We start from the raw sequence: 144,179 nt of genomic DNA, 5'->3' as shown, positions 1-144,179 counted from the left end.
GTTTCCTAATTAATTAGAAGAGTGGATCGCTCCTTAGCGGATTAGATAGAAGGTCTAATCGACTAAATAGTGAGATATCACATTTCTTATTGGTTAGGACGCTTCCTAATCGATTAGTCAAAGCCCATAAATGGTTTTAATACATATTTTGAAATAGATGAAAACTTGAAAAATGCTTTAAGTGGGTATGTGCATTTTTTTAATAACTTGAAATTTACTCTTGCATAATTTCATACTACTAATCCAAAAGAGAAAATAAAATCTAATGCTTAGGATTTGATCAACATTCTTAACTTCAATTATTTTTGTCTTCAACATCGGAACCTTCTATCTTAACTTTTCTTTTTGATAATGCTCATGATTATTTTATATTTTCTCTTTTTTTATTATCAAAACCACATCCAATAACATCATAGCCTACACAATACATAGAACTACACCCTCTCATTTTTTAGATGGCAACACATCTCTCAAGAATGTAGTAAATAAAAAAATTAAGATGAAAATATTAGAGTTGTTAACTCCCACTTAAATATAAAAAGAATATGCTCTATCAAAAAAGGTAAAAGAAGAAGAAGAATCATGCAAACAACAGATATAACAAGTTTTTTTTAGATCAAATTATAGCAAAAGGGAGCAAACATCATATATTAAAAAAAGAGGATTACAATAAAGGAATAGAAAAATACTAGAAAGTATACAGATAAAGAAAGCAAGAATTCATATCAAGACACCTACTAGTGGTTTCCATCATCATCATCATCATCATCATGAAAAAATAGCCTAGGAGAAATTGATACTCTGATGCTATCTAGGTGCTTGGAGAAGAATTCGACTTGGACAAACATCTGATGAAGCATTTTGTTGTCATCTTGAGTTCTTGTAAGAATGATATTGATAAGAGCATATATTAGTGGAATTTGAGGTATCTTATGGTAAAACTCATCCAATCTTCCCGACCTTAATTGTTGGAGAGCATGATGTGTTAACTCAACAAGTGCATTGTGCTCCCGGACCCCAGTCATGTTGTTCACCTTCATCTTCTTTAAAGTAGTCTTGATAATCATTGAGGACCTTAAATTAGACTCCCCCCTCTAAAATGACTCCATCATGAATTCAAATATTTCAAATCAAGTGCCCATATGGAAGTCAAGTAGTTCCACTTCTTCAAAAATCCAACATATGTTGCATTACTCCACAAGCTAAATTGGTTTCACTGTTGTTGGTTAGCATCCATGTGGCCACAACATCAGGAATTAAAAAATTTCATGGTTTAACTTCCTTGGGATGATCATATGGGAGATCACATAGAAAATGATACGGAAAGTCACATTCATATATCAAACTATGAGATTGATTGTATGACCTGTCGGTGGATTAGAAAGAAGTGATTAAATAACATTGAAAAAGTTAAAGTTATCCAAGACATTGGGAGAAGAGAAAGACTATAGAATACCAACATAGGGTATATCAACAAGTTCCCCCAAACTCTTCAACGTGGAGAGATTTGGATTTTACATACCTCAAAAGTTATCACCCCTCTTTGAAATTGAGATTTGGATATAATATTTTTACACTTCTTCTAGCTTGTTGTAGATGAAGTATTTGAGACTGAATTGACATAAGGAACCAAATAATTCAAAACTAGAGTGGTTTAAGAACAAAGTGGTTAAGAAAATGTTGAAGTAGTTATCTTGAATATGTGATGAGAAATAATTTGACTAATAGTTTTTCAAAGATGTGCTTGCAGAGGTTCATATTTTTATTAGGGTCACTTGATGATAATGAGATAGCGCAAACAAAGAGGTGATTTATGTTTTTTTAATTGGATAAATATATATGTTTTGGAGGGTATTTGAGTGAGTTAAGGGAATGGTATAAATTAATTAGATTTATTTTAATTAATTTAAATTGAGTAGAATAATTAAAACTAAGGTGATCACAGAAAAATAAGGGAAATAATATAATTGGGTGGATAATTAAATTATTAGAAATTAAGAATAAATGAAATTGAAGTTACTAAGAGGAGTAAGGGAAATATGGGAAATAAGAGAGAAAGTTAAGGGTGATAAGGAAATAACATAATTAGGGAACTAGGTTTTGGTTTAAATAGAAAAGAGTGAGGGCTTAACTTTGACAGTACATATCATTTTGGAGAACAAGAGAAAAGAGGGAAGGGAGGTAACCCAGGGTTTGGGAAGAAAACATCATTGTTTATGAGCTTAGAGTTTGCTTTGTTGAAAATACAAGGTAAGGGGGATATTACTCTTCTATGGATGTATATTGTATGAATGATAAAGAGGGATCCTCACACTCATCTAGGTTTTTCTTTTGATTTCACAGTTGTTGATATGTTCATGTGTTCTTGATGAAAATTGTGTCAATTGTGTGTCCAATTGTTATGATTCATGATTTAATATGTGCGTTATAACATGTTTAATTGTTATGAGATTGTTATATGATGTTAAACGCAGGATATGATGTGTTTGTATGTTATAATGAGAATTAGTTTGATGTATGAAGTTTAGGGGATGGAGACGATGAAGTAAACGTGTTGAAAATTGGGATTTTTTGGATTTTGGCTAATGTCAATCGATTGATATCCTATGTCAATCGATTGCACACGTGAAAAATAGAAAAATAGGAAAAATTAAACTATGTTAATCGATTAATTTTCATATTCAATCTATTGTTCTTAGCCAAAATGTGAAAATTTGGAAAGGTGAAACATAATGAGGAATCATGTCAATCGATTTTCCCCAGATGCCAATCGATTTATGCTATTTGAATTTTGGAAAATTGCTGACTTAAAACCTATTATTTTTTTCTGGTTGTTTTTGCCATAACTTTAGTTCTGTAAATCCAATTGAGGTGCGGTTTGAAGTGCTGGAAACCTAATGTGGATGGATATCCCATAGTTTTGTATTAAGAGGCTAAACGGATACTTGAATTTGTAAAACTTAATTTTTTTACTTGTTACGTAATAGTTGAAGGTAATGAACAGACGGTTAATTGTGTAAATGAATGAATCAATGAAGTGATGTTAAGAACGATTTAACAAGATTGAGTGTTGTGTGGATGTTTATTCGATGTTTAAATATATGATGTGAATTGAAAGTATAATTATATGAATTATTATAAATACTTGCTAATGATTGTTGAATGATAATTGATCTACTTACATATTGATGTTTATATGGTGCAGAAATTGTATGGGATGCATATGATGTTGTTTTGTGATGTTGTATGAGGTGAATACAATTTTTATTTTTGTAAGATGCATGATTTTATGGTGATTAATCATGTATGTTTAATATGCTGATAAATAGTTCAAAAAGGGGACTATTTGTATGCATTGTTGATATGGTTGTTAGATAGTAATTCAAATGGGGGGATTACTATTATGTGTCAATGTATGTTGTTTATGGTCAGAAGGGGGAGGTAAGTATTGTTATTATTGTTGCATTGATTTGAATTAACATGCAACATTGTGTCATGTCGTTGAAAGATGCATGTTTGCTAGTTCAGAATGGGGGACTCGTGGCTTATCCCAAGCTTAAAAGGGGGACTTAGAGGTCTGAAAGGGGGCACATAGGGGACCTAGTTCCTGAGAGAACCAAATGTTGAGTTGGTACCACATGCATATAGAGTCGAGGTGTTTTCACATTGCATACAAGTTGAAATTTGTGAATTGATGATTGTTGTGTGAATACATATTTGCATTTAGTTTAAGTTAGTTGCTGACGTGAGTTGGTGTTAATAATAATTGATTGTGTGAGTCGATTGGAGTGTTTTGTATGAGCTTGTGTTATTGATGATTGTTGTGAGAATAAATTACTTGTTGATGATGGTTGTTGTTGTTGTTTAGGCCATCCTTAGTTATCATTTGCACCACTAATATATTTGAGTATATTATCATCAATTTGCTTTATGTTGTCCACCATGGACATCTTACAGATAACCAGGAGTAGAGATCTGTTGTTGTGAGTGGAAGATAGCTTCTTGGAGCTTACCTTCATTTATTTTATCGTTTATTTCTTTTAGTCAGTTAAATCCTCTGATCTATAACACAAGGGACAAAGCGTTTTTATTATGTTTTGAATTAATGTTGAATTATATGGTTTAAAGTCTAAAACTTTATTTGTGAAATTTAATTTTGAAGTTGTTGTGATATGATGTTCCGTTGCATGTTATTAAATTTTTTCGAAATTTTTTGGGTGGTTGTCATAGTAACTCCTTAAATTGTCGATTAAATTTTTTTATATAAATTTTGGGGTTTAGGGTGTTACAAGAAGCATCACATTTGTTGAACTATTGTTGTCTAACTTGTTTGGACAACCCCTTATCCAAAGACCAATTTTCTTGCAACCAACATTATGTTGTTTTTCTGTCCTTGTACTTGAACCTCCGTTTCTTTCTAGAACCCACTACCTTACCCGTGCCTCCTACCATAGTCTTGACATCCCTTCACAAACAAACCTTCACTTGAACTTCCTCCCCCTTCCTCTACACTTTGGCGATGTTGTGCATATTGCAAAAGGGTAGAAGAAATATAATCTAGCGTAATTGTTTTCTTTTCGTATGTGAGAGTACTCGCTAAGTGGTCATAAGAATTTGGTAAAGAGTACAACAAAATAATGACTTTATCCTCATCGTCAACCTTCACACCAAGCCGTGTCAAATCAACGAGGATGTTGTTGAAAGTGTTGTAATAAATATGCAAATCAAATCTTTTCCGCATATTCAAACTATAGAGACGCTGATTCGCGAACAATTTGTTCATGAACATCCTGGGCATGTACTGATTTTCCAATTTATCCCATACATCCTTCGGAGTTGTGAGGTACAAAATATGATTAATCACGTAATCAAAAGCGAAAGTCTTGTTAAACATGCGGCATTCTCCTTCATCTCGTTCCAATCAATGGTTGTGATGTCCGTCGATTTCTCATCACGAAGAACCTAATGTAAACCTTACTAAGCCAACAAATCATTAACCCTCATTTGCTATAAACTGAAATTGTTGGTTCTGTCGAACCTATTCACTTCGAATTTCGCATCTCCAAGATTATGCGACATGTGATACCAATTGTTGGATCAGGAATGGGAATACATATCAAAGTAGAGAGAACCATACAAAAAATTTGTTCATGTAGTTTGGCCAAATTGCCGAGTCAGCGACTATAGAGCAATTATAGTTTCATCTTATTAATTCATTCTAAATTACACCTATTAAGATTTTAATGTTACCAGTATATATAGGAATACTAATGATCCTGATTATATAATCGATTTCGAAATGTCCGTGTCGATGTTGATGTTTCGTAGAGTTCAACTATTAACTCAAGAGTTCGTTCAACTATTAACTCAAGAGTTCGTTCAACCGTTGAATTCTTGTCTCCATGAACTTTTTTTGGGATCCATGGCCGAGCCGAACTCAAATAAACCTAGAAAATATGTAAACTATTTAGCCATGATTGCATCCTAATAAACAAAAAAAGTTTCCTAATTGATTAGAAGAGTGGATCGCTCCTTAGTCGATTAGATAGAAGGTCTAATCAACTAGTGAGATATCACATTCCTTATCGGTTAGGACACTTCCTAATCGATTAGTCAAAGCCCATAAATGATTTTAATAAGGATTTTGAAATAGATGAAAACTTAAAAAATGCTTTAAGTGGGTATGTGCATTTTTTTAATAATTTGAAATTTATTCTTGCATAATTTCGTACTATTGATCCAAAAGAGAGAAAATAAAATCTAAAGCTTATGATTTGATCAACATTCTTAACTTCAATTCTTTTTGTCTTCAACATCGAAACCTTCTATCTTAACTTTTCTTTTTGATAATGCTCATAATTATTTTATAATTTTTTTTCATTATCAAAACCACATCCAATAAGATCATAACCTACGAAACACATAGAACTATGCCCTCTCATTTTTTACGATCACAACATATCTCTCAAGAAGGTAGTAAATAAATACAAATTAAAATGAAAAGATTAGACTTGTTAACTCCCACTTAAATATAAAAAGAATATGCTCTATCAAAAAAGGTAAAAGAAGAAGAATAAACATACAAACAACAGATAGAACAAGTATTTTTTTAGATAAAATTATAGCAAAAGGAAACAAACATCATATATTAAAAAAAGAGGATTACAATAAAGAAATATGAAAATAATAGAAAGTATACAGATAAAGAAAACAAGAATTCATATCAAAATACCTACTAGTTGTTTCCATCATCATCATCAAAAAATATCCTATGAGAAACTAGTACTCTGTTGCTATCTAGGTACTTGGAGAAGAATGCTACTTGGGCAGACATCTGATGAAACGTCTTATTGTTATCTTGAGTTTTCGTAAGAATGGTATTAATAAGAGCTTATGTTGGTGTAGTTTGAGGTATCTCATAGTAAAACTCATTCAATCTTCCCGACCTTAATTGCTGGAGAGCTTGATGTGTTGACTCAACAAGTGCGTTGTGCTCCCAGACCCCATTCATGTTGTTGACCTTCATCTTCTTTAGAGTAGTCTTGATAATCATTGAGGACCTTAAATTAAACTCTCCCCCCATCTAAAATGACTCCATCATGAATTAAAATATTTCTAATCAAGTGACCATATGGAAGTCAAGTAGTTCCACTTCTTCAAAAATCCAACATATGTTGGATTACTCCACAAGCTAAATTGGTTTCACTGTTTTTGGTTAGCATCCATGCTGCCACAACATCAGGAATTAACAATTTTCATGCTTTAACTTCCTTGGGATGATCATATGGGAGATCACATAGATATTGATACGAAAAGTCACATTCATATATCAAACTATGAGATTGATGGTATGACCTGCCGATGTATTAGAAAAAAGTGATTAAATAGCATTGAAAAAGTTAAAGTTGACCAAGACATTGGAAGAATAAAAGGAGTATATAATACCATAACAGGGTAGATAAACAAGTTCCCCCAAACTCTTCAACGTGGAGAGATTTAGATTTTACATACCTCAGAAGTTAGCACCCCTCTTTGAAGTTGAGATTTGGATATAATATTTTTACCAACCTTGGATACACTTATTCTAGCTTGTTGTAGATGAAGTATTTGAGATTGAATTTACATAAGGAACCAAATAATTTAAAACTAGAGCGATTTAAGAACAAAGTGGTTAAGAAAATGTTGAACTAGTTATCTTGAATATGTGATGAGAAATAATTTGACTAATGATTTGCCAAAGATGTGCTTGCAGAGGTTCATATTTTTCTTAGGATCATTTGATGATAATAAGATAACACAAACAAATAGCATAAATATAGAAAATAACAAATAAAGAAGTGATTTTTTTATTTTATTTGGATAATTGGATAATATATATGTTTGGAGGGTATTTGAGAGAGTTAAGGGAATGGTATAAATTAATTAGATTTATTTTAATTAATTTAAGTTAAGTAGAATAATTAAAATTAAGGTGGTTGTAGAAAAATAAGGGAAATATTATAATTTGGTGGATAATTGAATTATTAAAAATTAAGAATAAATGAAATTGGAGTTAGTAAAAGGAGGAAGGGAAATATAAAAAATAAGAGAGCAAGTCGAGGGTGATAAGGAAATCAAATAATAAGGGAATTAGATTTTGGTTTAAATAGAAAAGAGTGAGGGCTTAACTTTGACAGTACATATTATTTTGGAGAACAAGAGAAAAGAGGCAAGGGAGGCAACCTAGGGTTTGGGAAGAAAATACCATTGTTTATGAGCTTAGAGCTTGCTTTGTTGGAAATCCAAAGTAATGGGGAGATTACTCTTCTATGAGTGTATATTGTATGAACGGTAAAGAGGGATCCTTACCCTCATCTAGGTTTGTCTTTTGATTTCACCATTGTTGATGTGTTCATGTGTTCTTGATAAAAATTGTGTCAATTGTGTGTTCAATTGTTATGATTCATGATTTAATATGTACGTTATAACATGTTTAGTTGTTATGAGATTGCTATATGTTGTTAAATTCATGATATGATATGTTTGGATGTTATAATGACAATTAGTTTGATGTATGAGAGTTAGGGGATGGGGACAATGAAGTAAAGGTGTTGAAAATTGGGATTTTTGGGATTTTGATTGATGTCAATCGATTGCACGCGTGAAAAATTAGAAAAATATGAAAAATTAAATTATTTTAATCGATTAAAATTCCCATATTCAATCGATTGTTCTTAGCCAAAATGTGAAAAATTGGAAAGGAAAAATATAATGAGGAATCATGTCAATCGATTTCCCTCAGATGTCAATCAATTTATGTTATTTGAATTTTGATAAATTGCTGAGTTGACACTTATTATTTTTTTCTGGTTGTTTTTGCCATAACTTTAGTTATGTAAATCCAATTAAGGTGTGGTTTGAAGTGCTGGAAATCTAATGTGTATGGATATCCCATAGTTTTGTATATATAAGCTAGATGGATACTTGAATTTGTAAAAGTTAATTTTTTTACTTGTTACATAATAGTTGTCGGTAACGAACAAACGATTAATTGTGTAAATGAATGAATCAATGATGAAGTGATGTTAAGAATGATTTAACAAGATTGAGTGTTGTGTGGATGTTTATTCGATGTGTGAATTATTATAAATACTTGCTGATGATTATTGAATGATAATTGATCTACTTACATATTGATGTTTATATGGTGTAGAAATTGTATGGGATGCATATGATGTTGTTTTATGATGTTGTATGAGGTGAATACGATTGGTGTTTTAGTGAGATGCATGATTATATGGTGATTAATTATGTATGTTAAATGTGCTGATAAATAGTTCAGAAGGGGGACTATTTGTATGGTTGTATGCATTGTTGTTATGGTTGTTAGATAGTAATTCATAAGGGGAGATTACTATTATGTGCAAATGCATGTTGTTTATGGTCAGAAGGGGGAGGGTAAGTATTGTTATTATTGTTGTATTTATTTGAATTAACATGCATCATTGTGTCATGTCGTTGAAAGAGACATGTTCGCTAGTTCAGATTTGGGGACTCATGGCTTTTCCCAAGCTTAAAAGGGGAGCTTAGAGCTTAGAAGGGGGCACATGGGGGACCCAGTTGCTGGGAGAACCAAATGTTGAATTGGTACCACATGCATATAGAGTCGAGGTGTTTTCACATTGCATACAAGTTGAAATTTGTGAATTAATGATTGTTGTGGGAATACATATTTGCATTTAGTTTAAGTTAGTTGCTGACGTGAGTTGATGTGAATAGTAATTGATTGTGTGAGTCGATTGGAGTGTTTTTTATGAGTTTATGTTATTGATGATTGTTGTGCGAATAAATTACTTGTTGATGATTGTTGTTGTTGTTGTTGTTGTTTAGACTATCCTTAATTATTTATTTCATCGCTAACATATTTGAGTGTATTCTCATATATTTGCTTTATGTTGTCCACCATGTATATCTTACAGATAACCATGAGTATAATTTTGTTTTTGTGAGTGAAGGATAGCTTCTTGGAGCTTACCTTTATTTATTTTATCGTTTTTAGTTTTTAGTCGGTTAAAGGCTTTGATCTATAACACCAAGGACAAAGTGTTTTTATTATGTTTTGAATTAGTGTTGAATTATATGGTTTAAAGTCTAAAACTTTATTTACGAAATTTAATTTTGAAGTTATTGTGATATGTTAACTGTTGCATGTTATTAAATGTTTTCGAAATTTTTTGGGTGGTTGTCATAGTAACTCTTTAAATTGTCGATTAAATCTTTTTATATAAGTTTTGGGGTTTAGGGTGTTACAAGACACTTCACATTTGTTGAATTACTATTGTCTGCCTTGTTTGGACAATCCCTTATCCAAAGGCCAATTTTCTTGCATCACATGAACTTCCTCCGTCTTTCTCTACACTTTGGAGATGTTGTGCGTGTTGCAAAAGGGTAGAAGCTATATAATCTAGCATGATTGTTTTCTTTTTGTGTGTGAGAGTAGTCGCTAAGTGGTCATAAGAGTTTGGTAAAGAGCACAACAAAATAATGACTTTATCCTCGTCATCAACCTTCACACTAAACTGTGTCAAATCAACGATGATGTTGTTGAAAGTGTTGATATGAATCTACAAATCGCATCTTTTTTGCATCTTCATACTATAGAGATGCTGATTCATGAGCAATTTGTTCATGAGTATCTTGGACATGTACTGATTTTCCAATTTATCTCATACATCCTTCTGAGTTGTGAGGCACAAAATATGATTAATCGTGTATCATAAACGAAAAGTCTTGTCAAACATGCAATCTTCTTCTTCATCTTGTTCCAACCAATGGTTGTGATGTCCATCGGTTTCTCATCATGAAGAACCTTTTGTAATCCTTACTAAGCCAACAAATCATTAACCCTCATTTGCTATAAATTAAAATTGTCCGTTTTATCGAACCTACTCACTTCGAATTTCGCACGTTCAAGATTATGCATCATCTGATACTAATTGTTGCATCCAGAACACGAATACAGATCACAGTAGAGAGAAACATACAAAAAAAATTGTTCGTGTAGTTCGGTCAAATTAACTAGTCTGCGGCTATAGAATAATTATAATCCGTTTTATTGATTCATCCTCAATTACACCGATTAAGATTTCAATGTTACAAATATATATAGGGATACTAATGATTCACATTACATAATCGGCTTCGAAATGTCTGTGTCAATGTCAATGTTTCATAAAGTTTAACTATTAACTCAAGAGTTTGTTCGATCATTGAACTCTTGACTCTTGATCTTTTCGGATCCATCGCCGAGCTGAATTTTAAAATATTGGATGAAACCAACCATTATAATTGAGTTACATTAATACAAATCTTTAAAGAGTGAGACACGTAAATTAAATACAAAACACAAACTAGACAAGTCCAGTCAATTGTTACATTAGTACACCAGAAGTATTAATTAAAGAAGGAAACAATATGATATATTACATCTGGTGACAAATCGCATCCAGTTTCTATTGAATTTTTGAAAGCAATATTTGACAAGTGTTAACACCAATTTTTGGCAGAAAGTTGACCTGATGTATCATCCTCTCAACTCCCTCTTAAATAAATACAAAACTATCCACTCATCATTCTATAATTTTCGGCAGAAAATAGACCTGATGTATTAACGTCTCATTCTATTTCGCATAAAGTTAATAAAATTATTTATACAAAAATCATTAAAAATATTTACTAATTGAATTTGTCTAAAACCCCCCCAAAAAAATAATCTAAAGATGGGTTCATAATATTATCGTGACAATTGATTTTGGATAAGTTTATCATCTCCTCTGAACTTCCACTATAGAAAAACTCAGCCTTTTTTTGCTAATTATTTTTGGATGATAAAAACTAAATTTATTTGACTTATAATATATTTTAAATATATTAAAATAATTTTAAACATTTTGAATGCTCTCCTTATTAGAATTGGGCCTCTCATAATATCTTCGCTTTTGATAAGGTGTGTATTGTTATTTTAGAATAGAAAACTTGTATACACTTGTAGTTTTGTATCAGTTAACTACTTAATTAACGACGGCGACAGATTAGCTGAAAATTTTTACAATAATTATTTTTTAAATGAAATATTTTAATTAATTAAAAAGGAAATTTAAAATAAATAAAAAGATCACATTCGTGAAGGAAAACTTTAGAAAGCATTTTTTTTAGTGTAAATGAAATGAAAAAGAGCATGTTATGTATAGGGGAAATATGGTTTAAAGAGAAAAAGATTCATTGGCCTTTTTAATCATGATAATCAATTAAACCAATTACAATCATGTACAAAAATGAAAGGCTTATAAAAGTAGACATTAATAATCGACAATTAAGACCAATAATTAATAATGAGGTGTTATAAAAAGAGATTATCGATTAGGCCTAAGGGCTAATCGATTACACAGTGTAAATTGCACTAATAACATGTTTTTTAATAAGTAACTAATTTGTTAGGTACAAAAATATTTTTTCGGGTTGATTTAATAAAATAAGAGAGGCTTTTCGAGCATTTGAAAGTGTGTGTGATTTTTCTAAGTAAAATTGAAAGTTAGTCTTATACATATGTAAATACAAATCACTCGACACAGACACAACGATCTTTCACAGTTACTCTCTTTCATAGCTTGGAAGCTTCTAGTTCCTTAATACATTATCTTTGACTTTAGAACTTCAGCGGAACCTTGAATATTCTTCCTGATGAAGCTTAAGATAACTCTTCATGATAAACACCACGATCAAATGAACAACTTTATCAAATATTTTTATTAACTCCACCGAACGTAGATTGACATAAAGTGTTATCACCATAAGATATGCTTTGATATCTTGATCTTCAAGCATCACAACTTAATCACTAATATTTTGATCTTTAAGCACCACTACTTGATCATATCAAATGAAATATTGATCTCCTAACTTCACATCAGACGACGACTTCACTTTACATTATTGTCATCATCAACACCATGATCAGAATTTTTGACGAAGACTTCTGTCAACAACGTTGTCAACATCAAAATTAAATAGATTGTTGTAAATATCATACCTACGAGCACGTAGATTCACATCTACCACTCACACTCAATATTTATAGTTGAGTACCAAAAAATGGGATTTCTTGATTCAACGTTGAAGACGATGGATATATTGAATAAATTCACACAACTTCTAAACAGGTCTGACTCAATCAATACTCTATAAAGATGTAAAAGAAAGAACAATCATGAATTTGTAAATTCATGAGAAGTATGACTTAAGATTTTTTTTCAAAATACAGAAGAGTGCATCATTTGCATATGGATGATGAGTATTTTTATGTAATTTATAAACGTTTGTAAACCAAAGCGTTGTTCTAAATAAATTTTTGAAATTTAAATATTTTCTCTTTCTTTCTTGTGTTTGGAGTGACTTGGTTAACAGAGATGACCACATCATTAAATCTTTTGTTACGATGGTTATAATTTTCTAATGATCTGATTTATGCTTGCAAAAGATTAGCGCTACAATGTTCAAGTTGATGTTTAATGAAACTAAACTTTACAAATGTGTATAAAAAGAATACACGAACGTTACTCAATGTCACACTTATATAGAGAAGACAATTATAATCATTCTTTGTTTGTCTGACATTGAGTGCATGTGACTATTAGATGTGGACAAGTCATACTTCTATACGATGTTTAGGAATGATGATTCACTTGTACGTGACGAGAGTGAAATAATCACTCTTATTAAATTCATCTTATAAATTAAATCACTTTTAATGGCTTTGGTGAGCCAACCTTCACAAGACACGTTCTAGTAAAAGTTAGTGTGTCGGAGTTTTTTTAATATGGGCTAGTATTGTTGTAAATAGGATATATTTAAATGTTACCCTCACATTATAAACAAATAAGTGAGGTTTATTTAGAATAGGAACTAATAATGTGTTGATTCATGAAGCAATTTGCTGAGAATACTTTTATAACCACATGATTTAGACATTAGCCAATATGATTTGATGTTAGAAAATAGAAAGCACACATAAAGCCAAACAATTTATTAAAAATGTAGAACTCAAATGATTCAAGAAAATTTTGATATTATCCCACAACTTGCTAGCTGTCAAGGTCCCCACACTCAACGAGTATGATCTCTCTTCTTACCACATTCAACTCCAATCATTTTATACATTCCATAGTAGTTATTTATTTACGTGATAATCATCAATCTATACTCTATATATACCTTCAAAACTCTGCATGCATTCATCAAATACATCATTTGGCATCTAGTGTCCTCCTCTTAACATATCTCTCTCTTTCTATAGCATTTGGTTGGAATAGTATTCTAAGCATCAAAATGAGAGCTAAAGTTCTTATTCGATTTCTTCCCCTTATTGTGGCCACTCTTTTTGTGGTTACATCCGCTGGTAACTTTTACCAAGACTTTGAAATAACATGGGGTGATGGTCGTGCAAAAATCCTTGAAAATGGACAGAGTCTTAGTCTTTCTTTAGACAAAGCCTCTGGCTCTGGCTTTCGTTCCAAATATGAATACTTGTTTGCAAAAATTGACATGCAACTCAAACTGGTGCCTGGTAACTCTGCTGGCACTGTCACTACCTATTATGTAAGTATCTGCCATGCATGTGTATTTTTATTGTTAAAAGTTTTACCATATAATAAAGGCTGCAAACTAATATTTTATTACTAAACTTGTGAATATTGTTGCAGCTATCTTCTCTAGGGCCTACTCATGATGAAATAGACTTTGAATTTCTTGGTAACTTGAGTGGTGATCCTTATACACTTCATACAAACGTGTTTACACAAGGAAAAGGCAATAGAGAACAACAATTCCATTTGTGGTTTGACCCCACCAAAGACTTCCACACATATTCTATTCTTTGGAATCCTCAAAGCATCATGTATATTATTACATGCTCTTATTCACTTTTTTTCTTTCTATATTTTCTGAATTCATATGATAAATTTTTTGTTTCTTATATAGATTTTCTGTGGATGGATCACCAATAAGAGAGTTCAAGAATTTAGAAACAAAAGGAGTTAATTTTCCGAAGAACCAACCTATGAGGATATATTCTAGTCTATGGGATGCTGAGAATTGGGCTACAAGAGGTGGACTTGTCAAAACTGATTGGTCCCAAGCTCCATTCACAGCCACATATAGAAACTTCAATGCACAAGTTTGTGTTTGGACTTCTTCAGGTTCTTCTTGTTCTTCCAACAAATCTCCATCATCTTCATCAACTCAATCATGGTTAAGTGAATCGTTGGACTCAAATGGCATAGCCAAAGTTCATTGGGCACAAAAGAATTATATGATTTATAATTATTGCACCGATACTAAACGTTTTCCTCAAGGACCCCCTTTCGAATGTCTTGCTTGAACATTATTATGTGTTTTTATAAAAGACTTAAACTTAGTTCCTCTATAATCATTGCATATTGCATAGTGTATTGATCTCTAGAATGATTAGATCTAGAGATTCTTGCACCATGCAACAGTTATAGAAGATTCTTATGCATTAAATCTCGTACATATTGGACATGTGACATATATGTGAAGTTTTCTTTCTTGTGTAAATTTCCATTAAAACTATATGGCTGATGATTGTATTGTAAATTTCTGTGTTGTTTGTGTTTGTAAAAAGACATGCACGATATTCATATTAATAAATGGGAAATTGTATATTGTATTGTTCAAATATAATATTATTTGAATTTAATTTTTTGTTGCATTTTTTTAATCTGGTTTACTTTTATTATTGAAATACTTAATTATAGTAATTTGTTCAAACAAGTCTTTGATGATTGTATTATGTATTTTTATAAAAGACTTGAACTTATATCCTCTATGATCATTTATTTGACGTGTGCATATATATAAAATTTTCTTTCTTTTTTAAATTTACAAGTAAAACTATATGGTTAATGATGTATATGTTGTGTATATTTCTCCGTTGTTTGTGTTTGGAAAAAGATGCATGATATTCATATCAATAAATATGGAAAGTGTTTATTATATACAGCTTCACCTTGAAATCTTTATATCATTTTGAATGTTACAAGAGAACCGAGCTCTTAAATCACAATAAATTACACAACTCTTACTTTTAGAGTTTCACTCTCTCAACATTGAGCTACTAGCAGGTGTATAAAAACAGTGTGTCGCATCTCGAAAAATACGATTCCTCGCGATGGTCGCGGAAAAAATTTATGTTCGAACAGAGTCGCCACCGAACTTTATTTATCCTAATGAAGGAATAGGAAAATATCGATAAAACCTTTAGGAAATGGAATAATGGTCGTCGCAACCATATTCGGGTTTGGGAGTGGATTACGTAAGGGGAAGGTATTAGCACCCCTTACGTCCGTTGTACTCAACGGGAACCTTTTAGTTCTAATGTGTGTTTCGAGTGTTAATTTATGTTTGTTTGTTATCTTTAGGTTATAAAATTATGAAAATAGAAATGGATGAGAACCTCAGAAAGGAGAAATGGGAGGTTTTTTATTAGTGTGCTCGCGAAGATACAACAATCTCCTGCCTACGTATCCTTATGGTATAATAAGGAAATCAGAGCATTCGTAGTTCAGGGACTACGGTTGGTTGGTGTTTTTTTAATGAAAACTGCTGTTTGGATCGCATCCTAAAGGCTAAACGTTGGCTTGTCTACTCTCGACGGAGGCTTAAGCACTAGTTTGTTGTGTGCATTAGAAAGGATTAAATGGTGTTCTTTTTTAAAAGAGTTTTGATCACACGGAGGAGACAAGTTGAATTAATGTGTTGGGTGTTTTGTTTGATTGGTTATGATCGCACGAGGGTGATAAAAGATAGGTTTGATGTGTTGAGATATTTTTAGGTTGGATGATGATTACTCGGATAATCGAGTAAGATAACTCGTATCCTAATAGTCGAGAAAGGGAATAGAAGACTCTAGACTGCTTTCTGTTTCATCTGAGTAATTATGAAAAAGGTTGGATAATAATTAAGGTGTTTTGAATGTATGACGAATACTCGGATGGTCGAGTAAGACAACTCGTATCCCAATATTCGGAAAAGGGAATAGAAGATTCTAGACCATTTTCTTTTTCATCTGAGCAATTATGAAAATAGGTTTGGCTATGGTTGATGTATTTTTAGAATAAACGACAGATACTTGAATGGCTGAGTAAGACAACTCATATCCAAGCATTTGAGGAGAAGAATCGAAAGCTCAAGACCATCTCCCTTTTCGTACAGTTTTGATTGAGAATGATTTGCCAAAGTTATATGTTTGTGGAAAAATGTCAATTGTTCGACTGACCGAGTAAGAGAACTCGTATTCTTCCAATTGAGGAGTGAAGTTGAAAACTCAAAGTCAACTCCTTTTTCATTCAACTTATTGTAAAAAAAGTTTTGATTTAATCAGGGTATTTCAATTGAGTTTGAGAATAAAATACTCGACGTTGGATCGAGGTCTTTGATTTGTGTTTTGAATGAAGTGAATTTATTTAGTGTATTGCTCTTCTACTCGATAAAAATTGAATAGTTCTCATTGTAAGAAAGCCCAATAGTAAGCTATGTGAGGTTGATGGCGATGCTTTAAAAGCGATCGACTTACAAGGGTGTTTTGAATTGATTTGGAAAAGGCGCACTCGATATTGACCGAGGTTGTATTTACATGTGCATATGAGTTAAATTATGAAAATGGTCTCGAAATGAGATTGCTTATGAATTTTAGCTTATGCAACGCGAATGCAAAAATAACCAACAAGAAAATAAAGAGTCTCATTGTAAGGTAGCCCAAGAGAAAGCCTTTTGTGTGCAAAAGTGACCTATTCTAAACAAAGGATAATGGTCTTACAAACATGTCCCCCTTAGGTGGTGCCATGATGCCATTCTTACAATATGCATGTAAGTTACGGATGAAAATCCAAGTGTTTACAAAATATCACAAAGAGTAAAAGAAGACTTCCAAGCAAAGGTCCTAAGATGAAATCCTCTAAGTCCAAGTTGATTAAGAGTGGAGTGAATATTTTTGGTCTTTATCATTTTATCATGTTTTTGTTATTTTTAATGTATGATGACAATAAAATAAATAACAAGTAAATAAACATGCATGATGAGTTTGTACAATGATGGTGATGATTGTAACAACCCAATTTTAGTAATTATTTCCTATGTTTGTATTACTATATTTTATTTTATTTATTTGGAGTGTTAATTAATTAATTGGTTGTTAGGTAGTATAATAATCGATTATATTAATTAATTTGGTGTGTTAATTAATTATTTAGTTGATATGAGATATAATGAATAATGGAATTAATTAACTTGGTGTGTATATTGAGTTGGTTTGATTTATTTGAATTAAATAGAGATATTTAAATATTAGGTCTTATTGGGCCTATTAATTAAATTAGAGGTATCATGCTTTAAGCCCAAATAGAATACTAGTATATAAGAGGTGAGGAGAGTGAGAATTATGATTCATTTGATCATTTGACAACAATAGAGAAAGAGAAGAGGAAAAGTAAGGAGAAGAGGGGAAGAACAAGAGAGAAACCAGGGTTTCCAGAAAATTGAAGAGGTAAGGGGGAGAATCCTTATTATTATGGGTTAGTATAATTGGGGCAATGGGTAGAAATGTGTTTAGGTTGAAATCCCTAAATTGCATGGTTTTGGAATTGTTAGGTCTTGATGAATATTCTCGATTTGTGGTGATTTGATTGTGTTAAAACTGTAAATTAATGTTATATACTTAGAGTATTGTATGAGTCATAATTTTCTGAATGTTTGGCTTTTTACGGAATCGAAATCGGAGGTCCGAAAGTCCTCCAACGATGAAAAACGCAGAAAATTATGCATTCTGTTTTATGTTAACCGGTTACCCACCGATCGTTAACCGGTTACTTGCTTAAAAATCAGCGCAGGAAGTTGATTCTGTTTTATGTTAACCGGTTACCCACCGAGCGTTAACCGGTTACTTGCTCTGTTTTATGTTAACCGGTTACCCACCGAGCGTTAACCGGTTACCACTGTTGAAAAATGAAAATTGAGATTTTAAAAAAGTTGTATTCATTTGCAATGAGATCTAGTGTGCGTAGTTGATAATTAGCCTATATTTGTGAATGATATATTGTTATGAATGTGTATATGTACCATTGGTGGATAATTCATAGAGTTGAATTATGGTGATATGTGGAATGTTAAGATGGTAGAGATGATCTTAATTGCATATGTGTTGGTATTTGTACATTCATTCATGGCATGGTCGGCTTCATGGTGGAAGCGGTGAAACTGTGGGTTCACATAGTGGCATACGTTGATCCTTAATTGGAAATAGGCGTAGTAGACGTTGATCCTTGAATGGAAATAGGCGTAGCATACGTTGATCCTTAATTGGAAATAGGCGTAGTAGACGTTGATCCTTAATTGGAAATAGACGTAGTGGCTTTGATCTTGTCCGGATCGGAAGCGTGGCTTGGATTCTAGATATTGAATCGGAAAGCGGTGAAACGTTGGGTTCACATTGCGGTACCACATGCATAAAGTCACATGTCTTGCATTGAGTCACATTAGAGTTATGTGATAATTGAGTGTATGCATTATTGTGATTGTGATGCGTGTATGAGATATGGTAATTGAATTGATGATGTTTGGATACATAATTTGGCAAAGTATATGATTATGTGATAATTGTAGTTATGTGTAATTTTGGGAATATAATATTGGATTTGTTGTTATACTCCTTGAGTTTTATGTGTGCTTGAAACATGTGAAATAAATGTTGGTTAATATTATTTACATGGTTATATGAAGTGTGATGGATTCCTTTAATTGTTGATTTAATCATTGTGCTTTATTATACTTCTTCATAATGATTTGAATTCTCACCCTTCTGTTGGAATGATGCTTTACACGACATCGTGCAGATACTCTAGAGTAGTATTGCTGAAGTAAGTGGACGGTAGCTCGCTCGAGATTAGCCGGAGAGTTTCCGTATTTTAGTTTGAAGACTAGGTAATGAGTCAATGCCCTGGTCACGTAACACTAGGTAGATTAGTAGTATTGAACTCATATCTTATTTGGATATGCATTATGTTATTACTTGTTTTATTTTATCTTGAGGTGATTATTGAGAGATGATCATGGTATGGGACATGGATCACTTTATGACATACACGAGTATTCATTATTTTCCGCTGTGAACGCATATTCTTGAATATTCATGATAATTGAGATGTGTTATTTTAAATGACCAGGTGTATTATATATTGATGATGAATGATGTTGGTTTTTGAAAGCTTTTAGTTTTTGAAAACGTCGATGTGACGCCCTTTTGTTTATATGCGTGTTTATTTACTCTGATTATATGTTAAGTATTTTGGGGTAGAAAAAGGGGTGTTACATTAGTGGTATCAGAGCCTGGTTGACCAGTTGGTCAATAGTCATTAGGGTTTTCCATTCCGTGGTATTTGAGTCTGGTTGACCAGTTGGTCAATAGTCTGTTTCCATTTGTGTGTTTCTTTTGACGTCTCAGCGTCTCTGTGTTGTGTTTTGTTTCGGCGTGCGTTAGCCGAACTACGGTAGCTCTGATTCTCATTCCATATGAGATACGTAGGCATAGGATGTGATATCCTAGCGAGCCCGTTCCCCCCTCTTCTTCCATCTGTATTTGATTCCAGTGTGTGTGCATTCTTTTGAGCAGTTTTCAGCAACCTTATTCTTTTCTTTTGAGCGTGGATCCCGTCGAGTACGACGGACGTGGGGGGTGCTAATACCTTCCCCTTGCGTAACCGACTCCCGTACCCTGTAATCTTCGGTCGTAAGACCATTCCTTTCCAGGTTTACTTCGAGCGTTTCCTTTCCCTCCTTTGGGATAAATAACACACGGTGGCGGCTTTGTTTGTTTCTTTTTCCCGTCGGTTGTTTTTCGCGTATGCGACAGAGATAAGCCGGAGGATTTTCGTATTTTAGTTTGAAGACTAGGTAATGAGTCAATGCTCTGGTCATGTAACACTGGGTAGATTAGTAGTATTGAACTCATATCTTATTTGGATATGCATTATGTTATTACTTGTTTTATTTTATCTTGAGGTGATTATTGAGAGATGGTCATGGTATGGGACATGGATCACTTTATGACATACATGAGTATTCATTATTTTCCGCTGCGAACGCATATTCTTGAATATTCATGATAATTGAGATGTGTTATTTTAAATGACCATGTGTATTATATATTGATGATGAATGATGTTGGTTTTTGAAAGCTTTTAGTTTTTGAAAACGTCGATGTGACGCCCTTTTGTTTATATGCGTGCTTATTTACTCTGATTATATGTTAAATATTTTGGGGTAGAAAAATGGGTGTTACAATGATGAGCACTTGAATATAAATTACAAGGTAATGACATAAAAGTAAATCATAAGATAAATAATGGTAATATCACAATAATAATGGTTAGTGAATGTAAATGAACAATAAAATAAATTGCAAGGAAGTAAAGTACAATAATATAAATGTTGGAAGTTAGTAGTTAATGGTTAGTAACAATAAAATAAATTGTAAGGAATTAAAGTGAAATAATATAAATGTTAGTAGTTAGTAGTTAGTAGAATAACAATAAGCAAATGGATTAGCAAGTTAATATAGAGAATATGGTTTCATCTATGCATCAAATGACTCAAATATTGGTGAAATAGAGGAAATCTATCAATGCCTCAAAGTATCATGAATGATCTATTGATCAACCATTAATAGGCTTGAAACATTGAAGATTTAATCAACTCTAAACAACCATGTCATGATCCAATAGAACTCATCAACCAAATAAATGTAACAATAAGTCAACAATAAATATTAAACGAGAACAAAAAAAATGTAAAGAAAAATGGTTTCATCTATGTATCGAATGACCCAAACATGGTTGAAATAGAGGCAACATATCAATGCCTCAAAGTATCATGAAGGATCTATTGATCAATCATTAATAGGTTTGAAACATTGGAGGTTTTATCCACTCTAAACAACCATAACCATGACATAATAGATCTCATCAACCAAATAGATGTGAAAATAAGTCCACAATAAATAGAAAATGAAACAAAATACTACGTTTGATTAAAGATAGTGGATAGAAGTAGCAAGAGCAAGAAATCCCAAAAAAAAAAATGTAAACCAAAGTTAATCATTTTTTACAAGCTTGAGTCTAAAACCTCTCAAAAGATCAACCAAGAATGAACAAACATTTTCAACACAAAAACAGAACCAAAAGTTGACAAAGATTAAGTTAAAATCATTACCCAAAAATGTTGAAAAAAGGTAAGTTGAAGTGGTGTTGAGCTTGGATATAGAGTAAGGAGTTTGGGATGAAAGTGTTTATGGTGGAAGTATAGTGAAGGGGCTGAGTTATGAGTTTTAGAGAGTAAGAAGTTTTGAAAAAAAATATGAAAGTGGGCAAAAAAGTTGGTAGGGTGACTTTTCTAAGAGGGAAAGATTTTTTTGTTTTGGCTTAGGTTTAGAGAGGTGAGTAAATGGTACTATGACAGAACTTTTGGGGGCTAGGAAAGCATGAAAAATGAGGGGAAATAGTACCTCTATTTATAAGGAAAGTTGGTGGAAAGAGGGGGTGATCAAAAAAACACATTGTGTAAAAAAACAGACCTATTACAGCTGCCTGCGCAGGTGTAATCGGTTACCCTAATTAGGGTAACTGATTACCCAGTCAAAAATGGCCAAAAACTCAATTTTGGGTCTGTGTAACCGATTACCCAGTCAAAAAATGATCATTGATGTTGATGCATGCATTGTTTCAAATTTCATTGTTAACTTAGAATGAAATTCAAGTTTTTAACTAGATCAATTGAACGTTCGTAGCACTCAATTGATTGAATTGATCTTTGTAAAACAAAAATTTGAAAAACCAAAAGCATCTATCGATTGACTCAATGGTACAATTGGTTGAGTGTTCCATTTTTTGCCTAAGTCAATGAATTGATTCAGTTCATTTTTTCATAATTTGTTAATGTTACAACTGATTCAATCGGTTGACTCATTTATACAAACGATTGACGTCTGAAACATCTTGAAAAATTCTATAACATAACATACCTCTTCATTGCATATGATCATGATACCTCTTTTAAATCTTTATAAATACTCATTATTATTTTCTCCAACATTGCCACTATTTTCTAGAGGGTATCTTGTCATATATAAATGGAGAGTTTTTCATATTTTATATCACCTCTTTCATAAAATATTTTCAAACAATTTATTTGTGCATTTGCAAAAACTCTTAGAAACTTTACTGCATAATTTTCATTAATCAGATAAAATTTTCTTGAACGCTTAAAGTTTATAATTTTGAATTGTTATATTGATGAGAAGACTAAGTTATAATTTTGTGAATAATCAAAATTCAATTTTACCTAACTATATGTATCAGTGTAATGTAACTTGTTTGCCAAATTTGTGGAAACAAGAAAAGTTAGTGGACAATAGAGTTCTTTCTCTGTGTTATAAAATTAGAAAGTGGTGTTCTTTCTTGATTGTATTAGGAGATTATAAATAGAGTCTTAGTGTGAGATTGTAACAGTTTTTAACATAGTGAAATTTTTCACCGGTGTGGAGGGACTGAACTAACCTTGATTGGAAAGGGGAACCAGAATATACTACATTCTTATTCTTAGTTCTTCACCATAATTCCGGAACAGTAAAAGGAATTATATTATCCGTAAAATAAAGAGAAAAAGTTTGAAACTTAATTCACCCCCTTTTAGGTTGAACTCTATAATTACAATTAGAATCATATCAAGTTAAGGTAACTTGCTTCTCGATCCGAGAAAAATGGACTCCATAAAATTGTTCTTGGAAAATGATGGTAGCAACAACAAACCTACATGCTTCATTGGTGAACACTATGATATTTGGAATATTCACATGCGGGTGTATCTAGAATCATAAGAAGAAGAGATATGGGATGATGCAAAAAATGGTCCTTACGTTCCTACAACAATCATTAACAATGTAGAACAAATAAAGGTAAAAGGCTCATGGAAAGAAGATGACAAGAAGAAAGTACTATTTGAAAAAAAGGAAAAGAAAATTCTGACATTTGTACAACAATCATCTTTAAAATTGTTCAACGACAAAATAAATTTGGGATACATTAGAAGTAACACATGAAGGCACGATAGAGGCAAAACGATACAAACTTAACACTTTATCACATGAATATGAATTGTTTAGAATGCAGCCTGATGAATCAATTCTTGGTTTACAAAAGAAATTCTCACACTTAACAAATCATTTGATGACTCTTGGATTTTTTTTTTTTGAAATAATGAATGTATGCATGTGCAGTAGGATCATGGATCAGATGAAAGTTGTATCGGGGTAGGACAAAATTGGGGTATGACAAATTGAATTTGAAATTGGAATTTACATTTTCATTTGAGGTAGTTTGTTACAAGAAGAATTACATCACATGGCACAAAACCACTACACGGTTGCCCCTTCCTAATCCTACTAAATCAGGGGCCAAAACTTCACACATTATCACTCAATTTTAAAGCTCACACATGCTGCACAAACCACACACGAATTTGCAACAAACTTCACCATAATATGTCACCAATTTCACATGAAACTTCACTCAATTCACTCTTCAATTCATTACAAAATTACAAAGCTCTAACAAAATCACACACACTACACTATCTCATACACTTTACTAACCAATTCACAAAATATCTTCATCAAACTCACATGAATTCCTCTCATTCATACACTTGAGAAATTATTCACACAGCCATAATAATCGAATATAATTCATTCCTATTTAATCCATCATCTACACGCACATTTAAAAAGCCACAATTTCCCTTTGAAAGCAAACCCGCAACAACAACCTTCAAATTCAAACCTTCAATAAAGCTCTAGTTGATTCTAGCTTGAGCCTCCATCAATCATAGTAACAATAACAAGCATACACACAAAGAAAAAGAAAAAGAAGAAATTATAAGAATCAGAAGAAGGAAGAAAGTGTAATAGAGAAGAAGATGAGCTAAAATCACGTTACTTAGATATCTGACTCTCGACAGAACTTGGAGCCCCTCGTTGGAGATCCACCAAGCTCCGATTTGGCATCTCCCTTGGTTTTTGTTGCATTTTTCTTCTTGTTTCTTATTTCTAGACATGATATTATTGTTATCACCATGCTAATTTTGTTTAATCATGCTTAAATGAATCAGTTTGGTGAATTTATGGTTTTAGGGTTCGTACAATTTGAGGTTTGGTCCGTTTGATTTGTGGTTTTGTTGTTGTCTTTTACATCAGATTCATGTTTAGGAGTTTAAAATAGTTAGGGTTTGTGTCTACAGTTTTTGATTTTTGGGTTGTTTTGTGGTTTTTAGGAAATTTTATGAAATTTTCTCAATTGATACTTTTACTAAATCATCTTCATCACAAATAACTACATTATCCTCCTTAGAGGGGTTAAATTCATCAAATGAAACATGCATGGATTCAATAACAAGAGTTCTTTTATTAAATACTCTATAGGCCTTACTCGTAAGAGAGTAACCAAGTAATATCCATTTGTCATATTTCTCATCAAACTTACCAAGATTGTCTTTTCCATTGTTTAGAATAAAGCACTTGCACCCAAAGACATGAAGATGTAAATTGTTTGGCTTTCTTCCCTTGTAGAGTTCATATGGTGTTTTCTTTAGGTATGTCTAATGATTACACGATTAAGAACATAACATATCATGCTTACCGCATATGTCCATAAATATTTTGGTAGATTTAATTCACTAAGCATTGTTCTTGCAAGTTATTATAGATACTTATTCTTTCTTTTGAACACGCCATTTTGTTAAGGACTCCTTGGTTCTTAAAAGTTGTTGGAGATGTCATGCTCATCACAAAGTTATTCTAATAATGAAGTTTTAAACTCTCCTCCATGGTAACTTCTAATTGATACAATCTTTATGGATTTCTCATATTGCACTAACTTTGCACACTTCTTGAATGCCTTGAATGCATCACCTTTCTACACTAAAAATAATGTCCAAGTATATCTAGGAAAGTCATCAATAATAACTAAAGCATAAAAGTTACCGCCAAAGCTTCTAGTCCTTGAAGGACCAAACAAGTCCATATGGATCAATTAAAGAGGCTTGTAGTTGTCACCATATTATTTGATTTTAAAGATGCTTTTGTTTGATCTCCTTTTTGACATGCATCATACAACCTATCTTTGATAAATTTTATCTTGGATAATCCAATAACAAGATCATGCTTGACTAGTTTATTCAAATGTTCCATATGAATATGTGTTATTCTTTTGTGCCAAAGCCATGCCTCATTATTATTACTTACCACAAGAAACTTAAGTTTCAAATTTAAATCATCAATTATTTTAAAGGGGAGTTCTAACTTTTCCAATACCAAGAATCCTTCCTTTGTTATTGTCTCCATATGTGACACTTCTTTTTGACTTTAAGGTAATAGATGAAAATGTTGTCTTGTCTTCGGTCATGTGCTTGGGTCAACCAATATCTAGATACCACATGTTGGTAGTGGTCTTCAACCATATCTACAAAATAAATTGAAATTTTTTATGTACCCAATATACTTTGATTCGTTGTTGGTTAGATCCTTTCGTAACCCAAACATACTCACCATATGGAACACCATGGTCTTTTGTGTTACAATAAAAACGTGTAGGTTTATGAACATGATGGTTTTTATATGCACAAGAATTATATCTCCCATATGAATAATTTTTACCATAGGAATTATTTCTAACACTATAATAACTTCTATCTTAAGAATTATTTCTATTACTATAATAATTTATACAATAAGAATTATTTCTAACATTAGACCTTTAAGGAGGATTTACAACATGCACTTTCTTTTGGTCCAAATTGTTGAATTTTGTGCTAACTTTAACAAATATGGTTTTACTTGTGTTTAGTTTATCAAAATTAGAAAAGCCAAGTCTACATTTATCATTTGAATACCTTTGTCTACTAAGCACAACTTCTAAGCCAATTTGACATTTTTCATATTTCTTTATAACTTGGTTTAGCTCAACAATTTTGGATTCATATTCTTGACATTTATTACATGTAGAAATTTTGACATTTTCTAATTCCACATTAGTCTCACTAGTCTTGCTTTCTAGAGATAGAATTATTTTCTTTTGTTTTGCACAAGTTCTAGAAAGCGTCAAGCATTTCTCATGTAATTCATGAAAAGAATTTTGTAATTCTTCATATGAAAGTCTATCATTTAATTTACAATCACTAACATCTTGTTCATCATCTAAATGATGTGACACCATCATTGCGAAGTTTGCACATTCTTTATTTTCCAAGTCGGGAAATGAACTTACTTATCATCCCATGCAATATAGGCCTTTTTTTTATTTGGATTCTTTCTTTCCTTTGAAGTTAATTTTCTTTGCAAGAGAAGGGAAATCCTCTGACATGTGACCTTGCTTCCCACATTCAAAACATGAAAAGTTTTGGTTTAATGTTGATGGTTCCTTTTTCTTGAAGAATTTCCTTCTATTTACCAAACTTTATAGTCTTGACATTTTGAAGAAACTTTACAAACCTTTTTACAAGTAAGGTAATATTTTCATCTTGATATGAACCATCGTCTATCATAGCATCCTTTGGTCCCACTCTTGAAGCAATACTTTTGGGTTTCTTCTCTTGATATTCTTGCTTTTCTAATCTTATAAGTTTTATATCATGTTTTTGGAGTTTCGCAAACAATGATGCATACAACATTTTTAAGAGACTTTTTTTTTCCAATATTATCGTCAACTTTGGTTGTCATGCCCTTGTCAATGATCTAAGAACTTTGAGATTCAGATCATCATTTGTAAAAAAATTCCAAGAGTCATCAAATGATTTGTTAAGTGTGAGAATTTCTTTTGTAAACCAAGAATTGATTCATCAGGCTGCATTCTAAACAATTCATATTCATGTGATAAAGTGTTAAGTTTGTATCGTTTTGCCTCTATCGTGCCTTCATGTGTTACTTCTAATGTATCCCAAATTTATTTTGTCATTGAACAATTTTAAAGATGATTGTTGTACAAATGTCAGAATTTTCTTTTCCTTTTTTTCAAATAGTACTTTCTTCTTGTCATCTTCTTTCCATGAGCCTTTTACCTTTATTTGTTCTACATTGTTAATGATTGTTGTAGGAACGTAAGGACCATTTTTTGCATCATCCCATATCTCTTCTTCTTATGACTCTAGATACACCCGCATGTGAATATTCCAAATATCATAGTGTTCACCAATGAAGCATGTAGGTTTGTTGTTGCTACCATCATTTTCCAAGAACAATTTTATGGAGTCCATTTTTCTCGGATCGAGAAGCAAGTTACCTTAACTTGATATGATTCTAATTGTAATTATAGAGTTCAACCTAAAAGGGGGTGAATTAAGTTTCAAACTTTTTCTCTTTATTTTACGGATAATATAATTCCTTTTACTGTTCCGGAATTATGGTGAAGAACTAAGAATAAGAATGTAGTATATTCTGGTTCCCCTTTCCAATCAAGGTTAGTTCAGTCCCTCCACACCGGTGAAAAATTTCACTATGTTAAAAACTGTTACAATCTCACACTAAGACTCTATTTATAATCTCCTAATACAATCAAGAAAGAACACCACTTTCTAATTTTATAACACAGAGAAAGAACTCTATTGTCCACTAACTTTTCTTGTTTCCACAAATTTGGCAAACAAGTTACATTACACTGATACATATAATTAGGTAAAATTGAATTTTGATTATTCACAAAATTATAACTTAGTCTTCTCATCAATATAACAATTCAAAATTATAAACTTTAAGCGTTCAAGAAAATTTTATCTGATTAATGAAAATTATGCAGTAAAGTTTCTAAGAGTTTTTGCAAATGCACAAATAAATTGTTTGAAAATATTTTATGAAAGAGGTGATATAAAATATGAAAAACTCTCCATTTATATATGACAAGATACCCTCTAGAAAATAGTGGCAATGTTGGAGAAAATAATAATGAGTATTTATAATGATTTAAAAGAGGTATCATGATCATATGCAATGAAGAGGTATGTTATGTTATAGAATTTTTCAAGATGTTTCAGACGTCAATCGTTTGTATAAATGAGTCAACCGATTGAATCAGTTGTAACATTAACAAATTATGAAAAAATGAACTGAATCAAATCATTGACTTAGGCAAAAAAATGGAACACTCAACCAATTGTACCATTGAGTCAATCGATAGATGCTTTTGGTTTTTCAAATTTTTGTTTTACAAAGATCAATTCAATCAATTGAGTGCTACGAACGTTCAATTGATCTAGTTAAAAACTTGAATTTCATTCTAAGTTAACAATGAAATTTGAAACAATGCATGCATCAACATCAATATCATTTTTTGACTGGGTAATCGGTTACACAGACCCAAAATTGAGTTTTTGGCCATTTTTGACTGGGTAATCGGTTACCCTAATTAGGGTAACCGATTACACCTGCGCAGGCAGCTGTAATAGGTCTGTTTTTTTACACAATGTGTTTTTTTGATCACCCCCTCTTTCCACCAACTTTCCTTATAAATAGAGGTACTATTTCCCCTCATTTTTCATGCTTTCCTAGCCCCCAAAAGTTCTGTCATAGTACCATTTACTCACCTCTCTAAACCTAAGCCAAAACAAAAAAATCTTTCCCTCTTAGAAAAGTCACCCTACCAACTTTTTTGCCCACTTTCATATTTTTTTTCAAAACTTCTTACTCTCTAAAACTCATAACTCAGCCCCTTCACTATACTTCCACCATAAACACTTTCATCCCAAACTCCTTACTCTATATCCAAGCTCAACACCACTTCAACTTACCTTTTTTCAACATTTTTGGGTAATGATTTTAACTTAATCTTTGTCAACTTTTGGTTCTGTTTTTGTGTTGAAAATGTTTGTTCATTCTTGGTTGATCTTTTGAGAGGTTTTAGACTCAAGCTTGTAAAAAATGATTAACTTTGGTTTACATTTTTTTTTTTGGGATTTCTTGCTCTTGCTACTTCTATCCACTATCTTTAATCAAACGTAGTATTTTGTTTCATTTTCTATTTATTGTGGACTTATTTTCACATCTATTTGGTTGATGAGATCTATTATGTCATGGTTATGGTTGTTTAGAGTGGATAAAACCTCCAATGTTTCAAACCTATTAATGATTGATCAATAGATCCTTCATGATACTTTGAGGCATTGATATGTTGCCTCTATTTCAACCATGTTTGGGTCATTCGATACATAGATGAAACCATTTTTCTTTACATTTTTTTTGTTCTCGTTTAATATTTATTGTTGACTTGTTGTTACATTTATTTGGTTGATGAGTTCTATTGGATCATGACATGGTTGTTTAGAGTTGATTAAATCTTCAATGTTTCAAGCCTATTAATGGTTGATCAATAGATCATTCATGATACTTTGAGGCATTGATAGATTGCCTCTATTTCACCAATATTTGAGTCATTTGATGCATAGATGAAACCATATTCTCTATATTAACTTGCTAATCCATTTGCTTATTGTTATTCTACTAACTACTAACTACTAACATTTATATTATTGCACTTTAATTCCTTACAATTTATTTTATTGTTACTAACCATTAACTACTAACTTCCAACATTTACATTATTGTACTTTACTTCCTTGCAATTTATTTTATTGTTCATTTACATTCACTAACCATTATTATTGTGATATTACCATTATTTATCTTATGATTTACTTTTATGTCATTACCTTGTAATTTATATTCAAGTGCTCATCATTGTAACACCCATTTTTCTACCCCAAAATATTTAACATATAATCAGAGTAAATAAGCACGCATATAAACAAAAGGGCGTCACATCGACGTTTTCAAAAACTAAAAGCTTTCAAAAACCAACATCATTCATCATCAATATATAATACACATGGTCATTTAAAATAACACATCTCAATTATCATGAATATTCAAGAATATGCGTTCGCAGCGGAAAATAATGAATACTCATGTATGTCATAAAGTGATCCATGTCCCATACCATGACCATCTCTCAATAATCACCTCAAGATAAAATAAAACAAGTAATAACATAATGCATATCCAAATAAGATATGAGTTCAATACTACTAATCTACCCAGTGTTACATGACCAGAGCATTGACTCATTACCTAGTCTTCAAACTAAAATACGAAAATCCTCCGGCTTATCTCTGTCGCATACGCGAAAAACAACCGACGGGAAAAAGAAACAAACAAAGCCGCCACCGTGTGTTATTTATCCCAAAGGAGGGAAAGGAAACGCTCGAAGTAAACCTGGAAAGGAATGGTCTTACGACCGAAGATTACAGGGTACGGGAGTCGGTTACGCAAGGGGAAGGTATTAGCACCCCCCACGTCCGTCGTACTCGACGGGATCCACGCTCAAAAGAAAAGAATAAGGTTGCTGAAAACTGCTCAAAAGAATGCACACACACTGGAATCAAATACAGATGGAAGAAGAGGGGGGAACGGGCTCGCTAGGATATCACATCCTATGCCTACGTATCTCATATGGAATGAGAATCAGAGCTACCGTAGTTCGGCTAACGCACGCCGAAACAAAACACAACACAGAGACGCTGAGACGTCAAAAGAAACACACAAATGGAAACAGACTATTGACCAACTGGTCAACCAGACTCAAATACCACGGAATGGAAAACCCTAATGACTATTGACCAACTGGTCAACCAGGCTCTGATACCACTAATGTAACACCCCTTTTTCTACCCCAAAATACTTAACATATAATCAGAGTAAATAAACACGCATATAAACAAAAGGGCGTCACATCGACGTTTTCAAAAACTAAAAGCTTTCAAAAACCAACATCATTCATCATCAATATATAATACACCTGGTCATTTAAAATAACACATCTCAATTATCATGAATATTCAAGAATATGCGTTCACAGCGGAAAATAATGAATACTCGTGTATGTCATAAAGTGATCCATGTCCCATACCATGATCATCTCTCAATAATCACCTCAAGATAAAATAAAACAAGTAATAACATAATGCATATCCAAATAAGATATGAGTTCAATACTACTAATCTACCTAGTGTTACGTGACCAGGGCATTGACTCATTACCTAGTCTTCAAACTAAAATACGGAAACTCTCCGGCTAATCTCGAGCGAGCTACCGTCCACTTACTTCAGCAATACTACTCTAGAGTATCTGCACGATGTCGTGTAAAGCATCATTCCAACAGAAGGGTGAGAATTCAAATCATTATGAAGAAGTATAATAAAGCACAATGATTAAATCAACAATTAAAGGAATCCATCACACTTCATATAACCATGTAAATAATATTAACCAACATTTATTTCACATGTTTCAAGCACACATAAAACTCAAGGAGTATAACAACAAATCCAATATTATATTCCCAAAATTACACATAACTACAATTATCACATAATCATATACTTTGCCAAATTATGTATCCAAACATCATCAATTCAATTACCATATCTCATACACGCATCACAATCACAATAATGCATACACTCAATTATCACATAACTCTAATGTGACTCAATGCAAGACATGTGACTTTATGCATGTGGTACCGCAATGTGAACCCAACGTTTCACCGCTTTCCGATTCAATATCTAGAATCCAAGCCACGCTTCCGATCCGGACAAGATCAAAGCCACTACGTCTATTTCCAATTAAGGATCAACGTCTACTACGCCTATTTCCAATTAAGGATCAACGTATGCTACGCCTATTTCCATTCAAGGATCAACGTCTACTACGCCTATTTCCAATTAAGGATCAACGTATGCCACTATGTGAACCCACAGTTTCACCGCTTCCACCATGAAGCCGACCATGCCATGAATGAATGTACAAATACCAACACATATGCAATTAAGATCATCTCTACCATCTTAACATTCCACATATCACCATAATTCAACTCTATGAATTATCCACCAATGGTACATATACACATTCATAACAATATATCATTCACAAATATAGGCTAATTATCAACTACGCACACTAGATCTCATTGCAAATGAATACAACTTTTTTAAAATCTCAATTTTCATTTTTCAACAGTGGTAACCGGTTAACGCTCGGTGGGTAACCGGTTAACATAAAACAGAGCAAGTAACCGGTTAACGCTCGGTGGGTAACCGGTTAACATAAAACAGAATCAACTTCCTGCGCTGATTTTTAAGCAAGTAACCGGTTAACGATCGGTGGGTAACCGGTTAACATAAAACAGAATGCATAATTTTCTGCGTTTTTCATCGTTGGAGGACTTTCGGACCTCCGATTTCGATTCCGTAAAAAGCCAAACATTCAGAAAATTATGACTCATACAATACTCTAAGTATATAACATTAATTTACAGTTTTAACACAATCAAATCACCACAAATCGAGAATATTCATCAAGACCTAACAATTCCAAAACCATGCAATTTAGGGATTTCAACCTAAACACATTTCTACCCATTGCCCCAATTATACTAACCCATAATAATAAGGATTCTCCCCCTTACCTCTTCAATTTTCTGGAAACCCTGGTTTCTCTCTTGTTCTTCCCCTCTTCTCCTTACTTTTCCTCTTCTCTTTCTCTATTGTTGTCAAATGATCAAATGAATCATAATTCTCACTCTCCTCACCTCTTATATACTAGTATTCTATTTGGGCTTAAAGCATGATACCTCTAATTTAATTAATAGGCCCAATAAGACCTAATATTTAAATATCTCTATTTAATTCAAATAAATCAAACCAACTCAATATACACACCAAGTTAATTAATTCCATTATTCATTATATCTCATATCAACTAAATAATTAATTAACACACCAAATTAATTAATATAATCGATTATTATACTACCTAACAACCAATTAATTAATTAACACTCCAAATAAATAAAATAAAATATAGTAATACAAACATAGGAAATAATTACTAAAATTGGGTTGTTACAATCATCACCATCATTGTACAAACTCATCATGCATGTTTATTTACTTGTTATTTATTTTATTGTCATCATACATTAAAAATAACAAAAACATGATAAAATGATAAAGACCAAAAATATTCACTCCACTCTTAATCAACTTGAACTTAGAGGATTTCATCTTAGGACCTTTGCTTGGAAGTCTTCTTTTACTCTTTGTGATATTTTGTAAACACTTGGATTTTCATCCGTAACTTACATGCATATTGTAAGAATGGCATCATGGCACCACCTAAGGGGGACATGTTTGTAAGACCATTATCCTTTGTTTAGAATAGGTCACTTTTGCACACAAAAGGCTTTCTCTTGGGCTACCTTACAATGAGACTCTTTATTTTCTTGTTGGTTATTTTTGCATTCGCGTTGCATAAGCTAAAATTCATAAGCAATCTCATTTCGAGACCATTTTCATAATTTAACTCATATGCACATGTAAATACAAACCTCGGTCAATATCGAGTGCGCCTTTTCCAAATCAATTCAAAACACCCTTGTAAGTCGATCGCTTTTAAAGCATCGCCATCAACCTCACATAGCTTACTATTGGGCTTTCTTACAATGAGACCTATTCAATTTTTATCGAGTAGAAGAGCAATACACTAAATAAATTCACTTCATTCAAAACACAAATCAAAGACCTCGATCCAACGTCGAGTATTTTATTCTCAAACTCAATTGAAATACCCTGATTAAATCAAAACTTTTTTTACAATAAGTTGAATGAAAAAGGAGTTGACTTTGAGTTTTCAACTTCACTCCTCAATTGGAAGAATACGAGTTCTCTTACTCGGTCAGTCGAACAATTGACATTTTTCCACAAACATATAACTTTGGCAAATCATTCTCAATCAAAACTGTACGAAAAGGGAGATGGTCTTGAGCTTTCGATTCTTCTCCTCAAATGCTTGGATATGAGTTGTCTTACTCAGCCATTCAAGTATCTGTCGTTTATTCTAAAAATACATCAACCATAGCCAAACCTATTTTCATAATTGCTCAGATGAAAAAGAAAGTGGTCTAGAATCTTCTATTCCCTTTTCCGAATATTGGGATACGAGTTGTCTTACTCGACCATCCGAGTATTCGTCATACATTCAAAACACCTTAATTATTATCCAACCTTTTTCATAATTACTCAGATGAAACAGAAAGCAGTCTAGAGTCTTCTATTCCCTTTCTCGACTATTAGGATACGAGTTATCTTACTCGATTATCCGAGTAATCATCATCCAACCTAAAAATATCTCAACACATCAAACCTATCTTTTATCACCCTCGTGCGATCATAACCAATCAAACAAAACACCCAACACATTAATTCAACTTGTCTCCTCCGTGTGATCAAAACTCTTTTCAAAAAGAACACCATTTAATCCTTTCTAATGCACACAACAAACTAGTGCTTAAGCCTCCGTCGAGAGTAGACAAGTCAACGTTTAGCCTTTAGGATGCGATCCAAACAGCAGTTTTCATTAAAAAAATACCAACCAACCGTAGTCCCTGAACTACGAATGCTCTGATTTCCTTATTATACCATAAGGATACGTAGGCAGGAGATTGTTGTATCTTCGCGAGCACACTAATAAAAAACCTCCCATTTCTCCTTTCTGAGGTTCTCATCCATTTCTATTTTCATAATTTTATAACCTAAAGATAACAAACAAACATAAATTAACACTCGAAACACACATTAGAACTAAAAGGTTCCCGTTGAGTACAACGGACGTAAGGGGTGCTAATACCTTCCCCTTACGTAATCCACTCCCAAACCCGAATATGGTTGCGATGACCATTATTCCATTTCCTAAAGGTTTTATCGATATTTTCCTATTCCTTCATTAGGATAAATAAAGTTCGGTGGCGACTCTGTTCGAACATAAATTTTTTCCGCGACCATCGCGAGGAATCGTATTTTTCGAGATGCGACACACTGTTTTTATACACCTGCTAGTAGCTCAATGTTGAGAGAGTGAAACTCTAAAAGTAAGAGTTGTGTAATTTATTGTGATTTAAGAGCTCGGTTCTCTTGTAACATTCAAAATGATATAAAGATTTCAAGGTGAAGCTGTATATAATAAACACTTTCCATATTTATTGATATGAATATCATGCATCTTTTTCCAAACACAAACAACGGAGAAATATACACAACATATACATCATTAACCATATAGTTTTACTTGTAAATTTAAAAAAGAAAGAAAATTTTATATATATGCACACGTCAAATAAATGATCATAGAGGATATAAGTTCAAGTCTTTTATAAAAATACATAATACAATCATCAAAGACTTGTTTGAACAAATTACTATAATTAAGTATTTCAATAATAAAAGTAAACCAGATTAAAAAAATGCAACAAAAAATTAAATTCAAATAATATTATATTTGAACAATACAATATACAATTTCCCATTTATTAATATGAATATCGTGCATGTCTTTTTACAAACACAAACAACACAGAAATTTACAATACAATCATCAGCCATATAGTTTTAATGGAAATTTACACAAGAAAGAAAACTTCACATATATGTCACATGTCCAATATGTACGAGATTTAATGCATAAGAATCTTCTATAACTGTTGCATGGTGCAAGAATCTCTAGATCTAATCATTCTAGAGATCAATACACTATGCAATATGCAATGATTATAGAGGAACTAAGTTTAAGTCTTTTATAAAAACACATAATAATGTTCAAGCAAGACATTCGAAAGGGGGTCCTTGTGGAAAACGTTTAGTATCGGTGCAATAATTATAAATCATATAATTCTTTTGTGCCCAATGAACTTTGGCTATGCCATTTGAGTCCAACGATTCACTTAACCATGATTGAGTTGATGAAGATGATGGAGATTTGTTGGAAGAACAAGAAGAACCTGAAGAAGTCCAAACACAAACTTGTGCATTGAAGTTTCTGTATGTGGCTGTGAATGGAGCTTGGGACCAATCAGTTTTGACAAGTCCACCTCTTGTAGCCCAATTCTCAGCATCCCATAGACTAGAATATATCCTCATAGGTTGGTTCTTCGGAAAATTAACTCCTTTTGTTTCTAAATTCTTGAACTCTCTTATTGGTGATCCATCCACAGAAAATCTATATAAGAAACAAAAAATTTATCATATGAATTCAGAAAATATAGAAAGAAAAAAAGTGAATAAGAGCATGTAATAATATACATGATGCTTTGAGGATTCCAAAGAATAGAATATGTGTGGAAGTCTTTGGTGGGGTCAAACCACAAATGGAATTGTTGTTCTCTATTGCCTTTTCCTTGTGTAAACACGTTTGTATGAAGTGTATAAGGATCACCACTCAAGTTACCAAGAAATTCAAAGTCTATTTCATCATGAGTAGGCCCTAGAGAAGATAGCTGCAACAATATTCACAAGTTTAGTAATAAAATATTAGTTTGCAGCCTTTACTATATGGTAAAACTTTTAACAATAAAAATACACATGCATGGCAGATACTTACATAATAGGTAGTGACAGTGCCAGCAGAGTTACCAGGCACCAGTTTGAGTTGCATATCAATTTTTGCAAACAAGTATTCATATTTGGAACGAAAGCCAGAGCCAGAGGCTTTGTCTAAAGAAAGACTAAGACTCTGTCCATTTTCAAGGATTTTTGCACGACCATCACCCCATGTTATTTCAAAGTCTTGATAAAAGTTACCAGCGGATGTAACCACAAAAAGAGTGGCCACAATAAGGGGAAGAAATCGAATAAGAACTTTAGCTCTCATTTTGATGCTTAGAATACTATTCCAACCAAATGCTATAGAAAGAGAGAGATATGTTAAGAGGAGGACACTAGATGCCAAATGATGTATTTGATGAATGCATGCAGAGTTTTGAAGGTATATATAGAGTATAGATTGATGATTATCACGTAGATAAATAACTACTATGGAATGTATAAAATGATTGGAGTTGAATGTGGTAAGAAGAGAGATCATACTAGTTGAGTGTGGGGACCTTGACAGCTAGCAAGTTGTGGGATAATATCAAAATTTTCTTGAATCATTTGAGTTCTACATTTTTAATAAATTGTTTGGCTTTATGTGTGCTTTCTATTTTCTAACATCAAATCATATTGGCTAATGTCTATATCATGTGGTTATAAAAGTATCCTCAGCTAATTGCTTCATGAATCAACACATTATTAGTTCCTATTCTAAATAAACCTCACTTATTTGTTTATAATGTGAGGGTAACATTTAAATATATCCTATTTACAACAATACTAGCCCATATTAAAAAAAACCCGACACACTAACTTTTACTAGAACGTGTCTTGTGAAGGTTCACATAGACACTGCATGCGTGCATATTATGTGCTTAGTTTTTTTTTAAGTACAAAATATTAAATTATAGAAGGAAAATATTATGTTTTGGGCTCACCAAAGCCATTAAAAGTGATTCAATTTATATGATGAATTTAATAAGAGTGATTATTTCACTCTCGTCACGTACAAGTGAATCATCATTCCTAAACATCGTATAGAAGTATGACTTCTCCACATCTAATAGTCACATGCACTCAATGTCAGACAAACAAAGAACGATTATAATTGTCTTCTCTATATAAGTGTGACATTGAGTAACGTTTGTGTATTCTTTTTATACACATTTGTAAAGTTTAGTTTCATTAAACATCAACTTGAACGTTGTAGCGCTAATCTTTTGCAAGCATAAATCAGATCATTAGAAAATTATAACCATCGTAACAAAAGATTTAATGATGTGGTCATCTTTGTTAACCAAGTCACTCCAAACACAAGAAAGAGGAAATATTTAAATTTCAAAAATTTATTTAGAACAACGCTTTGGTTTACAAACGCTTATAAATTACATAAAAATACTCATCATCCATATGCAAATGATGCACTCTTCTGTATTTTGAAAAAAAATCTTAAGTCATACTTCTCATGAATTTACAAATTCATGATTGTTCTTTCTTTTACATCTTTATAGAGTATTGATTGAGTCAGGCTTGTTTAGAAGCTGTGTGAATTTACTCAAGATATCCATCGTCTTCAACGTTGAATCAAGAAATCCCATTTTTTGGTACTCAACTATAAATATTGAGTGTGAGTGGTAGATGTGAATCTACGCGCTCGTAGGTATGATATTTACAACAATCTATTTAGTTTTGATGTTGGCAACGCTGTTGACAGAAGTCTTCGTCAAAAATTCTGATCATGGTGTTGATGATGACAATAATGTAAAGTGAAGTCGTCGTCTGATGTGAAGTTAGGAGATCAATATTTCATTTGATATGATCAAGTAGTGGTGCTTAAAGATCAAAATATTAGTGATTAAGTTGTGATGCTTGAAGATCAAGATATCAAAGCATATCTTATGTTTAAGACCCCAATTTTGACCCTAAGATCCCTCATGGCATCATAACATTGCATTTGCAAAGCCTCAAGGATCATAAGCATCTTGGTTCCTTTTACCTTTAGATGGGACTTCTTGTGAGTGGTTTGAGATCACTAAGCATACTTGAATTGTATATCATTGCTTTTCTCATTTTTTCATTTGCCAACCAAAAGCACAAAAATATGTCACTAACATCTTCTGTTTGTAGCTTGAGCAATCACAAGGTCCAAAGCTTCTAGGAGATCATGGGTGCAAAGATATGGCCAAGAGAAGATGAAGGCAAGCATGGAAATGGTTCCCAAAGCTCTCATTCATAAAATATGTCTCCCTAGCATCTCAATTCATCATTTTGATCAAAGCAAGTCAAAGGGTTTGAGGTTTGTTCCTCAAGGAAACCCTAATTCATCTGATCACCCTCAATGCCTTGCTAATGAAGCAACCTCAGCCCATGGTCAAATACAATCAAGGGAAGTTCTCTAATTCATCATTTCATGCATATTTGAGCTTATTTGAGTGTCCTCAATCATCAATTCATCAAGATATGAGTTGTGGACTGGAGAAGTTGATCAGTCAATTCATCTGACTATTTTGAAATGCAATGAGACCTAACTTTTTATGTGTTGGTCAAATGGAGATGATCCCAAAAGAAAAAATGTTCTTAAGGACAATATGAACAACTTTCATGTTCATCAAAAAATTGATTTGAAGCTTGGAAGGTGATCTCCCATTCCAAGACATTATAGGTCATTTTGACTGAAACCCTAATTTTGGGTCAACTTCCCAAGAACATAACTCATTCATTTTTTATGATTTTGAGGTGGGATCAAATGCATTGGAAATATTATTGTGTCTACTTCAAATGTTATGTTGAACAAAATTTCAAAATCTCAAAAGAAATACATGTGATAATGCAAAACATTATAGGTCACTTTGGACCAAATGCATTGAAAGGCAAAAAAGTCCAACTTCAAGTGCCCATAACTTCTTCATAAAAAATCCAAATGATGCAACCTTTAAGTCCATCTCGATTGTCTTGAAAAGATATACAACTTTGATGTTGGAGGTGTTTCCATTTGAGGCTTGCATCATCAAAACAGAAGGGCTTGAACATTGGCCAAATTTGGAAACCTCACTTTTGCATGTTTTGCACCTTACACTTTAAACTAAAAATTCACTAATTTCCAAGGCCCAACTGAAATTTTGATCAACATGTCATTTGTTCCTTATGCAATAAGCTTTCTAACCATTACTCATGAGGTGGCATTTGGAGTTTGGAAGCACCATTTTCGAAGGCATGAAGGTTTAGTGCCACTACGCCAAAAAGGTTTTTTAACAGCGCATCTTAGACAGCGCTTTTAAAAGAAAGCGCTGTCTAAGGTTAAAATAAAAATAAAACACGGAAAATGTTCTAAAAAAATAATGAAAGCGCTGTCTAAGGGGGGGTCTTAGACAACGCTTTTAGAAAGCGCTGTCTAAGACCCCCCCTTAGACAGCGCTTTTAGAAAGCGCTTTTAAATATAGACCTTAGTCAGCGCTTTTGAGAAAGCGCTGTTTAAAGTCTTTCAATTAAAAAAAAATTAAAACCAAAAGCGCTGTCTAAGGTGGGGGTTTAGAAAGCGCTTTTGGAAAGCGCTGTCTAAGGCATATCTTAGAAAGCGCTTTCCACAAAAGCGCTGTCTAAGGTCTAATTAAAATTAAATTTCAGACTTCTATTTTCGTTCTCAGTTCTTTTTGTTTTCCCTCCTGCGATTAAACCCCTCCAGCGAACCCTAACAGCGAACGAGAATACATTGTAATCATTCGGTTTCAATACCAGAAAGTGTTTGAAGAATCGGTTTCAGAACGTCATTTCTACTGCGGTATGTTCTTCATTTCTGCATTTTTTCATTTCTGATTCAGTTCGTCATTTCTACTGCGTTTTGTTCGTCATTTCTTAACATTTTCATTCATTTGGTTTCAGGCATTGCAAGTGTTTGAAGAATATTTCATTTCTGAAAGTGTTTGAAGAATCCTTCATTTCGGTATGTTCTTCATTTAGGGAAATATCAGTATTTGTAAATAACTTCATCAGTATTTTTCATGCTCTGTTATTTTGTTTGGTTCAATGCTTGCTCTTTTTGTTTGTAAAATACACTGTTGATGCTCAATTGCCAACCCTAACTGAATGAGAAATAAAAATTCTTGTTCTTGTCTTTATGTAAGTGCAAGCATCTTTCTTTATCATCTAATATGCAAATATGAATACCTAACAATATCACATTAATTATGAGTACTATTTTTGTTGCATTATTCTACATGTACATCAAGTATTTTGTCCAAATATTTGAATATAAAGTTTAGGCGAGTAATGGGGTCCATTTATAGACTTTTAGATTGAACACATAAGATTTTGGACATGAAACATGGTTTTCCCACATAAAAAGGTAGGTAGGTAGTATTAAATTTCATACATTGTTTTGTTACAGTGTCTGTGTCTACTTGACTTTAAACTCTAAATATCATTTTGGATTTAGATGTTCAATATTGTTCAAACTTCATGTTTCCTTAGTGATTATACTTGAAGATTGAATAGGTAGTTTTTTTTCTTTTTAACTGTGAAAGTATTGTTCATCTCACTTTCATTCTAAAGGAACAAGATTTCTCCCATAAAATGATTGAACGAACTCTAATATAGTTATAGGTATAGTTATAGGTATATTGTAATAGAAAAAGTTTGATTCTTGTAATATAAAAAATGAAAGTGATGAGGTAATTAAAGTTGGTATATTGGCGTATCGGATACGTTATTGAAGTTTATATTAACATTGGTTATGTATAGGTTTTTGAAGTTTAAAATGAATTGAACTTTATAATTGTTAGGATATTCAAAGATACTACCTTAGTTATGTATTTTCGTCTGGATTAATTGTTTACTTTAATAAGTAGGAAAACCATGGATAAAACATGGATTTGTGCCGATCGAATGACCAAAGAGTACGAGAGTGGGGTTTTGGAATTCGTTAAGTATGTTGTTCAACACGTTGAAAACCCCAGACGAATGCATTGTCCTTGCTTGCGTTGTTGTTATATTGGTAAGGTTGACGCACATGGATTGAAATCGCTTTGATTATAAGTTATATCTGATAATGCATGATTTCTTTATTTTTTTGTTTTCAATTGCTTTGATTATAAGTTATATCTGATAATGCATGATTTCGTTATATTTTTGTTTTCAATTGCTTTGATTATAAGTTATATCTGATAATGCATGATTTCTTTATTTTTTTGTTTTCAATTGCTTTGATTATAAGTTATATTTGATATTTGATGGTTTCCTTGGTTTATTACAGGTTAGACATGGCTGATGACCAACATGAGGAAGTTAGTAAAAAAGTATCCGCGGAAGAAGAAATTCGAAGAGGCATCACAGTAATGAGAAGGGTGGTCCAAGGAAGATCTCGAGGCATCATACTAGATGTCTATTGGAGCAACCAGGGACAGCTTATAGAACCTAATGGGCATACCTTAACTAGTTTTATCGGTGCACTAGTAAGGAATGAAATTCCCATTACATGTGATGATTGGAGAAACAAAGAGCTGAATGAGTCCAAAGAAAAAATTTGGAGTGAGATAAAGGTACAATCAGTTGGCCCTTAATTATACGGTATCAATTATGTTTTTTCAATTACCGATACTAACTATCAATCTGTATGTTTTTCTTAGCGATGTTTTAACATCGAAGAAGAAAGAAGAGGTTTTTGTATGAAATTGGCCGGAAAGCTTCTAAGAGGGTTTCGGACATTTTTATCATCCAAGTTCCTTAAGGATGCGGATGGTAATTTTGTGGATGCGGAGCTTCCTAAAAAATATGAAAGTTTGATATCGGCTGAAGAATGGGAAGCTTTCAAATCCAAAAGACAAGACCCGGTTTTTCAAAGAATAAGTGCTACAAATCGGGAAAGAGCATCAAGTCCCACATATCCATACCGAAAAGGACGTGTCGGATATGGACACTTAGAACAATCCATGGTAAGTATTTATAAATTGCGATAACAAATTTGTTCATCATATATTAGTTTTATCTGATCAAATTGTATGACTTAATGTGTAGCTGCAGAAGGAGGAAAGTTCAGAAACATCTCTTCCTGCACATGTTTTGTGGAAGGAAGCCCGTGTGGGCAAATCTGGAGTTCCTCAAGAAGAAGTTTTACACGTATACCAGAAATGTGTAAGTATAACATTTTTTCATTAATTGAATAACATTTTTATACACAAATATTTGACAAGTATACGGTATTCATCTGATTTAACTCATATGCACATGTAAATACAAACCTCGGTCAATATCGAGTGCGCCTTTTCCAAATCAATTCAAAACACCCTTGTAAGTCGATCGCTTTTAAAGCATCGCCATCAACCTCACATAGCTTACTATTGGGCTTTCTTACAATGAGACCTATTCAATTTTTATCGAGTAGAAGAGCAATACACTAAATAAATTCACTTCATTCAAAACACAAATCAAAGACCTCGATCCAACGTCGAGTATTTTATTCTCAAACTCAATTGAAATACCCTGATTAAATCAAAACTTTTTTTACAATAAGTTGAATGAAAAAGGAGTTGACTTTGAGTTTTCAACTTCACTCCTCAATTGGAAGAATACGAGTTCTCTTACTCGGTCAGTCGAACAATTGACATTTTTCCACAAACATATAACTTTGGCAAATCATTCTCAATCAAAACTGTACGAAAAGGGAGATGGTCTTGAGCTTTCGATTCTTCTCCTCAAATGCTTGGATATGAGTTGTCTTACTCAGCCATTCAAGTATCTGTCGTTTATTCTAAAAATACATCAACCATAGCCAAACCTATTTTCATAATTGCTCAGATGAAAAAGAAAGTGGTCTAGAATCTTCTATTCCCTTTTCCGAATATTGGGATACGAGTTGTCTTACTCGACCATCTGAGTATTCGTCATACATTCAAAACACCTTAATTATTATCCAACCTTTTTCATAATTACTCAGATGAAACAGAAAGCAGTCTAGAGTCTTCTATTCCCTTTCTCGACTATTAGGATACGAGTTATCTTACTCGATTATCCGAGTAATCATCATCCAACCTAAAAATATCTCAACACATCAAACCTATCTTTTATCACCCTCGTGCGATCATAACCAATCAAACAAAACACCCAACACATTAATTCAACTTGTCTCCTCCGTGTGATCAAAACTCTTTTCAAAAAGAACACCATTTAATCCTTTCTAATGCACACAACAAACTAGTGCTTAAGCCTCCGTCGAGAGTAGACAAGCCAACGTTTGGCCTTTAGGATGCGATCCAAACAGCAGTTTTCATTAAAAAAATACCAACCAACCGTAGTCCCTGAACTACGAATGCTCTGATTTCCTTATTATACCATAAGGATACGTAGGCAGGAGATTGTTGTATCTTCGCGAGCACACTAATAAAAAACCTCCCATTTCTCCTTTCTGAGGTTCTCATCCATTTCTATTTTCATAATTTTATAACCTAAAGATAACAAACAAACATAAATTAACACTCGAAACACACATTAGAACTAAAAGGTTCCCGTTGAGTACAACGGACGTAAGGGGTGCTAATACCTTCCCCTTACGTAATCCACTCCCAAACCCGAATATGGTTGCGATGACCATTATTCCATTTCCTAAAGGTTTTATCGATATTTTCCTATTCCTTCATTAGGATAAATAAAGTTCGGTGGCGACTCTGTTCGAACATAAATTTTTTCCGCGACCATCGCGAGGAATCGTATTTTTCGAGATGCGACACACTGTTTTTATACACCTGCTAGTAGCTCAATGTTGAGAGAGTGAAACTCTAAAAGTAAGAGTTGTGTAATTTATTGTGATTTAAGAGCTCGGTTCTCTTGTAACATTCAAAATGATATAAAGATTTCAAGGTGAAGCTGTATATAATAAACACTTTCCATATTTATTGATATGAATATCATGCATCTTTTTCCAAACACAAACAACGGAGAAATATACACAACATATACATCATTAACCATATAGTTTTACTTGTAAATTTAAAAAAGAAAGAAAATTTTATATATATGCACACGTCAAATAAATGATCATAGAGGATATAAGTTCAAGTCTTTTATAAAAATACATAATACAATCATCAAAGACTTGTTTGAACAAATTACTATAATTAAGTATTTCAATAATAAAAGTAAACCAGATTAAAAAAATGCAACAAAAAATTAAATTCAAATAATATTATATTTGAACAATACAATATACAATTTCCCATTTATTAATATGAATATCGTGCATGTCTTTTTACAAACACAAACAACACAGAAATTTACAATACAATCATCAGCCATATAGTTTTAATGGAAATTTACACAAGAAAGAAAACTTCACATATATGTCACATGTCCAATATGTACGAGATTTAATGCATAAGAATCTTCTATAACTGTTGCATGGTGCAAGAATCTCTAGATCTAATCATTCTAGAGATCAATACACTATGCAATATGCAATGATTATAGAGGAACTAAGTTTAAGTCTTTTATAAAAACACATAATAATGTTCAAGCAAGACATTCGAAAGGGGGTCCTTGAGGAAAACGTTTAGTATCGGTGCAATAATTATAAATCATATAATTCTTTTGTGCCCAATGAACTTTGGCTATGCCATTTGAGTCCAACGATTCACTTAACCATGATTGAGTTGATGAAGATGATGGAGATTTGTTGGAAGAACAAGAAGAACCTGAAGAAGTCCAAACACAAACTTGTGCATTGAAGTTTCTATATGTGGCTGTGAATGGAGCTTGGGACCAATCAGTTTTGACAAGTCCACCTCTTGTAGCCCAATTCTCAGCATCCCATAGACTAGAATATATCCTCATAGGTTGGTTCTTCGGAAAATTAACTCCTTTTGTTTCTAAATTCTTGAACTCTCTTATTGGTGATCCATCCACAGAAAATCTATATAAGAAACAAAAAATTTATCATATGAATTCAGAAAATATAGAAAGAAAAAAAGTGAATAAGAGCATGTAATAATATACATGATGCTTTGAGGATTCCAAAGAATAGAATATGTGTGGAAGTCTTTGGTGGGGTCAAACCACAAATGGAATTGTTGTTCTCTATTGCCTTTTCCTTGTGTAAACACGTTTGTATGAAGTGTATAAGGATCACCACTCAAGTTACCAAGAAATTCAAAGTCTATTTCATCATGAGTAGGCCCTAGAGAAGATAGCTGCAACAATATTCACAAGTTTAGTAATAAAATATTAGTTTGCAGCCTTTATTATATGGTAAAACTTTTAACAATAAAAATACACATGCATGGCAGATACTTACATAATAGGTAGTGACAGTGCCAGCAGAGTTACCAGGCACCAGTTTGAGTTGCATGTCAATTTTTGCAAACAAGTATTCATATTTGGAACGAAAGCCAGAGCCAGAGGCTTTGTCTAAAGAAAGACTAAGACTCTGTCCATTTTCAAGGATTTTTGCACGACCATCACCCCATGTTATTTCAAAGTCTTGGTAAAAGTTACCAGCGGATGTAACCACAAAAAGAGTGGCCACAATAAGGGGAAGAAATCGAATAAGAACTTTAGCTCTCATTTTGATGCTTAGAATACTATTCCAACCAAATGCTATAGAAAGAGAGAGATATGTTAAGAGGAGGACACTAGATGCCAAATGATGTATTTGATGAATGCATGCAGAGTTTTGAAGGTATATATAGAGTATAGATTGATGATTATCACGTAAATAAATAACTACTATGGAATGTATAAAATGATTGGAGTTGAATGTGGTAAGAAGAGAGATCATACTCGTTGAGTGTGGGGACCTTGACAGCTAGCAAGTTGTGGGATAATATCAAAATTTTCTTGAATCATTTGAGTTCTACATTTTTAATAAATTGTTTGGCTTTATGTGTGCTTTCTATTTTCTAACATCAAATCATATTGGCTAATGTCTAAATCATGTGGTTATAAAAGTATTCTCAGCAAATTGCTTCATGAATCAACACATTATTAGTTCCTATTCTAAATAAACCTCACTTATTTGTTTATAATGTGAGGGTAACATTTAAATATATCCTATTTACAACAATACTAGCCCATATTAAAAAAACTCCGACACACTAACTTTTACTAGAACGTGTCTTGTGAAGGTTCACATAGACACTGCATGCGTGCATATTATGTACTTAGTTTTTTTTTAAAGAATAAAATATTAAATTATAGAAGGAAAATATTATGTTTTGGCCTATTTAATTTATAGAATTAATTTAATCAGAGTAATTATTTCACTGTCGTCAAAGTGAATCATCATTCCTAAACATCGTATATGCACAAGTGAATCATCATTCCTAAACATCGTATAGGAGTATAACTTCTCCACATCTAATAGTCACATGCATTCAACGCCAGAGTGACAAATAATTATTCTAATTTTAATCTCATAACAAAAGATTTAATGATGTGGTCATCTTTGTTAACCAAGTCACTCCAAACACAAGAAAGAATAGATAGTTGAATTTCAAAATTTTGTTTATAAAAATGCATTGGTTTACAAACATTTATAAATTACGTAAAAATACACATCATCTAGATGCAAATGATGCACTCTCGTGTATTTTGAAAAAAAAATCTCAAGTCACACTTCTCACAAATTTACAAATTCATGATTGTTCTTTCTTTCACACCTTTATAGAGTATTGATTAAGTCAAACCAATTTAGGAGTTGTGTGAGTTTATTCAAGATACCCATCGTCTTCAACTTTGATCCAAAATATCCCATTCTTTATGCTCAACTATAAAAATTGTGTACGAATGATAGATGTGAATCTACATGCTTGTAGATATGATATTTACAACAATCTATTTAATTTTGATGTTGGCAACGCTGTTGATAGAAGTCTATCAAAAATTCTGATCAAGTCTATCTGGTGTTGATGATGAACTAAACCGAAACTCTTTTAATAAGTGTTCCAGTAGTCAACCTTATTTTTCTCCACACCGGAACTCTTCTTTGAAGTGTTCCAGTGCATTTTTATTTTGTTTTTAATTTTTTTTTATAATTTTTATTTGTTTTGTTATAATATTTTTTGTAGTGGTTCGAAGACGAGATGCAGATGGTAGGATTCCAGACTGCAGTTTAGACCGGGGCGCATCTTCATCTGCAGTAGAGCCGACTGGATATCCAGAAGGGTCGTACGATACGTCTCTTTTGGTGAAGTACGAGCATCATGTTGCTCACCATTTATGGTTTGGTGAGGTAAATAAACGGGATATATTTGAAAATGAATAATAGTTGTACATTTTATATTGTGTTTTCTAATATGTGTTTTAATTGTTTTTAGGAAAGAGGTCCAAAGAAAGACTTAAAGGTTGATGGACATGGACTGAAGCTGACATCTAGGGTTCCACTGGCTCTTCCACAACAGGTGGAGAGTTGGGTATCTAGATTGGTTTATCTTCACTTCAGAGAACTAGTCTGAACAAGATAGACACAAATCTTGTCTCTGCATTTGTGGAAAGATGACATCTAAAAACATCTTTATTTCACATGCCGTTTGGTGAAATGAGTATTACTTTGGATGACGTCTCATGTCTGCTTCACTTTCCCATCAGGGGTGTCTTTTGGAGTCCTCAGGATGTCATGGAAGAGGTAACTGTTGAACCTGTTATTTACTACTTAGGAGTGTCACAGGGTAAGGCACAATCACATGTTTGTAGATGCAGGGGTTCGTATTATAAGTTGGAGTGGTTATGCGATTTATTCGTACAGCATAGAGTTGCTTCCAACTGAGCATATGCGATCAGAGCATATCTGTTGATGTTGGTGGGTTCCACCATTTTTGCCGACAAGACCTTTACACTTGTCGAGGCACGATACCTTCTACTGTTTATGGACTGAGATAGATGTTCGGGATATAGTTGGGGAGCAGCTGCACTAGTTACCCTATACAGATATCTTGGAGATGCGTCCATGTTCAGTTGCAAACAGCTCGGTGGATATCATACTTTCCTACAGGTATATAATTTAATTTTGTTTATTAAGTTTGGATTCATTTTATAAAGTATGTTAACTTAATTTATTTTATTTATTATGTTTTTATTTTGTAACAGTGCTGGATTCACGAGTACTTTCCAACTGTTGGAAAAGAGGGGAAAATTGGAAACCAATTGATAATTGTGGTCTTCCTCGAGCTATGAGATGGTCCTATAGGCAAGGAGTCGGGAAGGTTGATGATTTACGACCTATTTTGGACGAGCTGACACCTTCCGACGTCATATGGCGTCCATTTGAGGATCATAGAGCATGGCGTCAGTTTGATGAGTTATGTCTCTACAGGGGGTGTTTGAAGTGGGGTGACACAGTTGTTCCATACTTGCCTGACAGATGTTTAGGTCAGTTCGGGTACAAGCAGTATGTTTCATCCCCACCTCTTGATTGTATGATGGCGACTCATATTGATGTTGATTGGATTGGTTACCATCAGAGCGTTATCGCTGTGACCCGTCCAACTACCCTAGCCACCACTCCATCTGATGTAGAAGATGGTTATCTGGAATGGTATTATTGTGTTTCGCATCCACGGTTGGTCCCTCCCCATCGTGACAATCCAAGAGAGGTACTCGTTCCTGTTTATGACGCTGGACCATCTGATTATTGCATATTATGTGCTTAGTTATTTTTTTAAGAACGTGTCTTGTGAAGGTTCACATAGACATTGCATGCATGCATATTATTGCATATTACGTGCTTAGTTTTTTTTTTAAAAACAAAATATTATATTATAGAAGGAAAGTATTATATTTTGGTTCACCAAAGGCCATTAAAATTGATTCAATTTATAGGCTTAATTTAATAAGAGTGATTATTTACTGTCGTCACATAATCATCATTGTATAGGAGAATGACTTCTTCACATCTAATAGTCACATGCACTCAACGCCAGACAAAACGAGAACGATTATAATTGTCTTCTTTGTATAAGTATGACATTGAGTCACGTTCGTGTATTCGTTTTGCACATATTTGTAAAGTTTAATCTCATTAAACACCGACTTGAATGTTGTAGCGCTAATCTTTTGCAAGCATAAATCTGATCACTACAAACTCATAACCATTGTAACAAAAGATTTAATGATGTGGTCATATTTGTTAACCAAATCACTCCAAATACAAGAAAGAGGAGATATTTGAATTTCAAAATTTTGTTCATAAAAACGCTTTGGTTTACAAATATTTATAAATTGCATAAAAATACACATCATCCAAATACAAATGATGCACTCTTCTGTATTTTGAAGAGAAAAAAAACTCAAATCACACTTCTCACAAATTTACAAATTCATGATTGTTTTTTCTTTCACACCTTTATAGAGTATTGATTGAGTTAGACCAGTTTAGGAGTTGTGTGAGTTTACTCAAGATACCCTTCGTCTTCAACGTTAAACCAAGAAATCCCATTTTTTGATGCTCAACTATAAATATTGAGTGTGAGTGGTAGATGTTAGATAATCGGGTATGATAATCCTGGATAACTTCGAAGAATCGTGTTCGTACACTTTCCGAACAAAGTGTTTCGACCCTATTCTTGCCTGGGTTCACGAAATCTTTGTGGGGATAATTCTTGAAGAACAATTTGTTTCTGGCAAAGAGAAATGTTCAGGAATGTAGAGAGAAAGTTTGGTTTCGTTATATTTATAAACTGAGGCCAAATGACTCCTTATATAGGAGATCAATAACAGAAACCGAAAAGACGCAACTGTTAAGAAACGGTTACGTCGGTTGGGAAATGGTTCAACTGTTCAAAAGAAAATTTCGAACGGGGCGCTTCCCTGCACCCCGCCAGGGGCTTCGCCCCTTGGAACCCCGTTTCAATTATTCGCATTCAATTATACGTAGGCTCGACGGGCGTGCACTCCGCACTACCCCTAACTCGTTTCCAAGCTTTAACGCATAATTGCATCGGCCTATAGTAAATCACATTACTACTAAAATACATTGATGATACTAAAATCACCAACAGTAGATGTGAATCTACATGCTTATAAGTATGATATTTACAACAATCTATTTCGTTTTGATGTTAACAACGTTGTCGGCAGAAGTCTTCGTCAAAAATTCTGATCAAGTTTATCTGGTGTTGATGATGACAACAATGTAAAGTAAAGTTGTCATCTGATGTGGAGTTAGAAGATCAATATTTTATTTGATATGATCAAGTAGTCGTGTTTGAAGATCAAGATATTAGTGATTAAGTTGTGATGCTTGGAGATAAAGATATCAAAGCATATCTTAGGATGACAACGCATTATGTCAAACTACTTTCGATGGACCCAATGAAAATATTTGATCAAGTTGTTCATTTGATGATGATGTCTATCATGAAGAGTTATCTCAAGCCTTATCAGAAAGAATATTCAAGGTTTCGCTGAAGTTCTAAAGTCAAAGATAATGTATTAAGGAACTAGAAGCTTCCAAGCTATGAAAGAGAGTAAATGTGAAAGATCGTTGTGTATGTGCCGAGTGATTTATATTTATAAATGTATAACACTAAGTTTCGATTTTATTTGGAAAAATCACACACACACACACTTTCGAATGCTCGAAAAGCCTCTCTTGTTTTATTAAACCAACCCGATTAATATATATTTTTGCACCTAGATAGTAAGCTACTAGCTCAAAAAACATTTTATGAGTGCAGTTTACATTATACAATTGATTAGCCCTTAAACCTAATCGATAATCTCTTACTGTAACACCTCATTATTAACCATTAGTGTTAATTGTCGATTATTAATGTCTCCTTTTATAAACCTTACATTTTTGTACATGTTTGCGATTGTGGCTTAATCAATTATCATAATTAAAAAGATCAATGAATCTTTTTCTTTTTAAACGATATTTCCCCTATAAATAACAGACTCTTTTTCACTTCATTTACACCAAAAAAAAAGCGTTTTACAATTCTCCTTCACGAGCTAGTGCATTTTCTGTGTGATAATCAATCCTTCAATTTGTTGATTCCACAATATGTAATTGAATGAAGAGTTTGTATGACTAATTTATGTTGTTATAGTATTTTAAAAATTTAAAATATATTAAAAATAAACACTTTAATTTTACTATATATAGAATTTTTTTTAAAATGTTAAAAATGTCTACATCGTTTAAAAAATCATCTTCCATGATAGCTAAAAGTGGAACTTATTATGCTATCTAAAAGTTGTTATTAGTAACAAAAATTAATTAGAGGAGCGGAAGTAGATCGGAGAGATGATTGTTACATTTTAGAAATACCATAGACATTTTATTATAATTCAAATTCTATTTATTTAGGTTAAATATATTTGTAATTTTTTTATATATCTTAAATTTTATTTTTAATTTTTAAAATATTTTTCATTCAAAAAACAGTCTTTTTTTTAAAATATTCATCTATACTTTTAATCCTTAATACTAAAATCATCGTTAAAATTACCGTTAATTCAATCATTAAATAATAAAACGTTGTCATTAAAGTAGAACATACCTAACTCATTTATTTATTTACAAAAGCTGATACAAAACTATAAGTATATACAAGTTTTCTATTCTAAAATAACATTACACGCCTTATCAAAAGCGAAGTTATTATGAGAGGCCCAATTCTAGAGCATACAAAATGTTTAAAATTATCTTAATAAATTTAAAATATACTATAAATCAAATAAATTTAGTTTTTATCAGCCAAAAATAATTAGCAAAAAAGGCTGAGTTTTCCTATAGTGGAAGTTCAGAGGAGATGATAAACTTATCCAAAATCAATTGTCACGATAATATTATGAACCCATCTTTAGATTATTTTTTTGAGGTTTTTAGACAAATTCAATTAATAAATATTTTTAATGATTTTTTTATAAATAATTTTATTAACTTTATGCGAAATAGAATGAGACGTTGATACATCAGGTCTATTTTCTGCCGAAAATAATAGAATGATGAGTGGATAGTTTTGTATTTATTTAGTATTAAGAGGGAGTTGAGAGGTTGATACATCAGGTCAACTTTCTGCCAAAAATTGGTGTTAACACTTGTCAAATATTGCTTTCAAAATTTCAATAGAAACTGGATGTGATTTTGTCACCAGATGTAATATATCATATTGTTTCCTTCTTTAATTAATACTTTCTGGTGTACTAATGTAACAATTTACTGGACTTGTCTAGTTTGTGTTTTGTATTTAACTTACATGTCCCACTCTTTAAAGATTTGTATTAATGTAATTCAATCATAATGGTTGTTTCATCCAATATTTTAAAGTTCGGCTCGGCCATGGATCCCAAAAAAAGTTCATGGAGACAAGAATTCAACGGTTGAACGAACTCTTGAGTTAATAGTTGAACTCTATGAAACATGAACATCGACACGGACATTTCGAAATCGATTATATAATCAGGATCATTAGTATTCTTATATATACTGGTAACATTAAAATCTTAATTGGTGTAATTTAGAATGAATCAATAAGACGAAATTATAATTGCTCTATAGTCGCTGACTCGGCAATTTGGCCGAACTGTATGAACAAATTTTTTGTATGTTTCTCTCTACTCTGATTTGTATTCTCGTTCCTGATCCAACAATTGGTATCACATGTCGCATCATCTTGGAGATGCGAAATTCGAAGTGAGTAGGTTCGATAGAACGAACAATTTCAGTTTATAGCAAATGAGGGTTAATGATCAGTTGGCTTAATAAGGTTTACATAAGGTTCTTCGTGATGAGAAATCGACGGACATCACAACTATTGATTGGAACGAGATGAAGGAGAAGGCCGCATGTTTGACAAGACTTTTCGTTTTTGATTACGTGATTAATCGTATTCTGTACCTCACAACTCCGAAGGATGTATGAGATAAATTGGAAAATCGGTACATGCCCAGGATGTTCATGAACAAATTGTTCGCGAATCAGCGTCTCTATAGTTTGAAGATGCGGAAAAGATTTGATTTGCAGATTCATATCCACACTTTCAACAACATCCTCGTTGGTTTGACACGGCTTGGTATGAAGGTTGACGATGAGGATAAAGTCATTATTTTGTTGTACTCTTTACCAAATTCTTATGACCACTTAGCGAGTACTCTCACATACGAAAAGAAAATAATTATGCTAGATTATATTTCTTCTACCCTTTTGCAACATGCACAACATCGCCAAAGTATAGAGGAAGGGGGAGGAAGTTCAAGTGAAGGTTTGTTTGTGAAGGGAGGTCAAGACTATGGCAGGAGGCACGGTTAAGGTAGTGGGTTCTAGAAAGAAACGGAGGTTCAAGTACAAGGACAGAAAAACAACATAATATTATGGTTGCAAGAAAATTGGTCTTTGGATACGGGGTTGTCCAAACAAGTTAGACAACAATAGTTCAACAAATGTGATGCTTCTTATAACACCCTAAACCCCAAATTTTATATAAAAAATTTAATCGACAATTTAAGGAGTTACTATTACAACCACCCAAAAAAAATCGAAAACATTTAATGACATATAACGGAACAACATATCATAACAACTTCAAAATTAAATTTCACAAATAAAGTTTTAGACTTTAAACCACATAATTCAACATTAATTCAAAACATAATAAAAACGCTTTGTCCCTTGTGTTATAGATCAGATCATTTAACTGACTAAAAGAAATAAATGATAAAATAAATGAAGGTAAGCTCCAAGAAGCTATCTTCCACTCACAACTACAAATCTCTACTCATGGTTATCTGTAAGATGTCCATGGTGGACAACATAAAGCAAATTGATGATAATATACTCAAATATATTGGCGGTGCAAATGATAATTAAGAATAGCCTAAACAACAATAACAACAACAACAACAACAACAACAATCATCAACAAGTAATTTATTCTCACAACAATCATCAATAACACAAGCTCATACAAAACACTCCAATCGACTCACACAATCAATTATTATTAACATCAACTCACGTCAGCAACTAACTTAAACTAAATGTAAATATGTATTCACACAACAATCATCAATTCACAAATTTCAACTTGTATGCAATGTGAAAACACCTCAACTCTATATGCATGTGGTACCAACTCAACATTTGGTTCTCTCAGGAACTGGGTCCCCTATGCGCCCCCCTTCTGACCTCTAAGTCCCCCTTTTAAGCTTGGGATAAGCCACGAGTCCCCCATTCTGAACTAGCAAACATGCATCTTTCAACGACATGACCCAATGCTGCATGTTAATTCAAATCAATGCAACAATAATAACAATACTTACCTCCCCCTTCTGACCATAAACAACATACATTGACACATAATAGTAATCCCCCCATTTGAATTACTATCTAACAACCATAGCAACAATGCATACAAATAGTCCCCTTTTTGAACTATTTATCAACACATTAAACATACATGATTAATCACCATAAAATCATGCATCTTACAAAAATAAAAATTGTATTCACCTCATACAACATCACAAAACAACATCATATGCATCCCATACAATTTCTACACCATATAAACATCAATATGCAAGTAGATGAATTATCATTCAACAATCATCAGCAAGTATTTATAATAATTCACATAATTATACTTTCAATTCACATCATATATTCAAACATCGAATAAACATCCACACAACACTCAATCTTGTTAAATCGTTCTTAACATCACTTCATTGATTCATTCATTTACACAATTAACCGTCTGTTCATTACCGTCAACTATTACGTTACAAGTAAAAAAAATAATTTTTACAAATTCAAGTATCCGTCTAGTCTCTTAATACAAAACTATGGGATATCCATCCATATTAGATTTCCAACACTTTAAACCGCACCTCAATTGGATTTACAGAACTAAAGTTATGGCAAAAACAACCAGAAAAAAATAATAGGTTTCAACTCAGCAATTTTTCAAAATTCAAATAGCATAAATCGATTGGCATCTGGGGAAAATCGATTGACATGATTCCTCATTATATTTCACCTTTCCAAATTTTCACATTTTGGCTAAGAACAATAGATTGAATATGGGAATTAATCGATTAACATAGTTTAATTTTTCCTATTTTTCTATTTTTTCACGTGTGTAATCAATTGACATAGGATATCAATCGATTGACATCAGCCAAAATCCAAAAAATCCCAATTTTCAACACGTTTACTTCATCGTCTCCATCCCCTAAACTTCATACATCAAACTAATTCTCATTATAACATACAAACACATCATATCCTGCGTTTAACATCATATAACAATCTCATAAAAATTAAACATGTTATAACGCACATATTAAATCATGAATCATAATAATTGGACACACAATTGACACAATTTTCATCAAGAACACATGAACATATCAACAATTGTGAAATCAAAAGAAAAACCTAGATGAGGGTGAGGATCCCTATTTACCATTCATACAATATATATCCATAGAAGTGTAATATCCCCCCTTACCTTGTATTTTCAACAAAGCAAACTCTAAGCTCATAAACAATGATGTTTTCTTCCTAAACCCTGTGTTACCTCCCTTCCCTCTTTTCTCTTGTTCTCCAAAATAATATGTACTGTCAAAGTTAAGCCCTCACTCTTTTCTATTTAAACCAAAACCTAGTTCCCTAATTATGTTATTTCCTTATCACCCTTAACTTTCTCTCTTATTTCTCATATTACCCTTACTCCTCTTAGTAACTTGAATTTCATTTATTCTTAATTTCTAATAATTTAATTATCCACCAAATTATATTATTTTCCTTATTTTTCTACAACCACCTTAGTTTTAATTATTCTACTCAACTTAAATTAATTAAAATAAATCTAATTAATTTATACCATTCCCTTAACTCACTCAAATACCCTCCAAAACATATATATTTATCCAATTAAAAAAAAACATAAATCACCTCTTTGTTTGCGCTATCTCATTATCATCACATATTCAAGATAACTACTTCAACATTTTCTTAACCACTTTGTTCTTAAACCGCTCTAGTTTTCAATTTTTTGGTTCCTTATGTCAATTCAGTCTCAAATACTTCATCTACAACAAGCTAGAAGAAGTGTATCCAAGGTTGGTAAAAATATTATATCCAAATCTCAACTTCAAAGAGGGGTGATAACTTTTGAGGTATGTAAAATCAAAATCTCTCCACGTTGAAGAGTTTGGGGGAACTTGTTGATTTACCCTATGTTGGTATTCTATAGTCCTTCTCTTCTCCCAATATCTTGGACAACTTTAACTTTTTCAATGCTAATTAATCACTTCTTTCTAATCCACCGGCAGGTCATACAATCAATCTCATAGTTTGATATATGAATGTGACTTTCCGTATCATTTTCTATGTGATCTCCCATATGATCATCCCAAGGAAGTTAAACCATGAAAATTGTTAATTCCTGATGTTGTGGCCACATGGATGCTAACCAACAACAGTGAAACCAATTTAGCTTGTGAAGTAATCCAACATATGTTGGATTTTTGAAGAAGTGGAACTACTTGACTTCCATATGGGCACTTGATTTGAAATATTTTAATTCATGATGGAGTCATTTTAGAGGGGGGAGTCTAATTTAAGGTCCTCAATGATTATCAAGACTACTTTAAAGAAGATGAAGGTGAACAACATGAATGGGGTATGGGAGCACAACATACTTGTTGAGTTAACACATCATGCTCTCCAACCAAGGTTGTCAAAATCGAGATCTTACATGAGATGGGAAGAGAATATGAAGATCGTAAAATATAAATTCGTAGTTAAGATCGGAAGATCCTACCCAATTATTTTTGTAAGATCGAAAGGGGGTAATAAGATCATCAAACATAAAATCACAACAAAAATCGTAAGATCCTACTAAAATGAAAAAATAATATTATATATTTGAAGTATTTTTACATGTTAGTAGGCAAGTGTATTAGTGAGAAAATGATTTTTTTTTTATATTCTTTAGATATGTATGTTTGAGTTTTTATACTTTACTACTACAACATGGAACATTTGTTAGACATTAAGGACATATTTAATCAATGACTAGGATTATCATAAGTCAATTAGTTAAAACAAACCCTATAAATGAGATGTTTATTCTCAAAACTCTAAATCTAACACTTCATAATTTCAAATGGCACGCATTTGTCTCTGTCGAACAAAAATTGGTGTGCCTCTGCATCTTGTCATCCTTCTCACATTTTAAGATAGTGGCCGAGAAACGGTCAATCATAGTCGAAACTGGCAAAGATCCCACAAAATCAATGATTTTACGATTTTTTTTTCACAATTTGACTACAACATAAAATTCTACTTAAGATCCGGATCGTTAGGGTTGAATGAGATCGTAAAATCTTAAGATTTTAAGATCTAGATCGAGATCTTGACAACCATGTCTCCGACAATTAAGGTCGGGAAGATTGGATGAGTTTTACTATAAGATACCTCAAACTCCACTAACATAGGCTCTTATCAATATCATTCTTACAAGAACTCAAGATAACAACAAAATGCTTCATCAGATGTTTGTCCAAGTAGAATTCTTCTCCAAGCACCTAGATAGCATCAAAGTATCAGTTTCTCCTAGGATATTTTTTGATGATGATGATGATGATGGAAACCACTAGTAGGTGTCTTGATATGAATTCTTGCTTTCTTTATCTGTATACTTTCTAGTATTTTTCTATTCCTTTATTGTAATCCTCTTTTTTTAATATATGATGTTTGTTCCCTTTTGCTATAATTTGATCTAAAAAAAACTTGTTATATCTGTTGTTTGCATGATTCTTCTTCTTTTACCTTTTTTGATAGAGCATATTCTTTTTATATTTAAGTGGGAGTTAACAACTCTAATATTTTCATCTTAATTTTTTTATTTACTACCTTCTTGAGAGATGTGTTGCCATCTAAAAAATGAGAGGGTGTAGTTCTATGTATTGTGTAGGTTATGATGTTATTGGATGTGGTTTTGATAATGAAAAAAGAGAAAATATAAAATAATCATGAGCATTATCAAAAAGAAAAGTTAAGATAGAAGGTTCCGATGTTGAAGACAAAAATAATTGAAGTTAAGAATGTTGATCAAATCCTAAGCATTAGATTTTATTTTCTGTTTTGGATTAGTAGTATGAAATTATGCAAGAGTAAATTTGAAGTTATTAAAAAAATGCACATACCCACTTAAAGTATTTTTCAAGTTTTCATCTATTTCAAAATCTGTATTAAAACCATTTACGGGCTTTGACTAATCGATTAGGAAGCGTTCTAACCAATAAGAAATGTGATATCTCACTATTTAGTCGATTAGACCTTGTATCTAATCCGCTAAGGAGCGGTCCACTCTTCTAATCAATTAGGAAACTTTTTTTGTTTATTAAGGTGAAATCATGGCTAACTAATTTACATATTTTCTAGGTTTATTTGATTAAAGTCGTTGGCAAATTGTTTAGAGAGCAGACAAAGCCCATGTATTTTTTATTTTTGAACCATTTTTCCCTATATAAACGAGTCTTGTCACTCTTTCTAAGATCTAAAATAAGATTTACTACTCATCTTTCTCACTCATTTTCTTCATATACATTGTGTCATACCCCAATTTTGTCCTACCCCGATACAACTTTCATCTGATCCATGATCCTACTGCACATGCATACATTCATTATTTCCAAAAAAAAAATTATAAAATAAATAAATAAATAAATATTTGGGTAACCGGTTACCCTAATTATCGTAACCGGTTACACAGACCCAAAATTGAGTTTTTGGCCATTTTTTACTGGGTAACCGATTACCCTAATCAGGGTAACCGATTACCCTAATCAGGGTAACCGATTACACCTGCGCAGGCAGCTGTAATAGGTCTGTTTTTTACATAATGTATTTTTTTGATCACCCCCTCTTTCCACCAACTTTCTCTATAAATAGAGGTATTATTTCCCCTCATTTTTCATGCTTCCTAGCCCCCAAAAGTTTTGTCCGAGTACCATTTACTCACCTCTCTAAACCTAAGCCAAAACAAAAAAATCTTTCTCTCTTAGAAAAGTCACCCTACCAACTTTTTTGCCCACTTTCATATTTTTTTTCAAAACTTCTTACTCTCTAACACTCATAACTCAGCCCCTTCACTATACTTCCACCATAAACACTTTTATCCCAAACTCCTTACTCTATATCCAAGCTTAACACCACTTCAACTTACCTTTTTTCAATATTTTTGGGTAATGATTTTAACTTAATCTTTGTTAACTTTTGGTTCAGTTTTTGTGTTGAAAATGTTTGTTCATTCTTGGTTGATCTTTTGAGAGGTTTAAGACTCAAGCTTGTAAAAAATGATTAACTTTGGTTTACATCTTTTTTTGGGGATTTCTTGCTCTTGCTACTTCTATCCACTATTTTTAATCAAACTTAGTATTTTGTTTCATTTGCTATTTATTGTGGACTTGTTTTCACATCTAATTGGTTGATGAGATCTATTATGTCATGGCTATGGTTGTTTAGAGTGGATAAAACCTTCAATGTTTCAAACCTATTAATGATTGATCAATAGATCCTTCATGATACTTTGAGGCATTGATAGGTTGCCTCTATTTCAACCATGTTTCGGTCATTTGATACATAGATGAAACCATTTTTCTTTACATTTTTTTTGTTATCGTTTAATATTTATTGTTGACTTGTTGTTACATTTATTTGGTTGATGAGTTCTATTGGATCATGACATGGTTGTTTAGAGTTGATTAAATCTTCAATGTTTCAAACTTATAAATGGTTGATCAATAGATCATTAATGATACTCTGAGGCATTGATAGATTGCCTCTATTTCACCCATATTTGAGTCATTTGATGCATAGATGAAATCATATTCTCTATATTAACTTGCTAATCCATTTGCTTATTGTTATTCTACTAACTACTAACTACTAACATTTATATTATTACACTTTAATTCCTTACAATTTATTTTATTGTTACTAACCATTAACTACTAACTTCCAACATTTACATCATTGCACTTTACTTCCTTGCAATTTATTTTATTGTTCATTTACATTCACTAACCATTATTATTGTGATATTACCATTCTTTATCTTGTGATTTACTTTTATGTCATTACCTTGTAATTTATATTCAAGTACTCATCATCACCATCATCGTACAAACTCATCATGCATGTTTATTTACTTGTTATTTATTTTATTGTCATCATACATTAAAAATAACAAAAATATGATAAAATGATAAAGTCCAAAAATATTCACTCCACTCTTAATCAACTTGGACTTAGAGGATTTCATCTTAGGACCTTTGCTTGGAAGTCTTCTTTTACTCTTTATGATATTTTGTAAACACTTGGATTTTCATCCGTAACTTATATGCATATTGTAAGAATGGCATCATGGCACCACCTAAGGGGGACATGTTTGTAAGACCATTATCCTTTGTTTAGAATAGGTCACTTTTGCACACAAAAGGCTATCTCTTGGGCTACCTTACAATGAGACTCTTTATTTTCTTGTTGGTTATTTTTGCATTCGCGTTGCATAAGCTAAAATTCATAAGCAATCTCATTTCGAGACCATTTTCATAATTGAACTCATATGCATATGTAAATACAAACCTCGGTCAATATCGAGTGCGCCTTTTCCAAATCAATCCAAAACACCCTTGTAAGTTGATCGCTTTTAAATCATCGCCATCAACCTCGCATAGCTTACTATTGGGCTTTCTTACAATGAGACCTATTCGAGTTTTATCGAGTAGAAGAGCAATACACTAAATAAATTCACTTCATTCAAAACACAAATCAAAAACCTCGATCCAACGTCGAGTATTTTTTTCTCAAACTCAATTGAAATACCCCGATTAAATCAAAACTTTTTTTACAATAAGTTGAATGAAAAAGGAGTTGACTTTGAGTTTTCGACTTCACTCCTCAATTGGACGAATACGAGTTCTCTTACTCGGTCAGTCGAACAATTGACATTTTTCCACAAGCATATAACTTGGTCAAATCATTCTCAATCAAAACTGTATGAAAAGGGAGATGGTCTTGAGCCTTCGATTCTTCTCCTCAAATGCTTGGATATGAGTTGTCTTACTCAGCCATTCAAGTATCTGTCGTTTATTCTAAAAATACATCAACCATACCCAAACCTATTTTCATAATTGCTCAGATTAAAAAGAAAGTGGTCTAGAGACTTCTATTCCCTTTTCCGAATATTGGGATACGAGTTGTCTTACTCGACCATCCGAGTATTCGCCATACATTCAAAACACCTGAATTATTATCCAACCTTTTTCATAATTACTCAGATGAAATAGAAAGCGTTCTAGAGTCTTCTATTCTCTTTCCCGACTATTAGGATACGAGTTGTCTTACTCGATTATCCGAGTAATCGTCATCCAACCTAAAAATATCTCAACACATCAAACATATCTTTTATCGCCCTCGTGCGATCATAACAAATCAAACAAAACACCCAACACATTAATTCAACTTGTCACCTCCGTGTGATCAAAACTCTTTTCAAAAAGAACACCATTTAATCCTTTCTAATGTGCACAACAAACTAGTGCTTAAGCCTCCGTTGAGAGTAGACAAGCCAACGTTTAGCCTTTAGCATGCAATCCAAACAGTTGTGCATTAAAAAAACACCAACCAACCGTAGTCCCCGAACTACGAATGCTCTGATTTCCTTATTATACCATAAGGATACGTAGGCAGGAGATTGTTGTATCTTCGCGAGCACACTAATAAAAAACCTTCCCTTTCTCCTTTCTGAGGTTCTCATCCATTTCTATTTTCATAATTTTATAACCTAAAGATAACAAACAAACATAAATTAACATTCGAAACACACATTAGAACTAAAAGGTTCCCGTTGAGTACAACGGACGTAAGGGGTGTTAATACCTTCCCATAACGTAATCCACTCTGAAATTCTAGTTATCAGACTTTGGATGTCACACTGGTTGTTATGACATCCAATTCTGCACAGACAGGGATTATGCAGAACTTAACAGTAAGTGCAGTAAATAACACAAGTAATTGTTCACCCAGTTCAGTCTAACATGACCTACATCTGGGGGCTACCAAGCCAGGGAGGAAATCCACTATTAGTAGTATCAATTCAAAGCTAAACTCACCCGTTTACAACTTATCACTTAATCCCTACCCAATGCAATTTCAATCTTAACCTAAGATCAGAGTTCCTACTCACTCCCCCTCAATCACCTCAGTGATATTAAAGACACTTTGAAGTCACACTTCAAAAACAACTCTTGATTATGCTTCACAGCTTAAATCAAGATACACAACACTCACGCTTAAAAGCTTTGAGTGACACAACACTTACAACTCAATGAACACCCTATGCCAAAGCAATCATCTACTCGATAATGGCTTGGCTTACAAGATACGTCTAATACTAGACTCACAAAAATACAGCAGTGAAGTATGATGGACACACAAAATCTTCACGCCTCAAAATCCCCGAAACTGAATGAAGGAACGCCTTCCTTTTTATATTGCAGCACCTGGGCTTTTGCACCTGTATTCTCCTGAATTTAAGGTCACTCAAGTTCCCATAAATTCAACATTTAGGTTACTAACAAATAGGCTATTTGTTAGGTTCATTGAATGTAGATTGGTTGTTGATTTCCTGGTTTTTCTCTAAGCTGTTGACTTCCTGAAGAATAGCCTGAGAAAAAGCTGAAACAGAAAACTGAACAACCTACAATTTAGCATATGCTGTCAGGAATGAATGTCACGACATTCAGCTTGACATCAAGGTCCATATGCTGAGTCTGTTTTTCCAGAAAACAGACTGTACAATTTTGCTGACCTGTACATGATCAAAATGATCATACTACAGTACCAGCTTACATTAATAAATGTCAAAGTGTCCAACTTAACATTTACACAATTGGCCTTAAGTTAGTTTTGTTATTCTTTTGAAGAACAAACTAAGTTACATGCTGAAGTATAGCAGAACACCACTCTGCCTAATCTTCAGTACCTGCTGTCAATGAGGAATGTCATAACATCCAGTTTGACATTCAATCAGTAGGCCTTATGCCAGGTCTGGTTCTTCCTTGATAACCAGACTGCACTTAAATACTAAGTTCTAACAGAACTCCTGCTGTTCTATTCCTTAGTATCTGTTAACAGGTATGAGTGTCACAACATCCAGTTTGACATTCAATAAATCCTGTGTTAGCTAGTCCTGCAGTAACTACAATGTAGTCACACATACATGTTATGACATCAGTCAAGACATTAGTGTTTTACCATATAATGCAGCCAATTAAACACCTACAAACTCCCCCTTTGGCAAATTTTTGGCTAAAACACTTTGATCCCCATAACAGAGTTCATAGCAGCGGAATCACACACCTAGCAGGAAAAAATACTAGCTAATACACTCAGAGTGGCAGCACACTCACACACATGGAAGTTAAATGACAACTTCACACAGCAGCACACACACAGTTGCTGCAGGGGAGGGAATCTTCAGATCTGTCATGAGAGTCTGTTGTAGAGACCCACTCTGTTTGTCAGGGGTAGTGGTGGTGTGGTGGTTATTACTCCCCCTTTTTGTCAAAAATGTTGCCAAAGCCAACAACATAGCCAGAGCACAATGACAGAGTTCCAGACTTGGTTTTACTTCACAGTTTCAACCAAGTTAACATCCCCTTGATCTTGCTTCACAGCTTCAATCAAGTACTCACCCACTTCTGCTTTATAGTAGGTACCACCATATCAGATGCCCTGATTTTGTTTCTGACATCCAGAACCACTCCTGCATGAACAGCATCCTTGAACTCCTGCAGGTACATTGACCTTCTAACAGTAGGGTGTCTCCTTACCCTCTTGTATCCACCCTTGTTACAAGTAGCATAGCTATGATCTGGTGCCCAATCATAACTTAGTACAAATTGTTTAATAAACAGAGATATTAAACAATTTATTCCCAACATCAGTGGTTGCTATAAGGTCTTAGAGAGACATATTCCCAGTTTGCTCCTTAAGTTTTCAAACTGAGTAGCATCCAGAGCCTTTGTAAATATGTCAGCCAGTTGAAGATCCGTGGCTACATGTTCCAAAGTGATCACCTTGTCTTCCACCAGATCTCTGATGAAGTGGTGCCTAATGTCAATATGCTTGGTCCTGCTGTGTTGGATGGGATTCTTGGAGATATTGATGGCACTGAGATTATCACAGAACAATGTCATGACATTTTGAGAGACATTGTACTCAGTGAGCATCTGTTTCATCCAAACCAGTTGGGAGCAACTGCTTCCAGCAGCTATGTATTCAGCCTCTGCAGTGGACAGAGAGACACAATTCTGCTTCTTGCTGAACCACGATATGAGGTTTTCTCCTAAGAAGAAACATCCACCTGATGTGCTTTTTCTGTCATCAGCACTTCCAGCCCAATCAGCATCACAGTACCCAGATAGGACAGGCTCAGACCCATGTGAATACAGCATCCCATAGTCACACGTCCCATTGATGTACTTGAGAATCCTTTTGACTTGATTCAAGTGGCTCACCTTGGGCTCTGCTTGGTATCTGGCACACACTCCAGCTGCATAAGAAATGTCAGGTCTACTTGCAGTTAGATACAGCAGACTACCTATCATGCTTCTGTACAGGCATTGATCAACACAAGGCCCTCCATCATCTTTGGTTAACTTCAGATGAGTAGGAGCAGGAGTCCTCTTGTGCCTGGCATTATCCATACCAAACTTCTTAACTATGTTCTTGGCATACTTGCTTTGGGAGAGAAACATAGAGTCCTCCATTTGGTTTACTTGCATTCCAAGGAAATAGGTCAGTTCTCCCACTAGACTCATTTCAAACTCAGACTGCATCTGGTGAACAAATTTTTTAACCATTTGTTCTGACATTCCACCAAAGACTATATCATCAACATAGATTTGAGCTATCATGATTTTGCCTTCTTCATCCTTCACAAACAAGGTTTTATCTATGCCACCCTTTCTATATCCATTTGAGGTCAGAAATTCGGTTAACCTTTCATACCAAGCTCTGGGTGCTTGCTTCAACCCATACAAGGCTTTCTTCAACTTGTATACATGCTCAGGTTGGTTAGGATCACAGAACCCTTTGGGTTGTTCCACATAGACTTCTTCATTCAGGTAGCCATTCAAGAATGCACTCTTCACATCCATTTGGAATAGCTTAAACTTCAGGATGCAAGCTACCCCCAACAGCAATCTGATGGACTCGAGTCTAGCCACAGGAGCAAATGTCTCATCAAAGTCTACCCCTTCAACTTGAGTGTATCCTTGAGCTACTAGTCTTGCTTTATTTCTAGTAATTACTCCTTTCTCATCAGATTTGTTTTTGTAGATCCACTTGGTACCAATGATGTTGGACCCTTCAGGTCTTGGAACTAGCTCCCATACTTCATGCCTTGTGAACTGCTCGAGTTCCTCTTGCATGGCAATGATCCAGTATTCATCAGTCAGGGCTTCTTTCACATTCTTTGGTTCAACCTTGGAAACAAAGCAGGAATTTGAGGTTATTCCTCTTGACCTGGTAGTTACACCACTGGTGGGATCCCCTATGATAAGATCCTTAGGGTGGTCTTTCTGAATTCTGATAGATGGCACTTTGGTGGTTGCATCTACTTCACATTCAAAAGGAGGTTCCTGTACTTCTTCAGACTTGACTGGAGTGTCAGTTGAACTGTCAAGGAATGTTTCAACATCCTCCATGACATCCGTTCCTTCCACTTTATCATCCACAATAACATTTATGGATTCCATCAGGACATTGGTCCTGTAGTTGAACACTCTGTAGGCTCTACTATTAGTGGAGTATCCCAGGAATATACCTTCATCACTTTTGGGATCTAGCTTCCTTCTCTGTTCACGATCTGTGAGAATGTAGCATTTACTTCCAAAGATATGAAAGTACTTCACAGTGGGTTTTCTGCCCTTCCATATTTCATACAGAGTGGAGGAGGTTCCTTTTCTCAAGGTGACTCTGTTGTGAACATAGCACGCGGTATTCATTGCTTCAGCCCAAAAGTGCATGGGGAGCTTCTTTGCATGAATCATTGCTCTGGAAGATTCTTGAATAGTTCTATTTTTTCTTTCAACTATTCCATTCTGCTGAGGAGTTATAGGAGAGGAGAACTCATGGCTTATTCCTTCAGACGAGCAAAACTCATCAAACTTGGAATTCTTGAACTCAGTACCATGATCACTTCTAATCCGGACCACACAACTGTCCTTTTCCCTTTGAAGTCTTATGCACAGATCTTTGAAGACATCAAATGTATCTGACTTCTCTCTGATGAAGCTTATCCACGTGTATCTGGAATGGTCATCAACCACCACGTAAGCATACTTCTTCCCACCAAGACTTTCAACCTGCATAGGTCCCATTAGGTCCATGTGCAACAGTTCCAGAACTCTGGAGGTTGTGGAATGTCCCAGCTTCGGGTGTGACATCTTAGTTTGCTTGCCCACCTGGCATTCTCCACAGACTCTTCCTTCATCAATCAGAAGCTTTGGAATTCCTCTTACTGCTTCCTTGGATATGATCTTCTTCATTCCCCGTAAGTGGAGATGTCCAAGTCTTCTATGCCACAGCTTCACCTCCTGTTCTTCCTTGGCTGAGGAGCATGTTGTGGAAAAGTTAGAGAGTTCAGGTTCCCACAGGTAGCAGTTGTCTTTGGACCTGGTTCCTCTCATAACTTCCTGATTGTCACCATTTGTCACAATGCACAGCTCCTTAGTAAACTGAACATGAAAACCTTGATCACACAGCTGACTTATGCTGATGAGGTTTGCAGTTAGTCCTCTTACTAACAGCACATTGTTCAGTTTTGGCACTCCATAACAGTCCAGTTTGCCCACACCTCTTATTTTTCCTTTGGCACCATCACCAAAGGTCACAAAGCTGGTAGTGTGAGGTTGAATATCTACCAGTAGATTTTCCATACCAGTCATATGTCTTGAGCAACCACTGTCAAAGTACCAGTCTTCTCTGGAAGAAGCCCTTAGAGCAGTGTGTGATATCCTAGCATACCATTGTTGCTTCTTAATGGGAACACATCGCTTATGTGTTTTGTGCTTAGGTCTGACATGCGAGGCTCTGTTAGGGAAACCATGAATCCAGTAGCAGAAGGCTTTTATATGTCCAAGCCTACCACAGTGGTGACACCTCCAATTCTGGTATTTCCTCTTCTGATGATCATTCATCCTAGATCCTCGATGTTGAGACATTTGCTTTGACTTCTGCTTGTACTTATGAACTTTAGCCTTTGGGCGTTTGTGTTCGGTTGAGGATCTTTTCCCAAATCCTAGGCCAGATTTGGTTCCAGATTGCTGTCCCACCTTGAGAATCTCTTCCAAGGTGTCAGTTCCCTTATTCATCATTCTGATGGATTTAGTCATCTGGTTCAGCTTGGAGGTCAGCAGGGCTATTTCACCATTTAAACCCTCTATGACAAACAGTTGCTTTTGTCTCTCATCTTCCAGTTCCTTGATGAGTTTCTTCTGCTTTTCTCCTTGTGCACGCACCTCTGCACTGGTGGAACACAGCTTCTTATAGGCTGCAGCAAGTTCATCAAAAGACAGTTCATCTGCACTTGAGTCATCATCAGAGGCACAAACACTGGTTAGTGCAGTGACATGTTTGGCAGATTCTCCTTCAGATTCACTTTCAGAATCTCCTTCAGACCATGTGATAGCTAGCCCCTTATTTTGCAATTTGAGGTAAGTAGGGCATTCAGCTCTGACGTGTCCATACCCTTCACAACCATGACACTGGATCCCCTTGCCATGGTTGAACTTCTCATCAGAAGTTGATCTGTTCTTAATGTCAGACGGGATGTTCTTGACATTAGATCTACCTCTTTGATCAATCTTCTTCACGAACTTGTTGAACTGCCTCCCAAGCATGGCTAAGGCTTCTGATATACTTTCATCACCTCCAGTATATCCTGCTTCTGGCTCCTCTTCAGCATTAGATACAAAAGCTATGCTTTTGTTCTTCTTCTCAGCATACTCACCCAAGCCCATTTCAAAGGTTTGGAGGGAACCAATGAGCTCATCCACCTTCATGTTGCATATGTCCTGCGCCTCCTCTATGGCTGTGACCTTCATAGCAAATCTCTTAGGCAAGGACCTGAGAATCTTTCTTACAAGTTTCTCTTCAGCCATTTTCTCACCTAGTCCACCAGAGGTGTTTGCAATTTCAATAATATTCATGTGAAAGTCATGAATAGTCTCATCCTCTTTCATCCTCAGATTTTCAAACTTGGTGGTCACCATCTGAAGTTTGGACATCTTCACCTTGGAAGTACCTTCATGAGTTACCTTGAGGGTATCCCAAACTTCCTTAGCTAGTTCACAGTGGTGTACCAGCCTAAAGATGTTCTTGCTGATTCCATTGAACAATGCATTCAAGGCCTTGGAATTTCCAAGAGCTAACGCCTCTTGCTCCTTGTCCCACTCTTCTTCAGGAATCTGCACACTGACTCCATCTTCACCTGTCCTCATTGGATGTTCCCATCCTTTGTTGACAGCTCTCCAGACTTTGCTGTCTAGAGACCTTAAGAAGGCTATCATACGAGGCTTCCAGTCATCATAATTAGATCCATCCAACATGGGTGGTCTGTTTGAGTGTCCTAAATCCTTGTCCATGGTACTAGAAAGTAACTTCCCTAGATCTCACCCAGAAATTCATAGGCAGGGTGCCTGCTCTGATGCCAATTGAAATTCTAGTTATCAGACTTTGGATGTCACACTGGTTGTTATGACATCCAATTCTGCACAGACAGGGATTATGCAGAACTTAACAGTAAGTGCAGTAAATAACACAAGTAATTGTTCACCCAGTTCAGTCCAACATGACCTACATCTGGGGGCTACCAAGCCAGGGAGGAAATCCACTATTAGTAGTATCAATTCAAAGCTAAACTCACCCGTTTACAACTTATCACTTAATCCCTACCCAATGCAATTTCAATCTTAACCTAAGATCAGAGTTCCTACTCACTCCCCCTCAATCACCTCAGTGATATTAAAGACACTTTGAAGTCACACTTCAAAAACAACTCTTGATTATGCTTCACAGCTTAAATCAAGATACACAACACTCACGCTTAAAAGCTTTGAGTGACACAACACTTACAACTCAATGAACACCCTATGCCAAAGCAATCATCTACTCGATAATGGCTTGGCTTACAAGATACGTCTAATACTAGACTCACAAAAATACAGCAGTGAAGTATGATGGACACACAAAATCTTCACGCCTCAAAATCCCCGAAACTGAATGAAGGAACGCCTTCCTTTTTATATTGCAGCACCTGGGCTTTTGCACCTGTATTCTCCTGAATTTAAGGTCACTCAAGTTCCCATAAATTCAACATTTAGGTTACTAACAAATAGGCTATTTGTTAGGTTCATTGAATGTAGATTGGTTGTTGATTTCCTGGTTTTTCTCTAAGCTGTTGACTTCCTGAAGAATAGCCTGAGAAAAAGCTGAAACAGAAAACTGAACAACCTACAATTTAGCATATGCTGTCAGGAATGAATGTCACGACATTCAGCTTGACATCAAGGTCCATATGCTGAGTCTGTTTTTCCAGAAAACAGACTGTACAATTTTGCTGACCTGTACATGATCAAAATGATCATACTACAGTACCAGCTTACATTAATAAATGTCAAAGTGTCCAACTTAACATTTACACAATTGGCCTTAAGTTAGTTTTGTTATTCTTTTGAAGAACAAACTAAGTTACATGCTGAAGTATAGCAGAACACCACTCTGCCTAATCTTCAGTACCTGCTGTCAATGAGGAATGTCATAACATCCAGTTTGACATTCAATCAGTAGGCCTTATGCCAGGTCTGGTTCTTCCTTGATAACCAGACTGCACTTAAATACTAAGTTCTAACAGAACTCCTGCTGTTCTATTCCTTAGTATCTGTTAACAGGTATGAGTGTCACAACATCCAGTTTGACATTCAATAAATCCTGTGTTAGCTAGTCCTGCAGTAACTACAATGTAGTCACACATACATGTTATGACATCAGTCAAGACATTAGTGTTTTACCATATAATGCAGCCAATTAAACACCTACACACTCCCGAACCCGAATATGGTTGCGACGACCATTATTCCATTTCCTAAAGGTTTTATCGATATTTTCCTATTCCTTCATTAGGATAAATAAAGTTCGGTGGCGACTCTGTTCGAACGTAAATTTTTTTCGCGACCATTGCGAGGAATCGTATTTTTCGAGATGCGACACAATTTTGCTTTGCTCTTTTCATTTTGTTGGTTTATTGATTTGAATTTTCAGTTTGGTGATGATGATGAAAAAAAAAGTGGGATGCAAGTTTAGTAAATTTGAAATTGTTTTAGCTTAAGCTCAAAATTCTCTTTTAATATAATAATGATTATGATGATGAAATGATTAATGAATGCAACTCAAAACTGGTGAAGTGGACATGAATGAAAGATAATAAATTCAACATTGAGATTCAATTATTCTTGTCTTAAATTCAAATTATTCTTTTTTAAAAAAAATATTTGCAATTTGCAAATGCTAGTGAATGATTATTAGTACTATTATGGACATGTGGTATGCAATGGATTATATTGATGTAAACATAATGAAGATGGATGAATATTATTGAGGTGAATTTAAAAATAAATAGCCTTCAAAATTAAATGTTGACTTTGACTTCGACTTTATTCATGATGAATGTCATGCAAGAAATGAATGATACTAACATGATGTTTGAGAATACAACTAAATTAATCAACTGAACCAAAAGTTTACTTTGGTCGACTTGGGCCCAAATTGCATAAAGATGTGATTCAAAGACCATGAGATGATGTATGAGTTGGTAAATGAAGTCAGGACATAAGGACTTCTTATCTTAGCATCATATGAAAGTTAAGTATCTATAACTAGACGATATGAAAGAGGGAGGGACAAAATTGGAGTATGACACTCATGTAATGAGATACGTGTCGAATTCTGAAGAAGTAACTGGTGTATACCTTTACTAATGTACTTACTATATAAGTAGATTTCGTTTTCTGAAATAGGGTTCGCATTTCATTGTATTTCCTATAGAATTCACAAGTCTCAGTCACAAAGATATAAAAATTCTGAGAAATGTATGAACTTGCGTCTCACCTTTAAATTCAAACAATTTTTATTCAATTGCATTTGTTCTTCATTTTCTTTATTTACTTTACTCATTTTAAATACTTCTGCACTTATTTATGTCAACTTGTGCTCAACTACTCATGAATCAAACATAAAACTTTCCAGAACTATTACACCTTATCAAACATTTCACACAAAATGTCCTTAAATTTTTTTCGAGTTTAATCCTATAAGTGAACTAAAACTCGTGATTTGTTTACCAAAAATGTCAGTAAATAAACACATTAGATATGTATCCAGTTTTTCATATATATATATATATATATATATATATATATATATATATATATATATATATATATATATATATATATATATATATATATATATATATATATATATATATATATATATATATATATATATAATATTGCCTTTAAACAATACAATATTATCATAGAGATTGAGTTATAAGAATGAGTCTCTTATGCGGTTAAATCTATGAAGTACGAGCACCTTTAAGAATAATCATGTCGTAGTGTCTGACATGCGTTGATGTTCTACACTTGTACGACACTCGTACAACGTGTGTCGAAAAAGTCAAACTAACATTTCCAAATAATTGATTTATTAGCTTTCTTTGTTTGGACACTTTTTAAATTTGTGTTCAACACCCCTTTGACATTCATATAACATGTGTCAAATAAATTTAAACAAGTGATTAAATTTTTTTTCTTTCTTTACTACAAAATATTTTTTAATTTTTAAAAACAAACCTCATATATCTAAAAGATTAAGCATGTATTTAAACAATGGTATCAATAAAAAATTAAAGATAATAAATTTAATTAATATATTTTACTATTTTGATAATAGATGAATAAATAAAATTAAAATAATAGAATATAAGTCACCGTGTTTCTTTCATACATTTTTAATATTATAAGTGTCAGAATGTCCATGTCATGACTCAAGAGTTCAACGATTGATTTCTCGACTTCTTGATCTTTTTGAGTATGTGGCCTAGCCGATTTTTAAAATATTGGATGAAACCAACCATTATTGAGTTACATGAATACAAATCATTAAATAGTCGGGACATGTAAATTACATACAAAATACAAACTAGACAAGTCCAGTCAAATGTTACATTACAACACCAGAAGTATTAATTAAAGAAGGAAACCGTCTAATATATACATTTGTTGACAAATCGCATCCATGATCGATTGAGATTTTGAAAACAATGTTTCACCAGTGTTAACACCAAATTTTGGCAGAAAATAGACCTAATGTAGCAACCTCTCAACTCCCTCTTAACACTATATAAACACAAAACTATCCGGTCATCATTTATGACATTTGGATTTATGTACAATCAATGCTCACACGTCATGTTGAAACTTCAACATGCAGGACAACTTACCATATACCTTGCAATCAAAAGATTTTATTTAATGTATAGATGAGAGAACCCATTGATGCAAAGTCGGATTTAATTTTAATTAAAATTCTACGACACTTACTCGATTAAACATTAGCTTAAATCAATCATACTAATTATTGAATGTTATTTAAGGTAAATTTAATAAACACCTTTGATGAATATCTAAAAATCCCTTAGTTTTTATTTCTATCTTCAAAAATCTATCATTTTTTATTTCTCTACTATCATACGTCTTAATCAATAGTAAATGAAATGTTTTGATGTGATTTTGAGATATGTTTTGATTTGCAGTTTTCGATTATTGTCGTGTTGGATTCTTATTTGTTGATGGACTTAAATATATTTCTGATTCTCTAGTTTTGACGTTTTAAATAATTGATCAATCTATTATAAGAATAACTATTTTGATCCCTTAATTTTAATTGCATTTTGATTTGCATGATTCTCTATCCTATTTTATTTTATCAACTTCATTAATGACGTGACAAATATTATTTGGATTCATGTCAGTAATTCATGATATTTTAGTTTTCACATGGATATTTTAGTTTAGAAAATATTAAAAACATTTTTTAAATTAAAAAGAAATTTATAAAATGCTGAAAAGAGAAATAAAAGGTTAAAAGCCTCGTCCCCCAATTCACATCCTTCATTCTTTAGGATTGAAAAAACCTTAATCTCCCATTGACAACCATCATTTTAGAGGAAGTGCAAAATCTCTAATCCCCCAATCACATTCATCTTACCTCCTTTGTCTAAATCGTTCAACTGTGTGTATCATCCAAATCGAAGTTGTGAAGTTGTGTTTCAGAGTTTTGAGGTTTGACGAACATGAAGAACTCAGGAAGTCAAAAAGAGAGAAATGAATGGGTCAAATATTGGGTAAGGTATGCATCTTTGTCCTTGTGGTCCCGTTAGTTTAGTTTTGTTAATGTATTCTTGTGGTCCTTGTAATCCTGTTATGTTAGTTTTCTTAATGTATTCTTATGGTCTCTAGTGTCAGTTTATGTTTGTTTGTTTTCATTTTTGTCAATTTTCTCTCAAGCCAGTTAAGACTAATAAGATTAGGTTGAGAATACATCATAGGGAAAAATTAGTTGAGACACATGTTAAGTGGTATGTAAATGGGGAAGTTACTGAGATGAACTGGAGTTGGGATGTCGATTACATGGCGTACATGGAATTAGAGGATATGATTAAGAGTGAGAGTTACGTAAATATAAAGTACTTGTGGTATTGGAACCATGCATATAGATTTTCTCATGGTCTTAGACCCTTGAACAATGATCAGGATGTATTGCAATTTTCAAAAGATGTTGTAGGTTATGATATAATATATGTGTATGTGGATCATAGTGTACGAATTCCTGAGATTGTTGATGATAGTGAAGTAGATGCTAAATTGAGGATGATGGTGAAGATGATGTACAATGCTCTAGGTTTAAAAGTGCAGATGTTACTAAGGATGATAGTGAATTAGATGTTAACATTAAGGCTAATAGTGAAGAAACACCTAATGGTGTTACTGAAGAAGTTACTACTGATCCTAATGTTGTTGCTGAAAAAGTGACTAATGATACTAATGTTGATGTTAACAATGAAACTGGACAAGAAGGTATTGATGAGGATTATGTTGCAAGTGAGGGTAATTTTGAGGATAGTGAGTTTCAATTTTGTGAAGAATATGAGAAGGGTGAGATGGACTAGACTAAAGTGTTTCCCCAAGAGACTTTAGGTGAGGTTTCCAGTTGCTAAAACAAAAAAGACCAGGTTGAGATGGTTCATGATGAGAGTGGGGATTCAAACCATTTATATACACCTCTAAGGAGTGATGATGATGATGAGGCAATGAAGTACCCTACCTATAAGTTTGTTAAGGGAATGATTTTTCAGCTAGGGGTGATGTTTACTAATAAAGAAGTGATAAGGGATGTTGTAAAGGATTGTGATTAAATGCATTAATAGTTATAAGTTCTACATGAGATTTAGCAAAAGGATTGGCAACCATTTTTTGGCAAATTGTGACTTTAGTTGAAGATCATACATGCCATATGACTGTTGCCAACAAAAGTGATAAGACAAAGTGGCTTTCCAACAGGTTTGCAAACATCCTTATGCATAGTCCTCATATGAAACCATCAGGCTTCATAGCTGAAGCTGTTGAGAGACGGGGAGTGAAACTATCATATGATCATGCATATAGGGCCAAAAGTACAACAATGAAGTTAGTTCAATGGGGTGTTATTGAGCAATTCACTCATTTGAGAAATTATGGATATGAGTTATTGAAATCGAATCCAAATAGTATTGTTGTAATACAATGTGCTGATAGTAATTGCAACGATGTGTTTGAAAGAATTTATGTCTATTTAGAGGCTTGCAAGGTAGGTTTTACAAAGACATATAAGCCTATTATTAGGTTGGATGCATGTTTTTTAAAACGAGATTATGATGGACTATTAATGGCATCAGTAGGGAGGGATGGAAATAACCAAGATTTTCCAATTGCATATGTTGTAGTTGAGGCTAAAATAAAAGATTTGTGACACTGGTTTTTAGAACTTCTTCTACATGATTTGGAAGGTTACACTCAGAGGTCCTATGCATTTATATTAGATCAAAAAAGGTAAAACACTTATAGTTATGATTTACTTTTTTACATATTCTTATGCATTTACTTGTTTACATATACTTAGAGTTCAACTTGCATGTGATAGAGACTAGTTTCAGTTGTTCAAGGCATCAGTGCCAATGTGGAGTCCATACTATGTGTGAAGCACTTATATGACAGTTAGAAGAAGAAACACCATAGGTTGGAATTAAAATAAGTATTGTGGGAAACTGCTAGGGCAACAACAATTACAGCATGGTAAATGACAATGTAGAGAATGAAGGCAATGATGCATAATACATGTCCAACTTATACACAACATGCATAATGCATTACAAATTATAGTCCAACTTATACATAATATGCATAATGCAATACAAATTACAGGTCGAACTTATACACAATATGCATATTTCAATACAAATTACAGGCCCAACTTATACGCAATATGCATAATGCAATACTAATTATAATCCAACTTATACACAATATGCATAACGCAATACAAATTAATGTCTAATTTATACACAATATGCATAACAAAGTAATAATTGCAGGTCCATATTATGAACAGATGCAAAAAAATTGAACATAATTGCAATATGCATTAAAAATGACAGATCCAGATTATTAGAAATAAAAACAACATGAACAATAGCAATATGAAGTATAAATTACAAATCCAAATTATGAGCAATACTAACAACTTGAATAATACTAGTAATTTCATTTAAAATGTATTATAATCCACCTTACACCATTATATCAAATAACATAAGAACATAACCTAAAACCTAATCAACCAACAACCTATTTCATCAATATTGTCCCAACAAATTCAAACAACATAACAAACAACAACATCCAGTTTATCTTCAACTGTTTCTTCAACATCTTCACTTTCATCTTCAATTCTTCCTCTTTTGCTTTGTATATTTAAATATCGTCTTCGCTTCATTTATGTTATTTAATAATGCAGAGATTAACTATTTTGCCATAAGATTCATTTCCTCATGCAACCAAACAAAGTGACTGCATTTCTTGTAACCTTGAATTTGTAAGCATAAATGGATATGAAGTTGAATAAATCTCATCCTATACCAGAGCATTAACATTGAATCTGTAAACATCAATAGATAAACTTATAAATCTCACATCCATTGAAACGGCGACTCAAGTTAGCAACCATCCATGCGATCATCAATAGAGCATCCATATCATACTTGCATACATACCTCGAACGATTTGAAAATCTGCTTCCACAGCTAAAAACAGTCTGCTGCGACATCTTCAATAGAAATGGCGAGCTGAGATTTGAACGATTTTATTTTTCACCTGGAGAAGATGATGAAATACGATTTTGAGGAAGACAATGGAAGAGAGAAGAAGAAGATGAAACACGATGGAAGAGAATAAGAAGATGAAGCACAATTGTTTTCAACATTTTATATATTGTTTTTTAATTTAAAAAATGTTTTTAATATTTTCTTAATTAAAATATCCGTGTAGAAATTAAAATATGATGAATTGCTAACAAGTATTCAAATAATATATGTCACATCGTTAATGAAGTTAACACATAAGCAAAATAGATAGGGGGCACACAAATCCAAATGTAATCAAAATTAAGGAACCAAAATAACTGATTTTGTAATAGGGAGACCAATTGTTTAAAATGACCAAACTAGAGACATCAAAAATGCATTTAGGTCTTATTGATAATATTTCTGATGATTTGAATCCAACCTTTTTGAGGTGAATTATTTAACTGATTGATTTTTTTTAATGTTGTCCTCTCATGTTTTTAGTATTTTTTTATTTGTTTTTTCTCTCATGGTGTATAACACTTTTTGATCCAATCTTATAATTATGGTGGTTTTACACCTAATTTTATATTTATTTTGTCATTTTTTATGAAGAAAACTTTATAATAATAAATAATAAAAAATAAATATAATATTTCATACAATTTATTAAAATTATTGAGATCTACTATTTGACAAATTTCATATTAAACGTCTCATTTTATTTCACACAAAATAAATAAAATTATTTATAAAAATAACAATAATTCAAAATATTGTATTAATTGAATTTGTCAAAGACCTCCCAAAAATATCATAGATGGATTCTTTATATTCTTATCTAAATAAAAGTAAATTTAATAAGAACAAGAAAAGAAGATATATAGATGTAGTATATAGTATGTTTTATTAAAATAATAGAGATTTTACTATATACTGTTCTTGAAAGATACGTCAAAGGAGAAGCATTTTGATTAGAAACAATAATATGCTTTCCATTAACTTCTTAATTTATCCTCGGAGGAAGATCGGTGATGTTGGACGAATCATGAGTATTGATGGGGTTAATTGAATGATAGAAGCTCTAGTATTATATAAATCAAATTTTTTATATGAAAGTTCACATCCATAAAATATGGAAAATAAAAGTTATCTCTCTTTATAAATTCCTTTTCAAACCTCATCTATTCTCTTTATAAGACCTTTGACATATGATTTTTTTATTAACTACCTTATCTAGATTGATGGGCCTCTATAAAGTTAGTATATTGAAAAACTTGTCAAATAGTCTGATCAATTTATTATGGCAAATGATTTTGGATAAATTTCTCAACTCCTCTGAATTTGAAGTATAAGAAAATTCAGTCTTTTCTATTAATTATTTTTGGATGATAAGTACTCATTCATTTGACTCATAATAAATTTGTATTTGCTAAAAACATAATAAGTGTCACATCCTAGGATTGTCTAAGGATTGTAGGATTCATGTGGTGTTAGAGTAAACTAACACATAGATGGTGAAAATATATGTATCTTGGTATTTGCTAAGTTAATTGGATGTCCCCCAACTCAAAGGTTGCGGTGTTTAAATGAGTCACTTGAGCTTGGATCTTAAGAGTTAAGAAAGCGGCTACAAAAGTCTTCTTTCTCAGGGGCTTGAGAGTGGAGCTATTACTCTCATATGATCCCCGATAATGTGGCTTCCTTCTTTTATTGCCTCACATACTGTTGTGAGATAAAGACATGTCATTCTCCATGTTTTTATCAGTGGGCGAGACTAACGGACAATGGGCGTGCATTATGATAAATGAGCGTACAAATTGAGAATGGGAGACTAGTCGCCATGCTCTAGGGCGATAGATATGGTTCGCTTGCCCTTGGTGCATTGCCTCATATGAATCTTTCTCATACACACCAATACACGGTCCTTCAAGCATGAGAGTTTGTAAAAGATGAAGTGAGTTAGTATGATAACTACTTCACATTTAGATGAGTCCTTCCAGCGTGGTTTGGGCGAGTCACTCATGCATGCTTGGGGCAAGTCCCTTAAGTATGCTTGAGACAAGTTCCTCAAGCATGCTTGGGATGAGTCTTTCGAGTGTGGCCTATGGTAAACCTATAGGTATCAATGAAGTGGGTCCTCAAACCTCAGTTGAGGTAATCCTAAGACATTAGTCGAGGTATATGCACATGCAACATTAAAAGAGATCAATGATGATTTAGCTTTGGGAAATAAAAATTAGCATTAACGCCTCATACGTGTCAAAAATGTGAGGAATCCTTTGTGATTGTTGGAAAACATATTGAGAGTTCCTTGATTACCTATTCGGGTAGTCTTGAAATCCCTATAAAAGGGATTGAACCCTAACCATTTTACCTTTTCGCATATCTATATTTTCAAAGATTTCGTGAAACTTCCTCATAGTCATCAAGTGCGAAGCATACTAATTTTCCAATTTTCTCAAGATTAAGTCCCCAACCCCCTGTTTGTAGGTACATGTCTGTTATATTTTCTTCCTTTTGTTACTTTTATGGCGAAGCATAATAATTCAGGATTTATGCAGGTACATGTATGTAATAATTGCTACAGGATACCAAATGTCCTTATGGGACGGATGACTATAAATTAGTGGAAGTAGGCATGTTTGGCAGTTTTGAGAGTTCCATTAGTTCGGATAGTAAAATCACTAGTTCTAGTGATAATGACTCCTTTTTTCCCTTTTACTCTCTCAAGAAACACTAAGTTAATGGCGGTCACTGATTTTGAGCCCAAGTGTGTCGACAATTTTGAGTTCCATATTCTAATAATTATATAAATTGAAAAGACTAGTTTGTGAGAGTTAGGGGCAAGATAGATAAATATTTGAGTAAGTTTAATATCATGTGACCCTTTTTTAGGATTGTTTGTTCACTAGGTTAGTTATGTTTTCCTTACCTATTTTTGGAGAGAAAATGTCTAACATCCTTCTTGATGAAAGGAAAATGTTTCGGGCCAAGATAAAGGTTAAACGCCAAGGGAAATATATCCCTAAGAGTTTCCTAGATGGCCAGATCACGAAGGGAAACAAGAGACATGTCGAAGATGACACCCTGATGTGACCCGCACCCCTAAATTCCATAAGCAGTGTGTGAGTACCTTCTTTGTACCAAAAGACAATTCAACCATAACCTCTGAGGAGGATAGGGTGGATCATCGTTCTTTTCCAGCTGGGAATGCCATGCCTATTTGTCCTCTTTGTGGAACGATCCCACATTTGATGCCATAAAATTCACTTCCGTCTGCCTCCCTTTTAACTAAGATTTTCCTAGGAAATTATAAGGTCATTGGTAATTAGGCCCCACATAAGTTTTTCGAATTAAAAGAGAATCACTTGCAAAGGTTCTGGTTGATGAAGCGAATTCAACGTATGAAACACACCTAAGTTATGAGTTAGCTAAAGTCCAAGCTCTCTACTTCCTAAGGAAATCTCTCTAAAAGTCAGGCGATAGTGAAAAATTTGATCAAAGAGAAGGAAGACCTGACTACCAAACTTGAAGCGGTGGATCCAAATCCCCATGATTTCTCCTGTTTAGAGAATAGCTTGAAGGAGTCCCTTGAGGATGGCATTTACTCTAAGAAGAAAATGGAGGAGGAGTTACCCAATCATAAGGATGAATTAGTGGACACTTATGACTTGTATTTTGAGGGGCCAAAGGAGCATGTGGCCTACCTCTACCTTGAGATGAACCTGATTCAAATGAACCTCTTCAAAATGGGTTGTGATGAATAATTGGTGGAGGAAGAATAGGTTTCACCTCGTGAGAAGTCTGACGCATCTCTTGATGAGGGCGTCCAAATTAAGCCTTAGGGAGACAAGGTAATGGAGGAAGAAACTCTCAAGGAGGATGTTTCTCATCATTAAATATCCTTAGAGAAAATATGGACCTAGGAGGATGGTTGATAAGCCAATGACTTTGACGTTACTCCCTTTTACATCCTTTTGTATTTCAACCCTTAGGGGTTATTGTGTCATGATTAACAACCCCCTTTAAGGGATTTTTGTACTTTTTAAACCCCCATGAATTTGATTCAATTATAAGCTTTTATGCCCTTGATTATTTGTCTTGTGTCTAAAAATACTTTGAACATGTTTTTGGCCTTGCGTGGATTCGTAGGATTAGGATTTATCTGTGAGGACTCATCGTGAATGTTGCCTCTTGGGTAACAAGGATTCCTCCCTGAAGATCCAACATAAGTTATCACCTATATGGGTGGGAATAATTCCTCCATCAGGATCCAATGTAAGTTATCGCCTCTATGGGCGATAATGACTCCTCCATTAAAATCCAATGTAAGTTATCGCCATTGTAAGCGGAAAATATTCCTCCATGAGGATCAAACATAAGATTTTTCCTCTAGAGTAAACAAAGGTTCCCTCATGGGATCAAACATTAGTAGTTACCTTATGGGCAGTTTTTATAGGTTCTCCATTGTAAACCTTAGTGTCGCATCTCGAAAAAATATGACACTTACGAGTGTTCGCACACTCGCGGAATGCCTAACAGAGTCGCCAACGAAATTTATTTGTTTCAAAAGAGGAAAGGGAAAATGTCGATAAAACCCTTAAAAGAACGACAATGATATGACTATCGCAACCAAATCGGGTTTGGGAGTCGATTATACGAGGGGAAGGTATTAACATCTGTTGTACTCAACGAAAGCCATTTAGTTAGTTTGTACAATAAATGTTAGCTTAAAATGATTTGCTTTATTCAAGTTATTAAAAGTTCAAAAAGAAAAATAAAAGGGGTCGTAAATTTTTTTTTATTAATGTGCCTGACAAGATTGCGGGTCTTGCTCCTACGTATCTCCGGGTGCGATGGAGAACTCAAGGCTACATATTTTTGGATAGAAACTATTTGTTTGTTGGTCGATTTTAGCGAAAGATATTTTTTCGCATTCAAATAGAAAATATTACTTGTTACCCAAAAGATGAAGAAATGAACACTAACATCGCATCATAATGGATAATATAATCTGGATTCTCACAGATTTGTTCTCGTCACATTCGAGCGGAAATGGTTCTAACTTATTGTGCATGTTATGAACGAAGCGTGTTTGCATCTTCTTGGAATGGACGAAGCATCTTTCGTTTAAAAAGAGTTTGGATTTGAAAGGAAAAAAGCAAAATGGTTGGAATGTGTTGGATTGTTTTTAGGAGGACGAAGAATAATCGAGAAATGAAGTGTGCGCCAATCATTCGATTATTTGAGGAGCAGAAAAATGTAAACCTCTTATTCTTTTTTCATCCAAGTTACTTAATAAAATTATTAGCGGAAGACTAATGCTTGAGAAATGTGGCGTGCGTCAATCATTCGATTATTTGAGGAGCGGGAAAGTGTAAACCTCCCATCCTTTTTGTTCCAAGTTTGATTAAAATACTCTATTCATATGAAGAAAGATCGAGCAATATGACATGCGCTAATTGTTCAATTATTCGAGGAGAATGAAAGTGCAAAACTCACATTCCCTTTTCAATCGATTTTTATTAAGAAAAAGGTTTTAAGTTCTTCGAGTAAGCGGAAAAGAAAACTCGAAATTGATCGAGGGTTTAATCGCGTTAGTGGAAAATGATTTGTAAAATGGTTTGAAATTATTTTGAAATTGATTTTGAAATGATTTTAGTTTGTGGTGAAAATGAAATTACGTGGGATATCGAGTATGACTATTTATATGTTAAATGGTATCAACATGGATAGCAAAATTTGTTAATTATCCGACTTAAAACAATGAGACCGGTTAAACAATTAAACAAATAATCTACTTAATAATTAAAGAAAGAAATTAAAAATTAATTAATTAGTAAGATAAAAACTTACTTAACTAATTAATTATTAATTCAAACAATTAAATTAAATCAATAACAGATAATAATAATAATAATAATAATAATAATAATAATAATAAACAAGTAGAAACAAGGGGTGAACATTAGTAGGAGGTGTAAATGTTTAAATCAAACAATTGGGCCAACCCTAAAGAAAACCAAATGATGAATAATCCATACACCTAATTCTACTACTAATGATAGTTAATAATAATCATAAAAAGAAAAAGTAATTAAAAAAACTATAATAGAAAGGAGGGGGAGGTGCCCCTTAACTCTCAACTCATGTTCTTTTTTATAATATAATATCTAACTAATAAAAACAATCCCTAATTACTCTCTAATTTACCCTTTTGATCAAATCTATTTTTAACTAAAACAAAAGGGCATTACTGACTTTTTTAAAATTCCTGAACTATTAGAGATTTGGCAATTAATTTTGCTGAGGTTTCATTTCTTAGTTTATTGTCACATATATGGTTTATACAAAATACAAAATGGGATACACGAGGAACGCTTTGGGATACGCAGACACCAATTCATTTTATGCCTCTTTGAATTCCAATTCAATTTGGAAAATTGAGTTTCATTTATAATTCAATTTGGAAAATTGAGTTTCATTTATAATTGTTTTGGGAATTAGAAAACCCTATCTACACCATGGCTTTACAAATTCATTCTTCTTCCCCTTTCAACTCATTCATGATATCTTTCTGTTTCCCCTTTTAATTCATTCACAAATTGAAAACCTATTTTCGTCACTCATTCGCAAATTCTTTCTTCTTCCTCTTTCAACTTTTCCATTCGGTAAACTCCATAACCTTTCCACAATTTCATTGATAATCATGTTTCTTCTATTTTTTGAACGTATTGTAACCTACTAATTAGGTTTCAGATTTTTTCAGAATTTACATCAACGATGGCGCGACCGATTGAATCCGTGATGGACATTAATGATTCTAAAGATTTGTGGAAGATTGTTGTTCGTTGTAGACATCTCTGGACTGTGAGAAGTTCGTCAAACAAAGAACACCTTGAATTAATTTTGGTTGATTCTAAGGTATTATTTTCACTGTTAGTTGTTTATGTTTTAATTTTCGTACTTATTTCTATATAGTTAATGATTATCTGAAACAAATTTGGCACATTTTTATTTTTTATGATTAAAAGCTGGATATGATACAAGCAATTGTACCATCCCATCTGGTGTCGAAATATATGGGCGATCTTGCCGTAGGAGCTTCATATATCATGCAGAACTTTAAAGTCTCAAACAACGATTTCTCCTTTAAGTCTACTACTCATGGATACAAGTTGGTATTTTGTGGTTCAACTTATGTTAAGAAAACGGAGCTCCCGGAGATTCCTATAGATTATTTCAACATTCTTGGTTTGGCGTCCATTGCTGATGGAAAATTCCAGCCTAATGTATTGGTTGGTACATTGATATTTATATATATTATTCACCTATTTTATTTGGATTATCTTGTATGTATGCTTACATTGTTAATCAAACTTTTGAAGACGTAGTTGGAGGAGTTACTGAAATTCTGCAGACTCAGATAAACTCAGATAACAACAAAAGCAAGTTTGTGTTTATGATCACTGACATGAGGTATGAAAACATTTGAGTTCGTATACTCAAAAAACTATTTACATTGTATTCGTTTCCTTTTTGTTGGTTTCCATTCTGTTAAAAATCATAAAGTGTTTTGCTTTTGTTTGTTGTGGTGTAATTGAACCACAACATCTTTGCTTTTTTTATTGGTAGAAAAATTGTCGTGCAGTGTACACTATGGGGTAATTTTGCATTGTAATTTTATGAATACTACAATAACCATGGGGAAGATGTGAACATTGTTGTTCTATTACAAAACGCAAGGATAAAGGCTGCGCAAGGTAAACGTTATCGTGTTCTGTTGATAATTTAAATGCCCAATGTATTTGCTTCATTATGCTGATATTTAGTTGGTGTTGAAGGAGGTTTTCCTTTAAATGTATCCAATGCTTGGAGTGGCACAAAGCTGATCATTAATGATATTAGTAATGTTGAAATTAAGAAGCTGAAGGATAGGTATTTCACAAACATCTTGGCGTATCAGATTTCCCTTATGATTTTTTCGTACAATGTCGTACATGGTGATAGAATTTTACTCTATATTGATTCTTTTATATAATGACTCGCAGCCTAAATGCTGAACTGCCAAAGCTTTCTTCATCAAGTTTGCAAGTTGAAACAACTCAAACCTCACAGTATTCCGATTTTGATAAATTTATATGGAAGACCGAAGTCATTAGTTTGGCTGAGATCGCGATGCTTAAACAAGTATGCAGGCTGCACATGAAACTTTAATCTGTTCTTAATCTTTATGTTATTTATATAATATAAGTGAAAATTCATTTTACAGGAAACAACATGTGTCACCATAGCGAAGTTGGAGAAGTTTGAAGTTGGTAATTCCGGTTGGTATTACGATGGTTGTGCCGAATGTACCAAGAGCGTCGCTGTAAAAGATGGCAAACTTAAGTGCTATGCAAATCACATAAGTTCTGAACTCGTGCCAAGGTATTCATTCATCGTTGTGTTATGAAACTGTTTCAATGGGAGTTATAAATTGGGTTCAATCTATTTAAATGGGATTTATATATAGGTACAAGCTTGAAGTGTTGGGAGTTGATGGTAAATTCAAATCCTGTTTCGTCTTTTGGGATAGTGACTGTTTCAAGTTAATTGGAAAATCTGCTCTACAGATGAAAAATGAATTAGTGGAGGTAATATGAGTGTCTTCAAATGTTGTACAAGAAATTGCTAATAATATATTTTGTTAATATGTATATTTTTTGCTGAAATTTAGGCCGGTGAAGACAATCCGTTAGAATTCCCTTTTGGTCTTGATGCTATGTTGAAGAAGGAGTTGGCAATTAGAGTTGTTTTTCAACCGAAATTTAATCGTCTTTCGGTTATTAGCTTTAAAGACGATGAAGATTCACGTAAGAAAGTTATGGACACCTTCAAGTCTCATGAGGTATGTATTAACATATTATTGGCAAATGTTTCAATCTCATTGATTTGTATCTTAATTCTGATTTGAGTAAACAAAAATACCCTAATAATTCCATTATCTCTCTGCAGGATGTATCGAAAATTCCAATTTCATTGTCTTCCTCACAAGATGATATGAAGAGTTTATCGGTAAGTTATATTTTATATTTTATATCTTATATCGAATCAGTTGTCATATATTCCTGCTTTCAATATCTAATTGAAGACACACATGATTTTCAGGAACCTTTATATGTATCTGCTGATTTTGACCCCAATGCTGCGAATTTTGTGATGACCCCCTGTAAACGTATAAATCCTGAAGCGTCAGAAGATGTTGAAAGTGTTCAACTTTCCTCTACGAAGACGATGAAACCTGTAAAAAAGGAAGATGGTCGATAGATGATGATTGAGTTATTTGTAATATTTCATGGAATTTCATAGTTTTGATTTTGTTATATTTTAGTTTTAAATCGACAAATGTTTCAAGACAATCCAAACTATTTGGAAGTTGATTTTTTGTCTATCTTATGCGTTTCAATTATGATGTTTTTGCTTCTTCAAACAAATATATCAGAAATAATGTTATAGTTGTTTGGATTAAATCCTGATTCTCATCATGGAAATAATATATCTCTTATGTGAGACACATTTTAGGATCAAGTTTTATAATTGAAGCACTGTTGTAACAGTATTTTGTTGTAGCAACATTTAATAGTCTATAAAACTACAGAGTAATAAATTATTATTTTTTCTATGGCCAGGATATTAAAAAATGTCATTTTCATCCGTTTGAACTTTAGCAAATTTTTTAGTATAACTTTACATATTTTTAAATATTCTTTATACTTTAGCAAATTTTAAAATAATTTTTTTTATAAGTAATTAAATTTTTTAGTATAACTTTACATATTTTTAAATATTCTTTATACTTTAGCAAATTTTAAAATAATTTTTTTTATAAGTAATTAAAATTTTTTTATAAGGTCAGAGGGAGTATATATTTTTTATCTTACTTGCTTAGTCTTTAAATCTTCTATTGGATATTTAAAGTAGATTAGCCCATTGTTTGTAAAAAGTGAAAGTTTGATGTGATATTACTATGTGTCTTATAGGTAGTGTAGCTATGTTGTAGTATTGAATGATGAGAATATAAAATAAGTGTCACTATAAGGTTTTGCATGTGTCAATATTACTTCTAATGCACACAAAAACTTTTCATGTTTTCCAATGCTTCTGCGTTTTACAATGCTAAGATTATAATGAGTTATGCATGCTTTTTTTACTTTTTAAGTGTGTCTTTTAGTCTACCTATGTACCATTAATCATAACTCTATATTATAATAATGTCATATATATATAATTAGAAAACCAATACCACATAATATATTGAATAGGCTTACCAATTATTAATGTAACAAAAACTAATTATTAAACCAATACCAAATGATATTTTAAACCATTTTCTTTTACTGTATGAATATACTACTATATGATTTAATTTATAAGACTAATTTTTTTAAAAAAGAACATTAAAACTTGCATGACTATTAGCTTTTAGGTTCATGACTTTTACTCTAATTGTTCTTGCGGCATGTTATAGGTAGAAGCTTTGTTCCTGTTAGAATGGCTACCACCCAAACATAAAGATTTCCAACTTTTGTTATATTCGAACATGGTTTCTATTCTTCTTAAGATAATTTGATATCATCATCTACATTCACTACAATTCTCCAACAAAATGGAACCACCTGCTAACTCCAATAAAGAAATTGCAGCTTTGGCACGACGTAAAAGGAAGCAAATTCTTAAAGATAGAAGATCGAAAAAACTCTGAAACATAGATAACTTTTATAACCACTATGAAGCTTCTCAGATGTACTACGCTCCATCGAGGCCAATCATCAGAACACCATTGTCTAATATAACTTCAATTGTTCTTAATGAAAGAAATATGTTTTCATATTCTCCTGGAATTGCAACAGACAGTGGTATTTCAATGAAGAATTTTGAAAGTGTCTCTATAAAACAAGTTGCGGCTTTTGCACGGGAAAGGAGAAAACAAATTCTGCAAAGAAGAATCTCACAATCTCATGATGAGAACTTTGACAAGAATTCTCCAAGTTGTTTCAGGATCAATACTCCATCATTTACTCATTTAGTAACACCACCTTCCAATATAACTTCTCCACATTCTAATGCAAGAAACTTGAACATGAGTGCGCAACCAAGTACTTCTGCTTACAAATCCAAAAAACAACTGAATGTGGGTGCTATTCAATCCATGAGTGTGAAACTTTTAAATTATTTTGCCAATGAGAATCATGATCCCTCTTCTTCATCCACACCCAATTCTCCTGTACATGATGCATCTACTTTCAATTCTGTTCCAAATTTTAACATTGCTATGCATAACTCTGTTGATGATACATCCACTGATGATTCTATCAGTGACAGCTCTTGCGAATTTAATGTTGCAGATGGAAATTATGATTCCAGTTCCAGTCTTGATGATGACGAAGCCTTTCAATACAATTCCTCATCAATTGATTCTTGCAATATTGGTATGTTTAACTCTAACATTTGTTTTACTTATAACTTTTCATTTAACAGACTTAGCAAATTTAATAAATGCATTATAATATTAAAAAACGTTTCTTTTAAATAGATTATTCTGATATTGGTGATCCTACGGTTGAGTGCACACATTGTGGAGCACTTATGTGGTATCAAGAAAAAATAAAGAAAGGAAAGAATTGTTCAGTTCCTAAGTTCCAACTATGTTGCGGAAACGGAAAAGTTGTTTTGCCACTTTTGAAAACACCACCATTATTACTTCGACATTTATTGTTTGATAATAGCGAAAGCGAAAGTATAAATTATCAACAATATTGTCGATTGTACAACATGATATTTTCTTTTACATCATCGGGTATGAAGGTCGACAACAGATTTCAAGACGGAAGGGGACCACCTAATCTAAGAATACATGGACAAGTCTGCCATCGGATTGGGAGCATGCTTCCTTTACCTGGAGAATCTCCAAAGTTTGCTCAACTATACATTTTCGACACCGACAATGAGGTTCAAAATAGAATTGAAGCAATAGGGTGAGTTTATATTCTTCATACGATTTACTTCATGATTAAAAATTCCATAATTCTAAAAAATATGCCATCACAGTATACTATTAATAGATTTTGAATAGACTAACCTTTGGAAAATCAATATGCAGGAACAACCCCTATATTATTCCAGATACTGTTAAAAGATTGAAGCTTATGTTGGATAAGTTCAACACACATGCTAAGTCTTTTAGGATGGCAGCAGATAGATTGAAAAATTGCAGTTTACTTGATCTTAAGTTGAAATTAATCTCTGACAGATCAACAGACGGCAGGATCTACAACCATCCAACTGTTTCAGAGGTCGCCGCACTTATCGTTGGTGATGTTGATACAGGCCATAAAAGAGATATTCTTCTTGAGAGATAGAGTGGACAACTGAAAAGAATAAGTGAGTTTCATCCAAGTTATTTGTCATACCAGTATCCACTGTTGTTTCCTTACGGTGAAGATGGATTTAGAGTTGGCGTTCTTCTTAGGGAAACTAATTCAAAAAAACCAATGAAGAGGAATAAGCTTACAATTAGAGAATGGCTTGCTTTTAGGATTCAATCTAGGAAAAATGAAGCACAAACACTATTACTGTCAAGAAGGTTGTTTCAACAATTCTTGGTTGATGGATTTACGATGATGGAGTCCCAAAGATTAAATTATATAAGAAAACATCAAAAAAGGTTACGTGTTTCTAAATATGGCAATTTGAATGATGGAGAACAGAATGCCAACACTCAAGGTTCCAACAAAGGTAAAAGAGTCGTTTTACCGTCGACTTATGTTGGAAGTCGAAGGTTCATGGAACAACTTTATTTTGATGGCATGGCTATTTGTAGTCACTTTGGTTTTCCGGATCTTTTTATCACATTTACTTGCAATCCTAACTGGCCTGAAATTCAGAGATTGGTTGCCAAAAATAACTTGAATTCTCAAGATCGTCCGGATATCATTTCTAGAGTCTTCAAGATTAAGTTTGATGAGTTGTTATGTAATCTAACAAAAAAGCATGTGTTAGCGAGAGTTGTTGCATGTAAGTTTTAATTCTAATTATTTTATCTAATGATATACGTATTATCCGAATATTTAATGATAAACTCATTTTATTGCATATATATACACAATTGAATTTCAAAAGCGGGGTTTACCACATTCCCATATCCTTCTATTCTTGCATCCCTCCAGCAAGTATCCAACTCCAAATGATACAGACAAGATCATTTCAGCAGAGATACCAACAGAACAAGATGATAAGCCACTATATGATTTGGTAAAGACACATATGATCCATGGTCCATGTGGTATAGCAAACAGGTCTTCACCCTGCATGAAAGATGGAAAGTGCTCAAAATACTTTCCCAAAAAGTTTCAGCCCCAGACCATTGTTGATCAAGATGGATATCCTATGTACCGAAGAAGAGAAACTGGTAATACGGTTATGAAAAAACAAGTTCAACTTGATAACAGGTATGTAGTTCCTTATAATCCATATTTGTTGAAAAAATATCAAGCACACGTCAATATGGAGTGGTGTAATCAGAGTACTTCTATTAAGTACTTATTCAAGTATACTAACAAAGGTTATGATAGAATTACTGCTGCGGTTGTCCAAACTGAATCTGATGGAACTTCGGTCATAAGAAATGTTGAGGAAATCAAGCAATATCTTGATTGTAGATATGTCTCACCAAGTGAAGCGTGTTGGAGGCTTTTTTCATTTCCTATTCATGGTAGGTCACCAGCAGTTGAGAGGTTGTACTTCCATCTTGAGGGAGATAATTCTGTTTACTATACTGATTATGAATTGATTGATGAGGTGCTTGACAAACCAAGTGTGAAAGAATCAATGTTTATGGCGTGGATGGAAGCAAACAAAATATACTTTGAGGCACAAAATTTAACTTACTCTCAATTTCTGACGAAGTTTGTATATGATAGAAGATATAGACGGTGGAGACCACGAAAAAGGGGTCATACTATTGGCCGCCTAATTTGGGTTCCTCCAAGTACCGGTGAGTTGTATTATTTGAGAATGATGCTGACAGTTGTCAAGGGCCCTACTTGCTATGAAGATATAAAATTCGTTGATGGAAAGGTTCAGGATAGCTTTAGGGATGCATGCTTCCATATGGGATTTCTTAACGATGACAGTGAATATGTTGCAACGATAAATGAAGCAAAAGATTGGGGTTCTGGACATTTTTTGAGAAAGTTATTTATTACGATGTTGCTATCCAGTACAGTGAATAGGCCACGTCATGTTTGGGAACAAACCTGGAGGACTTTATCTGACGGTATTTTATATCAACAGAGACAGAATACTAATAGAAGAGGTAAATTTCCATTATTTGTTTTTCCTTTGAAGAAATAGTTTTGGTCTGCACTATATGCAACAGTCTGAATATTTATTTAACTTATTTTATTTTATAGAGAATGTCTTTACTAATTATCAAAAAAATTTATATCTTTCATATATGAATTTGTGTTGACCCATATGTTTTATATTAATTAATTAGCTCTGCGCATCATAAAACTAAGTGTAAACAGAATTTGATTAATATTACATCATACATTATATGTTAACTATTAAGTAACTAATGGCAGACATGATTAAGATACATACAATACCTATTTGTTAAATATTACCTAACTATTCATATATATCCTACATTTTGTAAGTATGTTGTTCCTTACAGGAACATTATATGCATTCATATTCCTAACTAATTAAAATACAATTTTGTGTTGAATTTGATCTTCAAATTTTAGAATAATGTTTCTAAGCTGAATCTAACTACTTATCTAATGCTATCCGTTGAAATTTTTGTAATAATATTAGATATACACTTTCAGGTTGTATATGTATTTTATGATATATATTCAAATTGTTACTATATAACTGCTTATAAAATGTTGACAGAATTGCAACTATCAGACATTGAGTTAAAGAATTTGACACTCATTGAGATTGAAAATATGATGCAATCAAATAGAAGAAGTTTACATGAATTTACATGTATTCCATATCCGGATAGCTATGTCACAAAGCATGTTGGCAACCGGCTGATTTACGACGAACTTGATTACAATGCTGAGAAAGAGCAAAAGAATTTCGAAGAGCTTTTTCATGCACTTACAGGTGACATATTTTATTTTTATTATGAATTTAAAAATCTCTTATATTTTTTCTACTTATAATTATAACTTGATAATTTAAAGATGAACAACTTGCAATATATCATACCATCATGGATGCTGTCAACAAAAAAAGAGGAGGTGTGTTTTTTTTACATGGTTACGGAGGAACCGACAAAACTTTCATGTGGAGAACACTATCAAGTGCCCTTCGTTCACAGAAAAAAATTGTTCTTACTGTTGCTTCAAGTGGGATAGCATCATTATTATTGCCAGGTGGAAGAACCGCACATTCAAAGTTCAAAATACCCGTGCCAACACTTGACAACTCAACTTGCAATATCGACAAAGACACTGATCATTCACAACTACTTGAAGCCACCGATGTCATAATATGGGATGAAGCACCTATGTCTCATAGGCACTGCTTTGAGGCATTGGATAAAACCCTAAAAGATGTCATGAGCAAAAAGGGTTTCCAAAATGCAATTTTTGGTGGAAAGGTTGTTGTTTTCGGAGGAGATTTCCGACAGATTCTTCCAGTTGTTCCTAGAGCAAGTCATTCTGATACTGTCCATGCATCTATTAGCTCATCCTATGTTTGGGAATATTGTCAGGTTCTAAAGCTCACAAAGAATATGAGACTTCGACATGGAAGGGATAATACAAGTTCTGATGAACTAGCAAAATTCTCAAAATGGATATTGCAAGTTGGTGATGGTAAGATTTCTGAACCAAATGATGGATTGGTTGATATAGAAATTCCAAAAGAATTATTAATTTCAAATTTTGAAGATCCAATAAGGGCTATCGTTGATTACACATATCCGATTTTGTTGGAAAAATTTCAAGATGTTACGTTCTTACAAGGAAAAGCCATTCTTGCCTCAACCATTGAAGTTGTGGATAGAATCAATCATTACATATTGGATCTGATACCAGGTAAATGTTAGTTAGCTTTTATCTTTTCTAAACATAAAACAATACACTATAGCAATTATTTTTAATAATGTTTTATGTTTTGTTTTATGAACGGATATTTCAGGGGAAGAGAAAGAGTATTTGAGTTTCAATTCAATTGATAGAACAGACACAACTTATAATGAATCTTATGAAGTTTTAACTCCTGAATTTCTTAGTAAATTAAGAACATCAGGAATTCCAAATCATAAGATCAAATTGAAGGTCGGTACACCTATTATACTAATGAGAAATTTGGACCAGGTTGATGGACTGTGCAATGGAACAAGATTAATTGTTACAAGGTTAGCAAATCATGTCATAGAGGCAAAGATCATGTCTGGAAAGAACATAGGTAGCATTTTTTACATTCCAAGAATGTCTATGTCACCGTCTGATTCACCTTGGCCATTTAAGTTGATTCAGAGACAATTTCCAATAATTGTCTCCTATGCAATGACAATTAATAAATCCCAAGGTCAATCACTTGATAGTGTTGGATTGTACTTGCCTACTCCAGTATTTAGTCATGGTCAGTTGTATGTTGCTATTTCACGAGTTAAGAGCAAAAGTGGGCTAAAAATCCTAATCCATGTCAAGGACAATTCACCGTGTTCGACTACTACAAATGTTGTGTACAAGGAGGTCTTCGAAGCACTTGGTTAACCGGTAAGCTTTTTATCTTATTATATTTTGACAACAATTTAATTACTTTCTACTTTATTCAATAACTTTTTTGCTTACCTCGACTATATGAAATTAAATAAATTATCATGCTTACTGTATATGAGTCAAATGGTTCTTTTGTATGAACATCCTTCTAATGCTTTATGCTACTAATGTTATTTTACTTTTCATCTTATGAGACATTCACTTAAACTCATGAATTGTATTTGTTTGTCATGCAGGCATGCTAGCCATCATGTGGTCACACACAATTCAATTGAATGAGACTACTTGATCCTCATTCGGCCAAAGACACAGTTGTTTGTTAACTTTTGATAGCAATTTTTTTACTTTGAATAATTGGACTATGGTTGAAATTTCTATTGTTTTTTTTATTTAAGAATGTTTCAAATTTCAATTTATTTTAGTTTTAAATTCATTTTAGTTTTAAGATCCAGAATACTTTTCGAACTAAAGTTTACTATGCTATTTGTCCAGAATAGCTATATAAATCCGCCCTTTTATTTTATCCAACATTTTCATACAAATGTTTCTCACATATTAAATGATTCATTAATTTGACAACAAAAAAATGTTCGCTCTCATATTTTATAAAAAAATTGTTTATGCAATATATTTTTAATTATATAAATATTAATGAACTTAATAAATATATATAAATTTGAAAAGTAATAGTGACAATCATATAATATAAATCCCGACGGATCCCGTGCGATAGCACAGGTATCCCACTAGCTTTAAAAGTAACCAAAGATCTGGTGACATGTGCCCTGGAATTTAAAAATAATAAAAATAAGAAAACAAAGAAACAATGAACCAAATGAGAAAAAGCAAAATAACAGGTTCAACAACCCAACTGTTCTTCTCATGCCCAATCTCTCTCTCTCTCAGCTCTCTATTCATCTTATTTTAGAAACACATAAAATGAACTCCTCTATCTGTCTCTCTCTCTCTCTCTCAATCTCTTACTCCCTTCGTCTCATAAAAAGTATCTCATTTGCATTTTTTTTCTGTCTCAAAATAATTGTCCTTTTACAATATCAATGTAACATTTATTATTATTTTTTCACTATCATACCCCTATTTATTAACTTTCACTTTATCCACCCACTTTTTAACTATAATTAATAGGGGCATTTTAGCAAATGATATTAGTTTTATCATCAAAACTAACACATCCAATCATTTTCTTAAGAACCGTAAATTGTTCAAATAGAATTTTTTTTATGAGACGGAGGGAGTATTTCTCTTATGTCATTCTTTCTATCTTTCTCTCGTCTATTTTTTTAATCCTCTCAAACCAAAACAAACATTCAAACATACATAGCTACAATTCAAACAAAAATAAAGAAAACAAATGTATTCAAAATGGATCGGAGGAAAGCGGTTATGGGAGATGTTACTTCGCCATAATTCATCAGTGTCGGCAGGTTGTTGTGGTGGCGTGGTGAAGTGTTAAGTGTGTCACTGGGGTTTGTGGTGGGTGAACAGGGGGAATTTTAGGGTAATTTGTGAAATCATGGTTCATATGATGTTATTGTGGAAGGGGCTCTATTGTGGTGATGTGTGTTTGTTGGTGGATGCGAGTTGAGATGATAGGCAGTGGCCAAATGTGAGTATGTGGTTTCGTGAGGTAAAGAGGAGTTTTCGGTTGGGTGAGGTGAAGTAACCTTAACGTGGTGGAGATTGCTTTTGATATTAGTGGCAGAAGATGGGGTTTGGGTTTGACGAAGATGGAAATGGTTGTGTAGAGGCGCGTGAATTACAATATGTGATTGTTTTCACTGTTTTTAGTTCTTTACTTTTCTCTAAGATTCACAAAAAAGTCGTGCATAATGCTTTTGTGTGTTTGTGAGAGAGATTAGAGGAATGAACTTACTTTTTTTTTCTTTCTAATATTTTTTAGTGCGAGTGGAAAAAGTATGGCAGTGATGAGAAGTCTATGAAGTTGGTGGGGATGAAATTACAATGATGTTATAGTTGTGTAGTATTTTATGGTTGTGTAGTGTTTTGTGGCTGTGTAGTGTTTTCACATGATGATGGTCGTGTATTTTTGAGATTTATGGTAGACAAAAGTGTGTGGTTTTAAGTTTTTTTTGAAGGAGAAGATTATGCGTGAGTGTATGGTTTTATGTTATGTATTTTTTAGAGGTTGTGTTGCAGTAACACCAAAAATGGAAGAAAAAGAGATAGGTTATATTGGTTGCTATGATAGATTGGCCATTAAAATAAAGTGAGAGAGAATTAGTGTGTGATTGGGTCTTGAGAGTGAGACGTGGGAAATGTGGATTAAAGCATGTTACTATAGCATAAAAAGAGGAAACTTTTTCTTTTTCCTCTTATTAGTGAGAGAGAGTTAATCATATATTGGTGCGTCATTTTTTCTATTGGTGTGGGTTTCTTGTTCTCTCAATCATTGTCAAATGCTACTATATATATAGGGGATACTTTAGGGTTGCAAATTTCATAAAATGTCCCAAAACCCTTAGATATTTTGTCTATATATTTTATATGCTAAAGATAAAATCAAGCAATAAAATCAATCTTTTTTCAATAAAAGAAAATAAAATCAAATTGGTTAATTATTTGCCTCTATTTATTTATCTTTTGACATTTTGATTAAAAAACAAAAATAAAATGAATGAAAATGAACAAAAGTCATGCGCGAAAACGTGCAAAAAAAATAAACTTAACGCATTAAAATAATCTACACGAAATAAGGTTTTGCAAAACAGACAGTTAAAGATCAATTTTTACAATAAAAAATGCTCGGTTGAAAAGACTCATGTTGATCAAAGTGCGAGCACGATGGGAATAGAAAAAAATTAAATGAGCATGTTGGGTTAAACTACGCGAATCGTAGATCAATAAAACATACATCTGCAAGCCCAATCTCAAAATTTTCCTCTCGCTCATTTTACGTGCATTTGAAAATTGATTTAACTAGTTTGTCTATAAAACTGAAATTTTATTCTGGTCGATTTTTGAAGCGTTATGCAAAAAGGAATGCATGTTATGATATCCAGATGATGCAAATGTCATGATGAATGTTTCGATTTATTGATTTATGGGCAAAATTGGGATTTGGCAACTGCCCTTATTTAAATATCTTCGACCAGAGAAAATGAAGAAGGTCACTCTTCATATGATCGCGGTAGGAGATAATTAAATACTAAAGAATCTAAATTTTGTCCCTTGATAAAATGAAATAAAATAATATGATATGTTATGAGTTTATGAAAGCTTTTTCTTACTGGGGATATGAAATGTGAAGCAAATTCTTTAGGGATTGTTGACATGGCATATAAATGAGGTTTGTTAGGGAACAAAATGAGATAAAGGTGAAATGACTTACTAGAGATACTTTGAGGAAAATAGTTTTTTCTGGCTTCTCACAGAACCAAAGAAACAAATTCTAGAAATACGTCAGAATGACAAACACGTTCGACAATACATCGGATAAAAGAAACAAATTCTGGAAATACACCAGAATGACATACACATTCGACAATACATCAGATAAAAGGAATAAATTACAGAAATACATCAGAATGACAAACACATCTGACAATACATCGAATAAAAGTAACAAATCCTGGAAATGTATCAAAATAACATACACATCTGACAATACATCAGATAAAAGAAACAAATTATAGAAATACATATGAATAATAGACACATCCAACAATACACTGGATAAAAGAAACAAATTCTAAAAATACATCAAAATGACATACACATCCGACAATACATCAGATAAGATAAACTAGTTCTAGAAATACATCAAAATTACAAAACACAAAACTCAAAACACAAAACTCATATGGAAATACATCAGAGAGACAAAGGTATAATCCGGAAATACATTGTATAAGTTCTGAAAATACCTCATAACACAAAACTCACTTGTCAATACAGCAGAAAGACAAAGGAATAATTAGGAAATACATCATATAAATTCTAGAATAACCTCATAACACAAAACTCATCTGGCAATACATCAGAGAGACAAAGGAATAATCCGGAAATACATCGCATAAGTTCTAGATATACCTTAGAACACAAAAGTTATATGGAAATAAATCAGAGAGATAAAGGAATAATCCAGAAACACATCATATAGTTCTGGAAATACCTCAGAACACAAATCTCATCTGGAAATACATTAGAGAGACCAAGGAATAATCTGGAAATACATCGGATAAATTCTGGAAATACCTCAGAACATAAAAGTCATATGGGAATATTTCAGAGAGACAAAGTAATAATCCGAAAAAAATACATCGGATAAGTTCTGGAAATACCTTAGAACAAAAAACTCATATGGCTATACATTAGAGAGATAAATGAATAATTCATAAATATACCAGATAAAGTTTGGAAATACCTCAAAACATAACTCAGATACAAAAAAGGGGTTATTAAAATATATCAGAACAAAAGGGAGATCCAGGAGTACATCGGATAAACAAAAGAGAAATTGAACCTTACAGAAATATGTGGGATCAAATTCAAACAAACATAAATCAAATTCAAACAACAACAAAGCAAACAAATGTATTCAAAAGGGATTAGAGGAAAAGCGATTACCAGAGATGTTGCTTCGTCAACGGCGAAAAGTTATGGGGTGGCGTGGTGAAGTGTTGAATGTGTCATAGTGGTTTACGCTGGGTGAACCATAAGGAGGTTTAAGAGTGGTTTGTGAAATCATGGTTCAAATGATGTTGTTGTGGAAGAGGGACTGTTGTGATGAGGTGTGTTTGTCGGTGGATACGTGTCGAGATGAAAGGTAGTGGCCGAATGTGAGTAAGTGGTTTCGTGAGGCAAGAAGGAGTTTTCAGTTGGGTGAGGTGGAGTCCCCTTAACATGATAGTGATTTCTCCTGATATCGGTTGTGGAAGTTGGGGTTTGAGTTAGACGAAGATGGAAATGGTTGTGTAGAAGCGTGCAAACTATAGTGTGATTGTTTTCACTTTTTTCACCTTCCTTTTTTTTTGGTTTTTACTATTTTTGAGTGAGAGAGGAAAAAGTATGGTAGAGATGAGAAGTCTATGAAGTTGTCAAAGATGAGATTACAGTGGTGTTATGGTTGCGTAATGTTCTATGGTTGTGTAGTGTTTTGTGGTTGTGTAGTGTTTTCACATGATGATGGTGGTGGTTTTTTAAGATGTAATGGTAGCGAATGTTTTTGGTTTTAAGTTTGTTTAAGAAGAAGACAATAGTAGGTTGAAAAGTGGAAGATGGTTATGTGTGAGTGTATGGTTTTGTGTGGTGTAGTTTTTGGAGGTTGTGTTGCAATAACCCCAAAAATGGAAGAAAAAGAGACATGTTATATTGGTTGTTGTGATAGATTGGCCATGAAAGTAATGTGAGAGAGCATCAATTTGTGATTGGGTCTTGAGGGTGAGACATGAGAAATATGGATTAAAGCATGTTACTGTAGCATAAAGAAGAGGGAATTTTTTCTTTTTCTCTTATTCATCAGAGAGAGTTATTCATATATTGGTGCACCATCTTTTCTATTGGTGTGAGTTTCTTGTTCTCTCAATCATTTGCATATTCCACCATATATATATATATATATATATATATATATATATATATATATATATATATATATGGTGGAATATGCAAATGATTGAGAGAACAAGAAACCCACACCAATAGAAAAAATGGTGCATATATATATATATATATATATATATATATATATATATATATATATATATATATATATATATATATATATATATATATATATATATATATATATATATATATATATATATATATATATATATATATATATATATATATATATATATATATATATATATATATATATATATATATATATATATATATATATATTATATATATATATATATATATATATATATATATATATATATATATATATATATATATATATATATATATATATATATATATATATATATATATATATATATATATATATATATATATATATATATATATATATATATATATATATATATATATATGGGATAATTTGGGTTTGCAAATTTCATAAAATTCCCAAAAACTTAGATATTTTGTCTAGATATTTTATAAGATAAAAATAAAAACAAGGAATAAAATCAATCTTTTTCCAATAAAAGAAAAGAAAAGAAAATAGATTAATTATTTGCCTCTATTTTTTTTTGACATTTTGACAAAACAACACATTTTCACATTTTCACAGGCAAAACAACACATTTTCACAATTTATAACAGTGTTAACCGGTTAACACCCTGGGTTAACCGGTTAACGCAGACAAAACAGCAGTTCCTGCGCTAACACAAGGCAGAATGCAGAGTTCTCCGCATTTTCCGCCGTTGGAGGACTTCCGGACCTCCGATTCCAATTCCGTAAAAAGCTATACGTTCGGAAATTCACAACTAACCCAAACACATATTCAATTACAGCCTAAACACAGTTTCATCCAACGTAATTTTCCAGCATTCATAATCCCAATTAGGGTCAATTCAACGGCTATCACTACCCATGACATGTTAATCTATAATACCCATTAAACGACGATAAACCCCCCTTACCTGAGATAATTCGGCAATCTCTAAGCTTCAAGCTTTTCCGTTCTTCAACCTTTGCTCTCTAGCTCTTCCTCTTTGCCCTTTCTCCATTTCTCTGCAGCTTCTCAGTTTTCACGTAAAACCCTTTTACAAAATGAAAACTCTTTTTCCTTATTCCAACTTATATATTTTCCAATAATTATTATTCCAAAATAATAATAATAATAATAATCCAATAATTCAATTTATTTAATTAAATTAATAAATATATTATTAACTTAAATAAAATAATTCTCTTATTTTATTCGGGGTGTTACAACTCTCCCCTACTAAAAGAGTTTTCGTCCTCGAAAACATACCTCAAGCAAATAACTCCGGATAAGACTCCTTCATCTGACTCTCCAGTTCCCAAGTCACATTGCCACCTGCTGGTCCTCCCCAAGCTACCTTCACCAAGGCAATCTCTTTACCCCGCAACTGCTTCAACTCTCGATCCTCGATCCTCATAGGTGATGTTTCAACAGTCAGGTTATCTCTCACCTGTACATCATCTACTTGGATCACATGCGACGGATCATGAATGTACCTCCTCAACTGAGATACATGAAAAACCTCATGCAAATTCGCAAGTGACGGCGGTAAAGCGATACGATAGGCTACTTCCCCTATCCTCTCCAAAATCTGATAAGGACCAATAAATCGAGGTGTCAACTTCTTCGACTTCAAAGCTCGACCAACACCAGTTATCGGAGTAACACGAAGAAACACATGATCTCCCTCTTGGAACTCAAGTGACTTCCTCCTCTTATCATGATAACTCTTCTGACGACTCTGAGCAATTCTCATCTTCTCCTGAATCATCTTAATCTTTTCTGTAGTCTGTTGAACAATCTCCGGTCCAACCACAGCACTCTCACCGGACTCATACCAACATAACGGTGTCCGACATCTCCTACCATACAAAGCTTCAAACGGCGCCATACCAATGCTCGAATGAAAACTATTGTTGTAGGTAAACTCAATCAAAGGTAAATAGCAATCCCAAGCACCTCCCTTCTCCAAAACACAAGCTCTCAAAAGATCCTCTAGTGACTGAATTGTCCTCTCAGTCTGACCATCAGTCTGCGGGTGATATGCAGAGCTCAATCTCAGCTTAGTTCCCAAAGCCTTCTGCAAACCTTCCCAGAACTTCGAGGTAAATCTAGGATCTCTGTCCGAAACAATACTCGACGGAATACCATGCAAACTTACAATTTTCTCAATATACAACTCAGCTAATTTTTCTAACGGATAGTCCATTCTGATCGGAATGAAATGAGCCGACTTTGTCAATCTGTCAACAATCACCCAAATAGCTTCAAAATTCTTAATTGTCCTCGGCAAACCAGAAACAAAATCCATACTGATACTATCCCACTTCCACTCTGGAATAGCCAACGGTTGCATTAGCCCAGACGGCTTCTGATGCTCAATCTTTGACTTCTGACAAGTCAAACAGGAATAAACAAAACTCGCAATTTCTCTTTTCATTCCCGGCCACCAAAATAACTTCTTCAAATCATGATACATCTTCGTAGCTCCAGGATGAATACTCAACCCACTACGATGTCCTTCCTCAAGAATACTCTTCTTAAGCTCAGTAACATCCGGAATACACACCCGATTACCAAATTTCAGAATACCATTTTCATCAACTCTGAATTCACCACCTTGACCCTGATTCACCAGAGTCAACTTATCAACCAAAAGCACATCGGATTTCTGACCCTCTCTGATCTCATCCAGAATACCACTTGTTAATTTCAACATTCCCAATTTAACACTATTGTGAGTACTCTCACACACCAAACTCAAGTCTCTAAACTGCTCAATTAAATCCAATTCCTTAACCATTAGCATAGACATATGTAATGATTTCCGACTCAATGCATCAGCCACTACGTTTGCTTTACCCGGATGGTAATTCAAACCAAAGTCATAATCCTTCAGAAACTCTAACCATCTTCTCTGTCTCATATTCAGCTCTTTCTGATCAAACAAATACTTTAAACTTTTATGGTCACTGAAAACTTCAAATCTTGACCCGTACAAGTAATGCCTCCATAACTTCAGAACAAATACCACAGCCGCCAACTCTAAATCGTGCGTCGGGTAGTTCCTCTCATGAACCCTCAGCTGTCTTGAAGCATAAGCTATAACCTGCTTATTCTGCATCAACACACCACCCAAACCCAACAATGAAGCATCACAGTAAACTTCAAATGATTCCGACGAACTCGGTAATATCAGAATAGGAGCAGTAGTCAACCTTCTCTTTAACTCTTGGAAACCTCCTTCACATTTTGAGTCCCAAACAAACGCTTGCCCCTTCCTAGTCAACATCGTCAATGGTAACGCCAACTTAGAAAACCCTTCAATGAACTTCCTATAATAACCAGCCAAACCAAGGAAACTTCGAATCTCAGCAACAGACTTCGGAGCTTCCCACTTAGATACCGCTTCTATCTTAGAAGGATCAACAGCAACACCACCTCTTGAAATCACATGACCAAGAAAACTAACCTCTTCTAACCAAAATTCACACTTGGATAGTTTAGCAAATAACTTCTTTTCTCGGAGAACTTCTAAAACTACTCTCAAATGCTCAGCATGCTCTTCTTCAGATTTCGAATACACCAAAATATCATCAATAAACACCACAACAAACTTGTCTAGGTACGGATGGAAAATCCTATTCATATACTCCATAAATACTCCAGGCGCATTAGTCACACCAAAAGGCATTACAGAATACTCATAATGTCCATACCTTGTTCTGAAAGCAGTCTTCTGAATATCCTCAGTTTTCACACGGATCTGATGATACCCAGATCTCAAATCTATTTTGCTGAACACACTCGCACCAACCAACTGATCCATCAAATCATCAATCCTCGGCAAAGGATACCGATTCTTGATCGTCACTTTATTCAGTTGCCTGTAGTCCACACACAACCTCATAGTACCTTCTTTCTTCTTAACCAATAGCACTGGTGCACCCCACGGTGACACACTCGGACGAATAAATTTCTTATCCAACAGATCTTCCAACTGACTCTTCAATTCAGTTAACTCAACAGCAGACATACGGTACGGAGCCATCGATATCGGCCTAGTACCAGGTACCAAATCAATCGAAAACTCAACTTCACGCTCTGGCGGCAATTCATTCACCTCTTCCGGAAACACATCAGGAAAATCACACACCACGGCTAGATCGCCAATCACCAGTTTATCTTTAGCCTCCAAAGTTGCTAACAGCATAAACAACTCTGCCCCATCAGCTACTTCTTCATTCACTTGCCTTGCTGATAGAAACAAACTCTTTCCCTCCTCAATCTCAGGAAAGACCACCGTCTTATCAAAACAATTGATAGAAACTCGGTTAAACACCAACCAGTTCATACCCAGAATAACATCAATCTGCACTAGTGGAAGACACACTAGGTCCATCCCAAATTCTCTACCAAAAATACTCAAAGGACAATTTAAACAAACCGAAGTAGTAGTCACTGAACCCTTCGCAGGAGTATCAATTACCATACTACCAAACATCTCAGATATCTCTAACTTAAGTTTCACAGCACAATCCAAAGATATAAAGGAATGAGTCGCACCTGTGTCAATAATAGCTACAAGAGGAAAGCCATTAATATAACACGTACCTCGGATAAGTCTGTCCTCACTGGAGGTTTGAGTTCCGGTCAATGCGAACACCCTTCCAGTCTGAGATTTCTTTGGCTTCTGACACTGACTTCCAATATGCCCTTCTTCGCCACAATTAAAACAAATCACTTCCTTGTGCTTGCAATCAGCTATTGCATGACCAATCTTACCACAACGAAAACACCTCTTTACTTCAGCAGTGCATACATTACTCTTATGACCAGCCTGACCACATTTGAAGCAAATTATACCAGCAGGAGCACCTCCCCCACTAGCTCTCTGAGCCGGAGCAGCTCTTTGCTTCCCTTTTCCAGCTGGAGCATCATACGGCTTGCCACGATTTTGATGTTGCTTGCCTCTGCGGTCACTGACAATCTTGTAATGAGCATTATTGTCTTCTTCAAATATCCTGCAGCTATCAACCAATTCAGTAAAACTGCGTATCTTCTGATACCCAACAGCCTTCTTAATTTCAGAGCGCAGTCCGTTTTCAAACTTGATGCACTTTGAAAATTCAGCACCAGCACCAGTGTAATGAGGATAAAATTTGGACAGCTCCACAAATTTCGCCGCATAATCAGTGACAGACATGTTTCCTTGCTTCAGCTCAAGGAACTCAATTTCCTTCTTACCACGGACATCCTCCGGATAATACTTTCTCATGAATTCCCTACGGAATACATCCCAAGTAATGACTTCACCTGCCACGGTCAACCTCTCGTGAGTCTCTAGCCACCAGTCATCAGCTTCGACTGCTAGCATGTGAGTACCATACCGAACCTTCTGAGCTGGAGTGCAATCCATAACACGGAAGATTCTCTCAATCTCTTTCAACCATCCCAAGGCTGCATCTGGATCATGCTTCCCTTTAAACACCGGCGGATTCTCTCTTTGAAAAGTCGCCAAGCTACGTGATCCAGCATCCCCACCAGCATTTGGCAAGTTCTGCACAGCTTGTGCCATCGCTTGCATTGCGGCAGCCATTGCAGCGTCATTCCTTCCAGCCATTCCAACTTATCACTACAACACAACTTAAAAGTTAGACTAGTAACAATTACACAATTGTTAGACAGTAACGACACGACGACTGGCCGGACAGACCGACCTGCTCTGATACCACTAATGTAACACCCTTCTAAAATACCCCAATTATTTAATAACAACAACAATATTTATATCAGAGTAATCATGCACCAAGGGTGTCACACAACATTTCACACCATAATAACTGTCATGCTCTTTATTTAATCAAAACAACATTTTTGCAAAATTCGCAGCGGATAGAATCAACCAACCATTCAAAACATATAACGTTTTACAGGTAAAAAGGTTCAACAATCAACAATAAACAATTAAAACATCCCGTCCCGATGTTACATCTATCAGAGCACGACCCACTACGTAGACTACACTAGACTCCAGGCACTAGCTTCTACTCACTCACTGCTCGTTACCTGAAAAATAGTTGTAAGGGTGAGTTCCTCAATCGATATAACAAACATTATAAATTATCATGTTATGTTAAGTAAATTTACACGTTAATCACCCTAATCATATCATGCATTCAGTAACGGCACATCAACTCAAATATCATACTCAATAACAACGTAAAATACAACTCAATAACAACATAAAATGCAACTCAATAACAACACAAAATGCAACTCAAATGAGACTCGACTCGTCATGCATGTGGTACCAATCGGAGTAAAACTCCCAACTTAAAATCATTGCCATTTTAGTGGGCATCAAGGCATAAGCCTTCAACTTTCAACTTAAAATTTGCCAATCCAGGCCAACGTGGTGTGAGCAAAGCTCCAATTTTTGCCAATCCAGGCCAACGTGGTGTGAGCAAAGCTCCGACTTAATGCATATGAAATGTACATGGCATACACGACTTTAAATTCCGACAACATAATAATAACAGCAACACAACAATATTTTCAACATAATCAACTTAAAATCAACGTTGGCTCATCAAGCCTACAACTCAGTATTTTCAACAACTTAACACAACTTATCAACATATTTATATCACCACTTCATAACATAAACTCCACAAAATTACTCATCGAAATCAACGAGAATATGCCAATCACCAATTATGTTCACAACATTAAAATATCAAATTTTCTGATTTCCAACAGTGTTAACCGGTTAACACCCTGGGTTAACCGGTTAACGCAGGACAAAACACACTTTCTGGCAAAACGCAACAGTGTTAACCGGTTAACGCCCTGGGTTAACCGGTTAAGGCAGGCAAAACAACACATTTTCACAATTTATAACAGTGTTAACCGGTTAACACCCTGGGTTAACCGGTTAACGCAGACAAAACAGCAGTTCCTGCGCTAACACAAGGCAGAATGCAGAGTTCTCCGCAGTTTCCGCCGTTGGAGGACTTCCGGACCTCCGATTCCAATTCCGTAAAAAGCTATACGTTCGGAAATTCACAACTAACCCAAACACATATTCAATTACAGCCTAAACACAGTTTCATCCAACGTAATTTTCCAGCATTCATAATCCCAATTAGGGTCAATTCAACGGCTATCACTACCCATGACATGTTAATCTATAATACCCATTAAACGACGATAAACCCCCCTTACCTGAGATAATCCGGCAATCTCTAAGCTTCAAGCTTTTCCGTTCTTCAACTCTAGCTCTTCCTCTTTGCCCTTTCTCCACTTCTCTGCAGCTTCTCAGTTTTCACGTAAAACCCTTTTACAAAATGAAAACTCTTTTTCCTTATTCCAACTTATATATTTTCCAATAATTATTATTCCAAAATAATAATAATAATAATAATCCAATAATTCAATTTATTTAATTAAATTAATAAATATATTATTAACTTAAATAAAATAATTCTCTTATTTTATTCGGGGTGTTACAAAGCATACGCCAACCATTCATTTATTCGAGGAACAAAAAGATGTGCGTCTCTCATTCCCTTTTCGTCTAATTCGGAGTTTAAAAAATTATTTGCGGATGACGAATATTCACAGTAGAAACTCTCAAGATAGTGGAAACTTTCAAGAAGAATTCTTGGAGAGAGAGTATTATGTCACCTTCATTTAGATCAAACCTCAATAATTTGATGGTATCTTTCTCTTTCCCTCGTCTCTTTTACTTTATAAGTTATTTTCTTTCCTCTTTATTTCCATGTGTTTCTTTATTCAGCTCCTTATTTCTTTGTTTGTTTTACAAATGATTCTAAGCTATGATTTTCTCAAAGATATTTTTTATAAAACAAAAAATAAAACCTTCACAATTCATGTCTCTCTTGTGTTTTGAGTCACTTGTCCAACACTTGGGTTATGGTTCTCCCATGACCATAGGGATACCTGCAAAATATTGCACTGCAACATTCTAGTCATGGACTTTGAATGAAGTAGAACTTTGCAAATATTTGTAAAAATGATACTTGGACATATCTCATGATCACACTTGTGTAAAGGAGACAGTTAAAAAATTTCCTAGTTGGTTTGACGTTGAGTGTAGGCGATCGCTGGATGTGGATCAACGCCAAATGAGTGGGAAGCCTGCGCTCCTATACGACGTTCATGAATGATGGTCCACCTGTATGTGTATGACAATGAAACGCTTTTATTAGATTGAGTCTATGAATTAAATCGGTCTTAAATTAATAAACTTCTAGTCGACAATATAAGACACATTATTTTTCTTATATAATTTTAATATTTGTGAACCTTCATAAAACACGTCCAATTAAAAGTTAATGTGTCTGAGTCTTTTTATATATGAATTAGTACTGTTTATGAGATTACATTTAAGAAAAATGTTATTTTGACATCCACCTACACCCTATGTCACTTTTATAAATACAATGAAAAGTGATATTACTAATTTTAACTTTTTACATTTTTCGCCTTTCTTCAAAAACAACTTTGGTTAATAATGTGTAAAAATTTGTTTAATATAATATATAATTTGATTAATATGTATATTGATGTTAAAAAGTAGTATTCAGTGAAAAAAATTTGATTAATTGAGGGTAGTAAATTGATTATTATAGTTTATAACTTGAATTATTGAGTGGTCTGACATAGAAAAATAAGTGTTATGTGATAAATCAATTTTAATTAATGATATGTATAAGATTGGTTAATATAGTTTATAATTTTGTTAATGAATTTTCAATCATGATTTTTTTAAAAGTAAAATAAAGTTAATTAAAGGAGCGGGAAAAATTGTTAATATCATTAATAAATTATAATTAAAATAAGTGGTTAAAATATATTTTTGTAGTTAGTGCATTAGTAAAGTTGGGTAATGACATCAAATTTTATATCTGTGTTATAAAAGTTTAAAATTTGTTTTTTTATAAATAATATTTTTAATTTCAGAAATGTTTGAAGAAAAAAACAGTCTTCAGGTATAACTACGATGCGATGAATAATGGCGTTAAATTTTGGTGTACACTAAAGGTAACAAACAAAACAATAAAATGAAATTATTATTGTGATTGAAACTCAAAATCTATGATGAAATAAAGGCCTAGTGATATTGCTGATGCAATAAAGAACAGTGTTACAAAGTTCAACCTTAAACATCAACTAACTGTTGTCAAGCCTCTTAAGTCCTAAAGCCCCTTCAACATAGCTGAACATTTGTGTTTGTGTTTCTTCTTTTTGAAGGATTCAATTATCTCAGCAATCTCATGGTTTCAACTCATGCAATACTTGATGCAGCATCTGAAACTTGGAAGTTGTTAACAGCATTCTGCAGATGTATGTGCTTCAAAAGATGAAGAATTTGAGGTTTCTTGAACTGAGATTCTCAGGCACTCTTCTCCTTCCTTCTTGTACATTCAGAAAGTTAAAAACGTGCTATTATTCATTAGTAAAGAAAGCAAACTCGTAGACACTAATTCTAGAAGTTCTAGTTTAAAAGTGTAAATTTCAAGGTTCTAATATAACGGTCCGTTACCGCAAAAACGGCAGCGACAAAACGGTATTAGAAGGTGCTGATACCGATACTGTTATTCATCGTTTTTATGCAACACAGTTACGGACCGAAACCATGAAATCCTTTACGCGACCAGCGACAGTTAAACCTTTCAATTATAGAAAAATAATAAAGAAATAGTATAATTTAAATACCTCTTATTTCTTTGTCTGGTAAGGAGAACAAGAAATCCAAAGCCTATAATGATTGCAACTTTTATTACCTGAGAGATGAAAGTGTTAAATGTTACTAAAGAAAAATTTCATACAAATTTCATACAAAATCAATGATCAAATTTGGACCACTGTTGCAAATATGAAAACAGTGATAACGTTGGTGTTAACCTGATTAAATGGTCCTCCAGAATTTTCATCTGCATTATCATCATCAGAAATATTGGTTTTTGATTCTTCTATTTTCTGTATTTTTTCATACTTGCTTCCATCAGTTTCAGTTTCAATATATGCTGCATTCTGTTACACAAATATAAAGTAAAATACAATATTTAACCAAAAGAATCTCTAAAAACACTTTTATACCTTTTTCAAATTTTCTATTTTTGCGAATATCCTGGCCTCAGAATTTTCAAAAGGGTGATGGTTTTTATCTAAGTCCTTCTCAATACATGATTCATAAGAAACTCCAGAGTCATATGTCGATGTTCTCGTCGAATTTCTGTAATCTTTCCCTTCCTCTTGATCTCTACTACATGCTGCATTTTCATTTGTCTCTTCCTCTTGATCTTTATTTCTTGCATTTGAATTCATTTGTCTTTTCGGTATATGAATTTGCTCTTTACTTTCTTCAATATTTTCTGGAACTTCTTGTAAGTCTTTTACCAAAGAAGCACTTTTCGACTTTTCTTGCTCCATGTTCAACGACTTATCTTGCTCCAAATGCCGAGTCCCCGAAGAATCTCTCTTTTCAATTGGACTCGCTTGATATTTTGTTGGAGGTGGTTTAATATGAGGCCTCATATCCTGTGTCAAAATTCACTTGTTGAAAAACTTGCAAAAAGTATTGATCATACTGTAAGAGCACAAGTGCACAACACTCATGCCGTGTTTGGATGAACATTTTAGTCCAATGCGCGTATCATGTGCTTATGTAGAAATTATAAGTCAAATTGTTTTCATATAAGCTAGCAATCCTAAGAGAAGTTATAAATGTCTTAAGTAGTTTCTAGAAGTTCTTCCGAACAATCTCACAAGTGCTTATGCTAGCATATATAATCAAATAAACCAATCCAAACAGACCTAAATATACCTTAGGTAAACCACTTTCAAAAGCACTTATCATTTTCTTAACATTGCTAGGAGTTCTTCCTAGTCGAGCCTTCTTCTCCGAGTTTGGAAGACTAACATCCTCTTGATTATCTTGTATTGGAGTATTTGTTGAGGAATTAACTTTTTCAGAGCTTAACAAAAAGACCATTTCTTCTGAATCAGTAGCTTTCTGAGGATGATTCTCAGATGGCGGCTGATTGGCAGGCTTCTTACCTCCATCCTCTAATTGAATGAGATTAACTTCTTCTGATACAGGTTTTATTGATGCGGTCTTCTTATATTGATCTGCAATGTTCTAAAACATGTAAAATGACCATTAAACAAACAATAGTACATTTTCCATGTCTTCTTATTGGGATCAAAAGAGAAATGAATCACTGACGAAGAAATGGACACAAGTATGGAACTCGAATCCCTGCAGTCATTGATAAACCAGACGGTCACAGATCCTTGACTGCAGGGAATTCGGGTTCCCAAACATGACAATAACACGTAGACACCAATAGTAATTTAAGAAAATGAAAGTGATTAATGTTGAAATTTTTGTCATACACAAACATGTGTTTGATACATGACACGTCTTTAATCTGAAGTGTCTGTGTTACATAGAAAGAAATTATGGCAAATTGATTAATCCTTAACTGAGTTTAGCTGTTTCTGTTCAAGCTCAGCCTTAGCCTCAGCCTCAGCAACATTTGTAATGGAACTTTCTCTGTCATTGGAGAAATCAACGGGACTTCGTAATTGAGAAGCTTCTTCATGTTGAAGGTATTGCTTTGGTGATGATTCTTGAGAAGATGGAGCACTTAAAACATCAGGAAAAAGCCTTTGAGGGAATGCATGTAGGACCAAATTCATAACTATCAAAATTCTTCTGTTATTTTATCATTTTATTTCAGATTCAGATGTCTATTTTTATAATCAGATAAGTAAGATCAAACCTGAGACCTCATCACTAGCGCGGAAAGGTAACCCCGCATTGCGAATAGTCATATTTCTTTCACTTTCTGCACCTCTTTTACTGCTATTAAGAAGCCCCTCCTGTTTTTTCTTTAATGCAGATTGTCTCTAACAAATCATAAAAGAAAAGTTAGTTTGAACACAAAGTGACCAAGGCCTATAATTCGCAATGTTTACGAAACTTGAGAAATGAGTACCATCATACGAATTCTGTCGCGCTCTTCATCACTTAGTACAACCTGTAGTCTCAAATGCAAGTAACCTTCCCCGAGCGGAAACGTGTCTTCCCAAACACCTTTCTCTAATATCATTCTGATATATACTCCTGCCAGTTATTTACTGCATCATGTTAGAAACTTTGATCAAATTCGAAAAAAATATTAAACGATTTTATCAATTGGAATGTTATCAATCAAAGATAACTATATATAACCTGCACGCGATAGTTCATTCCCTTCGGAGTCATGAATTTTGAAAATCAAATCGTCACGGAGACTAGCTATGGGACTGAAACATGAAAACAAACAGTTCACAACACCGAAATTGGTATAACCTAAAAAAATAAAGAGTTTTTGAATTAATCTTACAAGGAAAAGCTTCCTTTGTCACTGATTTGGTACTCAATTTTCCCCATAGAAGCTGCATTTATCAAACACTATGTTAAAAGTTGATAAAAGAGAGAATAATTAAGGACAAATTTAAAAAAGTAAGAACAATTACATACCTCTAATAGGCGTTGACGAAGAAAACGGAAGATCCATGAATTCAAGAACTGTAAAAAATTGAACAAAGAAAAGTCAAAAAAAAAAAAAAAAAAACCTTGGTTGCTGATATACTTGAATTTTACATACTACATAAAATTTAGCACCTGAAACCAGAATGGTTCCTGGCATTGCAGGGTGCAGAATTGAGTAAAGATTGGCCAAACAAGAGATGGTGTAACTAAACAGTAACTAATATATGTATATACTGAAGTCTTGTTTAGAATAACACAGAATTTTTTTACTTTTTTGTTTAAGTGGTGGGAAGAATGGATATGGTTAGATTTTGGATGAAACCAGCTAGTGTGTGGTCCTTCCATTTATTAGCCATAAAAGCTTGATTGGAAATTTGTAATGTTTGTCTCATTTGTCAGTTGTAGTGACTTGTCCTGTAGCATGCATATAACTACGATTTGAGTATGTCCTGTAGCATGTATCTATAAGAAATTAAATTGTAAAATAATAAAATACTAGATACATAAGTAAATGTGAATCTATGTGCTTGTATGTATAAAGTTGATGTTCTTGCTATGAATCTTTTCAAAAAATTTGATGACGAGAATATCAATGATTGTTAAAGTCGGTGGTAATAGCTTTCTAACTCTTTAACGATGGTAATCCAACTTGAAGATATCTCAAGACTCATTAAATAGGAGATTCAAGATTCCTTTAAAGTGCTTATATAATGGATGAATCAGACAAAGAATATTGAAAGTTTAAAATTTATAAAGAGAGCGACTATGAAAGTTTGCCTGGTCGGTATCTATCGGAGTGACTAGAGTTTTGTGAAAGTATGAAAGTAACTTCTAAAATACTAAGGTAACTCACACACAACCACTTAAAAGCTCGTTTGAACCTCTATTTTAACTATTAAAAAACTTTAAAATGTTTTCAAACCTAAGTTATTTGATTAGGAAACTCTCAGTTTCTTATGAAGTATTTTTTGAACTATCTAATCAATTGGAACATTAAGCCAATCGATTTGAAGAAGAAAAATACATTATATAGTCGATTATGACGGTGTCTTAATGATTGACAATGACTCTCTATCCAAACTTTTCAAAATGAGAAAATATAATCGATTATGATAGTGTCTTAATGATTGACAATGACTCTCTATCCAAACTTTCCAAAATAAGCAAATATAATATATTATTTAGATCATCCAATCGATTGGAATAAAGACCCAATCGAATGGACCATTAAAATTACACATGGATCATTTCCTTTTTAGCTTTCCATTCTCCTACATAAAGGAGGCGTGTAGTTCCTATTAGATTGACCCTTTGGATTGGTTGCATTTTATAAAACAACAACATGGAGAAGTATTCAAAGTGTTCAAGATTATCTAGATTTCTTAAGCTGTATGGAGGTGCATAAGGGACACATGCTGAATGTGATGCTCCAGCATGTCGGCATGACGTATGGGCCTTCCTCAACAGGCGCCAGATTGATATATTTTGAATGAATCTTTTGAGAAGATTCAGTTATATTTTATTGCTTTTATTTACCAATGTGATTATGTGATTTGTTTGACATCTGGATGAAGATTGATTCAGATTTAAATGAAGATTTTAATTTGAAGTTAAATTGAAACAAATCATATCTTGTTGGAGATATTTTTGGAACTAAAAATATCCAATAGAGTCTACATTAATTTTGGACGAAATAAAATCTGAAATCCATGAAGAAAAGCCCATAATTATTATGCTATATAAGGAGCTCAGAACCTACATTGAAAGACAAATAACACATTGAAGATTTTAGAGTGCGAGGGTTTATTTTGAGTCATTGTTATTGGTGTATGTACACATGTATGTTTCAGTAACTTGGCATTGAAGGTTAGTCTAGAGTTGAGTGGTAGTATTTAACATTGATTATTAAGTTGTAATCTCCAATCAAGGGTTGTGTGATTGAGAAGAAAGTGACTAGGTTCTCGTGTTTAAGGGGAATCCTAAATAGAAAGTCATTGGATAATGTTAGGTAGAGACACTGAACAACATATGGTTTATTGTTGCTTCAAGACTAATTTTACTAAACTACTAATAGTGAATTTCCTTTTTGGGTTGTAGACTTAGCCCCCCAGACGTGGGTGTGGTTTCACCAAACTTGGTAAACAATTATCGTGTTATTTACTGTTTTTCTGCTCCTTCATCTAGTACTTGCAATTGTGTTGTTTCTGGTTTAACTTGTCAAAACAGTTGTCTAGGACATTGTGTTCGACATCCGTCCCCTAAGGAACATAATTTAAATTGGAATCAAAGCAGGCACCCTATCTTGTTGAGTGAGCTTCAGGGAAGATAAATTCAGCTCAAATGGAGACAATTAAAGATGGAAGATCAATCAACAAACGACTTGTCTTGAATGACACCAATTATGATTATTGGAAGACAATGATGGGATATGTCTCAAATCCATGGGAAAAAAGCATGGAAAATTGTGATAAAAGGATAGAAACATCCAAGAATCACTTCTGAAGATGGAAACACGAGCTTAAAAACAGAAGCTGAATGGAATGATGCTGGAGATGAGAAAGCTCTTGGAAATTCCAAAGAAGCTTGAGAGAACATGTTCATAACCCAAAGAAGCTTGAAAGATTCTCAAAATTGCGCACTAAGACACATATAAAGTTTGTATGTCAAGGATGAAACTACTTACCACTAAGTTTGAGAATTCGAGGATGAATGAAGAAGAATCAATTTGTGAATTCCACATCAGATTGCATGATATTTCCAACACCTTTTTTTCCTTAGGAGAAAAAATGTCGGAAGAAAAGCTTGCCAAAAAAATTCTCAGATCATTACCTAAGAGGTTTGATACGAAAATGACTGATATTGAATAACCTCAGGAATTGAGTAGTATAAAGGTTGATGAACTTATTGGTTCCCTATAAACCTTTGAGATGTCCATCAATGAAAGGAATGAAAAGAAGAACAATATTTGTTTCCAATACTAAATAAAGTCAATGGGATATAAAAGAGAACTTGGTAGATGATATAGCTCTCCTGAGTAAAAAGTTCAACAATTCCTTGAAATATCTGAACAGAAAGTGGAGGACAAATGTCCAAGACAAAAGGTTTGATATCAGTCCCCAAATCAAAGGCAAGAGTGAAGACAAACCTAATGATGACAAGGGTAATCAATGCTTTAAGTGTGAAGGCTTTGGACACATTAAAGCATAGTGTCATACATTTATAAAGAAACATAAAAAAGGGCTTTCCGCCATGTGGTCTAATTCTAAAACTGAGGAAGAAATTGCCAACATTGGGATGACTTATTCTAGTCGATGTGAATCTGATAGTGAATTCAGTACTGAAGATCTTAATACATAATACATGCTCCTACTCTCCAAATGTGAAGAAATGTGCTTAACCATAGATAACCAGAAGAAAACCATGCCAGTGCTTTAGGAGGAAACAATAAAGCTTTCCTCAACCATCACATGTGTAGAGAAGGAGATTTCATCACTAAACTCACAACTAGAAAACATGTCTCATTCTGAAAGTAATTTAATAGATAGTTCAAATTTACATGATGAAAAAATAAAGTTTGGTGAGTTGTCCAGAGATATGAAAGGAATCAATGTTGGGACGAGTTTAACACCCCGATTTAATTATTCGCATATTTAATTATTTATTTAATTTAATAGAGTAATTTATTTAAATAATTATTTTGTGATGTATGATATGTTTGGCCGATGACTGCATTTGTGGTGGTTTATGTTAATTAATTAGTTTAGTGGAAATTACTTAATTAATAAGAAATTGGAGTGAATATGAATAATTTGGTACGTTTTGTAAATTAAGAGAGTTTAGTGGCGAGTGGAGAGAAGTGGAGTGTTAGTTGGGCTAAATAATAATTTTGGTAAATTAATTAGAATAATATATATTCTAAAAGTTAGAGAAAATTAGGTTGAGAGAACTTTTCAATCAGTACATGAAAACAAGAGACTTTGAGAGAAGAACATTGGAAATGAGAGCTAGAACTTGAGAGAAGGGATCCTTAGGAGTTTGCTATGCTGATTTTTTCTGGAATTAGAAGGTAAAGGGGATTCTTCATCTAAGGGTACTTATATCATGAGAGGGTAGAGAGGTTCCCCTTAACCTTCAATAGGGTTTTATTTTTCTCTATTGATTAATGATAAGTATGATGTATGGATGTTTATGATTCTATTTTTCTATGATTAGGTGTGATGAATTGTTTCTTCTGCTGTGTTTATTGTGTGTTCATGAGTCAAATGGTTGTATGATGAGGTTGTGTTAGGATTGGGGTTTTAGGGCATGACCATGATAGATAAATTTAGGATAAAAATGATGAATTAATGTTATTAAGGGGATACTAGATGTGTTTTTCCTATTAGAATATGATTTTGATGTGTTTTGATAGTTGCAATTGCTACTGGTTTGAGAAGATAAAGATGACACATGAGGAACACATGTGATACTGTGAAAAATATGTTTTTTGGAAAATTTTCCTTAACCAATCAATTGGTTCTTGAGGAGCAATCGATTGGTTCCCTCTTATAACACAAAAAAATTACACAGTAGCTTTGGAACAATCGATTGGTTCCCTTTAAAAATTGAAATAAAATGATTCAGGGAGTTTGGGTCAACCGATTGGTCCCCAATGTCAATCGATTGGTCTTTTGTGTCAATTGATTGTGTTCACTTGTTGTTTTCACCATAAGTTGAGCTACATCACTCCAATGGAGGTGAAATTTGAAGCGTTGGAAAGCTAATGCGTAGAGAAACTACATGGTAAGGTTTGTGAGATGATTGTTGTTCATATGCATGTTCAGTGTGTGAACAATTATGGTCTATCATATGTGTAATTGGGTGATAACTGTACATCCTTAGTTGATGATTGATGACGTGAATGGTTCGAAGTGAGAAATATTCATATTATGTTGATTGAATTATAATCATAGTGGAGTTGTAGTCTTTACTATGTTGTTGCATGATAATTTATAATAAAAGTGGGGTTGCATTCATTATTGTGTTATTGTCATTGCATTATGATATGACATGCGTTATATATTGTCATTATTGTGAAAGAGGCATGTTTGCTAGTTCATAATGGGGACCAGTGATGTGTCCCAAGCTCAAAGTGGGGGCTTGAAGATCAGAGTGGGGGCTTGGGGTTCGTAGAGATTGGAATTCAGTTCGTATGAAGAACCAATTGTTGAGTCGATACCACATGCATATATAGCTAAGTCGTGAGTTCCGTTTAGAATGGGGACCGTGACGAGAACGAGTTGAGTCATTGTTGCATTATATTACATGATGAGGTGGTGCTTGTGTGATGATAAATAATCTTAAATGATTGCATGAATTGGATTGTGATATGGGTGATATGTGAATACTTGGTGTTGGTGTGAATTCTTGATATGTAAATCTATCCTGATTGTTTATGCATTGTTTATTATTTGAATGTAATCTCACCCCTTTTTTGTGTTGTTGTATCTATGCTCCTTTGTAATATAGATAATCAAGTACCTGAGTAGGAGCTTGAGATTGAGGGTAATGTTGTGCCTCTTTAGTTGCTTGTCGTTCTAATCTATAGTGAAGTCACTCTGATATGTAACACGAGGGGATCAGGTTGTACTTTATTTGTCTATGTTGTGTATCCTTCTGTTTGATTTTATTTTGCAATGAACCACCTTTTAAACTAATAATGATGTTGAGGCTTTTTATGCCAAGTGTTATTGTAATTATGTTGATTAACGAATGGTTTAACTTTTTAAACAATGTGGTTCAAAATGATTTTTTATTGTGTGAGTAACATCCTGCTTGGTTCAAAATGATTTTTTAATTACTTATTTGTCGAGTCAGGTAGTAGGGTGTTACATAGTTGTATCAGAGCTGGTCGATCCATTCGACTAGGTTATGTCATGATGTTTATTACCTAGTATGCGACATATGCATGAACACTATCGATGCATGTTTCCTCTAATAGATGTTTGATGATATGCAGAGTAATTGTTGGAAGAAATAATCGTGCAATTGTTGATGCTTTGGACTCAGTCGGTCAGACGCTGCAGGGTTAACAAAATCAGACTAGAGATGAGTTCCATGGATTGGGGAAATTTCATAGAAAAAGTCCACTGACCTTCAGGGGCAAATATGATCCTGAGGGTGCTCAGGCATGAACCATGTATATTGAGAAGATTTTCTGAGGGATGACCTGTACTAAGTAACATATAGTAGTGTTTGGTACTCATATGTTGGTAGAGGAAGTTGAAGACTGATGGGATGATGCGTGCTAGAGACTTGAGGCTGTTGGTACTAAGATTACTTGGGCTATGTTTAGAGCTCATTTTCTAGAGAACTAATTTCCTGAGGATGTGTGTAGTAAGAAGGATATAGAGTTCCTTGAGCTGAAAGAGGGAAGTTTGAAAGTTGTAAAGTATGCTGCGAAGTTTAAGGAACTAGTGAACTTTTGTCCATATTATAACGGTGCGACTGCTGAGGGTTTGAAGTGTATCAAGTTTAAGAGAGGGTTGAGAATACAGATTAGCAAGGTATTGGTTATCAGGAGATTCGTCGGTTTTCTGTACTAGTGAATAAGTGCAAAATTTATGACGTGGATAGTAGATCCCGATCTTCTCATTATAAGAGTTTTAGTAGGAAGAAAGTGAAGGATCAGAGTCGTTGGAAACCGTATAGTACTCCATCTGACAAAGGGAAACAAAAGGCTACACTTGGTTAAAAGATAAGTGGGGATATACTCTTGCTTTTGTGAGATGCTTCAAATATGGTGAGTTTAGACATCATGCTTCTGAGTGCAAGAGCATAATTGTGAATTGCTTCAAATATGGGAAGTCATGTCACTGAGCTGCTGACTGTAGGAGTAATAATCTGACTTGCTTTAACTTTGGGGAGGACGGTCATATTAGTACTCAATATGAGAAACCTAAGAAGGCTCAGTCTAGAGTGAGTTTTTTTTTCTTTAAGTGGAACAGATACTACTACATCTAATAACCTGATTAGAGGTACGTACTTTATCAATAATATTCCTTTGATTACTATTATTGGTATGAGTGCGACACAATCGCTTATATCTGCTAAGTGTGTGTCGAGGTTGAATTTGGAAGTTTCTACTATGAATGGTGGCATGGTCATTGATACCCCAACCAATGGTTCAGTGAATACTTCTTTAGTGTGTTTGAATTGTCCTTTGATAATTTATGGTATATATTTTGGGACTGACTTAGTGTGTTTGCCTCTAAGTCAGCTTGACGTTACTTTGGGAATAAATTAATTGAAGTTAAACCATGTGTCTATAAATTGTTTTGATAAGTCAGTGTAGTTTATTGAATCCAAAGAGAGTATAAAGTCGAGTTTCATGACTGCGAGACAGGTAGAAATGTACTTAAGTCAAAGTGCTCAAGTTTTCATGGTGCTCGCATCCTTGAGTGGGGGAAGCGATAGAATGATTACGGATCTACCTATGGTGTGTGATTTTACTAAGGTGCTCCCATATGACATCAGTGACTTGCTGTCAGAGTGTGAGGTGGAATTTTTCTATAGACTTAGTACTTGGTGCTAGTCCCATATTGATGGCTCCTTATAAGATGTCTACTTCAGAGTTAAGTGAGATGAAAAAACAATTGGAAGATCTGCTTGAGAAGAGGTTTGTTCGACCTAGTGTTTCTCCGTGGGGAGCACCGATGTTATTAGTCAAGAAGTAAGATAGTAGCATGAGGTTATGTGTTGACTATCGACAGCTGGACAAGGTTACTATCAATAACAAGTATCCACTTCTAAGGATTTATGATCTGATGGATAAGTTGGTTGGTGGTTGCATGTTTAGAAAGATTGATTTGCGTCCAGGTTATCATCAGACTCGTGTGAAGTCAGAAGAATTCTGAAGACCGTGTTTAGGACAAGGTATGGTCATTATGAATATTCTATGATTTTGTTCGGTGTGTATAATGCGCATGAGGTGTTTGATGGAGTATACATAGATCAGTTTATGGTTATGTTCATCGAGGATATTCTAATATATTTGAAGTCTGATGAAGAGTGTGTGGAGCATCTGAGAGTTATGTGGTAGCTTTTGAAAGAGAAGAAGTTGTATGCGAAGTTGTCTAAGTATGAGTTCTAGTTGAAGGAAGTGAGTTTCCTTGGCCATGTGATATCTAGTTATGGTATCGAAGTGGACCCGTCGAAGATAGATGATGTGTTGCAATGGGAGACTCTGGTACTGAGAACAAAAGTTTTCTTGGGTTGGTTTGTTATTATTAGAGGTTTGTCGAAGGATTTTTGAATTTGGCATTGCCTTTGACTCAGTTGACTAGAAAGGGTCAAGCTTATGTATGGAATGTTCAGTGTGAAGAGAGTATTCAATAAATCAAGAAAAAGTTAACGTCTGCTCCGATTTTGGTTTTTCCTAGTCCAAGTGAATCCTCTGTGGTGTATTATGATGCTTTGCAGATGGGTTTAGGTGGTGTGTTTATGCATAATGGTCAGGTTGTAGCTTATGCTTCTAGACAGTTGAAGGTTCATGATAGAAATTATCCTACGCATGATCTTGAGTTAACAGTCGTGGTGTTCGTGTTGAAAATATTGAGGAATTATCTGTTCAATTCCAGATTTGAAGTATTCAATGATCACAAGAGTTTGAAGTATCTCTTGAATTAGAAAGAGTTGAATATGAGGCTGGGGAGATGGCTCAAATTCTCAAAGGATTATGATTTTGGCTTGAGTTACCATCTTGGTAATGTCAATTTCGTAGTTTATGCGTTGAGTAGAAAGTCGTTGCATATGTCACTGCTCATGGTTAAAGAATTGGAATTGATTGAGCAATTCAAAGATATGAGTTTGGCATGCGAGGAAACTAATAATAGTGTGAATTTAGGTATGTTAAAGCTGACTATTGGTATCCTTGAGGAAATCATAGAAGGTGAAAAAATAGATTTGGGATTAGTTGACCGACTAGTGTTAATCAATCAAGGTAAATGAGGTAATTTCAGGATTGTTGAGACTGGTGTAATGAGATTCAAAGACAATGCTTGTGTGCCTGATGTTCCCTAACTTAAGAAGACTATTCTTAAGGAAGGACATCAGAGTGGTCTGAGTATTCATCCAGGTGCTACTAAAATGTATCAAGACTTGAAGAAAATGTTTTGGTGGCCAGGAATGAAGAAGGAATTAGTTGAGTTCGTTTATGCTTATTTGACTTTCCAGAAGTCGAAGATTGAAAATCAGAAGTCGTCAGTCTGATGTAACCGTTGATTAATCCTGAGTGGAAATGGAACAACATTTCCATGGACTTTGTGACAAGTTTTTGAAAGAAGGAGAAATGATGTGATTCCATTTGGGTTATTGTTGATACACTGGCTAAATTGACTCATTTCATTCCGATTAAAATCAATTATTCTTTATAGAAGTTAGCCAAGTTTTATATTGAGAAGATTGGTAGCTGTCATGGTATTTCGTCAAGTATTGTACCAGATAGAGATAAGAGGTTCACATCGAGGTTTTAGCAGAGCTTGCAAGAAGCGATGGATACTGAGTTGAAGTTCAGTTCTGCTTATAATCCGCAGACAGACGGTTAGAGAGAGAGGACTATTAAGTTTTTGGAGGATTTGTTGAGAGCCTGTGTTTTGGAGCAGGGAGGTAACTGGGATAGTTACTTATTGTTAGTTGAGTCCACCTACAACATCATTTTCCATTCTAGTATTGGAATGACACCATTCGAGGCGTTGTATGGAAGGATGTGTAGGACACCTTTGTGTTAGTATGACTCTAGCGAGAGTGTGGTACTTGTACCTGAGGTAGTTTAGCAAACTACTGAGAAGATCAAGATGATTCAAGAGAATATGAAAGCTTCGCATATCCTTCATAAGAGCTACCATGATAAGAGGAGAAAAAAACTTGTGTTCCAAGAGGAAGACCATGTGTTCCTGAGAGTTACTCCGGTAAAGGGTGTTGACCATAAGTTGAAGTCTAAGAGACTTACGCCGCGTTTCATTGGTCTGTTTGATATTATTCAAAGGGTGGGAGAGGTGGCCTACCGAGTGGTGTTACCGCCATATATTTTGAATCTTCATGAGGTGTTTCATGTGTCTCAGCTGAGGAAGTACATCCCTGATTTATCTCATGTGATCAAGTTGGATGACGTTCAACTTAGAGAGAAATTGACACATGAGAATTTATTGTTGAGGACTGAAGACCGTAAAGTGAAGCACTTGCAAGGAAAGGAGATCGCTTCAGTGAAAGTTGTTTGGGGGCGTCCTGCTGGTGGTAGTGTGTTGTGGGAGCTCGAGAGTAGGATGAAAGAGTCTTATCCAGTTCTTTACTAGAGCTTTATTAGGTTGAGTGAACTTTATTATCAGTACGTGAAAACAAGAGGCTTTGAGATAATAACATTGGAAGGGAGAACTAGTGCTTGAGAGAAGGGATCCTTAGCAGTTTGCTTTGCTGATTTTTGCTAGAATTTAAAGGTTAGGGAGGATTCTTCATCTAAGGGTGCTTATATCATGAAACTGTAGAGAGGTTCCCCTTATCCTCTAATAGGTTTTTGTTTTTCTCTATTAATTGATGATGAGTACGATGTGTGGATGTTTATCATTGTGTTTTTCCCATTATTAGATGTGATACATTGTTTGTTCTACTGTGTTGATTGTGTGTTCATGAATCAAATGATTGTATGATGAAGTTGTGTGAGGATTGCGGTTTTAGGGTATGACTATGATATATCAATTTAGGATAAAAATGATGAATTAATGTTATTAAGGGGGTACTATATGTGTTTGTCTTATTAGAATGTGATTTTGTTGTGTTTTGATGGTTGCAATTAGAACTTGCTTGAGGAGATAGAGACGAGAGATGAGGAATATGAGTGATACTTTGAAAATTTGGTTTTCTAGAAAGTTTTCCTTGACCAACCGATTGGTCTTTGAGGAGCCATTTGTTGGTTCCCTCTAATAACACGAAAAAGTTTACACAATAGCTTTGGAACAATCAATTGGATCCCTTCAAAAATTGAAAAAAAATGAGTCAGAGAGTTTGGGACAATCGACTGGTCCCTCATGTCAACCGATTGGTCCTCTGTGTCAATTGATTGTTTCACTTTTTGTTTTCTGCAGAACTCGAGCTATGTGACTCCAATGGAGGCGTAGTTTCAAGCATTGGAAAGCTAATACCTAGAGCTACCCCGTGGTAGGGATTATGAGATAAGTTTTGCATAAATGTATGTTCTATGTGTGAATAATTGTGGTGTATCGTATGTATATTGAGTGATAATTTTACATGCTTAGTTGATGATTGATGATGTGAATGGTTGAGAGTGAGAACTATTCATATTGTATTGAGTGCATTAGAGTCAGAGTGGGGATGTAGTCTTTACTATGTTGTTGTATGATCGTTTATAGTTAGAATCGGGTTGCATTACTTACTATGTTGTTGTGTGATCATTTATAGTTAGAATGAGGTTGTATTATTTACTATGTGTAGCGGGGTTTTCGTTACCTTTAGGTTTATTGACTAAACCAAAAGTCAACATACAATTCGAGTCGCTACCGCACTTTTATTTGTCCAAAGGAAAGGCTAAAAAGCGAAAAAAAGCCAAGTAAGAAGTTTTATCAAATAAAAAACTAATAAAAATGTCAGAGATCTGGGTAAGGGGGTTGGTTATGGAATGGGAAGGTTTTACGCACCCAAAACATCCTTAGTACTCTAAGGGAACCCTTTTTGCAAATATGTGTTGTAGGTTGGTACTCAGGTTATGTGCTTTGTCCTGCTATGTTGAATAGGATTTTTGGAAATATTTATGGCACTCAGGTTGTCACAGTATAATGTCATGACTTCTTGTGTGACATTGTATTCAGACAACATTTGCTTCATCCAGACCAGTTGAGAACAACTACTCCCAGCTGCTATGTATTCAGCTTCAGCAGCGGATAGAGATACACAGTTTTGTTTCTTGCTGAACCATGAAATCAGATTGTTCCCCAAAAAGAAGCATCCTCCAGATGTGATTTTCCTATCATCAGCACTTCCAGCCCAGTCAGCATCACAGTAACCAGTCAGCATGGATCCAGATCCATGAGTATACAACATCCCATAGTCACTGGTGCCATTGACATATTCCAGTATTCTCTTCACTTGGTTTATGTGACTGACTTTTGGTTCAGCTTGATACCTAGCACAAACACCTACAGCAAATGCAATGTCAGGTCTGCTTGCTATGAGATATAGCAGACTACCTATCATGCTTCTGTATAGACTCTGATCTACACTGACACCATTTTCATCTTTGGAGATTTTCACATGAGTAGGAGCAGGTGTCCTTTTATGGCTTGCATTTTCCATGCCAAACTTCTTCACAATGTTCTTGGCATACTTGCTTTGAGATAGAAAGATAGAGTCTTCCATCTGTTTGACTTGTAGCCCAAGAAAGTAGGTCAGTTCTCCAACAAGGCTCATCTCAAACTCAGATTGCATTTGTCTAACAAAATGTTCAACCATCTGTTCTGACATCCCACCAAATACAATGTCATCTACATATATTTGTGCCACCATGAGCTTCCCTCCTTCATTCTTCACAAACAGAGTTTTGTCAATACCTCCTTTCCTGTATCCATTGTCAGTGAGGAACACCGTGAGTCTCTCATACCAAGCCCTGGGAGCTTGCTTCAACCCATAGAGGGCTTTCTTCAATCTGTACACATGTTGTGGAAGATTTGGATCTGTGAATCCTTTAGGCTGTTCAACATATACTTCTTCATTTAAGTAGCCATTCATGAAGGCACTTTTTACATCCATTTGAAACAGTTTGAATTTCAGAATACATGCCACTCCAAGCAATAATCTAATGGACTCAAGGCGAGCTACATGAGCAAATGTTTCATCAAAGTCTACTCCTTCAACTTGAGTATATCCTTGAGCTACTAATCTAGCTTTTTTTTTAGTAACAACCCCTTGTTCATCAGATTTATTCATATATACCCACTTTGTACCTATGACATTTACTCCTTCAGGTCTAGGAACCAATTCCCATACTTCATTCCTCTTGAATTGGCCTAACTCCTCTTGCATGGCATTGATCCAGAACTCATCAGTCAAGGCTTCCTTGATATTTCTGGGTTCAATCTTTGACACAAAGCAGCCATGTGAGATCACCTCCCTTGATCTAGTAGTGACTCCTTTCTCTGGATCTCCTATGATAAGATCTTTGGGATGATCCTTCTGAATTCTGATAGAGGGTCCCTTGTTGATTTTGTCATCTTCAGGTTCAGCTTGAGGAGGTCCTTCTTCCTTATTTTTGTCTGAAAAGTCAGCTGGAGAATCATTTAGAGGTGTCTCGACATCGTCTGTGACATCAGTTTGTTGGTCATCAACCACAACATTAATGGATTCCATCAATACATTAGTTATGGAATTAAAGACCCTCTAAGCTCTGCTGTTAGTTGAATAGCCCAGAAATATTCCTTCATCACTTTTGGGATCTGTAACACCCTTCTAAAATACCCTAAATATTTAATTAAAACAACAAATATATACATCAGAGTAAAGGTGCAAATAAGGGTGTCACACAAACACTTCACACCACTCACCATAATAACTGTCATGCTCTTTTATTAATTCAAAACATAAAGCATTTGCACAATACGCAGCGGATAGAATCAAATCAATCATGCAAAACATGTAACACATTACATGTAAAATTATTCAACAAGGTAAAACATCCCGTCCCGATGTTACATCTATCAGAGCATGACCCACTAAGGAGACTACACTAGACTCCAAGCACTAGCTTCTACTCAATCACTGCTCGTTACCTGAAAAATAGTTGTAAGGGTGAGTTCCTCAATCGATATAAAAAGCATTATAAAATATCATGTAATGCTAAGTAAATAACACATTAATCACCCTAATCATATCACACATTCAGTAACGGCACATCAACTCAAATATCATACTCAATACCAACACAATTCATACTCATACTCAATGCCAACACAAACACACGTATAATATTGGAATACATCCATTCATATTATACGCCATACATACATTATGCAATGAGACTCCATGCATGCGGTACCGACTATTCGTGAACATATAGTTCAACCTCACCGATCAAATCCAGATGCGGCTACCAAGCCCACTAGTCCCACTCATTTGAGACCTAGTGACTCACTCACTAATTCCTCACCATGGGAATTAGCTACCACCCCAAGGGCTATGCTATGCACGCTAATCACCTAGCATGCAAACATCAACAACAATCTACAAAGATTTACTCACTAATTCCTCACCATGGGAATTAGCTACCACCATAAAGGCCACAATATGCATGCTAATTCACCTAGCAATGCAACATCATCAACAACAATCCACAATGGACATATGCTCACACTCTAAGCCATAAAACAGTCCATTCACCAACACATGCATAATATATACATTCACAATATTATGCATATTTTCACACATCATCAGCATATTTATCACATAATCATATCATGTCATGCCAAATAATTCAATCACAGTATTAGCACACTCTACTAATACCTATCCTACTCAAAACAACGGGAAATAATCCCTACTATATCACACACCGATATAGGCCAATCGCCAATTATGTTCACAACATTAAAATATCATTTTTTCTAATTTCCAACAGTGTTAACCGGTTAACGCCCTGGGTTAACCGGTTAACGCAGGACAGAACACGCTTCCTGGCCAAATTCAACAGTGTTAACCGGTTAACGCCCTGGGTTAACCGGTTAACGCAGACAGAACAGCAATTTCTCAGAAACCACAACAGTGTTAACCGGTTAACGCCATGGGTTAACTGGTTAACGCAAGCAAAACAGCAATATTTTCACAGTTCATAACAGTGTTAACCGGTTAACACCCTGGGTTAACCGGTTAACGCAAGACAGAAAGTTGTTCCTGCGCTAACACGAAGCAGAATGCAGAATTCTCCGTATTTTCCGCCGTTGGAGAACTTCCAGACCTCCGATTCCGATTCCGTAAAAAGCTATACGTTCGGGAAATCACAACTCACACAAATACAGATTCAATTACAGTTTTCCCATCATCTATTCATCACAATTTTTCAACATTCATAATCCAATTAGGGTCAATTCAACGGTTTATCACTACCCATTACATGTTAACCCATAATACCCATTAAACGACGATAAACTCCCCTTACCTGAGTTAATCCGGTAATCCTTTAGCCTCAAGCTCTTCTCTTCTCCAACCTTCTTCCTCTTGCTCTGCCTCTTTGCCCTTTTCCTCTTTTTGAGCCGTTTCTCTGTTTTCACGTGAAAACTCTTTTTACCAAAAATGAAACTCTTTTTCCTTATTTCCAACTTATATATTTTCCAATAATTATTATTCCAATAATAGTAATAATAATAATAATCCAAAAATTCCAATTATTTAATTAAATTAATAAATATAATATTAACTTAAATTAAATAATTATCTTATTTTTATCGGGGTGTTACAACTCTCCCCCACTAAAAGAGTTTTCGTCCTCGAAAACATACCTCAAGCGAATAGCTCCGGATAAGACTCCTTCATCTGACTCTCAAGTTCCCAAGTCACATTGCCACCTGCTGGTCCTCCCCAAGCTACCTTTACCAAAGCAATCTCTTTACCCCGCAACTGCTTCAACTCTCGATCCTCGATCCTCATAGGTGATGTTTCAACAGTCAGGTTATCTCTCACCTGTACATCATCCACTTGGACCACATGCGACGGATCAGGAATGTACCTCCTCAATTGAGACACATGGAAAACCTCATGCAAATTCGCAAGTGACGGCGGTAAAGCGATACGATAGGCTACCTCCCCTATCCTCTCCAAAATCTGGTAAGGACCAATAAATCGAGGTGTCAACTTCTTCGACTTCAAAGCTCGACCAACCCCAGTTATCGGAGTAACACGAAGAAACACATGATCTCCCTCTTGGAACTCAAGTGCCTTCCTTCTCTTGTCGTGATAACTCTTCTGACGACTCTGAGCAATTCTCATCTTCTCCTGAATCATCTTAATCTTTTCCGTAGTTTGTTGAACAATCTCCGGTCCAACCACAGTACTCTCACCGGACTCATACCAACATAAAGGCGTCCGACATCTCCTACCATACAAAGCTTCAAACGGTGCCATACCAATGCTCGAATGAAAACTATTGTTGTAGGTAAACTCAATCAAAGGTAAATAACAATCCCAAGCACCTCCCTTTTCCAAAACACAAGCTCTCAAAAGATCCTCTAGTGACTGAATCGTCCTCTCAGTCTGACCATCAGTCTGCGGATGATATGCAGAACTCAATCTCAGCTTAGTTCCCAAAGCCCTCTGCAAACCTTCCCAGAACTTCGATGTAAATCTAGGATCTCTGTCCGAAACAATACTCGACGGAATACCATGCAAACTTACAATTTTCTCAATATACAACTCAGCTAATCTCTCTAACGGATAATCCATTCTGATCGGAATGAAATGAGCCGATTTTGTCAATCTGTCAACAATCACCCAAATAGCTTCAAAATTCTTAATTGTCCTCGGTAAACCAGAAACAAAATCCATACTGATACTATCCCACTTCCACTCTGGAATAGCCAACGGTTGCATTAGCCCAGACGGCTTCTGATGCTCAATCTTTGACTTCTGACAAGTCAAACAAGAATAAACAAAACTCGCAATTTCTCTTTTCATTCCCGGCCACCAAAATAACTTTTTCAAATCATGATACATCTTCGTAGCTCCAGGATGAATACTCAGGCCACTACGATGTCCTTCCTCAAGAATACTCTTCTTAAGTTCGGTAACATCCGGAATACACACCCGATTACCAAATTTAACACCATTCTCATCAACTCTGAATTCACCACCTTGACCTTGATTCACCAGAGTCAACTTATCAACCAAAAGCACATCGGATTTCTGACCCTCTCTAATCTCATCCAGAATACCACTCGTTAACTTTAACATTCCCAATTTAACGCTATTGTGAGTACTCTCACACACCAAACTCAAGTCTCTAAACTGCTCAATTAAATCCAATTCCTTAACCATTAACATAGACATATGCAATGATTTCCGACTCAATGCATCAGCCACCACGTTTGCTTTACCCGGATGGTAATTCAAACCAAAGTCATAATCCTTCAGAAACTCTAACCATCTTCTCTGTCTCATATTCAGCTCTTTCTGATCAAACAAATACTTTAAACTTTTATGGTCACTGAAAACCTCAAATCTTGACCCGTACAAGTAATGCCTCCATAACTTCAGAACAAATACCACAGCTGCCAACTCTAAATCGTGTGTCGGATAGTTCCTCTCATGAACCCTCAATTGTCTCGAAGCATAAGCTATAACCTGCTTGTTCTGCATCAACACACCACCCAAACCCAACAATGAAGCATCACAGTAAACCTCAAATAGTTCCGATGGACTCGGTAATATCAGAATAGGAGCAGTAGTTAACCTTCTCTTTAACTCTTGGAAACTTTCTTCACATTTTGAGTCCCAAACAAACGCTTGCCCCTTTCTAGTCAACATCGTCAACGGTAACGCCAACTTAGAAAATCCCTCGATGAACTTCCTATAATAACCAGCCAAACCAAGAAAACTCCTTATCTCAGAAACTGACTTCGGAGCTTCCCACTTAGATACCGCTTCTATCTTAGAAGGATCAACAGCAACACCACCTCTTGAAATCACATGACCAAGAAAACTAACCTCTTCTAACCAAAATTCACACTTGGACAGTTTAGCAAATAACTTCTTTTCTCGTAGAACTTCTAAAACCACTCTCAAATGCTCAGCATGCTCTTCTTCTGATTTTGAATACACCAAAATATCGTCAATAAACACCACAACAAACTTGTCTAGGTACGGATGGAAAATCCTATTCATATACTCCATAAATACTCCAGGCGCATTAGTCACACCAAAAGGCATTACAGAATACTCATAATGTCCATACCTCGTTCTGAAAGCAGTCTTCTGAATATCCTCAGTTTTCACACGTATCTGATGATAACCCGATCTCAAATCTATTTTGCTGAACACACTCGCACCAACCAACTGATCCATCAAATCATCATTCCTCGGCAAAGGATATCGATTCTTGATCGTCACTTTATTCAGTTGCCTGTAGTCCACACACAACCTCATAGTACCTTCTTTCTTCTTAACCAATAACACTGGTGCACCCCACGGTGACACACTCGGACGAATAAATTTCTTATCCAACAGATCTTCCAACTGACTCTTCAATTCAGTTAACTCAACAGCAGACATACGGTACGGAGCCATCGACATCGGCCTAGTACCAGGTACCAAATCAATCGAGAACTCAACTTCACGCTCTGGAGGTAATTCATTCACTTCTTCAGGAAACACATCAGGAAAATCACACACCACAGCTAGATCGCAAATCACCAGTTTATCTTTAGCCTCCAAAGTCGCTAACAGCATAAACAACTCTGCCCCATCTGCTACTGCCTCATTCACCTGCCTTGCTGATAGAAACAAACTCTTTCCTTCCTCATTCTCAGGAAAAATCACAGTCTTATCAAAACAGTTGATATAAACTCGGTTAAACACCAACCAGTTCATACCCAAAATAACATCAATCTGCACTAGTGGAAGACACACGAGGTCCATCCCAAAGTCTCTACCAAAAATACTCAAAGGACAATTTAAACAAACTGAAGTAGTAGTCACTGAACCCTTCGCAGGAGTATCAATCACCATACTTCCATGCATCTCAGATATCTCTAACTTAAGTTTCACAGCACAATCCAAAGATATAAAGGAATGAGTAGCACCGGTGTCAATAATAGCTACAAGAGGAAAGCCATTAATATAACACGTACCTCGGATCAAACGATCACCTGCAAAAGTCTCAGAACCCGATAAAGCGAAGACCTTGCCTCCCGACTGGTTCTCTCTCTTCGGCTTAGGACACTGTGGACTGATATGACCCACCTCTCCACAGTTGAAACAAGTCACAGTCTTCAACCGGCACTCTGCAGCCAAGTGACCACCTTTGCCACACTTAAAACACTTCTTCTCATTACTGGTACACTCATGGATACGATGTCCAGCCTGACCACATCTGAAACACTTAGCAGGGGCACTGGAGTCTCCCCCACTAGGCCTCTTCATCCCACTCTGTCGCTGGAAACCTTTGCCAGCTGCATACGGTTTCCCACGATCATTCTGATTCTTGCCTTTCCTATCAACCCTCTGCTGATAGCTTTCCGCTCTGGCTTTGGTATCCTGTTCAAAAATCCTGCAACAGTCAACCAAATTAGAAAACACTCTAATCCGTTGATACCCAATAGCCTGCTTGATCTCGGGACGCAACCCGTTCTCAAACTTCACACATTTCGAAAATTCCCTAGTAGCCTCATCATAGGGAGTGTAATACTTCGACAGCTCTGTGAACTTAGCAGCATACTCAGTAACAGACCGGTTGCCCTGCTTCAATTCCAAGAACTCTATCTCTTTCTTTCCTCTAACATCCTCTGGAAAATACTTCCTCAGGAATCTCTCTCTGAACACAGCCCAAGTGATCTCAGCATTCCCAGCAGATTCCAACTCAGTGCGGGTAGCAACCCACCAATCATCTGCTTCTTCTGACAGCATATGCGTACCGAACCTGACCTTCTGGTTATCGGCACACTCAGTCACTCGGAAGATTCTCTCGATCTCCTTCAACCACTTCTGAGCACCATCTGGATCGTATGCTCCCTTGAACATTGGAGGATTGTTCTTCTGGAACTCACTCAGTTGACGAGCAGCTCCCATTCCCACAACATTCAGATTCCCTCCAAGTACTCCAGCTAGCATACCCAGAGCCTCAGCAATCGCAGCATCGTCTCTACCTCTTCCAGCCATCTCTATTCTGAAAACCCAACAAGCTAAAACAATAAGTACGGATAGGGTTACACAACACCTATCACATACAGGGAAACAAAATAATTACGACTCGACTCGACCGACTATGCTCTGATACCACTAATGTAACACCCTTCTAAAATACCCCAAATATTTAATTAAAACAACAAATATACATCAGAGTAAAGGTGCAAATAAGGGTGTCACACAAACACTTCACACCACTCACCATAATAACTGTCATGCTCTTTTATTAATTCAAAACATAAAGCATTTGCACAATACGCAGCGGATAGAATCAAATCAATCATGCAAAACATGTAACACATTACATGTAAAATTATTCAACAAGGTAAAACATCCCGTCCCGATGTTACATCTATCAGAGCATGACCCACTAAGGAGACTACACTAGACTCCAAGCACTAGCTTCTACTCAATCACTGCTCGTTACCTGAAAAATAGTTGTAAGGGTGAGTTCCTCAATCGATATAAAAAGCATTATAAAATATCATGTAATGCTAAGTAAATAACACATTAATCACCCTAATCATATCACACATTCAGTAACGGCACATCAACTCAAATATCATACTCAATACCAACACAATTCATACTCATACTCAATGCCAACACAAACACACGTATAATATTGGAATACATCCATTCATATTATACGCCATACATACATTATGCAATGAGACTCCATGCATGCGGTACCGACTATTCGTGAACATATAGTTCAACCTCACCGATCAAATCCAGATGCGGCTACCAAGCCCACTAGTCCCACTCATTTGAGACCTAGTGACTCACTCACTAATTCCTCACCATGGGAATTAGCTACCACCCCAAGGGCTATGCTATGCACGCTAATCACCTAGCATGCAAACATCAACAACAATCTACAAAGATTTACTCACTAATTCCTCACCATGGGAATTAGCTACCACCATAAAGGCCACAATATGCATGCTAATTCACCTAGCAATGCAACATCATCAACAACAATCCACAATGGACATATGCTCACACTCTAAGCCATAAAACAGTCCATTCACCAACACATGCATAATATATACATTCACAATATTATGCATATTTTCACACATCATCAGCATATTTATCACATAATCATATCATGTCATGCCAAATAATTCAATCACAGTATTAGCACACTCTACTAATACCTATCCTACTCAAAACAACGGGAAATAATCCCTACTATATCACACACCGATATAGGCCAATCGCCAATTATGTTCACAACATTAAAATATCATTTTTTCTAATTTCCAACAGTGTTAACCGGTTAACGCCCTGGGTTAACCGGTTAACGCAGGACAGAACACGCTTCCTGGCCAAATTCAACAGTGTTAACCGGTTAACGCCCTGGGTTAACCGGTTAACGCAGACAGAACAGCAATTTCTCAGAAACCACAACAGTGTTAACCGGTTAACGCCATGGGTTAACTGGTTAACGCAAGCAAAACAGCAATATTTTCACAGTTCATAACAGTGTTAACCGGTTAACACCCTGGGTTAACCGGTTAACGCAAGACAGAAAGTTGTTCCTGCGCTAACACGAAGCAGAATGCAGAATTCTCCGTATTTTCCGCCGTTGGAGAACTTCCGGACCTCCGATTCCGATTCCGTAAAAAGCTATACGTTCGGGAAATCACAACTCACACAAATACAGATTCAATTACAGTTTTCCCATCATCTATTCATCACAATTTTTCAACATTCATAATCCAATTAGGGTCAATTCAACGGTTTATCACTACCCATTACATGTTAACCCATAATACCCATTAAACGACGATAAACTCCCCTTACCTGAGTTAATCCGGTAATCCTTTAGCCTCAAGCTCTTCTCTTCTCCAACCTTCTTCCTCTTGCTCTGCCTCTTTGCCCTTTTCCTCTTTTTGAGCCGTTTCTCTGTTTTCACGTGAAAACTCTTTTTACCAAAAATGAAACTCTTTTTCCTTATTTCCAACTTATATATTTTCCAATAATTATTATTCCAATAATAGTAATAATAATAATAATCCAAAAATTCCAATTATTTAATTAAATTAATAAATATAATATTAACTTAAATTAAATAATTATCTTATTTTATCGGGGTGTTACAACTCTCCCCCACTAAAAGAGTTTTCGTCCTCGAAAACATACCTCAAGCGAATAGCTCCGGATAAGACTCCTTCATCTGACTCTCAAGTTCCCAAGTCACATTGCCACCTGCTGGTCCTCCCCAAGCTACCTTTACCAAAGCAATCTCTTTACCCCGCAACTGCTTCAACTCTCGATCCTCGATCCTCATAGGTGATGTTTCAACAGTCAGGTTATCTCTCACCTGTACATCATCCACTTGGACCACATGCGACGGATCAGGAATGTACCTCCTCAATTGAGACACATGGAAAACCTCATGCAAATTCGCAAGTGACGGCGGTAAAGCGATACGATAGGCTACCTCCCCTATCCTCTCCAAAATCTGGTAAGGACCAATAAATCGAGGTGTCAACTTCTTCGACTTCAAAGCTCGACCAACCCCAGTTATCGGAGTAACACGAAGAAACACATGATCTCCCTCTTGGAACTCAAGTGCCTTCCTTCTCTTGTCGTGATAACTCTTCTGACGACTCTGAGCAATTCTCATCTTCTCCTGAATCATCTTAATCTTTTCCGTAGTTTGTTGAACAATCTCCGGTCCAACCACAGTACTCTCACCGGACTCATACCAACATAAAGGCGTCCGACATCTCCTACCATACAAAGCTTCAAACGGTGCCATACCAATGCTCGAATGAAAACTATTGTTGTAGGTAAACTCAATCAAAGGTAAATAACAATCCCAAGCACCTCCCTTTTCCAAAACACAAGCTCTCAAAAGATCCTCTAGTGACTGAATCGTCCTCTCAGTCTGACCATCAGTCTGCGGATGATATGCAGAACTCAATCTCAGCTTAGTTCCCAAAGCCCTCTGCAAACCTTCCCAGAACTTCGATGTAAATCTAGGATCTCTGTCCGAAACAATACTCGACGGAATACCATGCAAACTTACAATTTTCTCAATATACAACTCAGCTAATCTCTCTAACGGATAATCCATTCTGATCGGAATGAAATGAGCCGATTTTGTCAATCTGTCAACAATCACCCAAATAGCTTCAAAATTCTTAATTGTCCTCGGTAAACCAGAAACAAAATCCATACTGATACTATCCCACTTCCACTCTGGAATAGCCAACGGTTGCATTAGCCCAGACGGCTTCTGATGCTCAATCTTTGACTTCTGACAAGTCAAACAAGAATAAACAAAACTCGCAATTTCTCTTTTCATTCCCGGCCACCAAAATAACTTTTTCAAATCATGATACATCTTCGTAGCTCCAGGATGAATACTCAGGCCACTACGATGTCCTTCCTCAAGAATACTCTTCTTAAGTTCGGTAACATCCGGAATACACACCCGATTACCAAATTTAACACCATTCTCATCAACTCTGAATTCACCACCTTGACCTTGATTCACCAGAGTCAACTTATCAACCAAAAGCACATCGGATTTCTGACCCTCTCTAATCTCATCCAGAATACCACTCGTTAACTTTAACATTCCCAATTTAACGCTATTGTGAGTACTCTCACACACCAAACTCAAGTCTCTAAACTGCTCAATTAAATCCAATTCCTTAACCATTAACATAGACATATGCAATGATTTCCGACTCAATGCATCAGCCACCACGTTTGCTTTACCCGGATGGTAATTCAAACCAAAGTCATAATCCTTCAGAAACTCTAACCATCTTCTCTGTCTCATATTCAGCTCTTTCTGATCAAACAAATACTTTAAACTTTTATGGTCACTGAAAACCTCAAATCTTGACCCGTACAAGTAATGCCTCCATAACTTCAGAACAAATACCACAGCTGCCAACTCTAAATCGTGTGTCGGATAGTTCCTCTCATGAACCCTCAATTGTCTCGAAGCATAAGCTATAACCTGCTTGTTCTGCATCAACACACCACCCAAACCCAACAATGAAGCATCACAGTAAACCTCAAATAGTTCCGATGGACTCGGTAATATCAGAATAGGAGCAGTAGTTAACCTTCTCTTTAACTCTTGGAAACTTTCTTCACATTTTGAGTCCCAAACAAACGCTTGCCCCTTTCTAGTCAACATCGTCAACGGTAACGCCAACTTAGAAAATCCCTCGATGAACTTCCTATAATAACCAGCCAAACCAAGAAAACTCCTTATCTCAGAAACTGACTTCGGAGCTTCCCACTTAGATACCGCTTCTATCTTAGAAGGATCAACAGCAACACCACCTCTTGAAATCACATGACCAAGAAAACTAACCTCTTCTAACCAAAATTCACACTTGGACAGTTTAGCAAATAACTTCTTTTCTCGTAGAACTTCTAAAACCACTCTCAAATGCTCAGCATGCTCTTCTTCTGATTTTGAATACACCAAAATATCGTCAATAAACACCACAACAAACTTGTCTAGGTACGGATGGAAAATCCTATTCATATACTCCATAAATACTCCAGGCGCATTAGTCACACCAAAAGGCATTACAGAATACTCATAATGTCCATACCTCGTTCTGAAAGCAGTCTTCTGAATATCCTCAGTTTTCACACGTATCTGATGATAACCCGATCTCAAATCTATTTTGCTGAACACACTCGCACCAACCAACTGATCCATCAAATCATCATTCCTCGGCAAAGGATATCGATTCTTGATCGTCACTTTATTCAGTTGCCTGTAGTCCACACACAACCTCATAGTACCTTCTTTCTTCTTAACCAATAACACTGGTGCACCCCACGGTGACACACTCGGACGAATAAATTTCTTATCCAACAGATCTTCCAACTGACTCTTCAATTCAGTTAACTCAACAGCAGACATACGGTACGGAGCCATCGACATCGGCCTAGTACCAGGTACCAAATCAATCGAGAACTCAACTTCACGCTCTGGAGGTAATTCATTCACTTCTTCAGGAAACACATCAGGAAAATCACACACCACAGCTAGATCGCAAATCACCAGTTTATCTTTAGCCTCCAAAGTCGCTAACAGCATAAACAACTCTGCCCCATCTGCTACTGCCTCATTCACCTGCCTTGCTGATAGAAACAAACTCTTTCCTTCCTCATTCTCAGGAAAAATCACAGTCTTATCAAAACAGTTGATATAAACTCGGTTAAACACCAACCAGTTCATACCCAAAATAACATCAATCTGCACTAGTGGAAGACACACGAGGTCCATCCCAAAGTCTCTACCAAAAATACTCAAAGGACAATTTAAACAAACTGAAGTAGTAGTCACTGAACCCTTCGCAGGAGTATCAATCACCATACTTCCATGCATCTCAGATATCTCTAACTTAAGTTTCACAGCACAATCCAAAGATATAAAGGAATGAGTAGCACCGGTGTCAATAATAGCTACAAGAGGAAAGCCATTAATATAACACGTACCTCGGATCAAACGATCACCTGCAAAAGTCTCAGAACCCGATAAAGCGAAGACCTTGCCTCCCGACTGGTTCTCTCTCTTCGGCTTAGGACACTGTGGACTGATATGACCCACCTCTCCACAGTTGAAACAAGTCACAGTCTTCAACCGGCACTCTGCAGCCAAGTGACCACCTTTGCCACACTTAAAACACTTCTTCTCATTACTGGTACACTCATGGATACGATGTCCAGCCTGACCACATCTGAAACACTTAGCAGGGGCACTGGAGTCTCCCCCACTAGGCCTCTTCATCCCACTCTGTCGCTGGAAACCTTTGCCAGCTGCATACGGTTTCCCACGATCATTCTGATTCTTGCCTTTCCTATCAACCCTCTGCTGATAGCTTTCCGCTCTGGCTTTGGTATCCTGTTCAAAAATCCTGCAACAGTCAACCAAATTAGAAAACACTCTAATCCGTTGATACCCAATAGCCTGCTTGATCTCGGGACGCAACCCGTTCTCAAACTTCACACATTTCGAAAATTCCCTAGTAGCCTCATCATAGGGAGTGTAATACTTCGACAGCTCTGTGAACTTAGCAGCATACTCAGTAACAGACCGGTTGCCCTGCTTCAATTCCAAGAACTCTATCTCTTTCTTTCCTCTAACATCCTCTGGAAAATACTTCCTCAGGAATCTCTCTCTGAACACAGCCCAAGTGATCTCAGCATTCCCAGCAGATTCCAACTCAGTGCGGGTAGCAACCCACCAATCATCTGCTTCTTCTGACAGCATATGCGTACCGAACCTGACCTTCTGGTTATCGGCACACTCAGTCACTCGGAAGATTCTCTCGATCTCCTTCAACCACTTCTGAGCACCATCTGGATCGTATGCTCCCTTGAACATTGGAGGATTGTTCTTCTGGAACTCACTCAGTTGACGAGCAGCTCCCATTCCCACAACATTCAGATTCCCTCCAAGTACTCCAGCTAGCATACCCAGAGCCTCAGCAATCGCAGCATCGTCTCTACCTCTTCCAGCCATCTCTATTCTGAAAACCCAACAAGCTAAAACAATAAGTACGGATAGGGTTACACAACACCTATCACATACAGGGAAACAAAATAATTACGACTCGACTCGACCGACTATGCTCTGATACCACTAATGTAACACCCTTCTAAAATACCCCAAATATTTAATTAAAACAACAAATATATACATCAGAGTAAAGGTGCAAATAAGGGTGTCACACAAACACTTCACACCACTCACCATAATAACTGTCATGCTCTTTTATTAATTCAAAACATAAAGCATTTGCACAATACGCAGCGGATAGAATCAAATCAATCATGCAAAACATGTAACACATTACATGTAAAATTATTCAACAAGGTAAAACATCCCGTCCCGATGTTACATCTATCAGAGCATGACCCACTAAGGAGACTACACTAGACTCCAAGCACTAGCTTCTACTCAATCACTGCTCGTTACCTGAAAAATAGTTGTAAGGGTGAGTTCCTCAATCGATATAAAAAGCATTATAAAATATCATGTAATGCTAAGTAAATAACACATTAATCACCCTAATCATATCACACATTCAGTAACGACACATCAACTCAAATATCATACTCAATACCAACACAATTCATACTCATACTCAATGCCAACACAAACACACGTATAATATTGGAATACATCCATTCATATTATACGCCATACATACATTATGCAATGAGACTCCATGCATGCGGTACCGACTATTCGTGAACATATAGTTCAACCTCACCGATCAAATCCAGATGCGGCTACCAAGCCCACTAGTCCCACTCATTTGAGACCTAGTGACTCACTCACTAATTCCTCACCATGGGAATTAGCTACCACCCCAAGGGCTATGCTATGCACGCTAATCACCTAGCATGCAAACATCAACAACAATCTACAAAGATTTACTCACTAATTCCTCACCATGGGAATTAGCTACCACCATAAAGGCCACAATATGCATGCTAATTCACCTAGCAATGCAACATCATCAACAACAATCCACAATGGACATATGCTCACACTCTAAGCCATAAAACAGTCCATTCACCAACACATGCATAATATATACATTCACAATATTATGCATATTTTCACACATCATCAGCATATTTATCACATAATCATATCATGTCATGCCAAATAATTCAATCACAGTATTAGCACACTCTACTAATACCTATCCTACTCAAAACAACGGGAAATAATCCCTACTATATCACACACCGATATAGGCCAATCGCCAATTATGTTCACAACATTAAAATATCAATTTTTCTAATTTCCACTAGTGTTAACCGGTTAACGCCCTGGGTTAACGGGTAACGCAGGACAGAACACGCTTCCTGGCCAAATTCAACAGTGTTAACCGGTTAACGCCCTGGGTTAACCGGTTAACGCAGACAGAACAACAATTTCTCAGAAACCACAACAGTGTTAACCGGTTAACGCCCTGGGTTAACCGGTTAACGCAAGCAAAACAACAATATTTTCACAGTTCATAACAGTGTTAACCGGTTAACACCCTGGGTTAACCGGTTAACGCAAGACAGAAAGCTGTTCCTGCGCTAACACGAAGCAGAATGCAGAATTCTCCGCATTTTCCGCCGTTGGAGAACTTCCGGACCTCCGATTCCGATTCCGTAAAAAGCTATACGTTCGGGAAATCACAACTCACATAAATACAGATTCAATTACAGTTTTCCCATCATCTATTCATCACAATTTTTCAACATTCATAATCCAATTAGGGTCAATTCAACGGTTTATCACTACCCATTACATGTTAACCCATAATACCCATTAAACGACGATAAACCCCCCTTACCTGAGTTAATCCGGTAATCCTTTAGCCTCAAGCTCTTCTCTTCTCCAACCTTCTTCCTCTTGCTCTGCCTCTTTGCCATTTTCCTCTTTTTGAGCCGCTTCTCTGTTTTCACGTGAAAACTCTTTTTACCAAAAATGAAACTCTTTTTCCTTATTTCCAACTTATATATTTTCCAATAATTATTATTCCAATAATAATAATAATAATAATAATAATCCAAAAATTCCAATTATTTAATTAAATTAATAAATATAATATTAACTTAAATTAAATAATTATCTTATTTTTATCGGGGTGTTACAGGATCCATCTTCCTTCTTTGCTCATGATCAACCAAGATATAGCATTTGCTACCAAATACATGGAAGTATTTGACTGTAGGTTTTCTTCCTTTCCAGACTTCATAAAGGGTTGTGGGAGTCCCTTTCTTTAATGTCACTCTGTTGTGAACATAGCAGGCTGTGTTCATGGCTTCAGCCCAAAAATGGTAGGGCAATTTCTTAGCATGAATCATAGCTCTGGCTGATTCTTGGAGAGTCCTATTTTTTCTTTCCACCACACCATTTTGCTGGGGAGTGATGGGAGATGAGAACTCATGATGAATTCCTTCTGAAGAGCAAAATTCAGCAAATTTGTTGTTCTCAAACTCCTTCCCATGATCACTTCTAATTTTGACAACAGGACTTTCTTTTTCCCTTTAAAGTTTCAGACAAAGCTCCTTAAAGACTTCAAAAACATCAGATTTTTCTCTTATAAAATTGATCCAGGTGTATCTGGAGAAATCATCCACCACCACATATGCATACTTCTTCCCACCAAGGCTTTCTACTTGCCTGGGTCCCATCAAGTCCATATGAAGGAGTTCCAAGACTTTGGTAGTGGTGTCATGTCTGAGCCTCTGGTGTGACATCCTTGTTTGTTTTCTAATCTGACATTCTCCACAGATTTTTCCCTCATCAATTTTTAAGTTGGGAATTCCTCTAACAGCTTCAACTAATATGATCCTCTTCATACCTTTAAGGTGTAGATGGCACAATCTTTGATGCCATATCTTCACTTCTTCCTCTTTGGCTAAGGTACACATTGAAGAGTATCCAGTTTCTTGAGAGCTCCACATGTAGCAGTTGTCTTTGGACCTAACTCCCTTCATGATTACTTTATTTTCCTTGTTAGTAATCAGACATTTAGTTCTGGTAAAGTTTACATTCAGACCTTGATCACACAGTTGACTGATGCTTATAAGATTAGCAGTTAGTCCCTTAACAAGTAGAACATCGTCAAGGTCAGGAACTCCAGGGCAATCCAGCCTACCCATTCCCTTGATTTCACCCTTTGCACCATCACCAAAGGTAACATAACTCATGGCATGAGGGTGAAGTTCAGTTAGCAGATTTTTGTTCCCAGTCATATGTCTAGAGCAACCACTGTCAAAATACCAATCTTCTTTGGCTGAAACTCTGAGGGAAGTGTGAGCTATTAGACTTGTAACCTTTGTCTTAGGAACCCATTGCTTTTTGTTGACAGTCCTGTGATGCTTGGATCTTGATTAGTATTGAGACTGAGCAGGGCCAGGATAACCATATAGCTTATAGCAGAAGGGCTTCAGGTGGCCAAATTTTCCACAGTATTGGCATCTCTAGCTTTGATGTTTCCCTTTCTGCTATTGTGACATCTGATGTGACATCTCAGGTTTGCTTTTAACATGGCTGCACTTAGGTTTGGATTTTGGTTTGCAACCAGTGTAACTGCGCTCAGCCTTGAACCCAATGCTAGATTTGTTTCCTGTTATTTGGCCAGTCTGGAGAATCTTGTCTAAGATGGTAGATCCATTGTTAAGCATTCTTACATACTTAGTCATCTCATCTAGTTTGGAATTCAAGAATACAACTTCAGTCTTCAATTTTGAGATGGTTTCCACATACTCTTCCTTTTCATTTTCCAGCTGAGTTATCACTTTCTTCTGGCTTTCAACTTGTCTTCACACTCCTTCACTTCTGTGGCACAACTCTTTAAAGGTTCTTTTATCATCAATTGACTCTTCCTCAGACCCCCATCTTCCTGTCAATGCAGTCACATGGTTTGTAGCTTCTTCTATTTCACTTCCATCAGACCAAAAGGCAACAAGACTCCTCTTTTGTTTCTTGAGGTAGGTCCCACATTCAGTTTTAATATGACCATACCCATTACACTCATAGTACTGAACTTCTTTGGGCTTTTCTTCAGACTTTGTTTTCTTACCAAAGCTGTTGGATTTACTGATGTCAGATGCGATGTTCTTGACATTGCCCTTTGCTCTCACATCTACCTTTTTCATCAGTCTGTTGAACTGTCTTCCCAGCATTGCTATCTCATTTGCCAGATCTTCATCAATATCTTTACCACCTTCCTCATCTTCCTCTTCAGTGTTTGACATGAATGCTATGCTCTTGGCTTTCTTTTCAGCTCCATCACATATTCCCATGTCAAATGTTTGGAGGGATCCAATTAGCTCATCAACTCTCATATTTGAGATGTCTTGAGATTCTTCTATGGCTGTTACTTTCATAGCAAATCTCTTGGGGAGTGATCTGAGTATTTTTCTTACTAACTTTTCATCTGACATCTTCTCTCCCAAAGCTCTAGAGGCATTGGCAATTTCAAGGATACTCATGTAAAATTCATGAATATTTTCATCTTCTTTCATCCTTAAGTTTTCAAACTTGGTGGTGAGAAGCTGTAGTCTGGACATTTTCACTCTAGAGGTGCCTTCATGAGTGGTTTTGAGAATGTCCCAAGCATCTTTAGCTACTTCACAGTTGTTTACTAATCTGAAGATGTTCTTGTCCACTCCATTGAAGATGGCATTCAATGCTTTAGAATTTCCAAGGGCTAGGTCATCCTCCTCCTTGGACCATTGTTCTTCAGGCTTTTTCTCAGCAGTGGCTTCTCCTTCTTTAGTAACTACAGGGTGCACCCAGCCTGTCAACACAACCTTCCAAGCCTTGTTATCAAGAGATTTTAGAAAGGCTACCATTCGAGGTTTCCAATAGTCGTAGTTTGAACCATCCAAAATTGGTGGCCTGTGAACAGATCCTCTATCTCTCTCCATTGTACCAGAAAGTATTGCCCCTAGATCTCACCCAGAACCAGAGCAGGATGCCTGCTTTGATACCAATTGAAATTCTGGTATCAGATATGAGATGTCGAAGGTAATGTCACGACACTAATATCTGAGTAATGCAAACAG

At 34.6% G+C, this 144,179-nt stretch overlaps 7 protein-coding genes, 1 long non-coding RNA gene and 1 pseudogene across 13 annotated transcripts; 6 read left to right on the top strand and 3 right to left on the bottom strand.

The window, feature by feature from the left end:
* The first annotated feature begins 13,682 nt into the window (after nt 1–13,682).
* Nucleotides 13,683–15,253, top strand: LOC127136669 (probable xyloglucan endotransglucosylase/hydrolase protein 23). The gene is made up of 3 exons (XM_051063206.1): nt 13,683–14,133; nt 14,238–14,431; nt 14,515–15,253. Exons 1-3 carry the CDS (start codon nt 13,864–13,866, stop codon nt 14,912–14,914), a joined length of 864 nt encoding a protein of 287 aa, XP_050919163.1. The 5' UTR covers nt 13,683–13,863; the 3' UTR covers nt 14,915–15,253.
* Nucleotides 15,254–36,016: 20,763 nt separating this feature from the next.
* On the bottom strand, nt 36,017–37,690 carry LOC127136661 (probable xyloglucan endotransglucosylase/hydrolase protein 23). The gene is made up of 3 exons (XM_051063200.1): nt 37,137–37,690; nt 36,839–37,032; nt 36,017–36,755 (listed from the first exon to the last, which is right to left on the bottom strand). Exons 1-3 carry the CDS (start codon nt 37,617–37,619, stop codon nt 36,356–36,358), a joined length of 1,077 nt encoding a protein of 358 aa, XP_050919157.1. The 5' UTR covers nt 37,620–37,690; the 3' UTR covers nt 36,017–36,355.
* Nucleotides 37,691–42,355: 4,665 nt separating this feature from the next.
* LOC127107043 (uncharacterized) lies at nt 42,356–44,964 on the top strand. Its single transcript, XM_051044321.1, has 3 exons — nt 42,356–42,660; nt 42,748–42,994; nt 44,930–44,964. Exons 1-3 carry the CDS (start codon nt 42,382–42,384, stop codon nt 44,962–44,964), a joined length of 561 nt encoding a protein of 186 aa, XP_050900278.1. The 5' UTR covers nt 42,356–42,381.
* Nucleotides 44,965–45,283: 319 nt separating this feature from the next.
* On the bottom strand, nt 45,284–46,854 carry LOC127136652 (probable xyloglucan endotransglucosylase/hydrolase protein 23). Its single transcript, XM_051063193.1, has 3 exons — nt 46,404–46,854; nt 46,106–46,299; nt 45,284–46,022 (listed from the first exon to the last, which is right to left on the bottom strand). Exons 1-3 carry the CDS (start codon nt 46,671–46,673, stop codon nt 45,623–45,625), a joined length of 864 nt encoding a protein of 287 aa, XP_050919150.1. The 5' UTR covers nt 46,674–46,854; the 3' UTR covers nt 45,284–45,622.
* A 38,441-nt stretch (nt 46,855–85,295) lies between these two features.
* LOC127115762 (uncharacterized) lies at nt 85,296–85,789 on the top strand. The gene is made up of 3 exons (XR_007800860.1): nt 85,296–85,400; nt 85,482–85,575; nt 85,689–85,789. It is a non-coding gene; the product is annotated as an uncharacterized LOC127115762 (long non-coding RNA).
* A 26-nt stretch (nt 85,790–85,815) lies between these two features.
* LOC127107033 (uncharacterized) lies at nt 85,816–86,946 on the top strand. Its single transcript, XM_051044313.1, has 6 exons — nt 85,816–85,827; nt 85,910–86,067; nt 86,153–86,273; nt 86,357–86,527; nt 86,635–86,694; nt 86,788–86,946. The coding sequence occupies exons 1-6, from the start codon at nt 85,816–85,818 to the stop codon at nt 86,944–86,946; spliced, it is 681 nt and encodes a 226-aa protein (XP_050900270.1).
* A 1,474-nt stretch (nt 86,947–88,420) lies between these two features.
* LOC127107021 (uncharacterized) lies at nt 88,421–94,421 on the top strand (annotated as a pseudogene).
* A 14,681-nt stretch (nt 94,422–109,102) lies between these two features.
* On the bottom strand, nt 109,103–112,997 carry LOC127136622 (uncharacterized). Of its 6 annotated transcripts, none has more exons than XM_051063185.1 (12): nt 112,794–112,997; nt 112,650–112,697; nt 112,513–112,564; nt 112,359–112,432; nt 112,123–112,264; nt 111,907–112,033; nt 111,608–111,825; nt 110,946–111,260; nt 110,219–110,659; nt 110,024–110,152; nt 109,835–109,902; nt 109,103–109,533 (listed from the first exon to the last, which is right to left on the bottom strand). In XM_051063185.1, exons 5-12 carry the CDS (start codon nt 112,234–112,236, stop codon nt 109,512–109,514), a joined length of 1,434 nt encoding a protein of 477 aa, XP_050919142.1. In that variant the 5' UTR covers nt 112,237–112,264; nt 112,359–112,432; nt 112,513–112,564; nt 112,650–112,697; nt 112,794–112,997; the 3' UTR covers nt 109,103–109,511. The 6 variants fall into 6 exon arrangements, with proteins under 6 accessions (XP_050919142.1, XP_050919119.1, XP_050919125.1 ...); XM_051063162.1 differs by having other exon boundaries at nt 112,123–112,250; nt 112,794–112,996; XM_051063168.1 differs by having other exon boundaries at nt 109,103–109,530; nt 112,123–112,250; nt 112,794–112,995.
* A 9,497-nt stretch (nt 112,998–122,494) lies between these two features.
* Nucleotides 122,495–122,992, top strand: LOC127107009 (uncharacterized). The gene has a single exon (XM_051044301.1). The coding sequence runs from the start codon at nt 122,495–122,497 to the stop codon at nt 122,990–122,992; it is 498 nt and encodes a 165-aa protein (XP_050900258.1).
* The last annotated feature ends 21,187 nt before the right edge of the window (nt 122,993–144,179 follow it).

This window comes from Lathyrus oleraceus, chromosome 1 (genome assembly GCF_024323335.1).
Source record: "Lathyrus oleraceus cultivar Zhongwan6 chromosome 1, CAAS_Psat_ZW6_1.0, whole genome shotgun sequence".
Taxonomy (NCBI): Eukaryota; Viridiplantae; Streptophyta; class Magnoliopsida; order Fabales; family Fabaceae; genus Lathyrus; species Lathyrus oleraceus.
Note: the sequence above shows the minus strand (reverse complement) of the source record. Positions and strands in the feature narration are given on the sequence as shown.

What these genes read in the sequence shown, in the direction of transcription:
- LOC127136669 (XM_051063206.1), top strand. Translation starts at nt 13,864, where the DNA reads ATGAGAGCTAAAGTTCTTATTCGATTTCTTCCCCTTATTGTGGCCACT. An exon ending in GCACTGTCACTACCTATTAT is followed by an intron (nt 14,134 to 14,237) that starts GTAAGTATCTGC and finishes ATATTGTTGCAG; the next exon opens with CTATCTTCTCTAGGGCCTAC. An exon ending in TGGAATCCTCAAAGCATCAT is followed by an intron (nt 14,432 to 14,514) that starts GTATATTATTAC and finishes TTTCTTATATAG; the next exon opens with ATTTTCTGTGGATGGATCAC.
- LOC127136661 (XM_051063200.1), bottom strand. Translation starts at nt 37,619, where the DNA reads ATGATCTCTCTTCTTACCACATTCAACTCCAATCATTTTATACATTCC. An exon ending in GCACTGTCACTACCTATTAT is followed by an intron (nt 37,033 to 37,136) that starts GTAAGTATCTGC and finishes ATATTGTTGCAG; the next exon opens with CTATCTTCTCTAGGGCCTAC. An exon ending in TGGAATCCTCAAAGCATCAT is followed by an intron (nt 36,756 to 36,838) that starts GTATATTATTAC and finishes TTTCTTATATAG; the next exon opens with ATTTTCTGTGGATGGATCAC.
- LOC127107043 (XM_051044321.1), top strand. Translation starts at nt 42,382, where the DNA reads ATGGCTGATGACCAACATGAGGAAGTTAGTAAAAAAGTATCCGCGGAA. An exon ending in AAATTTGGAGTGAGATAAAG is followed by an intron (nt 42,661 to 42,747) that starts GTACAATCAGTT and finishes TGTTTTTCTTAG; the next exon opens with CGATGTTTTAACATCGAAGA. An exon ending in AAATCGGGAAAGAGCATCAA is followed by an intron (nt 42,995 to 44,929) that starts GTCCCACATATC and finishes TTGTGATTTAAG; the next exon opens with AGCTCGGTTCTCTTGTAACA.
- LOC127136652 (XM_051063193.1), bottom strand. Translation starts at nt 46,673, where the DNA reads ATGAGAGCTAAAGTTCTTATTCGATTTCTTCCCCTTATTGTGGCCACT. An exon ending in GCACTGTCACTACCTATTAT is followed by an intron (nt 46,300 to 46,403) that starts GTAAGTATCTGC and finishes ATATTGTTGCAG; the next exon opens with CTATCTTCTCTAGGGCCTAC. An exon ending in TGGAATCCTCAAAGCATCAT is followed by an intron (nt 46,023 to 46,105) that starts GTATATTATTAC and finishes TTTCTTATATAG; the next exon opens with ATTTTCTGTGGATGGATCAC.
- LOC127107033 (XM_051044313.1), top strand. An exon ending in ACACCTTCAAGTCTCATGAG is followed by an intron (nt 86,528 to 86,634) that starts GTATGTATTAAC and finishes ATCTCTCTGCAG; the next exon opens with GATGTATCGAAAATTCCAAT. An exon ending in ATGATATGAAGAGTTTATCG is followed by an intron (nt 86,695 to 86,787) that starts GTAAGTTATATT and finishes CATGATTTTCAG; the next exon opens with GAACCTTTATATGTATCTGC.
- LOC127136622 (XM_051063162.1), bottom strand. Translation starts at nt 112,818, where the DNA reads ATGCCAGGAACCATTCTGGTTTCAG. An exon ending in GACAAAGGAAGCTTTTCCTT is followed by an intron (nt 112,433 to 112,512) that starts GTAAGATTAATT and finishes TTCATGTTTCAG; the next exon opens with TCCCATAGCTAGTCTCCGTG. An exon ending in TTGAAAGTGGTTTACCTAAG is followed by an intron (nt 110,660 to 110,945) that starts GTATATTTAGGT and finishes ATTTTGACACAG; the next exon opens with GATATGAGGCCTCATATTAA.
- LOC127107009 (XM_051044301.1), top strand. Translation starts at nt 122,495, where the DNA reads ATGATTCAAGAGAATATGAAAGCTTCGCATATCCTTCATAAGAGCTAC.